This window comes from Manacus vitellinus, unplaced genomic scaffold (genome assembly GCF_001715985.3).
Source record: "Manacus vitellinus isolate BGI_N305 unplaced genomic scaffold, ASM171598v3 scaffold_44_pilon, whole genome shotgun sequence".
Lineage (NCBI taxonomy): Eukaryota > Metazoa > Chordata > Aves > Passeriformes > Pipridae > Manacus > Manacus vitellinus.
In genome coordinates, this window is record NW_021940565.1 from 6042892 (window position 1) to 6187070 (window position 144179).

Consider the following 144179-nt stretch of genomic DNA (forward strand, 5'->3'; position numbering starts at 1 on the left):
CAGCCCATGGGAGTCCATAGATCCACCTGCAGCACACAGAGGTACCCATACCATGGCAGGTGTGTGCCCGAAGAAGGCTGTGACCCTGTGGGAAGCCCATGCTGGAGCAGGTTCCTGGCAGGATTTGTGACCCTGTGGGGGCCTAGCTGGTTCCTGAGGGACTGCACCCCATGGAAGGGACACACACTGTTGCAGGGGAAGAGGGTGAGGAGTCCTCCCCCTGAGGAGGATGCAGTGGCAGAGACAACGTGTGGTAAACTGAAAGCAGCCCCCATTCCCCATCCCCCTGCACCGCTGGCAGGAAGGAGGTAGAGAAATCAGGAGAGAAGGGAACAAGGAAGGGATGGGAAGAAGTTGTTTACAATTTGGTTTTATTCCTCCTTATCCTACTCCAATTTGATTGGTAACAATTTAATTTCCCTAAGTTGACACTGGTTTGCCTGTCACAGTAATTGCTGAGTGACTTCTCCCTGTCTTTATCTTGACCCATTAGCCTTTTGCTACATTTTCTCCTCCCAGTCCAGCTGAAGAGGGGAGTGACTGAGTGGCTTTTGTGGGCACGCCTTTGCTGTTCATGGTGTTTTGACCTGGAACTGCTTTGGGCATAGGAAGAATAAGCATGTGGAGAAGGGGGAAAACGACAGACAGAGAAGCAGCTGCAGTGAGCTCCCTCAAGCAGCCTGAGCCACCCAAAATGAAGGAGAGCCCTCACCCGCCTATGAGTAAGGAAAGCAGAAGTACATGGACCTCAACAGAAGTAAAGGCTTTTGACTATTGCCAGGAACTTTATATTACTTACTGATTGATATTACATCTGTTGACTGTTGACGTAAGTCCTTAGCTTCAGGATTTATCCCTCACACAAAGCTCCCATGTAGCTGTGCCAGCCTTTGCAACTTTCACCTCTGCTGCAGGCATAGGCAGTCCAGGAGAGGGCTGGCAGGACACCCAGCCCCTGTTGCTGGGCAAAAAGGGGTCAGCAGGCAACATCTAAGGCATGTGTCAGGAGGTGAGGCAGGATCAAGTCAAAGACTGAGAAAGCTTATGCAGGTTGACAGTGGAGCAAACACCATGCCTAATGTTCCCAATGAGGATATGTTTAGGATGCCCTAAGGCTCTGGACTCAAAGGTATTTTAAAGGGATTGCATCATTTATCCCTTCTAGTACTTTATGAAGCTATTTATAATAGCTGAATATCAGGAGTCTGGGATATAAAAAAAACAAAAACCCAAAGGAATTCTAGAAGTAACCTTTCTTTTCTTCAGTCTTGTGTTTTGATGTCAGATGGATAACACAGAGTATTCATATTACTATTTCAAATTGGCATGTTCTGTTGAAAAAGAGTCAGGAGCTACCTTGTAGTATCTCCTGAATCCAACAGACCTAATGCAGATTTACACTACCTTTACTGAGAGGAGAAATTGGCCATCAACATTTTCTGAGCAAAGAGATATGTTGTATCTCCAACAAGGCTTCATAACACCTCATTAATGAGATTTATGAAACTTGAAGAGAAAACAGACTGCTGAGCAACAACTTTATTCTTTGCAAGCTAGTGGTACATAACTTTTATATTTAATAACAAAGTACCTGACTGGAGCACCTTCTACAGTCTTGATTGTATGTGCATTGTGTCAGAGCATTCTATTACTATTTATATCAGATAACTATACTGTCTGTAATGTATGTTATATGTGAAGAGTTTTTACAATGCTTAGTAAAGCTCTGAGTCCGTAAAATTGGATTTTGGAGTTCTCAAGTAGGGCATTCTCTGCAATAACTTTCCGTCATCCCATCCAACATTCTTTGTCTCTTTTGAAAATCATGGCTGATTAAAAGTCTAATGCAACAGCTGTTTGTGATCATATGATTGATATGTTTTCTAGACAGATGCCTGGTATTAAATGCAGAAACATTCTGAATTCCTTGCAATGCTCAAAAAATTTGGAATTAATCTTTTTTAAAGTCACAGTAGGACAGAGCTGCTAGGCAATACAGATTCTTTGCATAATTAAGAATTGGTGTAACTCAAAAGATTGATCACACCACACACAAAAAAAAGCCCCCATAGGCATGGCTTCAGGAGGTAAAACTCTTTGTCTGCATGAATCAAAAAGTATTCTGAAAACTTTTAACATCTCACTATACCCATAGACTACAGTGGAATGTATTTTTTTGCTGTTTAATATCAGAAGTGAACTCCCCTTGTGAAAAAGCTTACTCACATTAGCTGACCACTGTGTAAACAAGTGACATGGGCAGAGACCAAGAGGAACACAGGAAGGGATATGGTAGTTGAACAGTTTCCAGTATAGGAGACATTAGGTTTTGTAATTGCCTTTAAAACATAAATTAAAAAAAAAAAATTGTGGTCAATCAAGTGACTGCTCCAGGCTGGGAACACATATCAGAGCACGGATCCTCCTCCACACCAGTGCTGAGAGCAATGCCTCTGAGAGCCCTCAGCAGCACCCACTGGGTACACCTGCTGTAGCTCAGGGAGTAACCCCTCCAGCCCCTATCCCCACGCAGCAAGCTTGAGAAGTAGCTTTAGCAGAGGTTTGCAACATGGCATGGCCCTGAGGGCGAGGCTGCTTGGGCTGAGGGGCTGCATTTGGGACCTAATGGGCTGCACCTGGGACCTGAGGGGCTGCACCTGGGAACTGAGGGGCTGCATTTGGGAACTGAGGGGCTGCACCTGGGCTCAGCCTGCCCCCAGGCACTGGCAGAAGCTATATAGGACCAGTCTCCAGCCAGCAGCAGACCTTTCAGGGAAGGTGTCCAGGCAGTGCCTCTGGAAGAGCTGGTGCACTCAGGTAGGTTGCTCCTGTTAACATCTCTCATGGCCCTGGGTTGCTGTAGTAGCTGTGTGGGGGGTGAGAGCAGGGGAGGGGAAGGTTTCCTCTTGTCTGGCGGTGACTTGGAGTCTGAGGCTTTGCAGGCTCTGGCTTCACATTCAGAGTAAGGCTGCTGTTCTTGCAGCTGTGTGTGTTTGGGAAAACCTCCTGGGTAAGCCCAATCTCTGTTCTCTTGTTCCTGGGCTTTTTGCTTCACTCAGCTGGGTTTGCATTTTGGAGACACTGTGGCCGTGCGTGTGACACACTCAAGTGGGTCCTTGAATGATGTCGATATGGAAAGTTGGGAAAGGTTTTGGTGAAGCTGTGCTCTAATTGCAGGGTGACGTGATTCCTAACAAATGTTTATGAGTGAAGTTTGACTGGTGCCCTTATCTCTTGTACGTGCTCTTGGTATTGCTGGTTGTCTCACAAGGATTTGTTTTTCTGCTGCTGTCACAGATATGAGCTTAGGTAAGATATTCTTATACTAAATAGGCCTCAGAAAATTAGCTAAGGTGTTGATTCTTTTTAAGGAGGAGAAATCTTCAGTAGTATGTCTTTCCTTCTTGAAGATGTTTACTATTGACAGTCCAATTGTATATACAGTTTTTCTTTCATGGTACTGAGAAGATTTTCCTATCTTTTTCTTTTCCTTACCAGTTCTACATGGTTTCCAAAATTCTTATCTCTTACTTTTGCAGTATGGACAAAGAAATAGAATATGAATGTGCATTTACTTTACATTGGAGCTACACCTGAAAGCAGTTCTTGGTTGTTGCTTGGATTAAGGGGGGAGGGGACAGGTAGGGAAGCAAATTTATTCCTGTTTGTGGAGTTAAATTCTAGCTATGGAATTTTTATACACCAAGACTAAGGTCAAAATAAAGTGCAGTTTGAGAACCTAATCTTGAAATAATCAAAAGCTTAAGTAAGGTGGTGTTCATCAACAACTTGTTCTTTTTCTAGGAAAATCACTTCTTATTGATGTAAGAATTCAGTCATGAAATGATTATTATATAAATTAGAGAAGTAAAAGTAGCATAGTAATTAGCTGGGATCATCAGGGAACTTTGATTCCCCGAATACTGCAATAATTTGTGCTCTTGGCTATCTAACATTGTTGTGTATGCTACGGGAACAAAAAAACCCACAAAACAGCATATGAAATAGGCATTCCAAAGAAGTCTTATTCTGTGTAATTTGTAAAATAAATAATCTGTCTGCCTTAAATCTGTGGCTATGTTTCTTCCATAACTATTGTAAGTTTCCCTTCAACAAGAAACTGGTTATAAACAAAAACATACAAAATCTGTGTAGATGAAGTGGTATGTATTCAGTTTGTGTCAGCATTCCAGTTCCTTATAGTAAACAGGGTTCAAAAAAATTGAACCAGGAAGTTGAACTAATGTATCAACACCCCAAAATATCTGAAACCAAATACCAATTCAATATCACATATTGTTGTTTGCTATAAAGGAAAGCAATTGAGTTAGATCAGATGATCTCAAACACAAGGTAGCAAATGTGTATGAACTGCAAATACCCATATATTAACTAGCTCTTGAAATATTTGGTTTTAAGTTGCCTCCTTCACTAGGGTGCAAATATTTGTATAGATTCCTAAGATACAAAAAATTCTCAAACTTGGGACTAAGTGATACTTTAATTGAAGTACTTGTAGTAAACCGAAGCATATGTATCTAAGATTTGCTAAGCTGATTTGTCTTGTTTTGGTTTTCTTTAGATATTTCTGCTCGCATTAGTAATGTGCCACAGTTTTCACTCCATTATATCACACTCTTATTTTGCCTTTAATACCAGTAACAAAGAAAATGGGCAGCTATGTAACGTGAATGATGTCACTGAGCTTGGGCTGTGTGACTAGAATAGCATAATTGTAGTCCCTGTAAAGCCAACAGAGCAGCGCCTGTCTTGGGTTTGAGAAACCCCTTTGGAAAAAAAAAGGAGGCCAAGCTGTACAATAACTTACAGAGAGCATAGCTTCCCTGAAAAAATTTCAATAGCTTTACTTCAGTTTGGACTTTTTCATGCTCCATCAGAATTTCTTTTAAGCATGGATGCAACTAATTTTTACAAGTTCATGGGATTACTGTGGGTAGATGAAATACAATAAGCTTGGGGGTTGTTTTCTACGTGGAGTATCCACTAATTGTAAAATTCTTGTAACACAATGAGGGTTGATTAGCTGGTTGATTAGTTATCTGCTAAAGGAGCATGTAAACATCTGGGCAAACAGGTGGTGCCTCTTCTACGTGCATCTGCAGGAAAGCTGCAATGAATGTCTGCCCTGCTTGAATCCAGACACTTTGTCTTTGACTGCCCGTTAGCCTTTTCTTGTAGCTGATCCCAGCTTCCGACTCAAACAGGATGGTGTCCATATCTGGTACTGTAACTATTTAATATGCCACCCATGTTCCTGGTGCCATGGTAAGAGTTCCAATAGTTAAAACTTGAAAGGCCTCTCTCTAAGAGTTTTCTTACCCTCTAGTGGATTAAATACAGAATGGATTAAAGCAGGTATTGGATTTAAAATGTGGATGGACAAGCTCAAGAGAAATAAGAGATCCACAGCTGTGTCCCTATAGGGAAGATGGCTAAACTGATAGGAAATGAAACATTGTATCACAAGGCTTGCGAATATGCATTTAAAGTAGTCTCCAATTTATATATATATATATTCTGGTATTATAGGTGCAGATGTACTCTGCCACACAGTTTTCTTTATTAAGCAAATGTGTTTTTTGAGGGAGACCTAACACTGTGTTCATAAGGACAGCTTTTCTATAAAGCTAACTCTTGGAATTTAGGGCATATGTTTGCTTATTAATGGTGTACTTTGTACTATGTATATAAAGAAAGGTCATCAAAAAGTCCATTTCTGATTTGTAGCTTGAAATGCAGATCTGTACTAAAGTTTGTTTCTGTTCCAAATATCTGCTCATAAAGATATATGGGTTTGTGTGCAGCTTAGATATTCTGAGATTAAACTCTGAGGCAAGCCTGACTGCTTTGTTTATTAATGGGCAAAAGCACTGTCTGAGAATTTTACAATAGAAGAGTAGTTCTAGACAGACAGCAAGGCACCACTGTGGGAGCTGATTGCTCATTTTATTTATAGATAAGCATAGAAGCAATGTGTGAAAGATCGCTTTAAGGGGTGAAGTTTTCTAGTACATGATATGAAGTACCAGTGCCTGTTTTTGAGAGCTGTTGAGAATTAGAAATGAGACTCTGTCTTTAACAGCTGCTTAAAGACACCAAGTGAGAGTTTTCTCTTTTCAAAGACCCCTTTTTGAAGTTGTAACAGTTTTTGTTGCCTGAGCGACTACTTTCTTAATTAGCACCTATCTCAGCATGCCCGATGAGGGATGAGGAACCAGTGAACCCCTAAATAAGGGTCTATCAGAATGTTGTCTAATCTGATATCTGGGCTTGATAATAATCTGCAGTACTTTGACTTAACCTAACTATTTTTTTTGTTTACTTTAAATAATGTCCATTTGAAGCCTGGCGGGCAATTTGATAAAGAGCTGGCTTTCCACTCAACCAATTCAACGCACCATGTATTTATATAATATTTGAAAGCTGGGTGATCAGTATTATATCTGTTTTTAACAGGGTCATTTTCTGTGCTTGGGAAATTCTTGGATTTATCAAAGAGTCGTAATACATTTTTAATGGGAGGCCTTTATGTAGCATTAAGTATGATTTGAGACTTCAGACTTTAATTTCCATACCTTATTGGACCTAATATGGTTAATTCAACTTAAAAATTGAAGGTTTTTTCCCCTGAGTCTTGCATAGCATTAAAATTACTGTAGCTCACACTAAAAATAAACTTTATTGTATTTTCTCTTTTCAACTTTGCTTACCATGTGGGTTTTTCATCCACCTCTGTAAGGAGAGGCTGTTCGGGACTATTTTTCTCCTGTTAAAATATAGGCTTAAGAATAGTGTGTGGGACACTGACTGTTTCCAAAACTAACTTTCAGAACTTGATATTTGCTCTTTTTTCAGTTGGTCTGTTGCTTGTTTGGAGTTCATAATAATAGTAATAATAATATCATCTATGTTGTACAATTTTGTGGCTTCTCCTTAAAAAGCTTTGGAGATTCTCTGACCCAGAGTACAAGCTGCCAGCTGTATCTCCCGTTGTGGTTGGAGAGCTGGCTGGAAGGTCAGGAAACCCAAGTGTGGTGAAGCACTAGTTGTACTACTGCTGGACTGAAACAGAGGTTTTTCAGCAGTGGGTCTGCACAACTCTTTCCTGTTTTGTGTGGGACCTGTGACAGATACAGCAAAAGGATGCCAGTGAGCAACATCCTGCATCACCTTCTTTCGGTCTCTGCTTTCATGAGGTCACTGCTTGCTGTGGTTCCACAGTGATGTGTTCTGTTTGTTTGGGGTTTTTTTTTCTTGCAATTTAAATAAGGTGGCTCATACAGCAAACTTATGTCCTTCACTCTCCTGAATGTCCAGCATCTTTGGTTAGTCAGGGTGAATTCAAATCGTGTCTCTCACTGATGAAACCAGTATGGGCACACTCACTCACACTTAGGACTAATCTTAAGTCTCAGTAAGGAATATAAACAGTGTGTTAAGATTAAAAATTTTATCCTATGTAAATCTGGAGAACTCTACAGCTAATTTAATGACAATATGCAACAATTATGCATGAGAAATTCTTCATTGTAACCCAGGTTCATGTCTGATTTCTGTCAACTCTTGCATAATTTATTTTCAGGATGTATTAAGGAACTAAGACTCCTTATTTTTTTTTAAGCACTATGTGTTTTGTTTTGCCAAAGAAGCCTCACCTAGAATCTCAGGTTCATTGGCTCTTTAATCTCAAAAACCCCAGCCCCCTAAAAAAACCCCCCAACCCCCAATCTCACACCCAAAAAAAGTGAACTGCAAGTTCCATTAGTCAAGATGTTAATTCCAGTCTGGGTTTCTGATGCCAGTTCATGCTCTCTTCTGCCTTCTGCTGTGCAGATTTAGTTGTTCTGTGCTCATATGCACTATCATTTGGCATTTCTATATCAAAAGTATTCAGATGTAGTATTGAATTGGGTATTGCACATAAAGAAGAAAACATTTTTCAGAAGCAGTGGTGGAAATTACTACTGATCTCATTTCAGTTTCCAAAGTTAGGGTAAGGGTAACAGCTCTGGAATGAGACTGAAAAGGGTATTTTTTTCCTTTCTAATGGCAAGCAAGCAGGTCATCTCATCAGGTTTTTGGTATCTGAGCAATTACATGGGTTGAAGAAAACAAATGCTGGGTCTTTGGAACTAAAATAATGGATTATGTTTATCTGTTGTTTGTTTTATTATTACTTGGAATTTTCACAGGTGACTAAGTCATGTATTCAGTTTTCACTTCTATAATACTACAAATCCCAGCCCAAACAGCAACTAAACACACAGCGAGTTTTCTGTGTCTTGTGCACAGTTGAAATTACCCTGCAAAATATTTCTTAATTTGCCACACCATTTGATTTCGTTCTTTATCTAACACAGCCAAACCCTGGTTGCCTGCATACAGCTTTGTGAGGTGTGTTTCTATGCTGTTTCTTGTGAATGATGAAAGCTTAGCTCATTCTTATAAGGACTCTCCTTTTTATAACTTCTTAAAACTAGTAAATATAGAAACCAGATTAATTTTGAGCAAGCTGCAAGTGAATAAAAATGCTCCTCTATATCACTTTGTGCCATGCAACCTCCCCTTAGCCTTGAGGATCTATAGCACAATTAAAAGGTGCTATGCTGTTTGAACAGCCTCCTCAGATTTTGAGTAAAGATTGATTCGGGAAGGAGAGACTGGCTTCTCAATGTGCCCTGGAAGTTTTTTGGGAGAGAAAGTGAAGCAGTTTTAACTAGTGGTGGTGGGGTGTGATAATTTTTAATGAGTGCCATAATTTATTGTGATATCTTCACATTTTGCTTGTAATTGTCTTTCCTGCACATTATATTTGGACTTATATGAGTGAAAATAGTTCTGTCTTTTAATGTGGACATTTGTTCTTGTGCTCTTGGAGTACTGAATGTCTGGGTGAAAAAGACAATCTGGGGCTTAGAACTTTCACTGTGACAGCTCGGACCCCTTCCTGACAGCAGGAGTAGAGCTTACTGGAGTGCAAGGTGTGTAGAGGGAGCAAGAAAGTGACTTAGTTTTGTCTGAATTTACAGTGCAACAGGTCCCTGAAGTGATGGTTTGTACACTATCAGACATTCTTTCTCGTGGTGCCCACAGAAAACTAGTATGGATTCTGTCCCCAGCCTGCCACTTTGGTGTATGACCTCTGACAACAGCTAATAAAATCCTAACAAACTTAAAGATGTTATATGCAATAGAATTAAATACTGCTTAACAAAAAGCTTTGCAGTCTTCCAGTTATACATGTGCATCAAAGCACAGATGTTAAATAAAGCCAGACTTTTACAGTTCAGTGATTGAATTAATGAATTGGAAAGAAAAAGAGGGGAAATGGTTTCAGGACAAACCAAACCAGATGGAAGAAGGCGGGGGTTAGCTTTCCTATCAATTTCTTTTTGGACTCAAATACGTGGTCTGAAGTTAATATTTTAACTTAAGAATTATTTTATATTTGATTAATCCGTATTAAAAGATGGGATTTTTTTAGATTAAAATGTTCAATGTTTTTGCTTGAAAATACTGAATCAAATTAATCTCAGATCCCAGTGTTGCCCCTGTCAGTTTTGATTTATTGATCCTGCAGTTTGAATGGAAATCACAAAAGACTTATGCTACTAAGTAAATATTTTTACGATTAATTCATTATTTTATCGGAGGGGGGGGGAAGAGGAGGGCAGGGAAGTCCAGTTAAACTAAATGCTTGAACTTCATTGCATGTTTAACTACTTTATATATTCCTCAAGATAGAGGATCTGAGAGAAGAATGATTTCTAAACTTGAGTTGCACTGAATGTCAGGTCTGTCCGTATGAGACAATACAAAAAATGAACCTGTCATACAGCCTTATTTTAATTTTCTCCAATGTCTCATTTGTGTGAATTGAGTTTTTTGGCTCAATATTCTTTTAAAAAATTTATTGAAATACCAAATTACTGTCTCTTTCCTACATTGTGTACAGTAATACTAGATTTGGAAGCATTAATTTTTTATTTCAAATAGAATTTTTTATGAGAAAAAAGATGTTAAATCTTTCAGATCAGCAGAAATACCCGCTCTAATTCTAATTTTGGAGTCTCAGTTATATGATAAAGGCAGTATTCACACATACTAGTTGATGGAGCTATTTTGATCCTAGTCATAAAAAAAAGCCTCCACAGACTGATGCTATATATGACTGTTAACCCAGAGGATGATGCGTGTGGACAGTTGGAAAGGTTAGTGCAGTGGTTATGTACTGAATCTTGTACAGGGACTCTACAAATAGGGATGTAAAAAAGCTACACAGATTGTTTCAAACAGTGGTGAATACTGTGGTTTTGGCTTAACACATTTATGCCTTTCTAGATGAAAGTAGAACATAAGTTTGCTAGAAGCCAGAAGATTTTTATTTTTTTACGAACTCTAACAGTCTGGGAAAAAAAAGAAAATTGGCTTAAAGAAAAGAGAAATGAGATGAAAAAAATTAACTCCTGGAAACCAGTTTTTGCTACATGTAAGAATATCACAAATTCCTTTATTGTTCACGTGTTTCTATGTTTTTTGCTAAGTTTTGAGGCAGAAAGCAAAAGCAGTCTGACTACTAATGTCTTAGGAGAAAGCAATTTCAAGTGTATGAAAGAATTTAGTCAGGTATTGCTGCACCTTTTTGTTTGAAGCCAGTGGGGTTTAACAGGGTGTGCTTCCTGGGTGAGCCCCACCTTCTTCTGCATATGAAAACATCCCGAAGTAAAGAGTTGTTATAGGAGAAGTCTAACTTGTGAACATCTCTCAAAACAAAAGAAATGAGAAAATCTTGATTAATCACATGAGGGAACAAAAATATTATTTGTTTTGCTGTGGCAGTGCAGGCAGCTGCACAGGAGACATGGGATCAGCAGTTGTGCATGGGCATAGCTGTCTGAGCATGCTGGCAGGAATGGGATGTTCCTCCTCAAAAAATCCACCCAGAAACAAAACACTTCAATAAATAAATAGAGCAATGAAAAATTTAAGTATTTGATCCTTGATCTGGCTACAAAAGGACTAATATTGATTTGCCAGAATTCACGATGGGTTTCTCAGATGTTATTTTCCTTTACAGCTAACCCCTTCAATTTGAAAAATACCCCCAAGAAGGGGAAGGAAACCTGGTGGTTGTACAAGCAAGCTGTATTTAAATTTTTGATCCTTTTAACTCAGTTCCTATTGCAATACTAGAAATAGGAAAGCTTATTTTGAAAGTAAGCTAGCAAAGATTCTCCTATCACTGATATTTTCTTCAGGGAGCAGGGGGAGCAGGACAGACAGCTTTAACTGTGTGTAAGGGAATAAGGCCAGTGACGTGCTAGACATTGCCAGCCTCTGATCCACTATAAACCTGCCTTTGGAGTGGGTGACTGACTTGTAGAATCACAGCAAGGCAACTCAGCCTGACTGTAAACTTAGAAAATCTGAGGTGGTCTGGAAAAGGTGGATACGTGGGCTTGTGGAACTATTGCTGCAGAGATAAACCCAGCTGGATGTCAGTATGTCATCTTTTGCTAAACTATCCAAGGGATTAATATTGCAAAGGTCTGTTAGCAAATATGGAAGGGAGCAAGAGGGATGCGATAGCTACATGCCATTTACTGCATGTCCCTCTGTGCTCCTTTTTTCTGAGACATTTCTTGTTTTCCCCATTGTTTTCCCCATTCTTGCAAAATGTCTCACCTCCTTTTACAGAATTATATTTTTATTCTATACTGAGACACCATCTGATGCTTCTGTATTCTTTCTCGTATGGTTTTTTTTCAACTTTTCATTTCAGAGAACTTTTTAAAACTTTTTCTCACTGGAATCTGTCTATGAAGTGCTCTTTTCCTGTCTGTCAGTACTACACTTCCTTCATCCTGACCATGCCGCCGCCTCCTCCTCCCATTCCTACCTGACCTAATCTGCACCATCAACTGCCTGTGTCATCGGTGTCCACAGTGCATAAGTTGCTCAAGCACATCCTTGCTGTCCCAAAACAAGTCTACCTAAGCCCAGCAATGATGCCTGCAGGCTTGCATCATGCTAAATGTCACTTGTTTCATTTTGCTATTGGTTTGCAATAAGAAAGTGGGTGAAATATTTTTGTCTACAAGTTTTTCTTCAGTTCTGATATACTTCTGCTCAAGTAATTTTTATTTTTCATTGCCAAGTGTCCTGTGCTTACAGTGTCAATCATTTGTAAAGCTCTCTAGTTTTTCTCCCAACATTTTTCATGAAAAAATGACTGAAAGATGTGCTGCCAAGGAAAGATTGAAAGCTTAGTGGAGGACCAATGCTGCCTAGAAAGGAAAAACATCTTTCACATCTTTAAGAAATGGGAACAGGGTAAGAGGAGTCACAGAATTGTCTGTCTGCTGGCTGAAGTTAAATTCCTTGAATTAATATTGGAATAAATGGTCCAACTTTTAAAAGTCTCTTGAAATGTGTGGAGAATGAGTCATCATGGATTCGTAAGGAGAAAACCATGAAATTTCTGTTAAAATGGGATAATAGATCTTGTAGAAAACAGAGAAACCATAACATAGCCTTGTACTAGTAAGGTTCAAGGTAGTTATTAGTTATTTGCTCTTGAAATGAAAAGCTATTAAACGTTGGTGTGCAAGGTTCTGTCCCAAGTCCAGAACTCTTCAACAGCTTCACTGAGAACCTGATGCTGAACTTGAGCATCTTGACTAGCTTTATAATTAAGAATTAAATTGGGAAAAGGGAGCTGCAAGTATATTGGTGGAAACTGAGGAATTGGTTGGAAAGTGTATCTACTGTAGTCGGTAGTAGTAATGCATTACCCAAATTACTTCATAAAATCTTGGATGTGCCACTTCTCTAAATGTGGAGATCCTTGAAAAGATCATTGAAAATTTTCACATATCTACACTGGAAGCATCTGAGCACTTTGCATAAGACAGGAAAACTGAGGTGTATGTCTTAACATATAAAAACTTCCTCTATGTAGGAAGAGGAAACATTGTTCTCAGAAGGATATTAGAGCCTTAATCGTAACATGAAAAATTAGATGGACTTGATGGGACTTCTCAAATTCTCTTACAGTTTCAAAATGCCACATTCTGTTAAAAATGTTAGGCAGAGTAGAATTGTTGTAGGTGAAAACATAAGTATATACATTTCTATATGTACAAAATAAAGGAGGAAATTGTTACTACAGTTTTTGGTTGCTGGTATAATTGTTGTATTGGACAATAGCTCATTTACACTATTGAACCCCTATTGAGTGAGAAGTATAGCTGGGCATACATGTAGCAATTGAGGATCTGCAGCTGAGAGATCAACTGCCTTAGATTTAGGCAGCTGAATTAGTGTTTTAAGCACACACATACACTGGACTACTAATCTCTATGGACCTGAAAAGAGAATTCAGTTGTATAGTCACAGCCTCTCTCCTCCTCGCTGAAAGAATATATGCTTCCATATTCTAAAGAAAGTGGATTACTCCAAATCCAAAGCCTGAATACCTCTAAAGTTTGGAGTGGAAAACCAAAATGCATTGTGCTGTTAGTTTGTTTACCCTGAGATGTTTCATGGACTAGTATTAAAGCCTTTTATACTGCTGAATGCATAATTAAAGCTGTAACTTTATCTTGGGACAGTCCCATGCAATTAAACATCAGAACTTGGTACTGCTGACATATATTGTAAAATTATTTCAATTTACATTATGGTAAACTGAATACCTCTCAAAATGCTTGTCTTCATATGGGCCTGAGAAGACCTAGTAAATTTAATTATCCCAAACTAATATTATCTTAATGGTATCTTTTTTTCTTCAAAGAAAAATCCTAAAAAATGGTGAGGTGATGTAATGGTTAAAGAGATAGCATAAGAAGAATTGATACTAGTGATTGTCCCGATAGGAGTACATTTCACATCTGTTATTTATGATGTGAAGTGCCACTGGGGACAGATTCAGTAACTATGTACATAGTAATACCTTTAATTAGACTAACAGAATAAATATTGCACACAGGCTTTAGGGATCTCATAAAAGCTTTACCCCGATGAAGAGGAAATTGGTGCAACTGGAGAATGATAACTCCAACAGGAACTGTAAACTGGGAAGATCAGTATCTCCCAACTTCTTGTGCATTGATTCTTGTGGCACTTACGAGTCAACTTAAGATTCGTCTATGGCGTCTCAGACAAAACCTTCCTGTGAACTTGGAGAGCTTAAGGACAGAATTTACTTGTCAGTCAAATGGTGAATGTCACATGACCTTCTGCTATCAGTGTGCCTATATCAAGATTTTCCTTTTTTAAACAAAATCAAATCTGTCTTATAAGTACTACAGAGACTAGGTTATTGGAGCAGAAAAATATCTTTACCTGAGACTGTACTGCCTCTCCTCTGGGCTGCACTGCCTGAGGTACAGAACTGAAGCCTGGGGTACGAAGGCTTTGAAGTTAAAGCATAACAGCCTCTTTGTTTTCTCTGTTTTCCTTGCCATAAAGAGCACATAACTGGAGTGACAGAGTTCAGTGAATAGGCGCTTTACACGGCTGCCCATTGCAACACCTGCTGGCAGCGAGTGTGACACCACTGCAAACCTCTACCCATGGCACAGGAAGGGGCACAGAAACCCCTTGTTCGGTCTCATGTTTTATAATGGCCAGAAATATATGTGCGCTGGGTTGCATTTTCCTCCTCAAAGCCAGTTTTTCCATGTGTTTCAACCAAAGCAATACCTGCAAACATTAAGACTAGTTTTCCAGCTCAGTGCTTTAGAAGTAACTATGGCAATGCTACAATTGGGTTGTATCATCTTTAGATTGTGGGGCTGACTTCAATGTTCTTAGTGGTCTGCTGGCATACTTAGGTGGGCAGGATATTTTAATAGTCTGTGGCTGTCAATTGTGCCTTGTAGCTTGTGTCCATCTTGAAATAAAAGGCCAATGGGTCAGTTTCCAGAAGAAAAGAAAAATGGAATTTTAAAATTGGGCCTTTTTGCACAGTTGTCACAAATGAGGACTTCCATATGAATGCTTATTGTGGGCGAGGTGGTAAGGGAACTAAGCTAACAAAAACAGAGTGGAACCTTGTGGATGGGCTGAAAAATGAATGCTCAAAACAGTGGAATACCAATAGTTCCTGCTATTGTGGAGGAATAAGTGAGATCACTTGTGTGAATTACAAGACTCTGGCTTGAACTTGTGTTCCTTCTGTGCTCTTATAATTTGCATGCCTTGGTCCATTAACATCACTCCTTGAACACACACAAAATGAAAGCCAAATTGTCTTTTTACAGTACCTCCTTAAGTTGCTGTTTGTGCTTTTGGTTGTTTTTGTTTGGGATTGTGGGTTTTGTAGTTTGTTTTTTCAACGGATGTCCCTTGAAGAATTATGAGAACTGCTTTTACAAAGAACATATCTTATAGCACCAGATCTCTTTCTGATTTTTTTAAATGTTCATTTCTGAGTGCAGGCTTGAAAAAGTAGCAGAACTGCATACTTTTTACACAGTAGATACCTCTGAGCTGTGTTTGATATGAAATATTTTTCTAACATTCTGATTTTACATCTTAAGAGTTAATAATTTATCCATAAAAATTCCATATAAAGTGAAAATTGGTGTCTCTGTTTTGCTGTTTAAAGTTTTATCTGAAACAGCACTAGTGGCTATTTGCCTGAGATGCAGGCTAAAACCTTATTAAAAGCTGAGCACCTACTGCAGTATTTACTGCAGCATTTTCTATTTAGTTTTATTAATAGTTGAGAGCTTTCTTGGTGGGAGATGTTATTTTGCTAACCATAACATAAGAAAAAATTCTATACACGCATAAATAAAACTTTGTGATGAAAAGTAGGTCAGTCCTTCAGTATGGCTTTTAGCTACATCTTAAAGATTTTTCTCTGCAGTGATTTGCTGATCCAGTTATTCTTAATATCATAATCCTTAAATTTATAATCCTCAGTGATAGTTAATGATTGCTAACATGCATAATTTTCCTCATCCAGTGTCAACAGTGCCAGTGATACATTGGTCATGTGTTTGTAAGTGGCTGTCTGTTTCAGAATCTGGTTATTTAAAGTGTATCTAATTTAATTACCAAACAGCAAATACACTGCCTGCAAAAGTCACTGACCTAGAATGTTGCCTCTAAGCTTTTGAGCATGGCTGATAGTGGAATGATGTAAAATGACATGAAAGCTGAAGACATAATTGCTCATTGTGAATCCTTTTTTTCAGTAGCTAACATTATTCCAAAGATGAAAAGTGACAGTTATATATTTTTGGCAACGTTTCCCTGTAGGAAAGGAACAGGCAACCTACTTATTTTTGCTACTCTTAGGGCTGACTCAAAATTATATTCATAAAAAGTTTATTTACTGACATTATAGACTGAATTTTTGAGCAGTCTGTACCCAAGTACTAATTTAGGGCTCCTATAGTCTAGGTATGTAGTCATGAAAAATGAGCTGTTGGAGGTTTAGGCACAAAATATCACAAGATTATTTCTAGGACCAAATGCTGTGTTTTGGGAGTTTGCAAGAAAATAAAAAAAAAACTTAGAAATGAAGCGTTAAAAATTCAAATGATGCTTCTGAATATCTGGCTTTGTAAAACTTAAATGCCATCTGGTGACAGCTTTACCTTCTCCACAGATTCCATCAGACTGCATGTGTGTGTTCCCATTGCTTGCAAATTTACACTTGTAGCTGATGGAAATGGTACATATGTGAAAGCTTGGAAAGCAGTTAGTGAGCAGCCTTATTTAAAAAAGAGCTGATAAAATGTAGCAGCCAACAATCTTAGAGTGAACATAGAGCCTTACCACATATTGCATTGTTCTGGGCAGGCTCTGTGTTCACTTTAACAGTGGCTGTTACAGTTTCTGATGATGGTAAAGGTACATAAACTGTAGTCAGCTCAGGAACCTACCAGTCTCATCTGGGTGTGGTGCAGAGATACCAACTTTATTTCTCATCAAGTTTGGAGGTCCTACCTGTTCAAACCCTTCCTGTTAGAGGTGGACAGTGGCACCAGCACCCTGTGAACTCAAGCACAGCAAGCTGCTAATGTAATCTTATTGATTTGGGTATTCAAGTAAAAACTTCCTTGTAGACTTGACCTGTAACAGTTCATTCATTTGTGGTAGAAAGATGGCAAAATAATCTGTTTTAATCAGTTTTAGTCTGACTACAAGGAGCCCTTAAAACATGGTCTGTTATTTTTAGGCATTTTCATTGAGTTACCTTTCAGTTCCAGTTCAGCAAAGGCTGGTATGCCCTCCTGGTGAAAAATTTTGTAGTGAGTATCCTGAGCTAATCTGATGGTGTCCTCATAGAAAATGAGTAAGGCAGGAAGACTTCTGTTTCAGAAAAATATAGTTCTGGTACCTCACCTGAGTAGAGAGGAGCCAGTAGTGCTGGACATTAAGGCTGGAGAGGCATGCACTGAAGTTCTAGCAAAGAAAACCTTCTGTGCAGGTATGCATGTCTTAGACTTGGATTTCTCCTGAGCAGTGCTGCTGACTACCTAGCAATAGATGCAGTAGTCCCTTGGAATCACAGTAAAAGGTTTAAAGCAGAAGTAATGTTTCCAAACAGATAACAGTCTCTATAAGGAGTAAGGAAATAAGGAGTAAGGGTTTGGTGCTTTGTTTTTTTTCAGTTTGATTTGGTTTTTCTCCTGTTAGTATGAAGTATCTAAGGTGTCTCTCTGCGTTCAGAAAAGCATCGATGGGGATGGGTGGTATAGGAATGGAGAGACAAAAAGCAAATTTTTTGTGGGGTTTTTTTTGGTTGTGTTTTTTTGGGGGTGGAGGGAGATTTGTTGTTTTGTTTTTAGAATTCACTCTTAACGGTCAGTTTGTGGTATTCACTTTGAACAGACCTGAGGTTTGGTTATCTCACTCTTGATGTGTATCAACTGGTTCCAGAAGGCACTTTCAGTCAGCAGCTACAACCATTTGTACATGTACCTGCAATACCTAAAATTCTGTAGAACGTAAATCGTCTATTGTGAAGACTGATACAAATCTGAAGTCCATATGTAGCTCTAGGCCAGAGAGGGATACCAATAGCACCCAAAATAAAGAAGCTCCTGGATATTGGGACAGAAGGTATTTTAAGAGATGTGATAATGTTTTGCATTGTTTTTTTTTTTTCTCAAATGAATGGCTTAATTTTGCTGGCTCTGTATGAAAATAATGGATGAAATGATGGAAAGTACACAGTGTGAAGGGAGAGAGAGGAAACAAGCTGCCATTGCTTCAAGTACATACACTTGTGCTGTGGGAGCCATCGTCAGACAAAAATAAGCTGTGAACTCTTTCCCACCCACATACCTCAAGCTTCATGAAGCGCAGGAGACTGTCATGTGGTGGCAAAGGCCAGATTATCATAATGTGGGTGTGATGTTTCTGCCCAAAAATATCCTCCTGCCTGTTGTGTTCCGAAGCTCCTTATTTGTACCTGCAAAGTAGCAATCTGCACAAACGTAGTTAAGTGTCCAAGTGCTGTATGTCCAGGGCCACCCACAGTTTGTCTGTGGGCAGAAAAACTCTCTCTGTAGGTGGAAACATGTGTTTTCCAAGTACATGTTCTTTGTTTCTCTCATCCCCCTCCCCCAAGAGTGACATCTACCTCTGCATTTTTCCCTCAGTGTAGGATGTGCGGGACCATACTTGTTTTACAGTTCTCTTGTGTGTTGGCTTACCAAATCCTCAGCTTGTACAAACTGGCGTAATTCCACTGAAATCAATAAAAGTATGTTGACTCCAAAACCAGCAGAGAATCTGAATTTGTTGGTTAGCAGACCACGATCCATGTGATCTTCTGGAACAATGTCCTACAGTTGTTTTGGGGATGTACAGAGATCTTCCTGGAGAGTCTATAGAGGCTTCCTTTAAGATATGCTGTAGGCCACAGCTGGCTGCTGTCTTTATTGTCTTTTTTTGTTTTTTGTTTTTTGTTTTTTTTTTCTTTTCTGGTGTCTTCTACAATTACATTGTGAATGTCTCTCAAAGTTCTTCTGGGTTTGTTATCCCTATAGTAGTTTGTGGCCTCCCTAAAGTGTGCCTACTGTCCTTGTCTGTAGGAGAGCACACACTGATTTCATCATGTCTGTCAGTCTGGTAACAGCAGCATATTGATACTGAGTGAATAGGATGGCATTTAAATGTAAATCCATTGTCATGAACTCAAGGTTTTTTAAGAGATTTGATAATATTTTGTCATGGCTCATTATTTTGAGGCAAACACAGTAATCAGCTCAGGGTGTACTTTATGAGAATTAGGAATGTTTTACACATCAGATGGTGATGTTGACTTTTTGAGGGCAACCACTTGGATTCAAGTCTCGCTAGCTAAAACTAATATTTTTATTTTTTTTTGTTTCAGAGTTTCAAAATGCCTGTGACTAAGCACTTTAACTGTTTAATTACTAAGTAATAGATCTACGCAATCAATTAGATTAATAACATGATTATTGGGATAACTTGCAGGTACTTGTAGATGATACTGTAGTTTAGATACATATTATGTATATTGGTAGGTTATCTTCAGTGCAAGGTGAAACTTCCACTATCTTGATGACCAGGTGCATGTTACTTTCCAGCTATTTCTCCTCATTACCTAACCTGGTATCTGAACATTCTGAACACTGGTATCATAGATTTGTGTTATCTGGTCTGTTTTAGACTTGTTTTTCATCCTAAAGACCTAGCATGAGATTTCTAATGGACAAAATAATGATTATTTAAAAACAAGCACAAACACCAAACAAAATATAACCCAGCAACTTATATCATCAGATCTCTTGATAGTCTATTTGTGAGCTTGTTAGATTAAAGAGGATTTGTTAAAACATCACAACTTTTAAGGCTAGCAGCTGTATCTCATGAAGTAAAATCAGGAAAAGTCAGAATATGTATCATAGGCATAAAGTTTCTGTTCTAATTCATGGCTTATGTGGATTAGAGTTTATGCACCGGAAGCTTTCCTGAAATTTTTTGGTATCAGTTCACATCCAAACGGAGGAGGAGACTATATTTTTGTTTCTAGTGGCAATGTGAAGGCAGTCTCATAAGCAGAAAATGTAGAAAATGGGCATTTCCATCAGTTTTTATAAGAACCATATTTGGAAGCTGTGCAATTTGAACACTTGCCCTGTTTCATCCTCAGATCAATAATTCCTAAACTCCAACATAAACTTTCTCTTACACGTATTTGTCAGACGTATTTGTGTTCAATTTGTGATTACTGGTTGTTATGAAGTGAAGGCTCTAACATGGCGATGTCGAATACTGAGCTTGTAAACATACTTTGGGTGCAGGCAGCAGGAAGGGAAGTAAATCATTATGCTTCTATTGCCTCTTTTGCAGTTAATGAAAATAATGTGAGGGAAATTAAGTACAATGGCAAGTTTAAGTATTGGGGGTTTTTTATTAAGTCATGATAGGCTTCTGCTTGTATTCAAAGTATTTGTATTCAAAGTACTACTACATGCTACTGTGTAATTGTTGCCACTAAGTTTCAAAACCTTAATGATGCTTTGGAGGAAGGAGGAACTATATTTTGAAAACAAAAATCCCTAAGTTCGAAAAACTGCAAGTGTTGCATTTCAAGGGGACGAAATAATCTATTTTAAACTACGAAAGAACTTGTGGACACTGTGTCTATGGAATAATGTTAGATAAATTTAAATGTGTTAACTCTGTGGTGCCATTAAAAATGCTATTTTTGGCTGAAAAGGAGCAGTGGTTACTTGTAAAATAAAGGAGCATCAGATTATTTCATCTACACTTGGCCGGGCCCTTTGGAATGTGGTCTGCATTTCTAGCACTCACACTTAAGGAGGATGCACAGGAAGGAAAAAATGTGAAGTTAAAATAAAATTATACAAACCTAAATAAAAGGGCAAAATGTAAAAATTATTCTGTAGTGCATGTCACCAGGCAAGTGCATAAAAAAAAAAAATTGGTTTCCATTGTAACTCTGGCAAGTAACAAAGGTATACATTAAGAGGGGAAAAAAAAGTGATCAGCAAGAAAAACATGGTATTTACATGACACAAAAGTCAGGATTGCAGATCATTCTGTATTTCTTCCCCAAAAAGACACAATTGGAGCCAATTGTCCAGATACTGCTTCCATTTCAACTATAAACTACTTCTATATTTAACTCTTTAATTTAGTGTCACTTCACCATCTGTAAAGTAAGAGATGTTAGTATAGTGGTGTCAGCTGTGCCAAAAATCAAGTCTATCATGTTCATCCTGCCGTGGTTCTGAATATCACAGACTATTTCTATCACAGGAATTCTTTGACTTGTAGTTTTAGAGATATAACCAGGTGTCTGTCTGTACTTGCTAAACAGAAGCTATAGACTTAATGCAGAAGCTGTTGAATTAGATGTTTTGATCCATCTTATGCCAGAAGCAAGGGGAAAAAAGTACTTGGAGGTAATTTAAAAAACCAACAGCTCCAAACCTTATAACAAGCCCTTAGTACCACCTCTGCTGTCTTCAAGCACAGTAATGTGTACACTTGGGAACAGCAACTAATCTCTCGTGTATGGGAAGTATATTCCTTCTCCTCTCCCTGCACTGCTGTAAAACCAGTGCTCCTATTATGTCAAGGTCCATCGCCTTTGCTGCAACTTTGATATGCTTGACCTAAAAATATTGCTGTGAGTGAATTATTTACAATGACACTGAGGAGCAATTTTCTAGAATGTTTCTATGGCCTGTGGGCATTGTACTGAGTACATATGTATCATATTAACAAAACCCAGGAAAATTACCATGAAACCTTCCCACAGTATTTCACAGCAATCGTCACCAAATTGTGATTGTTCTGTGGCTTTACAGCATAAGAAAAGATGAGTGCAAGCCAGCATCTCTTGTGGGGTGTGGAATAAAAGTATTGCTTTCCAATGAACATTATTAAATAACCGGTGTGTAGAGGTTGACTTTAAGCTGTGTGAAACACTATGTATCTGTACACTAAGAAGACATTTTTCTCTTTGTATATGAAAACATGATGTAACTAAAATCGCTGATAAATTTAATGCTAGGCACCATTAAAAAAGACTGTTATTGCAGAGTCACCTCTTCAGAAACCATTAAAAACTTGTAGTTTAGGTGAAAATATCTGTTTTATATTTGTAATGGGTATGGGCTGATTATTTGTGCCAATAAGGTCAGTGCTGGCTGAGGTTTCTGCACCCTGTTCTAGTAAGGTAGGAATCACTGATCTTCAATTAGTACTGCCTTAGAAAAGGATATAACTTTATCTTTTTCTTGCATTGGAGTCTGTCTCTCCTTAATGCTAATCATTCAAACATTATCAGCACAGCAAACATACAGAAACCACTCATGTTCCAGGACACTGGTTCTTTCCAGTGTTGAGAAATTCCAGAATCTTCTGTTTTGATAAGTATTTTCTCTGTTAAAAATACATAACTTATCTATAACTAGCATTAATAAATGTATTGCAAAACCAAGACCCGGGGTTTAGGTTTCAGTAAGGAACTTTGTTTTTGCTACAGCATGAATCATACTAGCTTCAGCTTAATTTGAAAATTTCTCCTTCTAGATAGAATGTATACCTTTGAGTCTTGCTTTTAATATGATCTTTATCTGTCTGCAATATGTAAGTCTGTGGTAATTCAAATTCCCATTTTTGTAGAAATGGGTAAACCTAAAGATACAGGCTTATCTCTGAACAGCATTGCTGAGAAATCATTCATCCGTAGCAACTCTTCCTTTTAATACTTTACTCTTCTGTCTCTGACTATGATAGCATTCAGATCCTGTGGGTTCGTCTCTAGTAAATATTGGAATAAGAAAAGATAATCTTCTGAAATATCAATTTTAAATAATGTCCAAATAATTTCAGGATTTATTGTGCTAGTGTGATTACACCTTTGAGGGGGCCTGATTTTTTTTTCTATAAATATTAGTTTTGCATATGACAAAGGACTGATCTCTTTCAGGATTGAAATATATCTTTACCATTTAATTAGACTGATAACACAAAGTTCAAGTATAGGTGTATTGTCCCATGACAACCTTGATATTTGTATCCTGTTCAGTTGCTACCTGGTGAAACTTAAGAAAAGCAACTACAGTACACAAGATAAATTGCTGTGTAACTGATGTGCTGAGGAAACTTTGTAAATAACCAAACCAAAGTATTGTTTTTGAACCCACTCATAATGAGGAAGAATGACATGACTGCTGTGGCATTATCTAACCTTTGTAAGCAGTTCTTACTGCAAAATATTTGAGTTGCACCAAGTCTAAAGACTGAACTTACCTTGAATGATTGTGTGATGTGAGAAATGTAGACTGGTCCTTCTGTGTGTCTGACCAGGTTAATAAAGGGTTGTAAGGAAATAAGGACAAAAATGTGAGTTTATTTACACTTTTATTTTCTTATTAGTATCTGCAATACTGAGAGTGTGACATAGGTACTCAGTTTACAGTAATTTTACAATTTAACTACTTTTCAATTTTTATTTCTGGATATACATTTCTCTGTCATTGTTCAGATGCCTAAAAAAGTCAGATGCAATAGTAAGGGTTGTCTAATAATATTTATGTGCTCAGAAACAATTTCATGTAAAATTAATTAATTTATTTGATAAAACATTTGATCCATAACTTTGAAATCTCATTTGCTCCCATTTGTATTTGTCATGACAAGTATAGAAAAAACTTTTTAAGTATTCCACAATGCCTAGTTAAAATGGCATGTAAATATTCTTTCCTTCTATGTCAGAGTCCTTAGGAGTGGATATACAGAGTTTCCTGTACAGTTATTTATTTCTGCACACATACTAAATAAGAGTTTTTATGGTTTCAGTAATACTCAACCCTGTAAGGACAATATTCCAGAAAAAGGCAGTGTTTTTTTTTTCTAGTCAGCTAAGTTAAACACACTTAAAAACAAGCAAGCAAAAAGTGAATACTCCCAACTGTTTTTCTGACCAGAAAAATGTAGCTTATAAGAAGTTTGTTTCTCACTACTGCTTTCAGAGCTGCTGTTCCTCTCAACGGCAACTGTAAAATGTGGGGCCACAGTTGCATTCATTGTTCAGTGAGCTTGTCCACAAAGTTAAACCCACCGACAGCAATGAATGTTGATTGTGACCTTTTTTGTAAAGCTTGGCAGGGTGGGGGAGAAACATCATATGATGGTTAGGTTGCTATCTTCGGTGTTAAGGCCTGAAAGCATGAAGTAAGGAGGAGGATGGTTAGCTGGAGGGTACAATCAACGGTCGATGGTTTTCACTTTAATTCCAAACTCACCGACAGCGTTGAATGTTCACTGAAGCAACCACTACAACAGAACTCCATTGACTTGACCGCATCCTCAAATGTCTGAAAGGAGGGGGGGAAAATCAAAATTCACACAATGATTTTAAGCATACAGATGATGCAACTTCAGTCATTTTTCTCTTACCAACACCCTTCTCTGCCCATCGTAATTCAGTCTTTGTGCAAGGAGCTGGCAGTTTCCCAAACTTCTTTCTGTGAAAAGAAAAGATATTTCACTTATTCAGGCTTTAATAATAAAGGTTGGGGATGCAGGCACAAGTGGATTAATTTTGTCTGTTATTTCCTGAGACTGAACTTCATAGCAAAATGAAACACAAGATTTCATATATGAACAGAGCTGGCTAAGAGTGTTATGAATCAGTGTTGCCAATTAGAGCAAAATTTCTTTTGCTGACATGGTTCAATTGGATTTAAACTTGCTTAGGATTAATAAAAAATATATAAGGAGGCTTAATTTCTCAATAAACATCTTACAGAGACAGAAGGCTTTTCTTCCTTACAAATTGTCACACATGCAGAACCTGTTATGAGTTTTCAGGAGAAAAAAATAGTGAATGTATATTAAGACTTGACCTAAATTTGTTTTCATGTATTTTTTTAGGTGGTGGCATGCTGTGCATATCCAGTACTGCTCATCACACAGTAAAGTCCTTATTCTTAAAAATTTCGACAGTAACATAACATTTTTTCCCAATCAATTGTCTTAATTATTAATAAAAATGAATAATAATTTTAAAAAGCAGGATTGTAATGTTTGTGTTGCAGAAGGGTTTTAGAGGCTGTATCAGAAGGTAAAACAAGGTAATCTGGGAATTTTACCTTATTTGCATTTGGGAGCAGAATTCTTCTGCAGAAGGCGTTCTCGATGCTCAGCTGGTCAGAATTCTTTTTTGCAGGTCTGCTCTTGCTGTGCTGAAATTGTGTGACCGATTCATTGACTTCTGTGAATTGCTATTTGTTTACTTATCTTTTGGTAAAAGATGTTTTATACTCTCTCATCAATCTCTGATTATTTGTAAGTCTTTATGAATGTTGGGGGGTTTGTTTCTACTTTGTAAAAGGAACCCGCACCAAAAGACTGGAGCTCATAGGTATGGTACCTGTGTCTATTTTGTAAACAAACACCATGACAAGGACTTTGTTCTGACTGTTTCTTTCAAATAATTGCTCTGCATGTAGAGGTATTTATTACATCATTTAACTCAACATTATTTTTATCTAATATTACTGAAAGACAAAGTCATTAATATAGTCCATTGGAGAACTAGACAAGAATGGAATCCATTAATTTTCTTCTTTATGTAGTTTAGATGTATTTTGTTTAGGAAGGCCACTGTGGTTAGGAATATATCTGAATTCTAATCAAATGTGGCAGTACATCTTTCTTTCCTGATACAACTGTATGGGATATTTGCTGCCAATAGTTTGGCTTTGAAGTTTATTTTTATTTTTCCATTTCTTTGTAGTGGTTTTTCAAAGGTTTAATTCCATGGATATTATGAGAAGACTTCTGTACACCAGCATGAGTGATGAGAGAATAAGGCTCTCCAACTCAGTCTTTTGTGCATCTGCATCTGTTCAACTTTGTTCTAGCCAAATGAACTGACTTTATGGTTTAGGGTTGCTTATGTTTCAGATCCACCCTATTATGAGCTTGCTTTTTGTACGTCATTTCTTTCAGTACTTATTCTTATGCTCTTATTCCCTGCTTCCATCTGTCACTTCATATTTCAATATGGGGTCCTGCCTGGCTGCTATCTGGCAATCAGGATAGAGGGTAGGGGAAGAAGAGAAGCTGCATAGAGCAGAGCTTGTGGCTGGGTGGATTGCATCTCAGAAGGAATTACTTTCACAGGTTATTATTAATGCCTCCCACCCCATATACTGGAAAAACCTCAGGATTTCCTTAGTTATCTAGCCTCTGAAATGGGCTGAAACTTGTGAAATGGGCTGAAGCTAGGTACAAAAAGTATTCCTGGGTTCCAGCCCTAATTCCTCGTGTGTGCAGGTTACGCAGGGTAAATATGCTGTCATCATCTCTCATCTGGTTTTCATTTTTTTAAAATCCCTTACCAGGCTTAGCTGGCTGTTACAAATGCCAGGTTTATTTAAAATTTTTTTTCAGATCTGGAAGCTTATGTGAACATTCATATTGGATGTAGTTTTTTTTTTTTTTAATTTAAGGTTAGTAGGTCATAAATAAACCAAAGCACTTTCCTTGCTATGAGCAATAGGGTCGTGGTGTACATGAAATATCGCTTTAAAAAAATCGGAACCTAACGTGAATTGACAGAGGTACATGAGGAAGTAGTTCATCGTGTGGCTGCAAAGACCATAGGGATTTGGACTGCTAGAGCTGCCTGTCTTAGGAATAGATTAGATATCTTGTCTGATGACCTGTACATAATTTAAGTGACTGCCTTTGCAAGTCCTTCCAGAGGGCAACTGTGTGAAGTAGAGCATCTCATCCTCAGTCTTCAGTCCTCTTCTTCCTCTTCATGGCCTGACCTAAATTGAAGATATGGGTGTTGTGCTGCACACAAACAGACAATTACTTCAATGCTATGTGAACTGCATCTTTGGTTCTAATTAGTTACCTTTTCTGTTTTGACCTTTATCTTGCTTTAAAAGACCAGTGTTCCATCACTGTACTGGTAAATACTGGCAACTGTAGCACAGTGCACTCATGTTTAACAACAGCCTTATGTAAAATAGGAGCAAAAGCTCCCTGTACCTGCTTAGAAGTGGTAGAGCTATCAAATACTACTCTGCCCTGTTTATTGCCTCACCTTTTCCCTTCTTCCTTCTCTCTCTCCCACATATAAATGCCAGATGAAATATGAATGATAGATGTCAGCCAGATAGAAGTCTGGCTTGCAGGCCACTTCAAACAGCTGTCTTAGAACTTTTACCAGTCTTACTGCCTGTACAGCAGGGAGGTTTTTTCTTAGGAACAAATACTTTGGTGAATACACAGATCTCAAGTTTTAGATACTTTTTCTAATGGTGCATTAGAACAATCTATCCAGATTGTATGCTGGTTAACATTGTATGTTAACATATTTATGAGACAGATACTCTGCACGGTTTACAGAATCATTTTTCTTTTGCTGATATTTAATTCTTACTGGAAGGTGGAATTCAGACTTTTTGAAGACAAATATTCATTTGTATAAAAGGAAGACAACAAAACAGTGTTAATACTGATACTGGAAAGTTATCTCATGGATACAGTTGTTGGCTACTTCCACCTCCTGCTTGCCCTCTCCCACAGTCTGTCAACAGATTTCCAGTTATACACTTGGGGACAGGAAGAAATGCAATGTGTGGATTTTTTTTTTTTAAATTGTCTTGCAGAAGTGAATTCCAGTGGCAGCATCTAAAAGTGGCACTAGCACACTTGGGATCAGATTCTCAGCTCGTGTAAACTGACACAGCTCCACTGACGTCAGTGGCATCTGCATTTACACCAGCTGGCACCTGGATGCTCATCTGGAAAAAAGTGAGGTAGAACGATCAGTTATCAGCTCTTATATTTTCTGGGTTTTGTGTTGTGTTCATCTTTTTTTATTAAACCTTTCTAAAATGACAAATTTTCATGTAGTATTGACATTTTACTCGCAATAAATTAGCCATAATACTAAATCTCTGAGTATTGACACTGCTGTGCTTCCACCAAAAGGAATTAAATCCAGCTGACTGTAGTTATTAGAAATTCAATTTATTCTTCTGTGACATTCAGTTATAAGCTGAAAGTAAAAAAATCTGTGCAGCTATCAAGAGGAAGTCCTTTTTCTGACAAAATGAAAAGTGTTTGTTTCTTCTGTGGTCTTAAAAAATGCAAGAACAGAATGAAATAACTGTGACTGTAATCTAAGACTCTCACTGTATTCTACAGACACTAACTGCAGTTGTTTCTGTGGTCTGTTGGAGCTCCTAATTACTGATGCAGTAAATCTAAGGTTAATGCTTTTCAAGAAATCCAACTAGACAATCGCCATGTTTTCGTGTTGTCTTAAACCTATGGAAACATCTTTGTTAACCTCTGCTGGGAAAAAAAAGAAATGTTTTAGGGAGTATTTCAGCATTTACTGGAGTACACCCATCTCTGGGGAAAAGTAGCAGCTGCATAACATCTTGAAACACTAGTGCATACCAGCCTGAGACAGGAGGAAAAACTGGGATTGCCTTGTTTGAATTCTGCATTCTACAAGGCTGCTTTTTTGTATGCTATGATATGAAGAAATCTAAAGATATGCAGAATCATCCTGGTTCTTGCTCATAGAATAAGAGGATGGAAAATATCTTGACCCACCAAAAAAACACTTTGAGGTGAAATAATATCCCCGAGACTGTTTTTTTAAATTAAATTAAAACTTGTTTGACATGTATAGCCATCACAGAGCGATCTGAACTTCACTGAGTCCTATCAGAGTTCTGCTGGCTCAGAAACCATAACATCTACAAATACCTACTTCATGTGTTTGTAGCCTTTGACTAGGTTTTGCTGTCCAAAAATTGACTGTGCTCTTGAAATTGAACCCATCAGCTAATATTACATGTCTACAACACTGGCTATGAGGTGGGATGCTGATTAGCCAAGCTAATTTAGGAGCAGAACAAATGTGAGGAGCAGCAATGATATTAGTTCAATCAAATATTTGATTGCACTTCCAGAAATAATTTAATTGCAGAGCTCAAAACTGTACTTTGCCCATTAGAATTTTACCTGATTAGTATTGTGTTAAATCTTGATATTAAAGACCCTTCCAACCCCAAATTTAATGTAAAAATACCCAAGGCAATATTGTCTTTTTGTGTACTGCTTTAGATTTGTTGTGCTTCAATCAATATAAATTGTTACTCTTATTTAACAAATCATAGTTGCACTCATGTTCTATACAGACTTTTATATCTGACCTATTGAGCCTGAATGCAATTTATTACTTCATGTTGTTAGTCCTTTTTGAAATCATAAGAGCTTTTCCAACATACAGGATTGAGGCCCTGGCTCTATAAGCTTTGCTTTTTACTTAAAGCCAAGAAATCGGTAAATAAATTCTTATACTGCCTGTATTTTCCCAGCCTTTTGAATCACAGTTCTCCACTCTTTGTCATTGGAACACATTACTATTTATGGAAGATATGCACACATTTCAGTGTCCATAAATCATACCAAACATCTGTTCTTTAGATCAGTAGATGGAGTATGGTAACTGCTTCTTATACTTATATCCATGAAGTAATGCTCACCTACTGATGTTATGCTTAAACTTTAATATTTTAGCAAATATTTCAGTAATTTAACTTTCCAGGCAATGTAATTCAAGACAAAATGAATTGCAAGCACAGTCTGGCATAGAGCTCTGTGTGGCCTATACCTGAAAAATGTCAAGTGAAAGTTGTCAGGTAGAGGGGGTAAACATTAATAGCAACATGATCAACCTGACTAAAACAGAAGAGATTCTGTAAGTCATTCTCTCCACTCATTACTGCCTTTGAAGGGAATTTCTTTCCCTCCCTCTTCCTGTTATAGCTTTAAACAGGCATCCTTCTTTTATTTGATGAATCTGGATTATGTGTAGTGGTCCGCATTTTTACCTTAGTAGTCTGATCTATTTCCCATGTGATTCTGCAGGCAAGATTCTAAGGCCAATAACTGGGAAGTTGTGCTCTGAGAACACGTGGTATCTGTGGAAACCAAGACTGTGTGCAAGTTAAAACGTGAGAGGTGGGGAAAGAGAATGTTGTATGATAGGATGGGCACTGGATGGAAAAGCACAGGATAAATTTTCTTATTCTGTCTTCAATCTCAGTGTTAGTATTTTTATGTAAAATGTTTTCAGTTGTAAAGGGAAGAATCTTCAGATTGTGTCCTGTTTAGCATTTATGTCAAGTCTTTATTTAGTTGTTATATATACTGTGGATTCATTGGTTGATTTTCAATATGTTTGTATTCTTTTTATGGGAATGGAGACTTGATACTTCGGGGCTACAGTTATGAATGTCAGCATAGAAACTGAGTTTTTGTAGGAAGAAAGTATGTATAAATATGGACAGTAAAAATATTCTATATTTCTAAAAGTTATTGAGTCCTTCTTTAGTCAACTGTAAGACAGTAGACTGTAGTTCTTTATCTGAAGAAAATGGACTGATTACTTTTAAATTGCCTACAAATCCTCTTGGTTTAAAAAAAGCCACACTGATTCAGAATAAATTTGGAACACCATGTTAGGATTTCTGGAGTATTTCAGTACTGTTTGCTTGTTGTCTTTTAGGTTCTTTGCAGTGATTATATGAAATAGATATATTCATAAAAACACGCTTGGGGACTTTTGAAATCTTTTGTTTACTTTGTGCTCTTGATTTTTTTAATCAAAAGGTGCTGAGTGCAGGTTTGCTTTAGAGATCCTCCATGTGTCCATATCTCGCTGCCAGAGCAGAGTGCAATAGCAAATGGCTTTAATATCCCATCCCCCTCTTCATTCTGTGTTGCCATAGGAATGGTCTGCCAGAATTACCAAATTCAAATAATTATGGTCCTGCAGCACAAAGTTTCTTTTGATCAAGAGCGAGTCATTTGAACCCTGATGTTTAGTGGGTAATACTTACAGCCTCATAAAAGTGTAGTGATGGCTGATATCTCATAGTGCTTTGAACATGTGAAGTGCTATATAAACAATATAGGGCTATTGCACACAACCCAAGCTATTAGCATCTGAGGCACAGTGCCCCAGGCCCTTGGAGGGGAAGTCACGTCTTCACTGGAAAAGAGGCACCTTTTTTGAATTCTGTCTGCTTCCAGATTAGGTATCAGGAGCTTTCTAGGTAGCGAATAGACATGAAAAAGCACATTTTTTTCAAACACTGTATTTATTACACTGCACTGGATACTAACTAAAGGCAGGCAGCATTTGGTTAGAAAATGTGAGGATGGTAAATCATTGCCTGTTTGCATTATTTCCTTTCCTGTAATTGTATTTTGGCATTCCTGCATTTTTCCCCTCTGTGAAATATCTGTATGCATATCAATTTGTTGCTAATATACTTGGTATTTTTCCTGTGTAATTTGAAACAGATGAGAGATTACGCTTCATTTTTTTTCCTAAAAATATCAACATACTTTACAGAATTTAGACCACAGACACAATTCAAGAGTATGTTGAACACTCCATGAGTGTCTGTGTGTAAATGGTGGTGAAATCTTATTCTCAAGATAGCAATACAAGCTAAGAAAATAGTAGGGAGGCACTTGCTAAACAGCTGATGTAACATCTGTCTATCAGAGCTGAAGGTACTGCTCAGATGAGAACAAAGTTTTCTTAGGATTGATGTAATTGCCTTATTTGCCCTATTTTTACTTTTTCACACATTTTTCATGCTCTGATAAATAAGGGCTACTGCTTGGGACCCACAAGATGTACCTATCTTGCAATCACTACAACATGAAGTCTGGGGTAGGAGAAAGGCTCATGGCTATTTCCAGGGAGAAGAAGAAATTCCTTGAAATCTTTTTATGCCCGTCGTTGCTCCAGCTTAAAAGCAAAACAGTTCTTGATCCAGAGCTGGCAAAACATTCTTTTTGCCTTTTGATGGTGTAACTTCTTTTCAACAGCAAAGACTATTTTAAAGAATTGCATTTTTCTCCTTGCTTGTTGTGTGGTTTTCTAATGTCTTGAGCTAAGCTTTTAGGCATGTTAAATGATGTAAACAAGTTTTGGATTTTTGTTACTGTTATCTAGGAACAGCCATTCAAAACAAATATGCTATTGACTCAACTCTAAAAAGCTCTGAACACAGAATAAACTCAGACTTTGAAGGACTGGGCACACAGTTTAAATATTTAGCATAGCAAAACCCATTGCAGTACAATTGCTTGTACAGGATCCAATGGTTTACAGCACAAATGCAAAGTATAATCCCATGTATTCAGGAAGCAAATGCCTAGTTAGTTTACTGTTTTCTGGTGGCTTTTTTTTCATCAAGACCAACATACACATACAAACTACTTATTTTCTGCTCTGGTAAAGGCATTTTTAAGTAATAAATATTCTTCTAAAGAAAAATAATGCACAATAAAGAGATACAACATTACCATAACTGTTCTAAAGGCCTTATCTTTACTATTGAAAAATGGTGCACCCTTTAATGGTTCATAATCTGCCTGTTTTTGTGTCTTCCTCTACATTCTCCTCCTTGTCCTTGTTAAGCTCAGCTGCCCTTTGAAAAGCTTTGTGCTCCAGTGACCACTTTAAACTTTCTATTGACAAAATAAAGCTGGACTCCTAATTTATTTTTCCAACAGAAGGTGCAAGTTGAAAGTGATCAGTGGCCCAAAAACCTACAGTGATAGTAAAGATGATTTTACTGGGAAGGGAGAGTGATGTCCAGTCTTCTTTTCCTCTGTCCTTCAATCCCCTTCTCCTACCCCTTTCTTATAACACTCTTGCTTCCTCTGACCTCCCAGAGTCCCAAGGAAACTGCAGTTCCTACATCTCTTCCCAAAGTTCCCTCTTTCCAGCCCCACAGCAGCAGGATTTGCCTTTTTGCAGCTATTTGCTATGGTAACGAAGGGTAGGCCAGTAAATCATATTTGGGACCTCAAATGAAACTGGTTTGTGAATCCAAATTCTGTCTCTTAAAACCCTGAGAAGACTGACTGGGAGATTGGTAATGAAGTAGATGAGTGAGTGGGATGAGAGAAGGCACATATAGCCAAATAGTATGTTTATGTGTAGTTTAAAAATACATGCAAACCCATGCAGACACTGTTCAGTGTGACAGAAGAAAGGGAAATGACTCTTTGTTTTGGAGATTTAAGCAGATCAGTACATTTGTAACATCCAGAAACCTCAAACATATTCAAAATGCATTTTTACACCCCAGGGTCTTTTTTTTCTTCAGTACCCAATACATTTAAATACACGAACTACAGTGAATAAATTGGCTTTGGAGTAAGTAGAAGACATTTTATGAAGTCAACACCTTCTCTAAAAATCTTCAGGTCTGCTATTACCATCTCAATAACCACTCCTAATTAACAAATCATAATCTAAACAATCATAGGTGATGTTGGCTATTCTGAGGCGTTTTGTTTTTCAGTACCTCCATGGATTTATACCACCTTTCTTCTTTTGATAGCTATCTCTTTTCTTGTTAAAGGTAATAAGGGATCTTGAGACTCACAGATTAAATTTTCTGTGCTGCTCAGTTGTTCTATTTGTATTTTTATTTAGAAAAAGCTGGGTGAAATTCCATTTGGTGGGAAGGCTCTGTTCTTTGAGTCCTATGGCAACACTATACTCCAAACACCCAGTGCAGAAACATTATGCTGGCTCTTAGCAAACAGGGTGAATTTCATTCTTATTGAATATGACCCAGGTGCTAAAAAGCTATAGCTGAAAGTGCTAGGTTAAAAGCATAAGTCAGCTAGGTACATTAATATTACATGGCTATATCTTTAATGGGCTCCTGTCGCAGACTTGCTTTGTTTAAAGATTTCCATAACCCTGCTGATTTATTGCATCTTTTCTAGAAGTATGCTGCTAGCAGGAAACTCAGTTGAAGCACTTTCAATCATGTTGGAGGATCATTATACTTTCACTTGAATAACTAATTAGTTGCAAGAAATTAACCACTGCTGTTTAGCACAAAAACACTTCCAAGAAGGGCTTTCATTTTTGTTGTGGAAAATGACCTCAGGCTCTTGAGTAGGTTGGGCAGAAAGGAGAAATAATGATCCTGCTGTATTTTAATATAACTTTTGTTTTCAATTCAACCCAATAACTAGCAGGCAGCATAGCTGTCTGAATAGGGCACTGCACTTGGACTTTGGATAAATGTGCTCTTATCTTCCTGGTCCCATGGATCTGATGGCTGACCTCATCCCATTGATTGAGACTGTCACTGAAGGCTGAGGGAGACGGAATACAAGAATGAGGAAGAAATACATTGGTGAATAGAATGGAAGAATATTATATGACCAAAGAAAGGATATAACCAGTCTCGTATGTCTCTGGAACCTAATTTTCTTGTTGTGAAATGTAACTCATTTAACTGGCATGTGAGGGCCTTGCCTTGAGGCTCTTGCATAAGAGCTCAGTATTTTTGTCAGATGGTGTTCACAGCACTGCTAATATAATCTAAAACACAGTGAGGTGAGGGAGGAGAACAAACACATAAAATACTTAGTGCTTTGCCCCACTTCTGGGGTAAAAACTGCAAGGAATTTGAAGAAAAATAGTTTCTGAGATCTAGATTGTTCTCTAATATGTAAAATCCCTTTAAAAAGTCAGTAAGAGTGACAAATCCTAGATAACTTTCTCTCTGGAACTGCCATTTTGTAGCTGTTATTAGAGAAATACACATATACAATAGATTTTTAAATTATAAACCACAAGCATAATGATGCACATACAAATTGATTATCTCCTCTCAGTCTTCTCTCTCTACTGTATAGTCAGTGAATTCCTCAGGTATTTGGAAAAAAGAGACGTATTTTCCAGTAATGTGAGGGCAAAGGGGAGGGGAGGGGAAACCTATTGGTATTTTTTGCTCTCCTCTTCCTTCTCTCTAACCACACTTGGAAGTTTTGAAAGTTGTCTTCAATATGTGCATCTGAGATGTGATATAGAAATGCTGGGAATTATTCAGTGCAAAAACAGAGTGGGCTACTCATGGCAAACTCCTCCTGAATATCAAATATAAAGGTTCCTGTAATGCTTTAGCGCTTTTTCTCTTTCCTCTGTTCTTTGCCTTCTTTCCAATACTTATTCTCAAGCACCTATTTGGAGTACCTGAATGTTGGGATCAGAATCTCATTCAGTTCTTTATGATTGTATTGGGTTACCTGCATAGCATGTGTCTTCTGAAAATATTCACATAAATACATTATGTGTTTTGGCTAAGTTTTCAACTTATTGTATTGGTACATGAGAATGCAGGGGACAGGAAGGTCACATCTGACTTTATTTTGATGGGGAGGTTATCATATGTGCGTGCCAGGAAATCTAACTTCACGTGGGAGAAAACAGCAGAGCTCCTCTCTTTCTAGAGGCTGTGCACAATGCCATATCACCTTCAGTTGAAATCATGGGAGCATTTTTCCTGAGAAGCTATGAGGCAGATGATTTCAGATTGGTCATGCTGCCTCTAAAGCATGTGGGCACAAAGGCAGCCAAGAGCTTGTGTGAGCGTGTGTGTGTGTTGAAGTCTTTCTACTTTGGGATAGCTGTGCCTAACAGCCCACCAGGCAAAAGGAAGTGGGGAGAAGGGCTTAGTGCATGTTCTTTACTGCTTTCAAGAAAATTACCTACCAGAGTTTTAAAACAATGTATATTCCCCTGAAATTACATGCAGAGAATTTTGAAAGGACTAAGGGATTTTAAAAATTCCCTTCTCTTGTCAGAGGAATTTCTGGTAAAAATCCCAGTGTTTTCTTTTGTGCATCCATAAAGAGGGAAATCTGAGTGCAAAAATATCACAGAAATGTGTTAAATTCATTACAATGTAGCTTTCAGGTGAACACTTTAGTTCTAGAACTGGTGGCTCATCCAAACTATGTAAACACTCACACTTTATAGTAATTACAACTGAATAACATGTAGCTGAATATAAAACCATTAACAGACATCTAAGTTATATGTTGTTGACAGATGTCTCAGTTTTCCTTTCCCAATTATGGACATGTTCTATGCTTTGCTCCCATTACCTGATTTTGCTTTGCTTGCTCTTTCATTTTGATCTGTAACTGTTCAGTGAGCATAAAGTGTCTTCAAATAACAGGTGCTGACTTTGAGAGTAGTTTCAAACTTCAGTTTGGACTTCTGCCTGCGGTTCAGATTGGGTTCATTTGAGTTCTTACTCAGGTTTAAATCTTGGAATTCCTTCCAACTTGGGTTCTCTTATTCATGCCACACCAAACACAGAGTTGCTACTTTTCAGACGTCACCTGTCCCTACATCATGGAAAATACATGCTTCTTCATAGTCTTGTACAATCAAAAGTAGAGGAAAATATGGAGTCTAGAAAACCTGCATATTTAAGGAGAAGAGAATGTAAGACTCTTCTTTAAAGGAAAACCTTTGAAATACACTAAAACAAATGGGCAGCTCTGTCTCCCTTGGATTTACACTTCAGTTATTAGATGATATCACAAAACACAAAGCTGATCATAAGTGAATCTACAGCAGAATAACCTTAGACCTCTTTACTGAGAAACTGCCTGTACAGATTGAATATGTTAAGTCAAGACCCTGAGGGAGAGAAATATTACTTCAAGTGGATTATAGGAAAAAGCGCGTAACTATGTTCCATTCTTTCCATTAGGAGACTCCTATGTATGACTTGAGTGTAAATGTAGCTAATTTTCTATTTCAGTAGCTGTGAATGTGTGTAGTTGAAAAGACAAAGTGAGAAAGTGGTTTGGGTTGGTCATGCATTTGAGAATCCTTGCTTTTATTGGACCCGTGCCGAGTAAACCAAATGTGAAGGGATTAGCTCTTAAAGCACATTACAGGTGATTTCAGGCAAATGGAAAGAAAGTTTCACTGTGGGAATTGGAAAAAGGTTCCGAATTGGAGAGACTGTGCTTGCTTGTCTGGTATAGTCCAGAAAGATTTTCCTCTCCTCTTTCTCTGCCATTTCCTTCTCTACTGAGGATATAAACCAACTTTATTTGTCTTCTCTTCTGTTTTTGCAAAGTGTAAGTCTGTAAACATGTCTATATGCCAACAAGTAAATATGTTTCTGTAGAATTTTACAGTGCACAAGTGCTCAAAGGTGGTTAATTAATGAATTTTGACATTCAGCAACAAATCATAGCTGCTTTTCTCAAATGGTCAGTTTTCCATAGAGAGCTGATAGCAAGTTTCTAGAGTTCAAAACCCCTTGTAAGAATAGTGAATGAGTATAAATAGGTACAAAGACTCATCAGAATTTTATAATTCTTGAGTGGAATTAGGAATAGTTTTATTGGTCAAAACAAATCTGTGCTTTTCAGATTATACCACATCTTGTGAAAATGAACAATTAATAGTCTTTCTTGCATTATGGCTTCTTTGTGTCTAATACTTTCGTGTATATTATAGATGTTTGGCAGAGATGCATAGAAGCTGAATAATGAACAGTCTGAATTCTCTAGGCTTTGGTATTTTGCCCAGGATTTTTTCCTCTCTATCTTCATTAGGAAAAAACAATAAAGTAGTCTTGAGGCTTAGGACCTACTCTTTTTTTATTCTTTCTTGTGCTGTCTTGAGCCTTTGTATAGCACTAGTATCAACTATTCAATCAACGTCTTTGAAAAGCACCTACCGGGCTGCCAGATTCCTGTTGCAGAGGAAGCTAGATGGTGCCAAAAATCAGTCACTCTGTGCTAAATATTGCTGCTGGCTCCAATCCCTGTCTCTCAGAGTCTATAGAAGTCTAATCTTCTGTTCTTCAGTGAAAAGATGGCAGGATTTAAAAATGCCATCTGAAGTTGCTGTTATGTAACAAATGTCTTGCCATTCTGCGTGGTTAAGGAGTTGAACTGGTCTCTGGTCACAAATGATGGCCAGGTATCTTACATGGAGCACCGTTATTCTCAGCTGCTGTGGTATTTGTCCTTTAGTTCCTTACTTGCCAAAACTTAAGTTTTGTGAATTTAGAAATTCCTGTTTCAGACAAAGTGGTTTGCTTCCAGTCAAGTCTAAGCACCAACATCATGCTGCCTTGCACACGCTCAGAGTGCCAGCCAGCAGAGCACTTACAAAGCAGTTCAGCTGCCCCCAGCTTTCACCACCGAGATGACACCTGTGCAGTGTTGGCATACTGAGGATTGAAGTGGTGTTATATTAAAACTAAACTCAGAAAAAGTAATGCTGAAGCTAAAGGTGCAAACAAATCCATTCATAATTGTGAATGTATCCTTCATGGCATTTCCCATTTTTATAGAATTCAGGGACATTTTTAAAAATACTGAGAGCCATTTGATTGTGTATGAAAGAATAGAATTAATTTTTCAATCTCACAATATGCAGATATTTTTTAGTAGGCATTTAAAACAATCATTACAAAATTAGCCTAGTGTAAAACTGATCAAGCTGCATTTATTTTTGTTAAAATTGTTCCACAGCTGGTGTAGGTACTTAATTAATGCATAGTACCAAAATTCAGTCTGAATTCTCAAATCACCCTGTTCAATGCTTGTCTCACTGGAGGAGCCCAAAGCTGCTGGTCATCAAAATATCTGCCAGATGACCTCCCTGGTGCTCAGGTCAGACTGGTGCTGGGCACCCCTCTGCCCAAGTGCCCCCTGGCCTCACTTCAGTATGTCTCGCACAGCAGACTGGAGGAGCGTACAGCTCCCTTCCCCTCTGCTTTCTGCTCCTATGAGCAGCCATCAGAGCAAATCCTAAAGACAAGGGAACACGGTGTCTTGATTACCAAGCGGCAGCCAGGCATATTCTCTATTTTGCCAACTGAATATTTAGTTGCTCTTTGCAAATTGTGAAAGCTTATTGAGGAATCATTTAAGAGTATCTCTCAATCATGATATCTGGTTGTAGCTGGGGGAGGATTTATGTTTAAATCCCAGGTCTTCTGTGTCCTGGGTGGGCAAACTGTTCCTTGAAAGGGAAGCAGTACAAGTGCCTGTGCCTTTGTCAGCTGGAAGATAAGTGTTTTCATTGCCAAATTCCAGGAGACAGTTCCTGGCCATTTCACTGTAAGGCCAGCAGTATTAAATCCAAAATTTCAAGGATGCAATTCTAGACGTGTGACTCATTATTCCCCCATATAATTTAGGAGGACTATCTTTAACCTGCAGACTTCTAAGAGTCTTTTTGTGTATATAGTTCTTTAGACAGATATATATATTGCTTAGATATAAATCTCTATGGATATTTTGGGTATAGATGCTTCAAAGATAACTACAGCATTTATTATTTCTGTATGTTCAGTCCTTTGGTTGCTCGAACCTATTTTCAGGACTCTTCCTCTCCAATTAGGAAATGGATGTAATGATCGTGGGTTATGGTTGACTCTTCTTGTCCTTAACTAAGAGGTTAATGTATTCTTTGCTGCATGTTCTGCTTTCCTCATAGGCCTAAGTTGATATTGCTCCTTCTGCTGAAGTGACAGCTCCTGGGTGATGTTTGACACGGCGCAGCCAAGAAATCTGTATGCAGGATGTGTTTTCTCCAGCTCGATAGTTTTCCAGGAAGAGGTTTAGCAGGTAAACCAGAGCCCCAAAGTCTGTTTCCAGTATCAAAAGGCTTAGCTTCAACTGCTAATTCTAGAAATACAACATATGAACCTGGTATTTATGCATATGACTTTGATAGCTGAAAATGTTAGCATATGAATTTGAGAGTCTGAAAAGGATTTTTAGAATGCAAATTAGCTTTTAGCTAAGTCACACTGAAAGTAAACCTGAGAAGATAAAAGAAAATAATATTCATATGTAGCAAACTGCAGAGTTTATTTATTACTCTGTCAGCAAGCAGTTTGATGGCCCAGATGAAAACAGAAGGTTCATTATACCTTACAAGCTCATTTCTGGAGATAAAATGTTGGAAAACAGCTCTGAGATAAATTTCTTGTTTAAATATTATTAATATGGAGAATTACTAGGGGAAGCAACCTGTAACCATTAAGGCAGTTTTTCTCCTTTGATAAACTTTATTTCAATGCTATGATCTGCCTTCAGTGTAAGAGAGCTCTAACCCTTTCCTGTCTGCAAAGCTGAACCTTAAAAAGTGCAGTTTTCTTCTACTCTGAATATGCCAGCTTCAGTTGGTCTTATAAGGAGGTACTTTCCTTTTTAGGTGGGGATTTTCTAAGAAGGGATTTTTCTTTTTAATTGACTTTGGAATAAGTTAACTAAGTTTTGAGTTTCCTTGCATGTTTGACTGCTTGAGTATGTTGCTACACTGCTTTATTACTGAAACTTTGGGCTGATATTTTTTTGTTTAATATTCAGAAGATCAGGTAACTGAAATTAACATAGTTGCTCTTCTCTAGATGCCTTTAGGGATACTTGGAAAAACTACTTGTAAGAATGTGCTATAGTATGAGTCCTGCTGACTTTCATTTGATTTTTCATTCGTTAACTTGAGACAATGAAGGAGAACAAAGGTTGCTTATGTAAAATGAGACTGAGGGTGCAGAAACATTGAAAACATGCCTATGCTTGTGAGAGGTGTGGTGTGTAATTGCTTACTATGAGGTGCAATTGAGGAACTATTATGACTAAGAGGGATGCTGCCTAATACATGTCTGGTAGAGCTGCTTTTTGTATTTCTTCCCTTCACCTTCCCTGCTTCTCCCACCACTGCACCACTGTTCTACATTTTCCCTGCATGGGGGAGGAATACTAGTTAGCAACAGAAACATGGTTCCAGCTGAACTCTAATGATAAAACACAGAAATATGTTGCAAAAAATGCACGGTGAGCAGGGGGAAAAGGGAAATAACAACTTTGGAGCTCTCCTCCTATTGTGAACTGTGGCAACCAGGCAATTGGACTGCAAGGGGTTGTGTGTCTGTGGCTCATAGCTAGTTGGTAATAATAAACTGAAGATAATTCAGTGCACTATTTATATAATTTCTTGTTAAACTTGTCATGAATATTCACTTTTGATTCTATTTAGGTTTGGCATTTTCATCATACTATATTCACATAGTTTCCTGCTTTTCCTGTATGTGGGAAAATTATGATCATAAAGCTTTTCCTACACCAAGAAATAGAGGTATTCTTTCAGGACCAGAATGCAGGCATAGATGTTTCTATGGATTTGGGAAGTCTTTTTGCATTTGGGGTTGGTTTTGGTTTCTTTTCTTTTCAAATACAGCTCTCCACATTTCTTCAAATTAAGCACAGATATTTAATAATGAAAACTGACAGTGTTTCAACTGCCATGTATGTGATTAAAAATGTCTAAAACTGCAGCTTAAAAAGTGGTGTCTGGATGAGCTCAGCAAAATACTTCACAGATTATGCTAATTCATGCTCACTCTAGAGAGTGTCTATGGCAAATTGTCTTATTATAAAAGTAATTACTGAACTGATATGCAAACTTTCTCTAGTGTGGTAGCTTAAATTTTACTCAACTTAGTAGATTTTCATATCACTAAATCTATAACAGTATTAAAAAATTATAGATATGGTAGCCCTGCTACAAGTTTTTCTACAGCCCTATGCATTTGAGTGATGGTAAACAGTGAAAAGCGGATAGTGGGCAGAGAGTTTCTACTTCATTTGGTCTCCTTCAGTCCCATCTCATGCCCCTGACTATACATGCTTGCTACTGGACTGTGCAAGGAAATGATTGAATGTGTGGCTGGATTTTTGACTAGAAAAATGAGTAGTTTCATATGTAATTGAGAAGAAAATCAAAATATTTTTGCATTGATTCTTGCAAATGCTTATTCCCATCAGCACTCTATTAATAATATCTGTTGGAAAATGTACTGACTTAAGCACTTATTTTTTTTTTCTTTCTATACAAGTATTGAAGAATGCATGAATTAAAGAAGTAGTACACCCATTTCTTTTTGAATTTTTTTTTCTTTTTTTGAAATTTCTTTTTCTTCTGGTTTGAGTAGGACACTGGGCTAGGTGAGGGACTGAGGTCCCTTCTAACCTCACTTATTTCAGGAGTGTCTCTGATTTCAGTCATTCAGAGTAAGTATCCACAAGGATTGATGGAACTGCATCTGAGACACTTCTGTTGATAGAGGTAGTTCAGGCAACACAAGACTTTCAAGTCGATTTACATGTGTTTGTCAGCTGTCTGAGAAGAGTTTCTATATCTGAAGGATACTGAGCTTTCTGTTCTAAAGGTCAGCAATAGTAAATACATCCTTTTGACTGTTGACACTTCTAAAAAAATTACATTTGAGATCTTTCTATGTGTGCATAACTTTCTCCAATGCCTATAGTGTGGTGGGCTTTTGTTTGCTTGACTGTGAGAAAGGGTGAGTGAATAGCTAGGCAGAGTTTTTTATGCTTTCATACTCTGCTATTCAATGCCAAATCATCGTAACTTTGGATGATGTTGAAAATGGAGTATAGGGGGAAATAAATCACACTGCATTGGAAGGGAAATGGAAAGAAATAAAGAAACTATGTCACTTTTAAATATAAAATACTTTTTTCATTTAGAAAAAAGTAAAATAATTTCAAGATTTCAAAAGAAATTAGTAGGCTGATTTTTTTTTCTTCCCTCTGCTCAGTGGAACAATTTTTAAAGTTCAGTTGAACTGTTGAATATATTCAGTTGCCCTTGATATTCTTGGCAAGTTTAGAACATGCACAGAAAATTTTGTGGATTCCTGATATTTAGCTTTTCTGAGTTGAGACTATGCCTTTAGTAAGCAAAAGTCGCTGCTATTTTGCATATGGCATTAGAAATAAGAAATAAGCCAATTCAGAATAAAAATAGCTGACTGTAGTTTAAGGTGATCTTTTTTCTTTAATGTGAATACTTTGAAACACTAACTTGAGGGTCCAAGTGTTTGAGTTGATGAATTGCCCATACTTTGCACTGCAGAAAGTAGGAAATCATGGAATCTTGAAGACATAAATAAATTCTTACATCCTAAGTGGAGATGTGTTTTTGAGGCTTACAAGCAGCAGACCAGCTTATAGGAGCAGACACCCACCCCCTCCCCCCAGCAGTTTTGTGACCCTGAAGCAGGGCTTTTGAGATGAAAAAAAGTTTTGAATGCTGACTGAAAATCTGAACTTGCTACCTAGCTCTATAGTGACTTCATGTGACTAGTTTAGCTCTTTTGGTAGAATAATTTAGAAAAAGAAATGTCTCTGATTTTGTCATGCAAAATTGTTTGCATTTAATTGTTTAAAAATTTCAATGCATTCTCTTGTAACATGCTGTCAAAGTGCAAGTTGTTATTTAATCAATATTTACTATTGTGAATAACTGCATGTACAAGTCTATAAATACCTGTTTCTGGGAAACAGTGTTTCAGCAATCTGGAATATTTTACTGAAAGTGGGAACCAAAAATACATAATACTTAAAAAAACCAAAAGAAACAAAAAGTGCCACCTGATCTAGTTTAAAAATTAGTTTGCTTTAAAGTGTATTATTTCTATCTAACTTCCTAAATGCATCCTATATTTTTATTTTAAATTCTCCGTGAATGTTTAGTTCTGCCTCTGTACTATTTGTACCTCTAAAAATGTCATTGATATAAAGAGACTTAAATATGTGATGAATGAAGTATTGCAGCTGCCTGAGTAAGAAATTTCAGTGAAGCTAAAGATAGACTTGTCTCTTGTATCTATTCTTTGGCAGAGAAACAGGGTGATTGAAGGGAAGTACAGTATATGAAAGCACAGCTAAAATACAGACACACTGACATTATAATAGTGTCTCATCGGGTGATGTGGTGTTTTGACTACATGGCTGCAGCAGGTCTATAATTTAAATGCCATTAATGGCACAAAAAACAATAGCATGGAGGCAGGAATACTGTAAAATCTCTGGGTCTGTACTTACAATGCAGATGAAATAGCCCTTTGAACTTGTGGTGCCAAATGTTGTCCAAAGTTACTATTCTTCCACGAGGAAAGCAGTTTTTGTTTTTACGGTGTTTTATGTCTTCCCCTCCTAGCACAGAGAGACATTTTCTGTTCAGATTTCTTGGCCTGTGTCACTACAAAGATCCCAGGCGAAGGGACGCTGCTTGTGTTTTGCTTCACTCATGTCCCGTTCACACATTCAGCATAGAATTTGCCATTGTGAATAGTCATGACTATGTTTGCTTTGTGCTCGTTGGCTTTTGAATATGCTTCTTTATATTTTGACTCGAGTTGCACACAGAACTAATTTCACCAGAAGCTATTGGTGTTCAGCTGTAACAGAGTTACACATAGTCCTGTGACTGCACCCTCCTTATAATATCTCATTTGTTTCCACTTGGCTGTTGTAATGTTTTCTGCCTGTTAGACTTCTTGTCCTTTCCCTTGCTCTCCTTTTTTTTTACTTTTTTTTTTACCCCCATTTAAAATTATAACTGACTTCATTTTGATTATTGAACTTAACTGTGGGTAAGCAATAAGCACATGTTTCTGTACCCTCACAGATGCCAAACATTTAATGCACCTTTACTGTAATGTATGCTCTAATTGTTTGCAAGTAGAGTGAGTCTATCCAGAAACAGTCCCCGATTTTTGAAAACCCTGTAAAATGTGTACAATATATTAATTGTGAAGCTTTTTTTAGAAAATTTCAAAGGAGGAGAAGAAATGCTGTGTAAGTGAAACTTGTTTAAAGTGCTCCACCATTTCTAGCAGGAGACTGTTATAATAGTTGCATTATTTCTTTATACTGTTCGAGTGCCTTTGTAAATCTCAGGCTTTTTTTTTCCTTTAAATTGGTTCACTGTGTGTAAATGTGGTGCTATACCATGTAAATACTATCTGTTTCCAGTTTTAGCTAAGTGGATGCACTCTTTTCAAAATATTCATGCAGTGTTAACAACAATTAAAGCCAACTTATATTCTGTGAATAAATAACTAAACATTAAAGGTTACTAAAGAGATAAGAAGGGAGTTTCAGAAAGTTATTTTTCTTTATAGTACAAGCCGCGCATTCAAAGTGTGGTAAATTTGTGCACTTATGTATACCTTTTTTTCTCACTTAAAAACAAATCATACCTAAAATTCAAAGCACGTGGAGTAGAGGTGGATTTACTTTATACTGAAGGTAAATACAATTGAAGAAAAATAAAGCCTCTGCATTAATTTAGAAACTTTGAATCTTAACAGAAGTATTTATTCAGAATTCTCTTTATCTGGTATCTGTCAAGTGTAGCTACCTCTCTGAAACAGGGTCTTTCAACTCTGTGATCATTAAAATACCTCTCTGCTGATCCTGTGCATTCATGTAACAACTCAGGCTCTTCCAAAATGTAGTATTAATATGTGCAAAAACAAATCTTATGAATGTTTTGATCTCAGAAGGAATCTTGATCAGAACAACTGTTAAATGCAAAATGATACATTGGCCAACTGAAAAAAGCTGTCTGTGTTTATTTCCTTCTCAATATCAGTGAAGAAATATTTTACTTAAACCACTGTGCATGGCTACTGCAATCAGTACTTTTCAGTTTTGTCTGAAGAGAAAATGAATAATTTTTCTTGCACTTGTTGCCACAAACTCTGAGGAGTAACATGACACCAAAGCACAACTTCAGAGAATGGCTAGCATTTCCGCAGACTGCTGTTTTTAATTAGATCAGAATATGAGTTAGTGAAAAAAAATTTCATAGTGTCAGGTTTGGTAAAATTGGTCTTAGTTATAAGACTATTTTTCTACTTAGGAAATAATTTCTGAAATGAAAGGGAACTATTCTTTACGTTCAAGGAGATTTTAAATATAGAGTGAACCTGCACAATTTCTCCATGTAAAAAAAGCATACTATGCACTTAAACAATTTTTTCCTAATGAATACCTTGTACACTAGTAATTTCTTCAGTAACCAGAATGGTTGTTACTTTTCTCTGAAAAGCCCCACGTATATTTTGTAACAACTGAAAACCTGAGCGCAATTCAGTTCCTGATATAGTGGTGCAGTCCCAGCTGCCCTTTCAAGAGTGGAATTCCAGATGTTCCTGTTTTGCTTATGGAGCAGTGCTATAATTTTTGGACAGCAGGGATACAATTTGGCTATCTGATAATGTTGTATCTGTTGAAATACTTTCACTGTGGCTGTTGCAATGTATACATACATTGTGAAGGAAACTATATTATGGATTGCATTCATATGATTCAGGTGAGTGCAAGAAGAGCTTGGATTTGAGGATACAATGATGGCATCTCAAATACCACATAAGGGGGGAATTATGCAGTATCTAAAGCAGCATATACAGTAACATAGCCAGTTATGTTATTGAACCTGTTATTCATATAATAATTTAGGTTGGAAAAGCCACTTAAGATCATTGTATCCAACACTAAATCTAGCACTGCCAAGTCCTAAGTCATGTTCCTAGGCACCATGACTACATGTCTTTTAAACACCTCCGAGGATGGTGACTCCACCACTTCCCTGGGCAGCCTTTTCCAATGCTTGATGCCTTTTTGGTGAAGAGGTTTTTTTTCCTCTAATATCAAATTTAAACCTCCCCTGGCGCACCTTGAGGCCATTTCCTCTTGTCATATTACTTGGAGAAAAAAAAAGACTTGGGCACGCTCCTCTAGAGCCTCCTTTCAGGTAGTTGTAGAGAGTGATAGAGTCTCCCCTGAGCCTCCAGGCTTAACAATTCCAATTCCCTCAGTTGTTCCTGAGTGGACTTGGGCTCCAGACCCTCCACCTTCATCATGCTACTTCTTGCTCTTGTCGTGGTTACAGTGTGTATATAAACCTATCTATGTAAGAGTTTCTAGATGCTCAGCTTAAGTGTTTCTCCTATGTTTCTTGGAGCTGTTTTTGTAGGACACTAAGAGCTTAATAAAGCTTGAATTCAAAAAAACAAAGCATGTGAGAACAGGTTTAGTTGTGGTTGTTCCCATATTTATGGTATTATTTCAGAATGTCTTCTACTATGGTTAAAAGTGCATGTGTTCAAATTTCTTGAACATGTTCATAACAGGGTTGAGTGCTGATCTTTTATTCCTTCCACACTTAATTATTCCATTTAATGCTGTGGATATTCTGGTTGTGGATTACCCCATTTTAAATCACCATTACAGATAATTTCAATCATTTTACATGCCCAAGGGAGCAGTGGATCAGGGCAGAAAGCTTCTCAGGTACTAGCTATAGCTGCTACTTATGGCAGAAAAGATCAAATGCGAATTTCTTTTCTGTTTGAAAACTCTCTGTGGATATTTCTATTTTCATAATTGGTTTAGGGTGAAAATGGCTTTTTAACAAGATGTAGCTTTCAGGTGGTAAGACTGATGTATTATTGTAATAGTAATCAAGATTATAGGAACTGTTAACATTAAACAGTTCTGCCTTCAGGATAAGAAAAATGGAGATGATTCCTAGAATCCTACTTTGTTGGTGAAAGATTGGAGGGGCTAACATGGGCTTAGGAGTATGGAGAAAAGGATCTCTCCCTTCTGGGCATGTGGAGTTGAATATTCACTTTGCTTTGTGGTCTAGGTTTATTGCTAAATGCTCAAGCAAGCCTGGAGGCATTTCCTAAATGAGGTTGCAACTGTATAGCTTTTAAACTCAATTAGCCCTCTCTTGTGTTTTTTGCATGCCATGTCAGTTCTAATGGAGTTTACTGGGCTGTGTGAGAAAGGGAAGATGTGGGGGTCTCCATAACCAGGGCCCTTCTTCCCCCCTACTCCAGTGGATTGGCCACATCTTATTGTGGTCCTTTGGCAACAGCAATTTAAAGGTTCTCCAGAATCTTAAAATGTAAATTGTGCTTAAGGAGGGGATACTGGGGAAAAACGTCATTCAACAACAAAGAAATAAGTAAGTTGGCTTCCACTACCTGATATGAGACTCCTTCAGAATGGAAAGAACACCAAAATGGGCTGTGCTTTGTGTCAGATGGACAGGATGAGTTGGCCCAGTGTGTTTCTTCCACACAATGATCTTCTGAGGTTTGTGGTCTGTAAAATGCAAACTTGAGAGAAAGAAATCCTATCACAACTAATAGAAAAAAAAGTGTCTTAAGAAAATTGCTATTCACAGGAATACAGATATAACAAAGTGGTAGAAATTATATCTTACCATTTAAATAAAAACTAAAACACCTAATAACTGCCTTAAGGAAAAACCCCTTTGTTAGTCTTCAAGTACAAGAAAATACTTGACCTGTTTTCAACAGCAGTGTTTTTATAACTCGCTTTTGTTGGATCACAATCTTTTCTCTTTTTTCTGTTTGATCTAAAAGTCCAACTGTGTTAATTAAGAAAATTAATGTAATGCATTAAGCTTGTAACATGATTAAAGGTATTACTAGAACTTTATAGGAAGAATGTCTTTTCTCATTCTGTTAGTTTTTCCCCACAATTGCAGTTGTATACAAAACCATAAGTACAACTGGTTGAAAACTTAATCTTTTTTTTCCCCCTGTGGGGAAAACACAAGATGTTTTGAAGAAATATATTTTTCAATAGTCATTTTTCTGGAAGGCCTTTTGCATGGGGAGAAATAAAAAAAGACTCCTTGCTGCCCCAGAAGGGTTGGTAGCCTGGTGTTTTTGGTGTGACTCCAGAATCTCAGAGCTCTGTTGTTATTGGAGAAGGGCCTGGAAACCCAGATTTCTGATACTTTGGATGAAGGTCTCAATGACCAGACTGCTATCTATCTGGAAAATGATCATGCTGCTTAGTTTTTCTCCTCTTCTTTCTTTTATAATAAGCTCCTTTTCCCAAAAGAAATTTAAAATTACTTAGACATACCTCCCTAAATCTAATGAAGAATAAAAAAAAATTTAAAAATCTTTTTATCTCTCTGAGAAAGGAATGTTATCTGATCAGTCTTAGCATTAATGCGTAGATCCATTGTTCATGTAGTTTAATAAAGAAAAAACAATATAATAATTATATAGTTTACCCTTAGTAATGAAGTTGAAGCAACTGTACATATATTTAAAGGAAGGTGCTGTGGCTGAAGAGTGCTGAAGCAATGGATAATTCTTGTGGTTATTCCACTGAGTTTTGAAAAGAAGCACCTTTCTGTCAGTGCACTTGTACTTATTATTTTACTTTATTTTAACAGTAAAGTCAGGGCTCTCTGGTCCTATTCTCCGTGCTGGTGTACAGCATTGTCTTTGTCTCTTCCTTCAGTTCCACAAAAGACCTTGCATAGTGGAGTCTACAGCCAATGTGGACAATGTGAGGGCTGCTTTTAAAAATACAAAACCAAACAGAAGTTAACTAGTATGAGGAAAAAATCCTGTTCTTAGAGCCAAAGTGACTGTGTAAGAATATAAAATAATCAGTCTGGTATGTCTGAATCTCTCATTCATACAAACCGATGAAAAACCTAGGCTGCTTTGACTATTACATCATCTCTTTTGAAGTACAAATGCTAATTGAAATCTTTCTAAAAGTTCAGCATGTGTGCTAAGATATTACAGATCACTTTTTTCTTATGTACTTGAACACAGGTATGTCTGATTTTCTTTAAAGCTTCTATCAGTGGGGGAAGAAAGGTGGTGCTTGGATCATGCTCCCATAGGATGCACCTCATTTTTAGTACTTTGTGGTTTAATGTTTATCGCTTAAATGTGGTTTGAATGTGCTTCTGAATCATTACTTTGCAAAAAGAAAGACATTGCTGTCCATCTCCAGCTGAGTTTCCACCTTGCTTAAAAATCGGTGCTTTTCTCCTTTATTCTTTAGAAAAGATAATTTTTAATTAGCTTCTGCTTTCCAGATAAGCTGCTCTTCACTTTTAATTCAAGGGAACAAGAGGAGGTAGCATTGGGTATATTTGATCTCTTTGAAATATTTCAGTCTGTCCTTACAGAGCTGTAACTTTCTCTTGAAAAGCTGCTGTGACATTCAGATGTTTGTTGGATAGACTTGAAAGTATGCTTTGGATGCTGTTTAGAAAAATCTAGTGCCCCATAAGTGCAATACAAGATGAAAGGAAGTAATGCTCGGGACCTATTGTGTGTGGATTGCTGCAAACTGCTTTTTTTCCTCAGTGCTTTTAGCTTGCTGACCTGGAGATAAGGTTGTTTCTATGTTTTATTCCTGTTATCAATGTGAAATTCTTCATTTCAGGTACTTTTCCATTTTGCTTTGACCTGTTTTTACAGTTTTTAGTGCCGCCTGTTTAACACATGTGCAGTAAACAGCTGCACTACTGAGTTCCTGCAGATGTTGTGAGCCAGTATGACTTTTATAACTGCCTCTAAGATGTTCAGTTATGGAAGCCTTGATTTAGAAAGAAGAAATCATGTTCAGTCAAAGCTGCCTTCAAATGTCCTGACCTAGACCTAGAAAAAAACAGTATGGCTTTTTGTTGTGCTGTCTGTGTACTGAGCTGTCTGAGATGATTTACTTTTGTGGCTCTAAACACATTAGGTAAAGTTTGGGGCCATCAAGCAATTGCATGTTACAAGTTCCTTTTTGCATCTACAGCAATCTTGTTAATGTTACCTCTTTTAAAATTCTTTGATAGTAAATATCATCAGATAAAAGGCTTTTGTAGTCTGAATTACTGCTCTGAAAAAGTCCGTGAAGTAAACACACTGCTACCAGCTGACTGATTTCTACACTTAGGTTTGCTGGCGGTTTTAGTGGGCTGTTAACACTACAAGTATGGCTTTTTTGAGTTCCTGATTTGGGGGAAATTTTGTTTATCAGATCACATCTGTTTTCCTCATCCCTTCATGTATAAACTTACCCTAAAGGAGAGACATCTCTAACTACGTTTCGTTTATTATGATTTCAAACTACCTACTAATCTGAAAATAAATTTTAGAAAGTTGTTGAAATAGTGGCCATTACACTACTATTTTTTTACCTGTACTTTAGTATAATTTCATGTATTTAAAGTTCATAATTGAGTTTCTTTTCCAAATGAATTTCAGAGAGACAAACCTCAGACTTGTATCAGTGTGTTTGCTTGGGAGTGAAGTCAGATGTCAGGGCAGCATCAGTGTGTGTGTACTTGTGCCTGGAGGGGGGAGATAAACTGTAGGGGCAATCTTTCACATAGGTGTGCTATGGAGCTGTTTGCAGGACACCTTTCTGTGTGTTTCAGCTGTTTTTTTTCTCCTTGCTCTTGAAAATAAAATGTTTTCTGTGATGTATCCTAGACCTTTCTTGTTTCTCCCATCTTTACCATCAAATCATCATATCATAGGTATATATACAAGACTATTCTTTCTTACTATGGCAGTTGCTAAATAATCCTGCCAAGCTAGTCAAGTCAGATATGTAATCAACACTGTACACAAAATTTTTTAGAAACTCAGGTTGAAAGGGGAATAACTAAATCAGCACGGCTGGTCAAGAGTTGCAATGCGGTGTTTTCCAGGGGAAAGAATTATATCAGTAAAGCCAGGACTCACTGGTCCTATTCTCTGTGCTGGTGCACAGCATTATCTTTGTCCTTAAGACCCAAAAAAACCACCTTGGCTGCAGGCCCCTCCAGTTTGGGGGGAAATTCGAATAAGAATTTTAAAGAGTGAATACTAAATCTTTATATTTCTCTTTTCCTTGTTAAGGTAGAATGAAAACCATAAACTATTGGTAAATGTCAACTAACCGCTAGACTTGAAAGAACCAGCAGCTGGTTTCTGCTTATGAAGCAGAAACTGTGTAGGAGGAGATGTAAAGAACCTCCTCAAATACCCATTATAACAGAGGGGCGGGGGAGAGACTGTACTGAATATGGTTTTTAACCTTTAGAATTCTTTTTCTGTTCTCTTATGCTCTTAGACTTGTATGAAAATGCAAAATGGCAATTGATACGTTTCAGGTAAAGGCATCAGACAAAGGCCCCGTGCCACCTAAAACTAGTTCTAATAAAAAATTGAGTACTCAACTTGCCTGTATCAATTTTGTGTCTGTTAAAAGATTTATGGTATGAATCTCATAACCAGATTTCAAATGTATTTAATGATTACTTGTTTGCAAAGAGCTTGAGTGTGCCTCATATCAGATGCAATGTTTCAATGCAGCAACATTATTAACAACATTGTTAGAGTAATACTGAAATGGCAACAGTTAAAAAATGCATCTACCACAAATCTGAAATGATGGGTTTGTCTTGAATACAAATAGACAGAGAGAAAAGAGATTGGGAGGTATTCATTCCTGATGTATAAACTGAGATAAAAAGTAGACCACAGGTTTATGTTAATATAAATTGAGACAAATTCTCAGTTGGCAACACAGACCTAAACGCTGCCTAAGCAAAGCAATGAATGTTTATTCTGTTTCTAAAGGGAAGTCCATACTTGCTGTCAAGAAAAGACAAAGGGTTGTTCTGGGATGTGTTTGTTGGGTTGGGGTTTTTTTAAGTAACCTATTTTTGCAGTAATTCATAAATCCTTCGTCACTTTCTGATACAGAAAAAATATATGCAGCCTCATTAGCTCATGGCACAATTATCTTGAACTCTTTTAAAAATATTTGGAAAAATAGACTAGAAAATGAAAAAATAATTTTTTTTCTGAAAATAGTCAATTATGAGACACTTAATCAATGTATCTGGAAAATGTGGTGGCAATCTGTCTGTTTTTTAATTGGAAACCTTCTTACCTAGATACTGGGCAGACGAAACAGCTCTCAAGGAACAATTAAAAAGAAATAGAATTACCACTCTGTTATTTCACCTGCTCTTCTTTTAAACATGTCCTTTCTTGTTTGCTGACAACTCCCACTATGGAGCACTTGTCCACAGTCCTAGGAATTACTATTAACTCCCCAAGACGGGGGTGGGAAACTAGAACTGGTAAGCGAGGGCTGGAAGGGTACCAGCTGGAGGATATTTGTGACAGATCAGAATAACAGGAAGAGAGAGTAAAAAAGAAATGGTCAGCACTTTTGGCTTTTTAAAAGTGGGGTGTAGATGACTTGCTGTTATGTTTTTGCAATGTCTTGTTTCCAGGCTGCTGGCTTAGTCAGCCACATCTTTAATTTGCCCAGTTTATAACAGCTGCTTCTGCTGCTACCACAGAAAGAGAAATTATAATTTCTAAGCTTTCATTTCATCCCTCTTACCTATAATCCTCAAGTTCCAGTCTGTCTGACCACTTGACTAGGCTTTTTAATTAGCAGATCTTCTTGGGGGCCCTTAAATGTGTTTTGAATATACAGGAACACTAAACAGCCTTGGAAACTCTTGATGAGATGAAAAACATCCTGCTGGGAATATAAAATGGCACATAGTGCCTAGAATAATGGTTTCCATAATTGAGATTTTCATGTGCTGTATTAAAAGGCAACATTTACCTGGGGTTCTGTTCTCTTGAAAAGAAAAATGTTCAGTTTTAAAAACTTGTATTTTTAACTCTGTTTCTGCATGGTTTTGTTGATTCCTCAGAAGAAAAGTTATGGGTTTGGCACAAAAGGCACAGAAAGCTGGAGATGAAAACTAGTATTCAAATATTTCTGTGCAATCTGTGATTCAGATATATTTGATTTCCTCAGATGAGGCGGGTGGAGTTTTGTAATGGTCTTTACTTTGTACCCGAGACCACTGTACTGCCTGATCTTTTGGCTGAGGTGGCACATTGTTAATGATGTGCTAATAAACAACATAATTTGGTAAGGTAGACTCTTTGGTAGAAGGTAATAGTTCTCACTGCTGCAAGTATCTTAATGCAATTGAAGAAAACAGCTTGTTTTAATCATTTACTAATTGTATGGCACAGCAACTAATCTGTGGGATGTACCTTGGAGACCCGATAACATGTTTCATCGACTTCTGGGGAACCGACACAGATGATGTTGGTCAAATTGCCCAGTTCCCTTCATTGCTGGTCTGCAGCTCTGTGGTGATTTGTCTAGAAGACAAAGAAATAAAGGATTTTGTGTAATAGTTCAGGATATGCCCAATAAATCAACCAATAATTGGTCTTGACATTCCCCAAGGAAAAATCGCTAGTGTCACTATAAAGGTCTTGGTGGTTTTGTACTATTTGTACTAATGTTTTTTTTCAAATTTTCAGATAAAATATGTTTTGCTTCAAGCTAACTCTAAATGAAATTAGATTATTCAGAATATTAAGTTGTGACATAATACTGTCAGTAAGCCTTATAGTTTCAATAATTTAAATGTCATAAATGCATATGTCAATGGTATATTGTTCCATGCTGTTCTGCTTTGCTGTTCACGTGAGACCATTCAGGCATATAAAACAATAAAATAATAAAAAATTGCCAGAAAATGAGCTCTAGGCTTATTTTTCAGTGCTACAGATGAGTGTCGACAAGACCCGTTTCTGAAAACTCGAATACTAGAGCTGTGTGCATTGGTCTTTTCTCCATAGTGTAATTATGAATTAATTTTCTCTTATAGAAAATTAATCCTGCTTAACTACTCAAATACAGTTCTAGGTAATATTCGGATCTTTACTGGTGACATGCACTAATCCTGATGAAACCTGCAACACTCCTGCAGTTTTTCAATAGCTCTGAAAATTATTCCAACCTTAGCCTATGGTATTCAAAGGCACACATAACTACATAAATGACTCTCCCCTGTCCCTGAAGTGCAGTGGATTAGGTGAAGGGATTCTCAAAGCCTTCTAAATTCTTGGCATTCAGTAATGTTCAGAAAATGTTCAAGTAACAAATATTTGAGTTGCTTGTCAAAGCACTTTATTAAATTGGACTCCCTTAAATAAGTTTAGTGTTAAGTAAGTATGGTAAATTAAATCTAAAAATATTTTTTTTTCAAATCTATACTTTTCAATGGTCTGATGGTTACCTTTTGAAGAGTTTGTGGCCTGCAAAATACTGTAATTATACAGCATATTCTCAAAAAGACTGGTCTCTAGTATTTGCGTCCATGCAGTTTCATGGAAGACATTTTGAGAATTTCGAGTCCGTCTTGTTGAGCTGTGCCTTCTCCATTATGATTAATGGAGGAACATGCAAGTTTGAATTCTTCAAATAGCTTTGAAAAAATCTCACATTTTTTATTTGTCTGTTTTATGGGACACGAAAAAAAAAACACATTACCCCTCAGGGAATTAAAGCACAGTGCTTTAATTACACAATGCCCATTAATGCTAATAAATTTTATGCTAAAGAGCTATGCTGTACCAGTGCCAACAAAAACATAAGTCTCCTTCCTTTTCAAACCCTGTGCCACATACTGCCTGGACACACAATCATTAAAATGAACTCAGTTGCAATGACAAGCATTAGACAAAGATGTAACATTTCATTTTGACTTTCAGCAGTTTCTATGGGTTGAAATAATGCTAGAATTTGATCTTTAAGTAATCTTTGAAAGTATTCAAATAGGAATAATGTTAGACCAGTGAGGGAACATGTGAAATGAAGCGATAATACTTTCAACTGCTGCACTCCTTTCATAATCTGATATACCTTGAGTTTTCTCTCAAAAGATTCCTTTGTAATGGTAGTCAGAAGAATGAGTTTATCAGCTGTATAAGATAAAGCATGTTTGTAAGCACTCTGTATTCATAAATCTTGTTTCTTATTTCATTCTCTGCTCTGTTTCTCTTACCTAGTCATTAACTGCAGCCTTTCTTTCCTTTTTTAATATAGCTCTGCTGTTAGCAGTTCTAGAATTTGACCTCAGAACTAAGTCTCCTTTTCTCTTGTAATATTCCTGGAAATCAGGCAATCATATCACTATTGATCTGTGTGTTGAGGCACAGCAGTTCTACTTTCTATGGGTGGTTTAGAGGAAGGGTTTGGGATTCAGTTGATGAGAATTTGAAGTGAGGGGAATGCATCAATAAGAGCATCACACTGGAAGATGCGGGTTTTTCCACATCTCTGCAGTGGGGTGACGTATAGGATCTTTCTGTGCTAACAAAATGAATATGTGGTAGTGATTTGATCTGGTTGAGAATGGAGACCAAATGGAAATGGTTATGCATGAGAAGGATAGCATTTAGGAGGGGCTGACCAGTGGCTTGATTGTAAAATGCATAAAAAGAAAAAAAGCATTTAGATGCTGTCTGACTGTGAAGATTTAGAAAATGCCTAGACTTAGATGTCAGCACAGTCTTCAGGAGCAGACAGAAGGGAAGACCAAGGGCTGTGAGACATCACGTGGGTTTGGAGTGAGAACTGTGCCACATCCTCGTGACCTCAGTCTGGGTGGGCAGGGGAGATGCCACAGTGCGTGGCTGGGCTGAAGGAAGGGGAACGTGAGGGTGAACCCAGCAATGAGCTGTGCTCCCTGCCAGGCAGGGGGGGCCCTGGGACTGCTCTTAGAGAACCCTCAGCAGTTGTGTTTTATCCTCAAGCTCAAACCTGTCAATTCAGGGCATTAATCACATTTTTAGAATTTTCATTATGTAATGTTTTCTGGGTTCTGTTTACACTTCATTGGTGTTTTTGCTAAGAGACTGGAAGACTTGGGCTGAATTTGGGTGCCTCTGACACCTGATATGTAGAAGCAACCTCCCATAAGAGAAAAAAGCTATATTATGAGGTTTGTAAGAATGCTATATGTTGATGAGCACTAATTATCTGAGCTGGGAGCCCTTTGAAAACCTTTCTGATGACTAAATCTCCATTTTACACCTCTACTTCCCAAATTCCCAATCTGGTAGGAGCTCATGTTATTTTTAACAGTGGTTTCTTTTGCCACTGAGTCCTAATGAATTGGAATCACACTTGAAATGATAGTTTCTAATCTTATATGCTGTTGTGAATATCCTTTTTATTTTTAAGTTAGTCAGACTCTTGAATCGTCCCAAATCTTCCCACCATCAATTGGACTTTTTCCCAACTTTCTGACTAGTTTCAAAGGGAAATCATGCTCTTGCCTTTTTTCCTGCTCTGGTTGCCTGCATTCACCCCGCTGTTGGTTTTCCTGCTCAGAGGCAGACCTGTTCCAGCTCAGTGATGGGTGCTAGTCACGACAGTGTAACAAGCCAAAAGTAGTAAACTTGTTATGAAAAGCTTGAAAACTTGGACGTGTCTAGGTGCCAGGATTTTAAACTCATTGCAACTTTATTAATGACACCCTGGGGGAAGAATCTTTTAATAGTAAACGTATTCAAACAGATTTGAGCTAAAAAAGCTGGATTTACTTTGTTTTGGTTGCATGTGTACTACAGCATTATCAGGAGATGATTTAGAGTAACAGCCATGAACTCTTAGCTTGGATCATGTTAAACTGAAGGTTCTCCATGACTGAAAATGTTTTCCCAGATTTATGGGAGCTTTCCCTCTCCCACCCCCCGTAGCACTTTGCAGTTTATAAAGGGCTATGTGTTAAACAGCATTTGTTGAGCTTACTGAATAAGCAAATAGGATTTCATTTTTTCTTGAAACATTCATTCCTGCTCTGCTTTTGAAATGACACACGTGCCAGTGTGCTATTCTTCTTCCTAGTAGTTTCTACATGAAATCTATTTTCTCTGAGAAAATGGAATCTTTGTGTCTTTGTCTCCTCTCTAGCTTTCAGGCATGTTTTGGCAGGGGCTCTGACTGTCGAGGCACTGGAGAGGAGGGGCCTTGCACTCATTTGTCAGCTTTTCTTGCATCTGTAATTTTTGCCCACTCAGCAGTACTGGAGGGGCTTAGAAAAGGGGGAGAACTTGTAGCTGTTGAAAGTCAAGCTCATGAAATTATTGCCAGACTGTAACAGTTTGGGAAGGACGTGTGTGTGAGAAACAACAAATGCTAAAACCACCTTTAGGTTTTAGGTTTTAACAAGTCTCCGTTTCATGTAATTGCATGCCTTTTCCCCCTGTATCTTTACAGGCAATGACATTGTGGTTTTATAGATTTGTTCGTTGTGTGCTGATAAACTGGCTTCTTTTTTTTTCTTAATGATGATGAAAATAATTTCACTGGTGTTCAAGACCTGGTTGTTTCCAACCAACAGCTTAATCTAAAATGTTTAAGTCTTCTCTAACTTTTGTCCTAATCCTTCACTGCAATCTCCCTTTGCAAGCTGGGTGCTTTCATCTCCTTGTGTAATGTAATCAAACAGAAATTAGTTAATTTTTTTTATTAGAAGACAGATCCCTTCAGACTAAAGAAAGCATTTTTCCTCTTCAGTTTTTTATGGAATATTAACATTGATCTCTCCTCCTCATTTCAGTAGGCTATTTAAGCCCAGGGCTCATACTGTGAGCTGTTAATTAATCAGTGTGACAGATGAAGAAAGTATCCAACTATGAAAGGAAACCTTACTTCAGTGACTAACAATAAGGATGTGAGCCCGAGTGATTTAAAGGATTTTTTTTTTTATTGTGAATGTGTGATAAGAAGTTCTTAAGCTGTTTGAGGTAGCGATGGGATTTTTTTTTGCTCAGATTGTGTCTCTGCACAAACATTAAAGGGCTCATCAATATTTTGTCTTGAAAAGTCTAGACAGGAGTTAAAAGAGCCTCTCCTACAGTTTGAAGAGATCCTGTTTCCCATAATTAATAACAGGAAGCAAGTAAATAAGGCTTTACTGACAAATGAAACTGCAACAGTAACATGTACCCAGAAACATTAGCTCCTAGCTGAGAAATGTAGCTGAGGTCTGTTGGTTTTAGTGTACAGGAAAAGATTGCTGTGGAAGCACATTAGAGCTTTGCTCAAGTCTAATTCAGTTATGTGATAGCAGACTAAAAGTCCAAAAGTAGCAATAATGCATTTTAATTATTGAGAGTGATTCGTGACCTTTGTTTACATCTGTGTTACCATCCAAGAACTGTTCCCCTGTCATTATTTGAAATTCTTTGAACTCAAAAGGAGATTTTCATGTTTATTTAAAAGCTACCAGAAGGCATTTCAGACATTTCCTGGAACAAACTGTATATATGTATTTTAGGAAGATAAGAAATGAAAGGAAACTTGAGGAAAAGCTTTTAATTTTCTTCCTTTTTGAAGACTGCATTTTCCCTTCAGAGATACCTTTTCAGAAAGTAGTTGCAAACCCTTCCCTCCCCCTCCCCAATTCCCCTCGTTAAAATCAGTTAAACAACAAAAGAGGAGTTAGATCCTCATCTCTTCTGTACCAGTGTAAAACCAGAGGAGTGCTATTTATCTCAGTGAGCCATTCAGTTCACTTCAGTAACTCCACGTTGTGTGGACAAAAATCCAGTCTGGCCCTTGCCTGCCATACTTCTGACTTTGGTTTTTGGGTTACGCTGGAGGGGGAGGTCAAAGGGGAAGGAAAAGTAGGAAGTTTCTGTGTGTGTAGTTGGGGGGGGTGGTTGTTTTCCTAGGGAGCAGCAATGACTGAGTGCAATATTCAGAAGTACTGGAAAGCACATTTAACTCTGTGTTTGTGCTGGACTTTAAGTCTGAGCTTGTTGAATTATGGGTTCATCGTCTGGCATGCTGACTATATGATACAACTCTGTAATACAGACTGTTTGTCATCTTGATGCTGACCTTGAAAAGAGAAGAAAAGTGAATTTGTTTCACTGATTCTTAGATACACTAGACAGTAAATTCCTGCTTTAGCTGTTTAATTTACAGTGAACTGCTAATTTTTTTCCCCCTGTAGATGAGTTGTTAGGCTTTCTACTAAAAATGACAAGATAGGACAAAATAAGCTTGTTTGTAGAGCTAATGTTTTTCCTTTTCTGTATATTTTAGAAGATTAACAGCCGTTGCTGTAGAGAAGCATGGTGATGAATACTAAATAGTCCACCATAAGGCATTTTGGAAGGAATTCAGTAAATTCAAAGAACGTACCCCAACATTGTATCCCGTAACTTAATTATTTTTTCCACTGATTGTAGCTTATACTATGAAAGCAACAGGCTATATCCAAAAAGAAGGCCATACCATTTACCATACCATGTCAGGTTAAAATCTTTACTGGCAGATATTCTTTTATTGTTGACTGATTAAGCGAGAGATTCGAGCCCACTTACCTAACCTTCAACATAGGCTTCTTCCATTCCACTCAATGAGTTTTTGTATTTCCAGAGTTCATAATTTGACTTGTGTTATTTTCTAAATGTGTTTTCCTCTCCTGCTAAGTACTGAGTTCTGTCACCTTGAATCATGCATGCCAATATCTAGCTAGACTTACAGCTTTTAAATGAGACAGCCTGTGGAATGTGGTGCTACTTGACACAAGTGCTTGGGTTCTTACTGAAAATAAATAGCTCAGATGTCACTTCAAATGCCTATTGTAACAGTAAAAAGTCAGAGACAGCTGCTGAAGGTGCACTTTCAGGGTAACTATAAGGTATTATGTCAACTTTTATCCCTAGCTTAGAGCTGTAATAACTAGTGAGTTCCCGAGAGAAGTTTATTGTGGAAAAGGTCTATTTTCTTTACCACAAAAAAGTTACCCTACACAGCAAAGCTTTATATAAAATGGCATTAATTTTTCATTTATTTGGATGTTTGAGACGTTTGAAAATCATGTGTCTAGATCTATTATGTACAGCATATAGGGTTAAGAAATTTTCTAATTAAAAAGAAAACAATACACAAGCCTTTTTGATAACTAACTTGAATATCTTCAATTTCACATCCCAGAAAGCATTCTTATATCAAACCTGATCTTTGTATTGGGCTTTTGATGTGTGTTTTGCATAAATAGGGTGAAAATTTCCATGTTTAGGGTGCTTCTTTTGGAAAGAAAGGTGATTCATCAGTGGACAGTTTGAATTCTTTGAATTGTCAGATTATATATTACCAGTGCTATGTGCACTGGTACATGTAGATTGCTTAAATGCATATTTCAGAGAGATTAATGACTACAGTAAGTAGTAGAATAATGTAAAATAAGGTTCCTGATATAGCCCCAGTTTAATCTAAAAGGTGCTGATAGGAAAAACTACAATCCTAACAGGACTAGGTATTGGTAGCAAACTTCTGCTATCTTTAAACTTATAGGTACATAGTTTCCAAGGGAAACTCTTGATAACTAGCAGTTTCCAGGATATTATCTGGATTTCCTGTTTATTTTATGTGGTATCCTTTTTCCAAAAGGATGAAGACTGCTTTAAATAGTGTATTATCCAAAGTCTACTCTGACATTGCAAGGTTCAAAGTAATTGCTTATACCACACCTTTTAATACAATATTTCTTTTTGTCCTCTAGGATTGTTAATTACTTTTAGCATACTTTGTCTCTGTGCTTGTGATTGGACCTGATGCATCCCTTCTCCACCATTTTTAAATATTTTCTAACTTAAGGGTAAAGATTTATTTCTGATTCAGCAGCAGGCTCCTTGTGAGAAACCTAACTAGAAGAAAATAAAGGAAAAGGAATTTACGTTAATATTCAAATTTCTAATTAGATTCAGGACTGTTATTTAAGTATTTTAAGGGTTTATTTTCATAGTGCTCCACATTTGGGGTAGGAACTCCTTTGAAAATCCCTTTAGTTCACAGAAGTTAGAAAGCTGATTTCTTTTAAGCAATAAACTCAGTTTGGCAAATAATTTAAAGAAGATATTTCTGTTAAATGTCCTTTTAAATTAAATAATGATTGTATAGGTGAAAAATACTTTAAATTACTGTGAATGTGTTAAAGTATAAGCATGCAGATGGATTAAGACTTAAAGAATTTGCCCCAAATGTTACTTTTAGCATGACTACTATTGGTTGCCTCTTGGAAATTTCATCCTACTGTGTGCAGAAGCTCTCCAGGCTTTCAGTAAGCACTGTGATGGAAAAACTGTTCTGAACTACCATGGATTGCCAATAGGATATGTGAGTCCAGGCATTTAATTTCCAAAGCTGTTCACTTTAGAGATTCAATTAAAAAAGAGATGTAGACTTTCAGTTTCTCCTTTGTAAAGTAGGGAACAGAAGATACCTGCTAACATTAGACAGAATAATTTTTTTGAATCTTTGAAAGGGATGGACACTTATTGCTGCATTTATTTCAGAAGAAAGAGTCAACTGATGCTGTGGAGTGCTGAAGGCTCCCAGCTTTCTAAAGTATTTCTGCCATACATCCTAGAAAGGCTTCAGAAGGAGGGACAATGCCCTGAGATTCCTCACCGTGTTCTCTCTACCATGACAGTCAGTATTGGAGTCAAAAATGAAGACAAATTCCAATACTCCAAATGCACATTCTGGAAGTTAAAACTTGTCCTTTATACACAACAGTGATTTAAAACCAAAACAAATGTAAAATTTCCCATAATGCACTTTTCAACAATTAGAAACTCAAACTGACATGCACCACTTTCAATCAGAGGATGAAGCAATAGAACTGCATCTTTTTTTGGCAGCAGAGGAGTAGGGTAATACCTGCTGCTATTATTTCTTGATGTCCTAGTTTAAGTTCAGATTCATCAAATTGAAGTGTAGCACAATTTTAGTCCTTTAAACACAGCTACCTGTATTTTTTTGAAAAGCCAGGAGATAGGAACATGTGAGGCTGAAACTCGATTTTTGTTTGTTTAAAATGTTCTCGTAAAGGCTTTTGTAACTACCTTGGCCTGCTGCTTTCCAGAAACACTATTTCTGCCAAGAAATCTAAATACAATGTCACCAGTTAAATAAGTAGATTTTTTTTGGTTTTTTTATAGTAAAACATATAGGGAGATAGCATAAAGTTCAAGGATACTTTCCTCTTCCACTCCTTTTTTCCCTCAAAGGAGATAATTTTCCATTCACACAAAGAACAAATACTATTTTCTTTTGTAAGTAGCCAGTGCCTCATCTTTTATTATATTGTTATTGACAGAGGTGGAAGTAGAAGCTTTCATTTCTGGTACAGAAAGGGAGTTTTGTTAAACCCAGAATTTTATGGGTTTTTTCCAAGTTCTGTATGGTACTTTTTCCCTAAAAAAAGTTGTTATAGGAAGTGGGACAGATATGGCAAACTTGTTTCAGGAGTATATCGTACTGTTTAGCAACAATTTTTTTTTCATAAATAATTTTCTTCACCATATGTCGAATAATATTTTGCTGCATGCAGTGAGTCTTGTTTTTTACTAATACCTCATTTTGCTAATTAAATTAACATATATGAACATGAACATTGAAATGCTTCTTGCGTTCAAGTTAGGACATGTAATACTTTTCAATGTTTCTTCTCCATCTAGTTTCACTTCCAGAATTTCAATCTCTTTTCACCTGCAATAAGGTCACGGTTGGGATGGTAACAAAACTCTGTGAGGATGTATGTTGCTGTACACTGAGTTCTGGCTGCTTGAAAGAGTTTGGCCATCACAAGTCACTCTGATAAAGGTGTAGAACAGGGCATGCCCTGGTCAGTGTTGATGCTACAGCAGATACTATATTCTGCTGTAGTGAAGGTGGTTCATTGAAGAGGTTTTAACAGTTCATTTTAATTATTTTTAACTACGAGGAAAAGTTTTAAATAACTCTATACCAGGAAAAACGTTTTACCTCATGACACTGAGTTCTAACATGGCATAGGGAGTGCTCTGACTCTGCATTTTCAGTGCTTCTAGACAAAATTTCTCTCAGAAAAGACAAGTAGTACTTAGCAAACTGAGGCCTCCTTTATGTTCCTTCTGTTACTTTATTTGATTGACTGTTAATAAGGTTCTTCCTATTAATCACCAAAAGATGCAGAATTACATACTCATTCGTTAAAAAGTGTTACACTGATTTCTCTGCCTTAAAGTTTGCAGAGAATCTTCTGTAAAAATTCATATTAAAAAAATCAACAGCCTAAAGTACGAGAATGATTTGAAGTATGTAGAGTAATGTGCATTAATGTTTTACTTGTGTTTGGGTTTGCTTTTTGGAGGGGTTTTTGTGGGTTTTGGGGGGGGTTCTTGTTTTCTTGTTTCGTGTTTTAATCTGGATATGACTAACCTTGATGAGAGTCCCAGAAGAAATTTCAGTCAATTTCCACCTTTTAATCCCAAGCGCAGCGTCATGTACTTCCTTAATAATGGAAGATATTTGTGTGTCTCTCTTTTATTCATATAAATCTTTCTAATTTAATGGAATTTCACCTTTGTAAAGAAACAACCATCTTTTGTTGGAAAGTACTCTTTTCTATAACTCTGTAATAAACAACCCACACTTTATCTTGTAAGGCAACTTTCTAGTGTTCCAAACCAACAAAAGCAAGTCCAGCACATGATTCGCAGCATGGAATTTCTCCTCAGGCATTTGTCCTAAATATGAAGGTAGCTCAAAGGATGCACAGATTTTGTACCTGTATTTTTCATTCATTCCACACCTCAAACAGATCAACCTTTACAGATCCTCTAAAACATTCCCCCCCTCTTGTTTGTTTTGAAGTGTATATCTTGCCCTCTTAATAGATTTAAAACAGAAAATGAAGACTGTGGTAATAGCCTATTCTGCTGAATTCCTGTGAAATGTGGAAGCTTTCTCCGTGAGAAGACCCCTATAATGTCTGACATCCAAATAGCACACTTCCATAGCTTGGAAAATGGCAACCTGCAATAATTTTGGTAAAGATTGAAGATGTTTTTCAAGAAAAGTTGGCATCTCTTTAGCATTCTCATCTATAATACTATGATGAAGGGTTCAAAGACCTGGCAAAAAAGTACCAGATGCCCTTTGTCAGCTGTGCATTGGCTTAGCTCTGGTCATAAACAGAGGCTGAGATCATCTTTTTATTCTCTGGTTTGTTACAGGTATCACCTGTTTTGTGATGGCATAATCTTCTGGCAGCAGAAGAATTACTTTAAATACAGGGCTACACTAATCAAAGTCCATAAACTATCCTTCCCCTCCTTCTCCCTAAATTATTTATGAATAAATTTGCATAACTTGTAGCATCCATAATTTTCTTTTAAAGCAGCTAAAAAGTAGGTTTGCACCTGGGATTATGATAGTTCTACTTTATCCAGAGGACTGGTTTTAAGGCATTTTTATGTTTTATTAAATGGTTTTACTGGGTATTTTATTAGAAAAGTAGGCATAGGTAGTTGTACTTGTCCAAAATGGACTGAAAGCTTTTTTTACTAGAAATTATTTGGGTAGATACTGTTACACATAAGGTTGCTGGCAGAAGCTTCCCATAATTTCTGCATTTAGTTCTATCCTGGGCTCTTAATTATGCCAAGCAACTTTAAGGTACTTCTGGCCCATTACATTAAACACTAAATAACTTAGTGGGAGGCCACTTTGTTATGCTTGTATGAGGGTGAGATAAAGTAGCATTACTCAGTATGTGGAAGACATGTGACCACTGAATGCTGGATTGCTGATTTATATGAAGTCCTTCACATAAAGAAATGAATGACTGTATACCATTCATTGCTATTTTTTTAACCAGCAAACTGATAAATATTTTGTGACCACAGGTAAGCAGAAAACTCACTTTTTCCAGCCCACAAAACTTTGAGTTCAAAACTAGTTCTGTTCTACTCTAAATTTCAGTGAAATTTAGGAAGAATGAAGAGATCTGTTTAAAATAGTCGATTTCCTGCTAAATGAAAAACAGCAATTTGGAGTCAGTGTGGCTGTTTTTGACTATAAATTCCCTTTTAAGCCCTAGAACTGTTTTCTGAAAGAGTTTTCTTTAAAACTGGTACAACTCCACACAAAGTTTAACTTTATGAATCACCATCTTCCAGCTTGACAGAAAAGCCGATATTCAAAGACTGCAGTACTTGTGAATTAGGAGTCAAACATGAAGTGAAATCTTCTTACGTTTTTGGTGAGAAGTGGCACTTGATCCTTGGGGCAAAGAAATTTGCTTCAACCTACATGACACATCACATCACATTACGAACAAGTGCACTGGCAGGGCTATAAGATGAAATGCCATTTTCTGTTAAGTTAAAAGTAGGACAAGTTTTTTCCATTTCTGAGAGTTTTATCACTTCATATAGTTGCTTTTGGAAATGAAAAATGGCAACGGTCCTGTACAGAAGTGGTCTGTGAATTACAGAAAAGCAGCTTATGCTGAGTAGTGTCACACAAGAAGATGTCAACCATTTCACGAGGAGAAAATGCAGCACAGTCATATGATGGAGTCCACAAAATTTAGTTATGCTAAGTCTCTTATTCTTAATAGAGATGAGGATAAATAAAATATAATTATGGTTATTTTTTGTTTGTTTTAGCAGGCTCAACAAAAATAGCAACCTTATAGATGATCAAGATATTTACAGTGCCTGTACAGTAAATATAGATAAAGAACATACAGGGGTTTTAGTTTTATCTTCATATGTGTTCATCAGTGTCCTGGTCTAAATTACTGCTGCTAGCTTTTGAGTGTGATATACAACTGTGTGTACAATATACCATACAGGATTACCTAGATTTCTTTGTTACTGCATAGCAGTAGCCAAAAGAGTCTGTTTACTTTCTTTTATAGTAAGGTGAATTAAGGAAATAATATGCCTTCTGACAGCCTGGGAGTCAGGGAATAAACAGGGAGGAGTTTCTCATATTACATCATTCTGAACGTGGAACAGAAGCCCATATGAGCCTGGGTGTTCTGCTGGCTTCACCAGTAGCTTGGTGGAAGGGGGAAAAGGAAGCTTATAAAAACATTTCAATCTATACCAATGGGATTTTTTTAACAGATATTTTAATGTCATTCTGGTGTCTATGTTGAAATTGTGTTCTACATATGGATAAAAGCAACTAAAAGTTCATAGAGGTGATGGAAAGAATGAAGACAATTTTCTTCTTTGTATTATAGTTTGATAAATTGCCTTGGGTTTTTTGTTGTTGTTTTAATAGCTTTGACACAATTTTATTTTCAAGAGTTTAAATCAGTGGAAAAAGAACAACAAAGACTTAAAATGAGAAATGTGCTGCAGTGAGGACTGTAACCCTAGCTTACAAAAGCTTTTGCTCATAATAATGAAGACTGGTGTTGTAATTAGCTTTTTTGGAGTGTTTTTCACTCCAGCTGCACTAGACAATACTCTGACTTGTAGTTAATACATACAGACATATCTACTTATTTTCCTTTGCATTGCAGCATGTGTGCTTCCCTAACTGGCAGCTTGCCATTTATATGTGGACAACAAGATTGTATTAGCAAGAGGGAGAGACTGAGATATCAGATGTCTGCACTGCACAAATATCTGAGATACAGTAGTGAAAGGAGAGGAGATTTAAGTTTGAATTTAGATATTTGGATCATAATGCACTTAGATTCTCCACAGGGCTAAACATGAGTTACAAATAACCAAAGTCCAAGTTAAAACTCAACTGCCATTTCTAGACTTCACATTAGGACCACCTGTTAGTTTCATTTATTGTAGGATATATGCAGATATCCAGCAAGAGTAGATAGATTTAATAAAACCACTTATGTTTTCTCTTAATACTGAAACTTATATCAAACTGCTGAGATACTCCTCCCCTAATTAAAGATAGAATTGTGGTGGCATGCTACTTTATTTTAGTGAAGTTAAACATCATAGGTAGGAGCAAGATGACTGAATACAATGTTCTAGAAAATGCTCCTTACCCCATACAAGAACTAAAAAAATTATCATTAATACCCCACCCATTAGAGAACTGATATAGTAACAAGAGCTATATCAGGCACTGTGCTACTGCCCTTTTAAATGGATTTATTGCTAATCTTATTGAGAATCATTTGGCACCAAGTTCTTGTCTAGCTAGGCCAGCACAGTCAAACTTGCAGTAAAGCATTGGAATGAATTCTATCTCCCTTGGAGAGTCTTGCTGTGTCTCTAAGTTTCTTTTGCTGCATCTTAGGTGAAACTGATTTTGAGTGTAACCAACTGTAATTCTGGATCTTGTCTGAGAATTCAAATATTGTCTCTATAAAAAGCCAAACAAGATTTATCTAACTACCTAAATTCTAGAAGACAGGGTTTTAGGTTTTTTTAAGCATGAATCTTGCATGGTTTTAAGGACTTAAGGTCATAGAAATCTATTTTAATAATGCTTTCAGGGAGACTCAGCTTAGGACTTCAGTTTCCTGAAGTTCCTTTTTTCAGTGACCCTTCTTCTGTTTAGTGTATGACAAGTGCTTGTAGTAATTTAGGTGTTGCAGATGATTACAAACTGAAAAGTATTGTGTATTTTGTGCCTGCCAACATAAGGAACTGAATGAATAGGTTTTGAGTACTCAAAAGCAATGCCTTTCTAGACAGAGTACTTGAATTAGACAAACAGACTCTGAAGACTTTCTGACCCATGCTGTCTGCTATAGCTTGCATAAATCTGTGCTGAATGAGCACTCAACCAGAATTACTTGAAAAGAGTTGATAGGAGTATTGCCAAATGAAATGAACAATTCCCTTAGTTCTGTAAAACTAAGGTGGTTATCCATGAATATAGTCACTTACATATTAAAGATTCAGCTATTAGAACCAATAGGGACAGTGAAAAAACAGAGACTGTTAAAAACAGCAAAGTCTGATCATCTCTCTTCCAATCTTACATTTTATAGTTTTTATCACATGAAATAGGGAGTTCAGTAGTTTCCCTGATGTAATCAGCTAGAGGTGACACTGTTGAATGCTAATCCACTGTTTTAACAATCTGTATGATCTCCATAGATTTTAAAAAAAAATCCAGGTGATACAGCAAGCCTTCAACTCAGCTTTGCTGTGAACTTATCCACTTCATCACACAAGAATTCATTCACTTGCATAAATTTGAGCACATTTTTAATTCCCTTGCCCTTTCTGTTTATCAAATACCATAGTCCTGATCCTCTAAATAGGTTTGGCCAACTGAAACATAGCAGGTAAAGAAACCTTCCAGAAAACACAAAGTGATCTTTTAGCCCCATCAGTAGCCTCTTAAATACTTTTGATTTAGATATTTTTGTGAAAATCCTGATGTCATGTGATCCACACATCTAATTTACTTCAGCCTTTGAGTTGGCTGATAATTATGGTGATACTAAAGAAAGGATACATTTCAACAGAGTTTAGAAAAAGTTGGATGGTGCAATTGAATTGCCTTTATCAGTCTTCACTGAATTCTTTGTCTTTTCTGATCAGTCAAATCTATGTCTTGTTACACGGCTCTGACTCTGGCTTCACAGTTTTGAGGATAAACTAGCCATTTTCCCTGGTCCATTTCCAGGGGTTTAAAGCATGCTTGCCCCCCACTAAGAAGATGTTTCCCTCCAAAATATCTGTATTTACTTCTCCATCTTCTCACCCAAGCAGGTAAAATCCATTCACTTTCCCAAGCTTAAGGGACAGGTAGAAAATACTTAAATACCTGCTTATACTTGAAGTTTCTATAATTCTCTTTAAGTCTGAAATCAGTTTTTATTAACTTTTCATAACAAGCCACTTATTGAATACTTGCTCCTACCAGGGATCATTTAAGAAGTACGGAAAATACTTGTTAAGATCAGTATTACAAGGCCATGGGTCAATTATCCTTATGAAGAGATAAATATGAAAGTGTTTGAGTAATAAATGTTATTAACTGAAATTTGGATTTTTATTTGGGAGTATAGAGAGAAATGAGATGTTATTTCAGCGTCACTGTGCTGGTCTGTTGAAAAAAAGTACTTACTGTTTGCTTTGGAGAGACTTTTTAGATTTTGTTCATGTCAGTGAAAGGTAGAGTAACCAGCTCTGGAAAGCAAATATGCCCAATTTCCATCTGCCTCATAGCAAACTTCTGCTTTTGTTTTTAATCAATCTGGAAGCAATTTCTGAGTATGAAAATAATGAGTATTCTCATGAAAAAGCCGTCTTAATGCTGCTTTTAACTGTCATGTTTAGGAAATGTGTTCGTGATTTATCAAGGATAGGTGTTATGATAGGTAACAATAGCAATGGCACTATATGAGGGAGACATTGTCTCCTTGTTCTTAGAGTAGGGTAAAATGTGAGGCTTCTGAGGCTATGGGAAATGAGTTTTCAGTACATCAAATGTTTTGACTTTTAACTAAAAGATTGAGTTCTGCAGTGCCACCATCTTTTAAAGATTAAATCCACATGGCACTATATGGAATACAATATCCATTGTTCATACTTCTTGAATGACTTGGAATCATGTGTTAACATGATGAAACCAGATGGGATGTTCAAACACTAAACTCCATTCAGTGCTAGCCAGATGTCTTTCCTGGAGGATGGGGGAGGAATCCTCCAAATAGAAATTTCAGAAAAGATAACAACTGTCAAATTTTGAGAAATTGATTCAAGTGATAAATATGTTATATTGGTTATTCAGTAATTGTTTATCTATTTTTAGGTAAGCTTCATCTGATTTCATCTCTGCTCCTGGCTTCAGATGTGGATGTATCATACAATCCAAAATGGTTTTTTCCCCCCCACCTCCCACTCCCCCTTTTAATGAGGAAGTAAAAGTAAAATTGACTTGGCAAGTATGCTGGGAGATAGAGTTTGCTGTAGTGGCTCAACTAGCATCTTACAAACAAAAAAATGGGAAAAGAGGGCAGCAGAGAACAAAGTATGTAAGTCAAAAGCAAGCTGCAGAATGTAGCACTAAACTAAAAAAAAGTTTATCAAATGGTTAGCAGTCACTCAGAAAGTTTGTATCTCTAAATTAGATTAACAAATGTTGCTATTATGAGCCAGCTTTATGTGTGGCTACATTTGCAGAAAATGCATGGATATCGTTTTGTGTCTTAAAAAACTAACCAAAACAAAACCTCCTCAGTTATGCTACCTTTGACCCTTACAAAAATTCCACTACAGTGGGCTTGCAGCAGCGTGGAAAGACTGTAAATATGTTTAGACAGGTGGTACAGTCTGAGGCCTTCTTTAAGGAAATGGAAAACAATACAGAAGGTCTTCATTTAGAAACGTTCTCATATAATGAAGTATGCCCAATATATTTCAATGCAGAATGCCTTTTTCAGTGATTCTCGCTTGTCATGAAATAAAAGTATGAGTTTTCAAACAGAACAATTGAGGAGTAGTCTCCCCCACATTTCTCTTTCATGCTGTGTTAACCTCACTTATTTTACATTTGTGCAGTAAAAGAAATGACAGCCAAGTCAAGTTTCTAAATTTAAAGCTACTGGGCGACAAATCTTTGGCAAGGAGGGACGCACAATTCTAGTCTTCGCTATGCTTTTCATCTCCTGTTGTAGAGAGCTAAGGAAAAAAGGAGCAGGAAACTCATTAAGATATTGTAGCCAAAGGCCACAAGCTCCTCTACCATAAAAGTCTCAAATTTTCTTGACTGTCTGCTCTCCCTTTGCAATGTCCGAAACACACAGTGAATCCTGAGGGTATCCAGCAGGAAATTGTTGCTGTCTGTTCTGTGTAAGTTCCAAAGAAGGAAAGGAAGGGACAGGATATAAGCACTGCATGGTGAGTTACCCAGCAGAGAGGTGTTGGAGGGGGACAGAGTGGAGATCTAGTTGTTAGTACAAGAAAAAGGTTGGAATTCGGCCAAGTCCCACTGGTCCTTTCAATGGCCTTGATGTTCTCACAACCTGTGTATACAAGGCATCAGGTTCTTTTTACCAGGAGCATGTTGGAAATACACGATGGAGACCTAACCCATTGGAACCTGCTGGGATGATGCTAAATAGGATTCCCTGTGCTAGTTGCTACAAAAATGCCCACGTAGGTACAGATGTGTTGCCATCTCCTTAGAGAACCAACTCAGTTATGCATTTAAAAAATAGATTCATGCACTTCACACACATTCAGTGATAGTCCCTCTTCCCTTTGAACTACTTCTTTTGGTTCAGTATTTTTTGGGTACAAATTTAAATCGGTATTTCAGCCAAAAACCTCTTGATTCCTCTTTGAAAAGGACAGGAACTTCATCAGCTTTTTAAGTAACTCAGGTTTCGCTTCCTTCATTAAAGTGATGATAGATTTTAATTTTTTTTTGCGTGGAAAAAATCTTAAGTTACCCCAAATTTAAGATTGAGTCTGAAAAATTCAACTAGAATACTGGTACTGAAAGAATAACCTGATGAATGATTCTCTAAACGAATTTATGTAAAATTTATTCCCTGGATGTAAAACTGATATAGGATAGTGGTTAGAGGGATATTTTCTCCTCTTTAAAAAAACCAAAACAATACAAAACCCAAACAAACAACAAAACACCAAAACCAAACCAAAAAACAAAAACACAAAACGAATGTGTTTTGTGGAATTGAGGTGTGGATTTGGTCATAATATAAAACAGTAAAACTTGATAATTACAAACAAATACAACTAAAAAGTGAAGGTCTCAGTGAGGTGAGGAAAGAGGAAGCTTGGATTTAGACAGAAAATGTCAGATAAATCCCACGGGTTGAAATTGCAATGTTCCATATTTTGGTTTACTGAAATTTCATGAGACTCTGCTTGTTTTACTATTTTGTATTTTGAGGAAATTACGACAGAAACTAATGAGATTACAACCTGGTTATTTTTTGAGGTTTCCACTAATAATGAAAATGTAGATTTGAAGTCCTAATCTTTTCTGTGTCCGTTTAATAAAAGTATTTATGTATTTTCAAACTGCTCCATAAAAAGGCACTATTTTACTTGTGTTTACACTTTTAAGTAAAATTGGAGTAACTTTTGGTATTTATGGTACCAGTTCCAACGTTTCCATCTTTACATTTTGCTGTTTGCAGAGGAATACAGTGATTCAGGGTGGAGTGGTTTAAAGAAGCAGATTGGATGGGGGTAGAAGAAATGGATAAGAAACTGTTAATCAGCAAATGGATTTCACTAGAGGAATCTGTCTCTAGTTTTAGAATTTTATAAGCTGATGCTCTGAAGCAAACCTGACTGTGCAGAGGATCCCTTCTTCCTGTCTCTAATATATTAGGAAGTCATTTGCTTGAAGAATGATGGTTTTTTAAGTGTTATGCAAGACTGAACTTTTACATAAGACTTACAGAAGGAGACACCTGGTTGTTTGGGGTTTTTTTGTTGTTATGGCTTTTTCAACTGACATAAAAAAGAATTCTATAATGAAGCACAATTCAAAGATGTTTTGCTTTAATTTCCTTTCTTCAGGTAAAATGTGTAGCGAAACCACTAGGAATGATGTAAGTTAGAGAATGAGCGAAATATGTACTCACAGAAAAAGGTTCTGTGGACCACTCTCCGTATTTTAGATGCACATATTGCACATAGAAGAGGCTGATAATTCATAAGAGTAAATGAATCAAGGCACAAGCATAGTGTCCTATTTCTACCATGCTATTTTTTCTGCAGATTTAGTACACTTCGTTACAATTGTAACAAATCAGTTTGGAATTTTCAGAGAATAAGCTTCATGTGAGTCTTCTCTGAAAGGCAAGATTTTGATGTTCCAAAATAGCGGAACATGAAATGAATTTATATTTGAGGTAATCTAGTTTTTCTATACTTAATTTAGAAACTTGACTACTTTTAGATTTATTCCTTTTTATACTTGCAAATCATTGTAAAATCAGTCATTTACAAACATAGCAAGAACTTAACCTTAGGTTGTAGTTCTGAAAAAAAATCTATAGCAGCCATCTAAAGCAAGAAACCACATTTCCAGACAAAGGATTCTGAAGTTCTGGAAGTGAAGGATGCAAATGGCTGCACGCACTGATACACAGCAGCCTCAAAAGTGATGATCTTGATGAGATAGCAGGAGAAAACAGTGTGAAAATTTACTTCATTCTGTTTATCTCAAGTCCAACTCTTCAGTGCTGTGTGTTTCCTTCACAGAAACAATGTCTGTTTTCAGTCTGCAGAAGTAGTTGAATTCTCAGCTGTGCAAAAAATACAATTATGACAAGTACACTTGACCTTCAGTGAAATTAAGGAGAGTACCACCTGCACTAAATATGTCTTGTAAACAGTGTCAGGAGCAAAGGGATACAGTCTGGCTAGAAATCAAATCCAGTTGCATAGCTTACTGCAATAATAACCTTTCAGGTTTCTTTAAAGTTTTGACTTCTAATGGTACCTTACTCTTAAACAAGGAGTGTTGATGAGTTGTTAGCAGCTGTGCTGTGAACAGGAGCATTCTTTGTGCTGAGATAAAGCGGCCCAGCTCTAGAAATAGTCTGTCACGCAATAAACAACTTTTTTTTCCTGATTCTCTTGTAGTCGAAGTGTTACAAATGAAATTAAAGAACATAAGAAAATTGTTTCAGGACACAGTTCCCAGAATATTTTTGACTTCTTGACCTGCGCCTACTCCTGGAATAAGCAACTATAGTAACACCTATATTTTGTTTTATAGAAAAATGTCCCCCCAAAATCAAACCCCTTAAAACTATCTAGATAATGAAGATAGCCTATCTAGATAATGAAGATATAAAAATTAATTTTTACATTACAGCTTCATAGGAAAAACAACAAAATATTCATTTAGAAAGACACAGTATCCTGAAAGCAACTTAACATATCCAAAAGACAATCCAGTAAAAGGAATGCTTCAGTCCAGATGCAAACACATGTGCCATAGACATTCCCTATATGTAAACCCTCATCAGAACTCTTTTTGTGCAAGTCTCACCTTGAAGTAATGCTGTACATAGAGGCTGTGTTATCCTGGGTTATTTTGGCTAGACAGTTCTGACTAGTAGGGTTTTCCATAAAAACTACTTGCTCCTATTCACCTATTTTAACCAATCCATTCCCTCCTTTCTGTAACTTAATGAACATTTCTCAGCATAGCTCAGTGGGGAAGGAATGTGGGGAAGTCAAGTTAGTTATCTAAAGGTTTTAAATGTCTAAATCATAATTTTAAATATTTTTTTAGGCACAGTTAGCTAGTATAGATCACAAAGTGCAGGAAACATGTACTGGACAGTCTTGGATTTCCAGTAAGTTTTATACTGATGTTGTAGGGTGAATTTCAGTACATGGTATTATGTACTAATAGTGAAAATGATCTTCAATGCCAGGTCAAATCCAAAGAAGCCATCAGTCTGGCAGCCTAGTATGAATGGGGAAAATGGGTTCCTTGCCCACAGTGGCAGGAAATGCCCATGGTAGGCTTTTCAGAAATAACACAAAATTGCAAATGGTCTTGAATATGATGGTAATCCAGCTTAAACTTTCTCTTCAGCAAAGTTAAACCATAGACCTCAAAAATCTTAGAAGCTACCTACTAAATATAAAGCATAGATGAATAAACATTGTTATGTGTGTGCTGTCTTTCATATTATCTGCATCGCTGACAACTGTAGAATTTATAGCATTTCATATTTAATATACGTTTTACTACACTCCTTATTTTTGTAAATCAAAATTGTACAGACCTTCTATAGTTTAGCTGTTTATTATTAGTCTGTAAAACTGCTGTTTTCCTTTAAAATTTAAATCAGTCCTGATATAATTAATAACTCTACAAGAAATCAATTTTATTTTTTTTTTCCTGAGGAAAATGAGGTGTAGTGGCTTGGCTGTTTTGTAGCAACGGGTTCTGGTTTTGTCTTCCATTTCCATAGCAAAGGGAATTAATTTAAGGGAGATCAATAGCGTTGCCGCCATACATTGCATACTCCCGCTATAATTCACAGTGCTGGGGAGTATTTGACATTAGTTTATACTTAATCTTGTATCTTGTTGTATAGAATTATGCAAATTAAGCACCCTTAGAAAGAAGCTTTTGTTTTTATTAATTTAATGCAGTAATACTAATAAGGGAAAAATATGTAAAACAAATCATTGTGTGTGCTTAGGATAAAAAAAAAATGTGCTAACCCTTGATATTGGGTGGGCGTAATGGATGTTGTGTAAAGCACTCTGCACTTTGCAGCGTGTGAAACCTGCACAAACTTTCCAGTAAAGTTAAAGCACTTGCAAAAATGTTGCACCTGGAGCAGGGAGGAGTGAAGAGGGCAAAGGTCAGCATTAGGCATTAAGACACTGACTAAACAGACTTTACACTTGGTGAAAAGTCCAGACAACCCCTGCAGTGTCATCTTACAACTCTGGTTTTCTTCTTTTCAGGACATAGTAATCCATAAATACACTCAAGTCACCAGCAGCTTAGCTCTTCCCCCGCTTCTCCCCCTTTTTAACTCTCCTTTCATTTTTAATTCTTACATAAAGATCTGAATTTTTAACCCTTTCCAAGTATTTTAATCAACCCTGGGAGCTGCTTTTCTTTACTGCTGTCATTTACTGGACTTATCTTTCTAAATCCTCTTTTTTGAAAATTATTCTCTAAGAAAAGTGGTTTCAAATAAACTAAAAAAAATATTACTTGAAAACTGTAGCACAAACTCAGTGTATGGATAAGACATCCTGGAAAATTATTAGATTTTTATTTCTATAAAAAGGCAGTTATCAAACTCTGTAAACTACTTGAAGGCAATATTTGTTTCTGAAGTTTCTTAACCAGAAACTCTATGTAAAATATCTCATGGAATGTAGCATAAAATTTGTTTCTACAATTACTTCTGAGCCTATTTGTTTAGATAGATGAAACCAGTTTCAGCTGGGATGCTGCAAGAAATGTTTGCCATTGTTGGTTTTTTTCAGTCAAACAAACAGAAAAATCTCAGCAGTTTCTCTAAACTGGAAAAATGCAGAGGTAAAACAAAGAGGTGTTTGTACTTTTATCACACAATTAAGTCTTTCAGTTTTGCGTCTATTACACTTAGTAGCTGAAATCATGAGACCAAACTGATTTTAATCATTTTATCGGATCCCATTATCCACATCCCATGGTTTAAGAGACTGGATAGACTCCTAATATAGTCTGGAGCCTTGACAGTAAAAATAGGCTGGTGAAATACAACCTATCAGTTGCATATAATTGTGCACATTTTGCTCACTTCCTCTCCTTGTTCTGAGCACTGCACGAGGCTGTACTTCCACGCAGGATATTTTCCCCTTGCCCACTCTTCACTACCCCACCTCTTCTGCAAGTCTGCTGAGATGTTCAGCAGGTCTGTCACATTCCCTTTTTCATTAATTTTTTACATCTTGTGAGCAGCGCTGACACCAGAGACCTGAAAGAAATCTGAGTAGTTCTTTCATACTGCGCACGAATATTGATTCATAGAAACATTCATCAGAAAATGATTTTTTTTTTCTTTTGGACAGAGATCTCGTGTATTTACTCAGGGAGGGAAAACAAAACTTCCAGTTACATGTGTGCAACATGGTCATTTCAGTTAGTCACAAAATGGTGGCCTGAAAGCATCTCCTGTCAAATCTCATGGTCACTGCAGGCTTACTGATTTCTGTTCTTGCACAGTGATTTTTAGTGTTGCTACCCAAGGGTTTCTAACTTGAATGTGGTGGTAACCCAGCTTATACTTTCTCCTCAGCAAAGCTAAAATTATAGACCTCAAAAATCTTAGAAACCACTTACTAAATATAAAGCATAGACAAATATTACATTACGTGTGTGCTGTCTTTTGGTCTGTTCAATGGTGGAAATCAGAGAATCATCAATAGAAACAGAAAGATGAAACTGGGATTTAATGGGGGCAGAACCAGCAAAGGTATTTGCTTCTCATTGCAACGTGCTCTGTAGAAATTACAGACCTATTTCAGCATGATGCTTTAAGTACATGCTGGACTTTGAGCATGGAAGTGATTTTTTGGGTCACCTTTAGACTTTAGAAGTAAGAATATGCTCAATGCCATTACAAGATCAGATCCTTGGTGCACAAACACTAGAGGCAGTGAGTGTCTAGGGCTCAGGTTTGGTACTCCTGGTGACGCAGTGCAGCATTTTAACCTGCAGTGAGTCTCACTGGTACCGTGGGACAGACTATTAATAACCCGTTACAGGAGTCAGCATTTTAGTGCTAGGCCTTGCATGAATGTTGAATCTAGAGCATCATTACAGATGGAGTAGTACCTTCCATTCATCCTATATTCTGATGTTGTGTTGCAGGTTACCAAAAAAAAAAGAAGTGAATGTTCAAGTACATGGAGAACTTAAGAAAATTAGACTAGAACTGAATAATATTAATCTTTTGAGAAATGGGCTTTGTGTCTTGTCTAGTTGTAGAAACACCACACCAAAGATGATCTGACTTAATAGCAGCAACAAAAGACCATTTTGTCTAGTATTTTTTATTCTTTTCAAGCATCTGAGGTGTCTACAGTACCCTTTGCTGTGGTATCTCAATGCTGACTTCATAATAATAATCACATATTCAAAACTTCAATTCTGCTAATATGACGTAGATGAGAAGCCAGGGAGTTAAATGATTTGCCCAAGGCTATGAAACATCATGCTGGAGAGCTGAAATCAGACCTTTTACCATGTCTGCCTGGCCAGACGCAAGGTCTGTGCTTTGTTTTATGTTCTCAGGCATGTTTCTTCACGCAAATGTTATTTGGACTGCATGCCTGACATATAGCAAAGGCCATACTGCCCACTGCATTTTCTTCTGGGTTGTTTTCCACCTTAAACTTAAAAAATTACTGGAATTTTAATGAAAACCTGGTTTAACTGAAGGAAAGAAGAGTGTCTTATTGAAGCCATTTTCATTATTACTTTTCAGAAATTATATTCTACAGGTGTTTAGTGGTTTCTTGATTCAAGCTTATAGTGATGAGACCAACAACCACTCAAGCATAATGTCAAACTAAGCTCTGAACAGGAGAGTTAATATGTGCCAAACAGTACAGCAGTAATAAGTCTGTTGCTGATTTTTTTTCAACCAACCAAACTTGCTCTGTATTGCTTCCAATTGGTCTTTTTCCCCCACCTCACTTTTCTTCTGAAGGATTCATTTTAACCACTTACCTTATCCATGGGCTGTGTAAATCTGTGGGTGAAACTTTGTGCATCTTTTACAAACTCTACTTGCTAAATTTCCAATATCGTTGTATTACTTCACAAATATCCCACTAATGCCAAACAAAATAGCAGGTAAGACTGTAATGGTGTCATCTGTGCATATAATTTTGTGGATAATGTTTGTGTGTGATACATACAGTATTTACAATCTGTACTTGGCATGTAGATCACACAGTCACAAGTGAGGCTGATCACCAACCCACGTAGTGTGGGTGGGATGTGTGTATGTAAAATCTTCATAGGCAAATTAATAGCAATTGAAGGTTACAGATGTTTTAAGGGTGAACATTTTGGACAGTGGAAAAATACATTTTTCTGACACTTCCAAAATGTGCCTTATAAAAATTTGATTAAGTACCATATCCTTCAGATTTTCTGCCTTCATTAGAAAAGGCAAAGCATTTCATGCTTTAGTTCACCCACACCTTTCAATCTTTTTGGTCACTCTTTGCCTGAGTTTGTTTTGGCAGTTTTGTTTCTGCTTTTATGGGTTTTTTTGGGTCTTTTACTATTTGGCCATTAAATGATGTCAAGTACCTGTTTGGCTGGTGTCTGATAGACGTACATATTCCTTGTTACACACATTTCTAAAAGAGGAACTTGCCATGATTTTTGCCTGAATGCTACTAGATTTGGCACTGTACAAATAATATAAATTAAATATTCTTAATTATTTCATCTCATACTAGAAAAGATTCAGGACAAAGGAGAGATTGATGCAGTGTGCCTTACAATGGTCCTACTGATTTCTCTACTGGCCTTTCCTCTGCACATGGTCAATTAGAATTGAAAATCCTGTGCTGATTTCATTCGCTGGAATTTTTAAGCAGGTCAGGAAGAAAGATGTTATTGAAAGGAAAAGTCTCATCTAAATAAGAAAAGAACACGTGGCCATCTGGTCTAACTGTACCATGCTGAAAGTCATTTTGACTCTGCTGTAGTTTGAGCTTTGTAACAGTTTGCTAAAATATCAAGCAGAAATCTGTTTACATTAAAACACTCTATTTCTATCTATAAAAATGCAATGTGCGGTTCTCTTCCTATCTGTAATGCATGAGCTCATTTGACCCCATTACCTTATTGAGACTGTCTATGTTTCTGGTAGGTTGTCAAGTTACTTCAGCTCTGCAAAGGTATAAGTGAAACTACCAAAATTTTGAAAGTTTTGGGGGTAATCCTGAGCACTTTATTCCTATGACTAAAACTTGCACTTCTGCTTGAACTAGGAAAGGCTCAAACAGGAGGATGCAACAGGAAGTATGAGGGGAAAAGGGGAGAGGAAAGTTTAAAAAAGGAAATTAGAAGTTGAAATTTGTGCGAGTAGCACCATGGAGTTTGCACAACCAACTGTAGGCCACAGGCTAAGAGACAAGCTGTAATAGATACCAAATTTTTGAGGAATGGAGTCATAAATATGCATGAGCTTCCATGATTGCATTGTTTCAACATCAGCTTTTAAAAATTTTAAAGAAGTCAGCAAAAAAACAGAGGTCAGAATTTTTCACATTAGGTAAATAAACTCATTGCTTAAAAAGCTAGAACACACAGCTCCAAATCTCAGGTGGCTGGACAACAACAGCAGGAGGATAATGCCATACTTACAGAAACACTGGTCACTTGTATCTTCTACCTACTTTAGTCAGAGCTGTTGAACACCCAGCACTCACAAAACCCAAGAGACCTTACTGGGAGAAGGGGACAGAATTGAACTAAACATGGAGGCAAGGACCCTGTATTCATATTCTCAGGTTTAATGCTTAATTCTTATGTGATTAGTCACTACTTTTGCATTGACAAACATTACATAAATTGCCAGTTGAAATGTCCTTCTAATACAATGTAGTGTATAAATCCCTTCTGAAGTTTAGAGGAATTGATTTGCATAGGATTTCAACCTTTAGGAAAGGATAAAAATATGATTGCTTATTGTCATTACCCTAAGAAAATGAAAGTCAGCACTTCATAATGTAGCTGCAGGCATTATTTCAAAATACATTTTTGAAACAAGTGGCGCGTTTTATTTTTTTTAAAGCATAATATGCCAGGTAAAGTAGAAAGAAAATTATCACCTTAATATACTTAACATGCTTATATACATGTAGCTTACAAGTGCACACTTCTTGTGCATGACCATTGTTGAGTTTGCTTGTATATTTCATATAAGGTTATATAAAGTGTTCCTTTAGAAAAGCATCATATCCCTTGCTTTTAAAAAAATAAAATACAGGAATATAAATTTGACCGCAGCTCTTGATTCACTTAATTTTTCTTAAATCTCTATTCTGGAATCTTGCTGTGGATATTGCTGCAACTACGTGCAACCTTTTGTTTGCATGTCTCTGCTGCTATTTGGAAAGGAAGTTTTTTTTAAGACTAAATGGGATAGTTATGCTGGGTTCCTTTCCTCATAGTGTTTATAAGCAATATTAAAGAAAAAAGCCAAGAAAAATTCCCATCTTTTCATTAAGATACTTGTTAGAGTGACTAAAATATAGTTTCGGCCTTTTCAGGGAGTAAATTAAAAGCAGTGTACGTAGGTTGTGTGTTTAAAAATATGTTTTCTTCTAAGTCTTTTTCACACAAAGTTCATATTAAAAAATAAATATTAGTCATCATGTGTGTCTCACCGTAATTTGTACCAGAAGACAATGAAATTCCAAAGAACTTAGAATATAGGTCCACATGGCATATATTTAAAAATTAAATAGAATAAATGCTTTGAATCTCCTTTTCCTCTGTATGCCTCTGCTAACCCCACCCATAGCCACACCAAACGTAGAGCAACTATTTTGGGGAGTACTGCATTCCCAAAACCAACTTTCTGGCACAATGACACTGGGCCAGTTGGCATTTCTCTGGTCTGTGGCAACAGGAAGGCCAGGGGTTACAAGGCCAGCTAACTAGTCCCCTGCCACGCTCCCCTTCTTCATTTGAAGACAACCTACTTACAAAGCATTTTGCTACTACCTTGTTTAAAACTACCATAAAACTGTCTGGGAGCTCTCGCTAATCTATCTAAACCCAAATGTTTTCAAATATTTCAGTTTGATGGGCATTCAGGCATGGGTATCTGGACGGTAGCTATTTGCCTTTATGTAATATATCATATGCATACACAAAATCTTTACCTAGTATTTGAGAGCTACACGGCAATTATGTAAGTGATGCATGAACTTAACGTAAAATACTGCATTGACTGTAAAGCTAGAGTGGAAATCACAGTAAAATGGGAAACATTTGATGCCCCTGTTTACACTGTGTTGGAAAGTGTGTGTACATGTGCGTATGTTTTGTACAATAATGTGTATATATGTTTACAAAGTTTCTTATTTTGTATTTTTTGCGAATCATAACAAAGTTGAAACCGAGCCTGGCCGACATAAGGAGGAAAGGCTTGTGTTTGGCTTTAATCTTTCTGCAGCACGGTTCAGACTTCTGTCTGATCTGCACATAGCAGAGCAAGGGGCTTGCCGTGCATTGCGTGCAGGCTCCTTGATTGTGGAGGGGAAAAAAAAAAAAATCTGGCTGGAATCCAGACAGGCGAGCGCAGTGCTCTGTTGATCATTGTGTCTAGCCTTCAGGTGTCTCAGCTCACAGTGGGCGGCGGTTGGGGGAGGGGGAGATAACAGGAGGGCAGACAAAGAATAAAATGGTGTATTTAAAAAAAAAAAAAAGAAATCATATGTAAAAAAAAAAAAAATCACGTCAAATCCTTTTTTTTTTTTAAAAAATGCTTCTTTTAACGTTCCTGTCCCTGCAGCGGGAGCAAGCAAACATCTGTCCAGGAAGATTTATTTAAGCCATAATTAGTAGCGTCTGGAGTCTTTCAACAATTTCTCTTTATTGCACTTAATTTTTTATTTTTTTTTAAAGAAGTCTGCTCATCTTTCACTTAAAAACTGTTTTCACTTCATGCAGTATTAGAGATCCAGCCCAACCAGGACTGAGTCAGATTTCTATTGTCTTTGCTTTTTCCCTTCTGATCGTAGTTTTCAGAATCCAACTTTTAGTAGGGAAGGGGGGGTGGAAAGGATCGTGCAGGCAGGGGGGAAAGATCTTATTAAAGATCTAATGAGCATGTGGAGGAAAAAAAAGCAAAAATACAAATCAGTGCTGTTTATTATACAGTTATTCGTTTGGGTTCAATTTCTTTTCCGGGGAAGAAGAAAAAAAGCACTGCTTTGTCTGTTGCTTCTGTTTGAGAACTCTCATAAATCTTGCCCAGAAAGCAACTTGAGCTCAAGGAGATCTGGCCAGTAAAGCTCTGGGAAGCAATTTCAATGTCTCTTGCTATGGATATTCTCTTCTTTCTGCCCCCTTCATCTCCACTGCCCCCTCCACCCCGACTTTCTGACATTATACCGTGAAGAGCCCCACACCCTTTCCCACCCCACCAGGAATCTGAGTGAATGCAAGCCGCAATCTAGAGGTAAAGTTGCTTATCAAAAAGCCTCTCCTCATGCTGAGTGAGTCCAGATATTATACTAGTGTTTTTTCAGTCCAGCCATAACCCTTTCTAACACTCCCCCCGTTGGCTCGCCTCTCCCCCTCCCCCCGTGGAAGGGGTGGGATGGGAACCTTGCTCGACTTCATTGTTCCAAATGTAAGAGCTATTTGCCCCAAAGTGTCTTTGCTGTCTTTCATAGCTAATTATAATAACTGTCAGATGTCTGGAAAGTCTGGGCTGCCCTTGCTGGCAGAGTTAAAGTTTGCCTTTATGTTTTCCCCTTGGGGACAGATCAGGCCTGATTAGACACAGAGTACAAATAAAAGTGAACAACATACGTGTGTAGGGCTTTTTGTCTTTGTTTTTCTTTATGAACAAAGCAGCACGCTGGCTATGTCAGGAAGCAGTGTGTCATGCAGTGTGCATGCAGGCACTGCCCTGGAGGATAACTCGCTTTTTCTTTTTTCTTCTTTTTTTTTCTTTTCTCTTATTGAAGCATGCAAGAAATATTCCTGAATTTTGATATCACTTTAGATACTTGCTCATCGCATAAGAAAAGTAATCATTGATTTAATGAACATAACATTTTGACATTTTTAAGATATTTGCTTTCCTGCATGAAAATAAAAATAAATAGTCCCCGTACTCACAGTTTTGTTGTGCTGTGCAGGTCGCTGTCTCCTTCTGCAGAGACAAGGAGGGTCGGAGGGTGTCAAGGGTGCAGAATCCCAGTTAAATTCAGGAGAAATGTACAAATGTGCTTCCTGAAGTCGCCTGGAAGTCAGCCACTTGTGCTCAGACATCCCATTGCTGCTCTGCACGCTATACTATCTGCAGTTCTGAATTGAACTAAATACTGCCCATGTGAAAGACAGAGGAAACACAGTCATGTGGGACACACAAATCCACTCTATTGGCTCTGAAGGCACAACTTCAGCATTCTTGCATTTCCACCATTGGTTAACAGTTCAAGCTGAAAGAGTCTAGGTCCTCCTAGTGAGTCCGTTTTCCCTTTATGTGTGGAAGAATGACTGTAGGATTTTACAGTGACAGGATTAGTTAAGAAAGGCACTGAAGTCATCCCTTTGACTGAAGCTGGTGGGTGGGGATTGGAAGCTGTGCTTTTCTCAAGTCGACGTTTTTCCTTTTTCTGCCTGCATTCCTAGTGTCAGGAAATGCTTGCAGTTAACTCGGGCAGCAGAGAGAAACTGAAGTGACTTTTTCAGGTTCAGGGATAGGGACCTGACTTTTAGAGTAATACAGTGTTAGAGACTGTAAGATGATTTTTACAGGAATAACTAATCTGGCTTGCTAAAGTGTGGTTGTTCTCTCTTTTCCAATTTGTTTTTTTTTGTTGTTGTTGTTTTGGTTTTGGTTTGTTTGTTTGTTTGTTTTACGCTCAGAAAGGACTGTATCAGGATCATTTCTCTTGAATTTTGCATCACATAAGGCACATAAATGAGACCAGCAGTTCCAAAGCCTAGATTAATAATTCAACAACAGAGGAAAGATTTTACAGAACTCTGGATCTCTGGGGAATATTATGATATGGTCATAATAATATTTTAAAGAAGTAACCAATTCTGTAAAATCTATAATTGCTGATATTTGAGAATAATGAAGCTATAAAGATTAAATAGAAGGGAAGAAGATTGACTATCCCCTATTTTGGTATTCTGTCATTTGTCTGATTTAGTTATGCCAGCGTGAGCAGTAATTTGAAACGGTACTCAGTCATGTGTGACATACTTCTCCAATTAACCCTTATTAAAAAGACCTTTCCCAAATCCCACATGCATGTTTTCCTAGAACTACAGAAAATAGAGGTGCGATAGATTTGTCAGGTTTTGTGTCCATCCTTCTGTCTGGGCAGATTTATTTCCTCTTTTGTGTTTCCAGGGCTATGTCTCATGTAGCTCTAAATACACCCAATGTGTGGTTCCTGTTGGTGGACTGTTGAACTTGGGGCCTAATTTAGCAGTTGAAGTGCTTGGAAATTTACCAGAATAATTAATATGGAATAGTAAATTCATTGTATGTCTGTGGTGTATGCAAGACCAAGCACAGACTGCTCTGCTGGCAATTGTACCATGTTATTCAGCACCTTATGCCTGGCCCTGGGTGTCAGGGCATCTTTTTGATTTTACCAGTCAAGCTTGTTCAGTCCACCTTAAAACAATGCTTCTTCCTCTTTGGAGTTCACCCTCTTAAGCTATTTATAAACTTTTATCATCACCTCACTGACCACCCTTGTCATCACTTAGCTGAACACCATATTCCAGGTGTAGCTGCATAAGATATGGAAACATTCCTCTGTAGCCTGTGACCTGGTATGGCTGCAGCAAATCAATATGTGTTTGCTTGATATGTGAGCAGGAAAATATATATCTTAAAAATAGACTCACACACCTGACCAACAGGATTCCAGAGAAGATGAATACACTGTATGTTCTACTCTGAGTTAGGAAGGCGGCCTTGCAAAGGCCTTCTTTGCTTCTAAGTGCTAAGAAGATGCAGAGTTTATTTTTCTTTAGCAGGCTCACTTAAAAATAATGTTTAGTAACAGTATACAAAAGGTGGAATTTGTTGTTGTTTGGCTTTTTAATCTTCACAAAGAAAGATAATTGTCTGGTTTGGATAAAATAAGGCTACAGCAGTAGCATCAAAACTTTCTCTCCACCCTCCAAAAATGTTTTCAGCTCCACTGGGCTTTCCACATCTGGACTCCAGAACACTGAGGGAAGAGAACTGAAAACCCTGGGAGACATTTTCTTTTTTTTCGCAGCGCTGGTGGTCTTCATAATTTTGGTTGCCTTTTTTTTGTTGTTGTTGTTTAATTCAATTAAAGAGGGAAGAAATACTAATTAAAAAAAAAACCTTACTCCAGAGAGCAGTAAACTCTTTGGTTTTAAGACCAGTGCATGGTCTTTTCTTAAATACATCTTCTTCATGAATGTCAGTTTCTGATTTTAAAATGCTGAAAAACTATTTAAAGAAAGGGAATAAACATCTGAATTAATTTATTATTGTTTAACTCTTTCTTCAAACAACTCGTGAGTGAATTTCATGAAAAATTGGGGAATCTGGAGCAATGATTATTTAACTGCATTTCTTGAACCATGAATCAAAGGATGACACAAGCAGACAGTTTTGTGACTCCTGGTATTTTGGAGACCAAATTAATACTCTGCCTCACTGTTGTTTCCAGAGAGAGAAATGTATCTTTACATATACTTGTGTATTTAAATGGACATTTTATTCTCTGTATCATGTCTGTTGGAAAGAAAGCAAAATGAAGACTTAACCTATATCATGTTCACTCCCCTTGAATAATAAATTGCTTCTTTCTCCATTATTGTTACCAAAGAAGAGTTCATAATTGTAAGAGACAACAGAAAAGAGCATCATAAAGTTACCACAATGTGGAAAATAACATTACTTTGCAAATTCTGTTGTTATGATGATGCTTTACATGTGAGGTTATATGTTGCTGTGTGGACTGGGCTGTCAGAGTCTGGAGATCTGTTACTGCTGTGTGGTCCTCTGTGACCATCCTTTGACAGAACAGATTTTTTTTTTCTGGTTTTTGGGTTAGAGTTTGGGGTTGCAGCTTTTTTTGCTGATCTAGCAAAGACTGGTGAGACACATAATTCCTGTTTAATACGGGTCCTATTCCTAAGAATTTCCAATGTTCCTTGGGCAGGAACTCTAGGAAAAAAAGAAATGAGTGAAGTTAGAAATTATAATTTCTAATGTAGCTTTTTCATTCTTTGGAAGTATTAGAGAGCATATGGTTTGTGTGAGGGTGTGGAAAAGTAGGATGGACTTGAACATCTTGTATAGGGTGCATTCCCAAACAACTTTGCAAATCAGCCAGTGATTTTTTTCCTGTGTAAATATAAGCTCCATGACTACTTGGGAGAAGGAGCAGATTTGCCCCTTGGCTTCTTCTTAGTAATGCATACTACATTTAGAAAAGCAAAAATCAAAAATTCAGATAAATTTCTTTCAGAAACACTTAGAATAAAGGCACTTGTGCAGTTTGTATGTTGATGTGTTATATTATGTAAATGGTTACTTCTGAAAACATAACTGTTTCCTTAGAAAATGAAATGGAGTTCTGTTGTGTGTATGCTGCAGATTTCATGTTGCCCAGCACTTTTAATCCTTTCCATTTTTCTTTCAGTGGAAAATAATTGAACTTTATAAGACTGTGTATTTGCTTACAACTTTGCCAGAGAATTCTTGCTGTTCTATACACCTTTGCTTTTTATAATACAGCAGTAGGTGGTAATTGCTAAAGTTTCAATCCTATATTAGCTAGTAAAATCCCTTGATGTTGGTAGTGTATAAGCAAAGAACAAATCAGTCAGAAACAAATATCCCAGGAGATACTGGGGAAACTGGAAAAAGGCAGAGAAGAAGCAAAGTCAGTGAAAATCATTGAGGGAGGGCAAGTGGACAAAGGGCACCCAAAAGCCATTTCATGGAGAGTAATTACCAAAGCCTGGAAACATGTACATCACTTGCAGTGTGTGCACATATTCTGGAAATGTTTGTATACCCTAGTTAAGAACAGCCGTAAGCGAACATGAGTTGTTTTTCAAATGCATCTGGTACAAGAGGTTTGTGAATAAAGGTTTGCTCTCATCTCCTGCACTGGGAGGGGTGACAGTAGCTGAAATGTTGTCTGAGCAAGTCATCTCTGCTGTATATGAACCAGCTGGCCAGGTTGCAGTATCTACTATTTACATAAAGAAAAATCTCCAGCTAAGCTGTTAATATCATAACTGATTTTGTGGGGTTCTTGGGGGGGTTATGTTTTGTTTGTGGTTTTTTCCAACTGGGTCTTTTCTCATTCCTCTTTCTCCTCTAACTCTTTATGTAGAAAAAGTGAATGAAACCATATGAGATACTGGGAAGATTTTCAGCAGTCAGACAGGAAGCTGGTATCCTACTAATAGTGAAAGTCAGAAGAACTTACTCCTGTTTCCTCTGCAGGTCTTCTGTCTGTTTAGGGACAACTTTTGATGGTAGCTTAGAAAATATGGCTGCAATTTAACCACTACAAAAAACCATTTCAGATTCAATAGATTCCTGATCTGTGTACTGAAATTTATGTATATGTTGAGCTATTCGGTTCTTTGTATTTATAAACCTGATTTTGGTTACAGGATTGTTGGTGAGGAATTCATATCTCATCAATATCTCATTCAGATGAACTTAAAATATTAGGGAAAAAAAATTCAAGGATTTTCAGCTAATCAATTCTAAAATTTTTACAAATTTATTCAAGTGAAAATTAAAATATAGTGTTAGCAACTGTGTTTGCAAGAGAAAATTTCTAAATAAAACAGAAGGTTATGTAAATAGTGGGCTGGTAACTGCAGTATAGTTCAGATGAAATTGAGTGATACAAATGTTTTAAATATTGTCTATATTTAGATTGCCATAGAATTATGATATCCAGAAAGATTTGATCAACAAAGGTAGAATCAACCATGCTTTTCATCTGATAAGCCTCAAATTTAAAATATACAAAATCTCTTGAAACCCTTAAGTACCATTAAAATGAATGTTACTTGAACGATTTCTATATCACATCTGTGTATTCCACAAATTCTGGTGATTTAAATGATGCCCTTTTTTTTCTGGGTAATTTCTTCAATTTTTGGTTTTTTTAATCCTTCCATTTTTATCCCTTTTCTTTGGTCACTTGTTCCCTTAAGTCCTTTCAGTATAAACAAATTATTTACCCCAAAAAACACATGCCTTAAACTCAGGTGGCTCAGTTTTCACCCAAAAAAATGAAAACTTTGTAGGGGCAGTCGGACTTGGTGACCATAACAGGTCTTTTTCCCTCAGACTCCTCTTACAAGGTTATGTAGCTTTTTCTGATTTCAGATACAAGTTCTTCCATCCCCTATTAACCCACAATAATATGTAAACATATTTATTTTATAAATTATCAAACTTCGATTATATTTCCTTACAGAACTATACAACTGGCATTTTAATTTCCTTCTAGTGTAAGATTGGTTGCAAAATCTAAAACTTATCAAAATTTTGTGCAATCCAGTATTTGGTGAAAAATGGTAGTATTTAGCAGTTCAACTTTCAAATATAGAAGTCTTTTGGTTGAAAAACTCCTATGTAGTCTAATTCTCAATATTTTTTTGTTGAATCAATCATTCCCTGGGATAAATCATCTCTCTCTTCACAGAGAAAACAGATGAATGTTTCAGTATTTAACACTATATATATTTCACACTAAATTAAATAGAGTATTCCCTCCATTGTCCCATCCTTACTGCAGAGTCTGCAACAGAAGTGCAGTATTTTAGATGAGATTAAAGCATCACTAGGAAACAAGCCAATAGCAGTTGCAACATCTTTTTCAGTAAAAATATATTAAAGTAAAAATATATTCCAAATTTTTCAAAGTAACATTGTTTGTGTAACAATATAATAAATCTTGGAGATATTTTTTTCATCTTTTCCAATAATTTTGATCTAATGAGGTCTCCCATTTTTTGATTAATAACTCTCCTCTGATATCTCAGTCTTTTAGGGATTAAGATAATAGGTAGTTTATCCCATTTTTGTTCTAATTTTGGGTGGTCCTAAACCAAGACATTTTCAAAAGGATTTTTTTTTAAACCATCTGCCCTCCACATTTTACTCCTTAATGAAATAATTTATTTTGTTATTTTCCTAAGGGGGTGTTAATACTGCATAAAAGCAATACTAATACCATGGTTTTCCTTGCAAGAAGCCAGACCTGTTACTTTAAGGATGCACATTTTTCCTCTGGTAGCTTATGAAAATTTAAATTAAAAGGATTTAATAATTTAAGCAGCATACTTTAGTGACTGAATGTTGAAGTACAGAGGAGTTTGAAATTGCTAGCAAAACACTAGGCATTTCAGAGAATATAGTTCAATACTGCCTTCAGGCACCCATCCTTGCTAGGTGCATGCAGGGTAGAGATGCTTTCAGAAATAGATTATTATATAGTTGAACAGAACTGCTACTCCAGTAATGACATTTGATCTTTAATTATATATTGAATTATATATTCGGTATTGATTAATGAATTTCTTATACACTAAAGAATGGAGAATTCATTTACCGAGAGGGTTTTGATCTTGGTTAACGAACAAGGTGTAGGCAGAGGAGAGGAAAGGAGGGGGTAGAGGGAGGAAGTGAATGCAAACTGCACTTGTTCAAATAATTGCAGTCACAAAAGTATGTTCATATATTTGTCTGATCCTTGTAGGGGAATAAAATCCTACCCTGAGCCCTCCTGAATGTCATCTTTCTTTAAATAATCTCTATCTCCTTTTTTACTTTTTTTTTCAATAGAGTGATCATGATGATATTTAAATATCCTATTACTCCAGCCCTCGCTCTGCATCTTTTGTTCCTTCCCACTGTTTAATTATGGACCTCATTTGTGGTATATCACAGTCTAAACTGGAGGTTTCTTGCTTGAGGGACCTTGACTGAGATCCTGACCTTAGTGAAATCAAGGAGAAGAGTGGGTTTCAGTGTCTTAAGTGGCATCAGGATTTCACCCTGCCTTTATTCAGGACACCTCTGGACAAAGGGAACAAGTAAGAATGAAGTGCTTGGGTATTAAGCCAATTATCTCTTTTAATTAGAACATGTATAGAGAACTCTTAAACTGAAGAACGGGTGAAATCTGCTGAATAAATTATTCACAGTAAATAGTCCACGCAGCTCTAGTTCTGACAGAGATAAAGCTGCAGTGGCATCAAAGTGTCTGCTCTTACAGGGTGTTGCTCTGACACAGATGTCAAATGACAAATCAACATGAGGTGAACAGATGAGTCTTATTCCCTGCCTTGCTCAGCTGGAGAGATCACAAAGGGTGGTCGAATAGGCTCCAACAATGCTCGTATAGCCTCTCTTAGCTGTAAAAGATAAATAAAACTGGCCAGGAGGTAACTTCTGTAATTCCTTAAATCTGCTTTGCAGATATTACAAAGCAAATAGCTTGGGAGATTTTTACCACAGCATGAAGGGTGGGAGGGAAATCAGTAAGACCTTGTGGCCACCTCCTCTAAGATTGAAAAGGGACCTGAAAATTTAAAACAGATTTATTTTTTTTTTTTTTTACACTGGTGAAATAGGTGTTGCTAAAACAGATTTTAGCAGTGGTTCATTTCCCCAGGACTGAATTTACCTCCGTATTCTTTGCTGATATCTGGTGAGATATCTTGGACACCAGGCAACAGTGATGGAAATTACTGCAGGTGTTGTGAATAAAAGTTTTTCAAACCCTGTCCTGGGGACAGTGTTCTGACTGCCCATGTTCTCGAAAAATGCCACAAAAATTATTGTTTTCTTTGGGCTTCTGTTACCATGCTGAGTGGTACAAGTACTCTTAGCCCATTTTCCATAAAATTGAGTGCTTAATCAGGGAAAATCAGAAGTACTGGACAATAGGTGGTTCAAGTGCCTCCTCAGGACAGGCATGTAGGGAAGGGCCTCCTGCATAATATTCATAGTTGTTGTAGAACCTTGGTAGAACTCTGTCAGCATGTGCTGCAGAGCAGTCCTGTCTACGTGCAGAACCTGCCGTGGCAGCTGGGTGACATGGAGCCGGGGAGCAGCAGCAGCTCCAGCTCTGCAGCCACAGAGAGGAAATCAGAGAATTCATATCAGATGCCTCTCTAGCCATCAAGCTGTCATTCATGCATATTAAATGGTGTTACACTGATAGAGTCTGAGTTTTGGCTTAAATAATCTTTGCGACACCAGATTTTGCTTTGGGTAGCGAAACAGTCTGTTATAAAAAATTAGACTTTTTTCATTCGTTTCTTTAAAAAAGAAAAAAAAAAGAAACCCAATATTTTTTCCAGCTTTTTGTCCCTCCTTCTGAGATACAGCACTATCCTTATAGTGTTTATCCTGAATGCAGCATTTCAAGACATAATTTAAAATCATTGTAATTTTATATCAAATTTTTGACATTTTTTTAATGCTCTTTTACAAACTCTGTGCAATTAAGTTGAAATGCAGTCTAGGGTCTTTGAAAAGAGTGAAAATCCTTATTTTGCAATGATGTATTTTCACAGGGTAAAGATGATAATTGATGTATCTTCATTAAATTTCTGTAACTTTTTAATTCCAGAATGCCAAAATTTCTATAAACTAGTATCTTTCACAAAAATAGAATTATACTAAAGATTAATTTTATCATAGTGTTAAAAACTGTACATCATAGACAAACAATCCATGTAGAAATATGTGCTTGTTCCTTTGAGAGAGGTGAATAGATAAACTGTCCAAGGTACAGGGAAATAGAGCATGGATAATGCGGGTTTGAGATATTCTGTTGCTTAAGTGATGCATTAAATCAATATTCTGCAAAGCTTTTTCTTGTTAAGTTATTTACTTGGCTGCTGTCACAATTCACCATTTAGGTCATCATTTTTTTAAAAAAAAAATATATATTTTTTGTGGCCTAATTTAACTTTATCTAGATACTTCAATTCCTCAAGTAATGAAACTGCTTCAAATGCTGAAACTATAGCACTGTTTTAATACCAATATTTACACTCACATTCCTAACTTGGGTCCTGTGTTAAGGAGAGAATGGACTTTCAAGTGAATTACTGACTTATCTGCACGAAAATCTATTACTACAAATTAATAGCAGAACAAATTAAAAGTGGTCTTAATAATTTAATAAAAAGGGAAAACTATTTAGTAGAGTTTTGGAAAGAGACTAATGAAAAGAAAGACAAGTGTTCTTTCTTCAGCTATTTTCACTTTAGCAGGTATGTGCATAAATGAAATCTTGAAAGTTGCCTCATCTCAACAGTCAAAACTATTCAAAAATAATTATGGAGCTAATTGGTGCCTCATTAGGAGCCAAAGGTATGCACTCAGTGAGGGTACCTCAGGGAAACCCCCATCCTCCCATCCTTCCAATGGCTGAGTAAGAGCCACAGAACTTCAGCACCCTGGAGGTATTTCGTTTGTCACCAAAAAAATAGGCACATCCTGCATCATGAATCACCCCTGTTGTGCTGAGATTTTACTGAGCTTCAGATAACAAAATCACTTTAAACCAAGCAACAACATATACAATCATCTTTTTTTTCCTTAATCAAGATTTAAAAGGGTAAGATCGCTCACTTCCCTTTGTAAACTCTCCTAATGGTCTATCTCTACAGTACTGTCTGTGAAATACTGTTTACATAGCATGTAATCAGTCACAGTGTCTACACAGGCGTGTGGCTGTCTGCACTTCAGTTTAGATGGTTTTGTATCTTTTTAAAGAATTTTTGAAGAAATTGTAATTAAAATTATACTGTGGTGATGGTGCTTTTCCTTTTCTTTCCAAGCATTTTGTTTTAATTTTAAGATAGACTAAGAAACAGTGTTTCCAAAGAGAATTGCCTCACCCTTTTTAGGGTATTTTAGAAATATCGGTTGTTCAGATAGTGATGAAAACTGTCAAGTAAATGCAGGGTTTTTTTGGGGGTGAAGGAGACTGCAAAGATTATATAGATTGTTCAAGAAAGATAATTAAAATGAGCCATGAGGAAAAACAGTTGCAAGGTAGTGAAGGCTGTAGAGAAGACATTGGGAATGCCTGTGCTCCCTGCCTCTCTCACAAGGGATGATTCAGCTTGATCTGGAGAGATTAGAAATAGAAGAAGTAGATTTGTTTACTATGAAAGGAAATGCTTTTTCATAAAATGTGTCATAAAATTGTGGAATTTACTGGCAAGATTACTAAGGCTAGACCTGTTTCTTAATTACTGTGTGGATATGGACTGTTTTGGTGCCCTTTCCATTTTTTTTCTTCATAGTTTCTGCCAACCTCACCAAGTTTTATTAAACTGTTTCTATGATGCCTTTTCTCTTGCACCTTTTCCAGTTAGTGGTAACTAAATGCAAAACAAAACATCTACTATCTTGCTATCTACTTTTCTTTGAGTTGCAGAACCTTTTTAAGAACATACACAGATAGGGCAGCATAGTTACATTTCAGGACTCTGAGGAGTTATTATGTGGTATTTATTAAAAAAGCACAATTCACAGACATGCAATGAAAAAATAAGGTGCGTGTTAATGTTGCTTAGATAAGAACATTTTTGGCTTATAGCATTTCCCTAAAGCAAGCTACCATTTTTTAAGTCTTGATATCAGCTGAAAAAACAACAAAACTGTTTTTGAAATCTTAATAATAGAATTTTGACTATGCAAACTCTTGTGCTCAGTGACAGTAATAGTGAAAGAAGTTAAAATTGTCTGGAGTTAATTAAACTACTTATCAGATTAATACGGTAATGAAGAAATACATATATATATAAATATAAATACTTACTGAATAAATAACATCAGCAAGACCGTTTTCATTTTATTTCCATTAATAGGAATTGGTTTTTATACCTTTCATAATATTTTAACAATCTTTTAGAAATATTGTATTATTTTTATAAACATGTAGTATGACTATCAAAAGCAATGGAAATTCCATCTCCTGTCTAGAGAAACCACCTAAACTGCATAAAGCAACAGTCTTTTTAATCAAAGTAGTTGTAGAGTAGAAAAACACATGCAGGCTGAATCTCACGTCATACAAGAAGCTCTTAGCATGTTCTTACTGGGCTAAGATGGCAAGGGGATGCTATTACAGACATGAAATAAAATATACTGAGGAAAAAAATTACAGAATACCTGAACAGATGAGAACAAGAAATTCCAGTGAATGAAAAATGTACTAAATCCAAAAATGTAAAGTTCTAACCCCCATTGACCTCAACAAGTTGTTAATTAGCAGAGGATTAACACCCTTTTCATGTGGTGGCAATCACTAGAAAATAATGTGCATGCATCAAAGAACTTCAGGGTCTTCTAACAAAAGATTAAACACAAAGATTCTGTGGATTATGAAAGTGGAATCTGAAAGGGGCAGTACACTGTCCAGTTTGTGATTTTGAACAAATTATTGATATCTTAGAAAATAAAATATTTTGGGAAGAAGACTTGAAATAGAAATAATTTCCTTAAAAAATTTTTTTCTATTGCATTAATTTTTGAATTGTGTGTCTTTAACAATTTAGAGCAAGACTTATTAGAGAAAAATCTGGTCACATTTTAAAATATTGCCAGTTTATTACAAGATAGACAATAAGGATTTTTTTTAATTACTTTTTCAAAAGGGCTTTAGAAATTTTCATTGCTATTACAAATGACTATGGACAGCAGGTTATTCAGTAGTCTCCATAAACCCGTGACCTAGGATGAATACTGTAAAACAAACAAACAGAACCAGAACCCGCCCCTATTCTTCCATTCTCAACAAGTTTTGGGCTGGCAAAGGCTGATGAGGATTGACCTGTGTTTCGTATCAGAGCACCTGGGAGGAGTCAGCAGCAACCTACAGCACTGTGGCTGTCAGGGTGCCCTGGGGATGGGGCAGCAGAGGGAGGGAGCCCCTGGCCCAGCACCACCATCAGCCAGGCAAGTGCAGCCCCCGCGGGTCCCACTGATCCCACATCCCAAAGGTGTCAGGGAGCACTTGGGAAGCCCCTCAGTGCAACTGTGATTGCCAAGCAGTGTTATCTGGGCCATTGAGTGGATCCCAGCAGTCCAAAGCTTAAATTACAACACATTTCTGTTTTGGCTGACAGGGATCAGAACCGCATCAGCAAACACAAGCAGAATAAGCCTTTTCTGAAACATTATAATGAATAATTCTATATAAAAGTTTATAATACTTTTGAATGCAAATATCTGAGCCATTCAACAAATGAAACTTGGTTTGTCTAATCACTCATAGGCAGTGAGTTCTACACATTAGTTTTGTTGTAAAGATGTCTCTCTCTGTTTGCAACCTAAAGATATAACTTTTAGAACTTCAGTTTTATCAAAAGTAGAGTACTTCTGCTTTAATAGAATGATAAATACCTGTTTAGAGCACATTTGCTGTTCATTTTGACTTCATCCAAGTCTAGTTTCGTCTTACTCAACTCCTTTTTTCTTTTGTTCTTTATGCAAATCCTGAATTTGGCATATTTAAGACTTCACAATGGACAGGTTATGGAGTAAATCGTATCATGAAAGGGGAGTAATGGCAATTTCAGCTGCGATTTTTGGAGGTGAGTTCATAGTTGCACTCACCAGAAGGAGCCCGTGCTTTGACTCGTAGTTGAGGTCAGTCTCACAGGGCTGACAACTGAGAAAAATACTTCTCAGATAAATTGAGTGAATCGGACCTGGAAGTTTCTGAGAGATAATAAACAGGAAGCTGTGCAACTTTTAGACTCATTTTTTAACAGAACTGCAATTGAAGAACAAAGCCATTCTCTCTGTTGTGAATTCGATCTCCCAATACCTGTGGTAGATTCTGTATTTCCAAGGGGATTTTTCATTCTTAATTATACTCTGATGCTGACTAGGACATGTTCTATTCGTATGTTTGGTTTGCATCACTTTCCTGTTGAAGTAATGGATAAACTGAAGCCTTCTGTCAATGCATAGGTCTGCAAAAATATAGTGTTGTCCAGTTAACTCCCTGATTTTTGAAACATAACCTAATTCAGCTTCAGACTTTATATGTTAAAAAGAAAATTAAAAGATCCAATCTTCTTAAGAGGAAATTAGTGTAACAGGCTCTAATCATATCTAACTGTATATGAGACAAGCTGTTGGTAGCCTAAGTAATGAATACATAAAGAGGTACTAATTTAACTCTTTTCAGGTAAGTAGGAAGTTTATTCAGGAGGGGGTCGTATGTGCCAACTAAAAGCATGACCGTGTTTGATTCTCTAGTACGCTTACTTCAGGATTCTGATTGAATACTGCCTGTCAGTTATCTTTCTTCCTAATTAAATAAATGTTTCAACTGAAACTCTAAGGGCCCAACTTAAATTGTGTTTCCAGAAGAACTCACATAAGCACCTTTGGCATTTGCTTTCTGTGAGTGTTCATGCCAGCAGAGTTGATTATTTGAATGCGGTTGGAAGGCACGCAAATTCAAATGAGTATTCATGAAAGGTGTTCCTCTCTCAGATTTAGGAGCTGAAAGTACAGAGATATATTTTTGTTGGACTTTCAGCTGCACAGTTGTAACTGTTTCCAGCGAAATCTGTATTAGTCTATACTGGATTAAATCTTCCTCTTTTTTATCTAAGACAGTGGTTCTGTAAATAAATCAAACTACTCTAGTCCTGCGTCATTGAAGGGCAACACTGCCCTTTCCCGTAGAAATATGTAACTGGAGATGGGAGAGGTGGGACTTTTCCTTTCCTTTTGCTAGCATCATTTTAGAGTGGTATAAATCAACCATGATCTCCACTCTGAAGTATGATAGAAAACGAAAGAATGAAACCAGTTAAATTCTTTTTCATGTGATTTCTTACCACTTGAAATCTTAAATCTAGATGAATGCTTCTTCAGAGTTCTCATATTTTTCTCAAGACTTGATAAAATTAGAATATTTTCACTCTTCAAAGGTCACAAGCAGAATCTTTTGTTGACAATAACTACAACCCAGAAGTTCTATCTAAAAATAATCAAAACCAATGTATGAATTTTTAAGATTCCCATTCTTGGAACTAATTCCCTATTTCAGTACTTACTGTTTGTTTTAAATCCCTTCTGTTAGCAAACACCAATGCAGTTTGCTGCAATAACTAAAATCTACAGGCACTGAGGTATGCACTACTAGGAATTGCTTAGAAAAAAGATGGTGGCCACAAACATAGGTTCTACTGGCTTCCCTTTTCCCTTGACCACTAGATCAGATGTGTATGAAGCAATGTGTGTTGAAGGGAGGTGAAATACTTTCCATATCCACTAAGAATGTAGAATAAAAGCATTGAAATATCTATGGTAAAAAATTCTATGAAATCCTGAGCCTCTCTGTTAAAACACTTCTGCAGAATTCAGTATTGAAATTACTGTGAAACATAGGTTCAGTTCATTTATGAGACTGTGAATCAATTCAAAGTCTTTTTCTTGAAGGCATAGGTTGTCATAATTTTGCATTCTCTTTCCCTGTAAAGGTGTCTGGAGGGAGTGAAGGAGCCTATTTCATTGTTTTTCAGAAGTTGAGTCATGGAAAGCTTAATGAATCAACAAAAATAAAAGTGTGGGGAAGATGTTGATGTATAATAATCCTCCTCTTCTACTGTTTCTGCTGATTCCAAACTTACCCCCTGATTATCACATAGTGGGAGCTATTCTACTTATTATTTTCCCTAATGCTGTTCATGTTCAAAGTTAAGTTAGCACTGAGCATCCCATTTATCACAAACTCAGTATGGAAAAGCCATATGGTGATCAAGGCTGGGAATTATGCCCCAAGTTTCACACTAAATGCACTTATATGGTCTTATGGCTACTTACACTTGGTGCCCATCTGTTAGGATGGCAGGGGGCCCACTGCTAAGTTGGCCAGACAATTGCCCTTGAGGATAGTTGCCAGACAATGTTTGAGCTTCGGTGGGCAACATAGCAATGGAAAAACCATCAGTTTTGCTAAAACTGCCTCCTTATACCAACAGTGGCAACTTACATGTGGTTATAGTTTCTACTCCGTGCAGAAAATATATGAAATTATGATTTCTGTCCCTTGCAGAGATACAGGTTCTACTGCAGTGAGCAGATGTAAAAATCATCAAGGAGAAATGTTTCAAGTCGGACTGCAGTAGACTAAAATTACAACTGTACAATATGCAAGAGATTTCACATCAAGTAGGAAACTGGAAAACAGGGTGATGTAACATCTGTGGCAAAACTAAAGATGCAAGTTCTAAATATGCTTGAGGAATTTAGCACTCATCTTAAGAGAGAGAAGATTGTATGATTCAAGTTGGTATTCACCATGAAGGCAGGATGATCTTTGCTAATTTCAAAAAACCAAACATATTTTGCTTCACAGTAAAGCTGAGGAATGAAAGTATTATTTTGGGGGGAGGAAATCCTTAAATCTTTGCAATTGAAAACAAATTTGATCTCTGAAGACAGTACATGAAAATAAATATAGGAAAAGAAAGATAGTATGGAATAAAGGTATACATGACAAAGCAAACAAGTTTTGCAGGATATAAAAGTAGAGATTAGGCTTAGAAAAGAAGAATAAAGAATTAGGCAGCATTGAGAATTGAGAACGTATTGGAAGCAGGGAGAAGCGAAAAAAGCAGGCAGGTTTGTTTCTTTCAATTTTAAAAAAATACATTTTAGACAAAGTCTTAGGTTTAGACAAAGTTTTAGGTTTAGACTTGGAATGGACTACACTGAAGATAAAAGCAGGCAGTCATGAGATCAGGAAGGAGAGGGAAAACATAAGTAGGAAAAAGCATTCAGTCTAAGAAAGAAAAATAAGCTTTCATGTGAAGGGGAACTGGGAAAAAAAGAGAAATTAGAAGCAGGTGGTAACAACTGAAGTTCAGCTTTTCCAATGAGTTGTGTGAATTAGGCCTTAGTAGATCTGAAGCCTTGAGAAAAAAATAACTCTGCTGCTCTCAAAGTTCTGTCTGGTTCTGGATAACTCTCTCATAGCTAGAAGGTCTACTCTGCCAGAATATCACCTTTGCCAATACAGATGATGATTTTTTTATCACTTCAATAACACTACTTTCTGTATTTGTAACTTTTCAAGGGACTTTACATTTTCCTTTGAAAAATCAAATTCAGCAGAGTATGTGTTACTAAAAGTAGCTATAATTTGACATTAAGACTTCTCACGGAAGTTCAAGAGTTTTGATGGAGACTGTTGGAAAAGATCTTTGTGTCTCGATAGACAAAAATAATTGAGAACACAATTTGGTGGTCATAACAATTGCTTATGATGGAGAAAGTTGCATGCCAGCTCTTGTGCCTGATTCATTCCAGGTGATACTGGTTTCCTACATGTCAGACGAGAGGACTGGCTGTCTGGATTTTCTGGAGGAAAGGGTCACCTTTTCTGTTATCTCTCTTTAATCTTGTCCAGGATCACTGGAACATAAATATTTAAAAAACTATGATAAAAATTCCAGAGTCATGGGGTAAAAGAGATGTTTTCTGTGAAGCTATAATCAAGAACAGGAAATTACTGACTCTAGGATGTGGTGGACTCTAGGACCCTAGAAGGGTCTGGTAGGTGAATATGGTTTTAGATCCATTGTCAAAACTCCCATTGGATAAGAGGGAGGAAGGTCTAATTTCTCCTATGAAGATGTTACTAAACAACTTGACCTTCTTCAGTCTGAAAGGGGACACCATCCTCTGTTGAACTAGTTGGCTAAGGAAATGGTTCAAAGAGAATTCTTCTCAGTGAATCTGGTCACTTTTATGCCCTGTTTCTGACATTCACTTAATAAAGGCATATTTTCTAAAATAATCGTACAAGGTACTGTTGTGTTTTCCAGGAGATTAGGTCAAACACGCTGAATAGCAATAGAACACTGAATTAAAACAGTAGGGTTTTTTTAGAATCATATTTATTGTAAGAGACCTTCATTCCATAAATAAGTTTTGTTGCTTTATGTTGGCTTTATGGCATTTTGTAGCAATCACAAGATTATGAGGTTGAAAATGAGGTTCTGTAATCTTTGATATGTCTTTTGGCTGTGTAACGTTCATAAAGAGAAGTTGTCTAGATTCATGTTGACTTTCTAGGGGGCTTTTCAGATGTGAGCCGAAATGTGAATTTAATTTTGAGATTGGCCCAATATCTATGATTAAACACAGGATTACCAGTTATGCCGTTCATTCTGAACCTGAACTTTAGCAAAAACTTCTGTCTTTTAAATTTCCCTGAAATAATTGAAACACAGTACCTATTAGTACCCAGATGTAATTTAAGCAAAATACTTTCAGTTTTAACAGATGGGCCTCTCAAAACCAACTGTATGAAACTAGTATATTTTGAGTGTTTTTTTCCTGGAGGGACAGCTTTTTATTTAATCATCATAGCTCTTATTTGCATATTGTGTTTCATTTGTTTCATGACCACATTAATTAGAAGAAAAGACCATCTTGCTGTACATGACATTTCAGTTCCTGAATGAACAAGGACATGAGCTTCAGGCAAGTTGCATTAATTTGGTCTCTATAGAAATTAATAACAAGTGTACTTCAAACTTTCCCTTCAAAAATAATAATTTGAATATTTATGCATAAGAAAAAGGCCATTCCTGACCCATGGCCAAGAGATTATTTTGTTGTCTTATCCACAAGAAATTATTTTATGTTGATAATCCATTACATGGGAGACTTTTGAAAAAGAAACAGAGAACACTGTTCTTACAAAGCCAGGATAACAAATTTGTTTCCTAGATGTTTGATTCTGACCTGAGAGGCTGCTCTTGATCTTGGAAAGGAAATGTCAAATGTTCATTTCTAGAGAAGTTCTAGAAATAAAAAACATACTCCCTAATGAAAATCCCAGGTGGTGATTTGTGGATGATGTAATGACCAAAGGAAAAGAAGATAAGGAGGAATGTTGATGTAATTAATTAATTTTTGAGGCCAGAAGAGACTATACCAAATTTAAGCCAGTATATTGCTACTGAAACTGCTTCCAAAACTATCTTTGGTATATATGTCCAATCTTGAAGTGAGGATTTCACCACAGACTTGCTCTTACAGTTACTACACTAGAAAAGTGGAACACTATAGAGAGATGTGCTGACACTTCAGTGCCATCCTGGAAGGGAACATTCAGATGGGTAGTGGAAAGGTACAAACAAATCTGCTCACAACTAGAAATTTCATCCTGTATACCTCGTATCTGGAATGTGGACTTTTATATCTTAAAAGTTTTATTAGGCATTATTGATAAGAAAATCATGTTCAGAGAACATAGCTTCAACAAGAAGTCTCAGATAGTCTGTAAAGCTATGTTGACACAAATATTTTTCTTTGAAGATATTGCAGTCTCGTGCTTTCCACTGGAGACAAAAAAATCCTTTTTCCACTCCACCTTTCCTGAAGTGCTTTATATTTGCAGACTGCATACCTTTTAAGGTCAAGGAGAACTATAGTTGTCCTTTTATCTCTGGCTTTCAGATTGTTTGACTGGACCTAGGACTAAACATCCTGCTTTAAACTTTACAAGGTTCTTCATTCTTATGCACTTTACATTAAAAAAATCTTATCTCTAAAGTCATTGTGATTAGGGTATATAAATAGATTGGGTTTAGAAACTATTGTTTTAATAATAGTTCTGATTTTGGCATGGGGAAACTTTGTAGCATCTCTTTATGTTTTAATTTTATTTATAATATCTTATTTCTGCCATTCACTTTTAAAGGTATTTAAGAAATTCAACTATATTCTTACAATGATAATGTCATTCTCAGAACAATCTCAGAAAAGACAGATTTCATTTTCACTTTGAATTTCCGTTTTCAGTTTGAATTAACAATTTCTTTTTTTTCCCCTATCTTTTTCTTCAATCTTGTTTTCATAGCAGTTCAGTAATTCTAGTTCCATTTTCAGCTGAACCTGAATGCTTTGGCTTTCAGGTGGATTTCAAAGGACTCTCAAAGATGGAACAAACTGAGGCACAGAGAAAAGGACAACAGCTTTTTACACTTCTTGGTGTGCCTTTTCCTTATCTTAATCTGAAGACAGAATGTCTAAAATTGAATTATGATGATAATAATAATTTAAAAAGCCATATCCCCTTTCATGTTCAATGCAACGGTAATTTCTCTAAATAAACAAGATAAGCAATCATGCAGAGTAGTAGAAGTTAGGTTTATTTGGCAATGATCCATCTTTTACACTTGATTTTACCTATACAATCAGAAAGAAAGGCATCAGGTCATGGCAGCTCAAATGAGGACAGTGTGATCTGTGGTTTGAAATATTTCCTGGGCAGCCCAAAGAGAAGCCTCAGACATTCCCAGCCATCTGCTTCAGCACTGAAGTCAGTGATACTGTATCTGCTTCTGCAACAGTTGCATCATGAATGCCATTCATTTTAGCTAGGTGTATTTAATTCTTCCTTTTTTCTTTTTTTTTTTTTTCATTCCAAGTTTCCCAATATTTTTCTTGCAGATAATTGAACAGCTTACAGCTCTATTGGAATAAAACAATTGTATCAGGTTTGGCACCGAGTCTGTCTAGGTCACTATTTAATCTTGGAAAATGGACTGTATTGCCGTAGCCATTATGTTGTTAATGCAAGAAAATGATGTTTAAGGGAGCTGGGGTACCCCAGCAAATCTTTTATTCTGCAGCTCTTTTCTTGCTTGCGTTTTGTTAATTTTTGAGTGCTGCTCGTGAAGCCAGGAAAGCAGTAAAGCCTTTGAAAAGCATGAAATAAATTCTGTTCAGTGAGTGGGTAATTGTTCAAGGTCATCTGTTCGTTGTCTTTGTCTTGATTGTTTGAATTAGTAGCTAATAATGGGGCTGAACCGTGAATGAATTATTATCCATAGGGCATATTTTGGGGAGTGTCAGGAAATATTACAGGGTAATTAAGGTTATCCAATAGCAAGGCTGTGTTACCAGCAGATGTCTAGTAATTACTATGTTTAAAAAGTGTGGGGATTAAACTAAGATTATAGCTTTTATATTGTCTGCCTTTACAAGTCAGATTTGGAATTTATTCAGTTTATTCTGCTGCCCTTTTCCTTTTGTTCTGATTCTGTCACTTAAATTCCAACTTAAACACAGGCCTTTCCTGGTGAATTAAAATAAACATCAGCAGATGGTATGCAGTGCATGTGTATACAAAATAGCAGTGTGGTTATTGAGGACTACAAAGATAACTGCATTGATAAATACTTACTGCTACTATTTATTTGTTAACAAGTTCTGATTCCATTCCAGGGCTTGAACATTAGGCCTTTTAGGTCCTAAAATAGCGTAAAGATTAGTTTTCCTAAATAATTCTCAACATTGTATCAGTATTTAATATGCCAGGAGTGTTCAATTCTTCATTTAAATTTAATTTGTTGAGTTGGGCATCTTCATGCAAAACCAAAAGTCCTGAGTTGGAAGTTTTGCTGTTATTACTGACCCTAAGCTGGTTTAGTGCTACCAGAGGCCAGGGAAGGGGAAGCATTTGTTTAGTCCTCGATCCAGCAAATTTGATTTTAGCAGATGGGCTGAAGGGAGATAATGTAATGGACAAGTATCTGTGGCATCTGGAATGTCTGGATTTAGCACAGTTGACTGGCAGTGGGGTGGGGGGGACGCCATCGAAGCTGTCTGTGCAGAGTGAGCCTTAGAGGTAACAAGAAACCTCTCAGTGGAGAAGAGTGATGACTAGGAAGAAAATGTCAGGACACTGAGTGTTTATAGCCATAAACAGGAGAAGTAGGAGGTCTGAAAAATGGAGAGGTACAAAATGAACGTGACAGGAAAGGGAAATCTGGACAACAGTGAGTAAAGGCTTTAGAACAAGTGTTTATGTGCTTTCTGGGACCTCAGATTGTTTTTTTTTCTTTAACAATAATTTAAAAACTCAATTGGAATAAAAAGTTCACATTGGAAATCATAGGTAACATCCCAATCATCTTTGCTTTTGCCCTTCCATTCCTTTGCATAATTTTTTCATCTGACCAGTATTAAGCACGGTAAGCTTTTTTTATATTTATTTTGCTTGTTGCTGGTGGTGCAGGAGGGGATTACACAGAAGTGCTATGGATTTGAAAGTCTAGTTACCACCTTAGTGGTTTTTATTGGTTCGTGGGCAGCAGCAGGTGCATTAGCCTATGGCAAATGCAGCTGCTTGTTGGAGTCCAAGCCTCTGCTCACTCTGGCCGTAGCCATTTCATGCCAATCACAGAGATACCCATTGATGCACAATCTATAGTCTCAGAAATTATTTTAGCCACACCAGAATGCAAGCATTAATATTGCATTGACAGCTTCTTTGGGTTTAAAATAGGTGTGGTAAATTTTCCCTGGTTATGACTAAAGATTGTGCTAATTTGAAAATACTAATTATGTATTTGCATGCGTGAGCAAAGAAAAATAACCTGATGTGCCAACGTGGGTGAGTGGCTTACTGTGGACATACAGTACTAGGACAAAACTTTGAGATGAACTGTCTAGGATGTGCAACGCACATTAATTGTCTTAAGTGCTTGTGGGATCTTGTTAAAGTCTAAGGCATTTTTCATTATCTAAAATTAAGGACCATGTAAAGTTTTTTACTTGGCTAAGGTATTCTTACAAAATTATCAGTTGAAGAAATTAAAAATTAAAGCTAAAACATTAAGAATCAAATCTGAAATCTTCCAATATTTAAAAATTGGCTATAATCCAAATTGGGTTTTTTTGTAATTAATTTTCAAAATAACCCAAAGATTGGACTTTTCACTTATTAACCCCTATTGAAATTGATGCTTGACTGGTGTAGAAGAAAAGCTGAGAACATGGAAGGGGAGGGACAGGGAAGGGCAGAAACAACCAGCAAAACGTTTGAGGTTTGTGCAGGTAAAGCTGAAATATGAGGCATCTATGAATGTTTCTGTTTGTGATTATTCAGAATTTAAGTCCATACTCATCCATATACATTGTAACAGGATTTCCATCTGTTTAGATTTCCTGAGTTTAAAAAATGCAGACCACTCATCAAATCAATTAAGAACTTCAATAACTATTAGTCTCTTCAGTGAAATACTGTAATGCCTCTTGTTTGTGTTCCAAACCATTGATATCCATATGTTAATATTATAAATGGCAAACACTGATGTATAATGCTTCTCACTTTATGAAAGACGTCTATCTTTCTTGGTTACCTGGTTGTCACCATACAAATGCCTGAGCCAGAGCCTGTTTAAGCTTAATGAGAGTATTTCTACTAACCTCATTGTACTTTGGATCCAAATAGAAAACTATTCAACTCTCTTTTTTTTTAGCAAGTTATGAGTTTTAGTTAGAGAAAATAAGGTTGACATTTTGTTTGATGGAATTAGCTAAAGTGGGGAAAGAGAAAGTTCAAACACCTAATCATACCTTTTGATCTGATTGTAAATTAACAACCACTGAATTAGTAAAAGCCACTGTAGCTTTTATAGCATTTTGTATAGTTGGGAAAGGAGCTTAATGGAAAAACTATATTTTACCCTAAAGCTTTTCTTTCACTTTGTAAGGAAAAGAAACACCAAAGATCAAGTTTTCCTATGCTGACTTCAATGGTGCAGCAATAATGCTTTTACTGAAATCTCAACACTAGCAAACACACGCAACAGCAGTAAGTACACAAGGCACTGCATTACTTCCTTGAGTGTGCTAATAGTGACCTTGGTTACCTCAGAGAAGAAAAGCAGACTCTGCAAGTTCATGAGACTCTTTATACAAGAAAGGGGATAAAATCAGAGTGTTCATTAATAATGAAGGAATAGCCAATGTAATGAAGATCTGTCATGTGTGAAACCTAGACAGATCCCTTAAAGGTGGAAAACACAACCATAGCCATGGTTTAATTTTAGGATGTTTGCAGATTTTCTTAACCTTAATCAACATGTGGCAAAGCCATGCTTTTTCTCACTTTTCAAAAATTGTCTGTGTGCTTTTCTAAATCAGGAAATCTTCCACATTCTGAGTAATGTTTGATAATCTTAAAAAAATGTAAGAAAAAAAAATGCATTCTTGTGATGGGAGGCCTTCTTAGAGACCTCAAAAACTGACCAAAACACTAAAGCAACTTAACAGTAAAAGTTGGCTGAGCTAATGAGGTACATTAAGGTCTGTGCAGAACATCCCTGTTTTAAAATGTATGCATGTATTTGTGTTGGAGTGTATCATTTTACTTTTCACATTGATGCTGTTATGCTGAAGTAGATTGTAGAGAGTTTTCGAACCTTTTTTTGTCCTTCTTTTATACCAAGAAGAGTACAGAAGGAGATATGCAGAGTTAATACTTTGCCTTATGATTTAGAACAGGAAGAATGACCATTTGTTTAGCCCCTTCACCACCATTGGGGACATTTGAGTCTCAAGTGTAGTGAAAGGTGGTTATAAAACAGACATAAAATAATACAGTTAAGAAATTAAGGAATGCTAGTAGACAAAAAATGGACTTTTTAATTTATTTTTTTTCAGCTTTGGTTAATTAGATTTAAGAAATGGGAGAACTCTGAACACTGTTTTTTCATTTTAACCTCAGAACAAATATTTTAAAGCTGTAATTTTGGGTGGATGATTACTGATTACTTTCTTTGATTTAAACCTTTAGATATTTCTAGAATTATCTTGACAGATTAAAATTAATTACGTATGGAAATAAGTGAAACAGAATCTGTGTGTGCTTGACTTTGGAAATAAACAGAATTGCTCAGGTATAAGAGGTTAAACACATGTTGGCATGACCAGAGTTGTAGAGATAGGGAAGTTCCTCTGAAGTCCTAAATCTTCCATGCCAGAGTTTTGAGAATCATATAAGATGTCTTTTCCCTCTGCAACCCAGTCTAGTGGAAGGTGTCTCTGCCCAAAGCAGGGGGTTTGAAACTAGATGATTTTTAAGGTCTCTTCTAAACCAAACCCTTCTATGATTCTGTGTGTCCTAATTTATAGCTGGAAACTGTTCATAATCAAAATGAAGTTTTAATAGAGGCTGTAATTTTTCCTCAGAGATGAGAATTGTGCAAACAGTATAGCATATGTGGCAATTCCTCATCTAAAACGTTGTGAACTCCAAAGCAAAACATCTTGATATGAAAGCCTGTAACTTTAACTACTTTTAATTCCAACACGTTTCAGATTAGTAAAGATTAAACTGAGATATATTAAGCCTTTTTTTAGACATTTGGATTTTATCAATCAAGAATACATGCTCCAACATAAAATCTTAAAGTAGGGGAAATACTTTGCTGTAATTTCTTCAAATCTCTTTTCTACTTTTCTAAGTGTCTTTAAAAATACCCAGCCGAAGGATTGCTTTCTTTTTTGATTCCAAACGTAAGTTGCTATAGCTGGGAAAAGAAATAATTTTATGTTTATTTTTGATCTGAAATACCCTCATCTAGCTGTGGACTTCACAAGTGTGGCTGGTGTTTATTTTTAACATGTTGAATCAGAAAGGAAGCAAAAATGGTCATTTCTTGAAATATGATTTGCTGAACTCTTAAAAAGAGTAATTTAGAAGGGTATCCTGTGACAGGAAATGACAAGCTACCTTCACCTTGGTATATTGATTTAGGAGCGAGATGCTTGTGCAGAAAAAGCAATACTTTGTTCAAGTCACTGGACAGTCTGAGGATTTGAGGAGGAGGCAGGGAGGGGCTGAGGGTTTACACTAAAAAGGCCGGAGTCATCAGACTTTAAAATAGCATGTGTGGCCTTTTTCAGTGAAAATAGAGAGTAATGCATCTATAAAAAGCAAAGTAAACTACCAGTTGACTGCCTCTTTTATGCCATACACATCTTTGAAGGTTAAATTTGTTATTTTAGAAAAACATATGGTAGGTTTGCAAAGAAAACCCAGGTTGTTTGGCTTCAGTTTTTCATTATGTGAATCAAAAAGTCATCTCACGCTGAAGAAGTAAAAATGCTCACCTTTAATGTCATTACATTAATGAACTCAAGTGTGCTAACTTTTAAAATTCCATTAATAACATTATCTAGTGCTTAATATGTAAGCACAGTTTGTAAACATAAATGTGGCTGTTATGCTAACTTGCAACTATAAAAGGAAATTCACTGGTTCACAAAAGTGCAAAGAACTGGAAGTCCGTGCTGCAAACCTTAGTCAAACCTTAGTTAAAACTTTCTCTTATGCATCCAGTTTTCCACTAAATACTGGGGTTTTTTTAATATTAACATTTGTCAGATATAAGCAGTGGGCAAAATCACTAGTGACCTTTTGATTTTATAGGATTATTGAAAGAAAATGAAAGAAAAAAGATATAAAAACTTGAATAGAAAAATGAAAGTAGGCATCTTATCCTCAACATGTAATACCTGTAATGAAAGGCAAGTTTCTCAGAAGTTGAGACATCTCTGAATTTCCTGAAATAGTAATGCTTAAAATGTGGTTGTCTCATTTTTTTTACATTTTTGTATTTTTCAGTTTCTAATGCTTTAGCCATATATTATGTAGCATGAGGAGGATCTTTTTGTTTTCTTCCTCTCTGAGCAGCAGTGGAGCTCAAATGCATAAAGCCAGAATTTTTAAAATATTAGTATATACTAAAAATCAGATTTGGTAATGGGCAAAAATGCAGGGAACTTTTAAAGCATTTTAAAAGATCTAATTTTATTGATCCAATGTTGAAAACACACTCATTGCTCTATTTTATCTCTACCGAAATCTATTAAGTTGTTTGGAAGTATGAGGACTTCAGGTCTTTCAAAAACTCTCTTCTTTCACTGGCTGACCTGAAAACTGTCTTGGCAGTTACTGTTCTTTGGGTTCTTTAGACATTTCAGCTGTTTGTTTGGATCTCTAACAAACTTTCACAATTAAAACTAGTAATGAATGTTCTTTAAGCTATGCAATATATTTACCCTCAATCTTATTTAGAACAGGGACCAAGTATTAGAGACATCATTATTTTTTACATATGGGGGTTTTTTACAGTTAAAATCGATAATGATTGTTGCAGATCCAGGCAATTTGATACTGTTCTAGGGTTTTCCCCTTTTTATGCCTCTGTACTCCCTCTTAAATATAGTGAAAATGACACTTTCAGGGATTCCTATTGTTTATCTGTATTTTTTTTTTCCACTACAGCCAAACTGCCACCCTCTCTCCATTCTTCTAAAGCTTATTCTCCCTACTGAAAGTGTTTTCTAATGCTCAGAAAATTGTTTACCAAAATATAATGATTATTTGGGGAGCATTAGAGCTGTTGGGGAGCAATATGTTCTGCCTGAATTAAGCATCAGGTGTTCTGTGCCAGCACTTGGCGTGTGCTGTTGGAATTAGGATGATTAACTAATCTTTGATGCTTCTGTTTTTCAAGTGGGTAAGTGCTCAGATTGCAAATATTTTTGCCTGAACCTGACTACTTTCTTTGAATGCTCACTTGTGCCTCTGAATTTACTTTCCTTAACCATTTGTGCTTATAAAACTTGTAGACACTTTCACCCAACTGATTGCTGAGGGGCACGGCTGCAGTCCAGGAATATTAATTTTTTTAAAAAAACAATACCCGTGTATTGGAGTGTTGAGAACTCTCAGCTGAATTCATTGCTCTCGAATACTTGCATCTGAAGTGAACATTTGGAAAGGGTGGTTAAATTTAATTTATAGAGTTGAGAGAACACTGTTGGGTTTAGTGTTTGTTTTTCTTTGCATCTACATAATTTTCTGACTACTCTTAATGTCTCTTTTCCTCCTCTTCTAAAGAAATTTGCTTTTATATCTCAGGCACTTTCTTGTTTTATATGTATATATACAAATGATTTTTAATAAGAACTGACAGCTTTTAATGGTTTAATGAATGCACACTGTTAAAAGGCAACTGAGTCATAGTCATGGTATAAAGTATTTAGGTGATCTTACACTTATAACTTCTTTGTGGAGTTTAGTAGCTTATCAGTTCATTCACAAATTAGAAGTTTTACTTACTTATGAGATTTTTTTCCCTGCTAAATGTATTTTTAATCACAGTATGATCATAGTTTATTCTGAATATGTTATTCTGTGGTTTTCTATTTCAAAGAAAGCATAGCGTTTTCAGAGAAGCATATTGAAATGAATGTAAAATATCTTGAAAAAACATGTTTACCTGAAGATCATAGCTGAAAAAGGAGCACAATGATACAAAAATGCAGGAGTGAGAAATATTGCTTCTTTTGGGGGCTGTGGCACCGGGAAGTTCCTCACTGCTAAGATTATATCATGAGATGGTGTTTGGATATTGGTTTGCTGCACTGTGATAACCTGGACAGTTCATGTCTGAAGGAATTGTATACATCTGTTAATTAGTTTACAATATCTGCCTTACGGCATCAAATCACTTGGGCCGAACGTCTCATACAGGAAGCTGGTAAATAAACATACAGGTGTTCCTCCCAGCATGCAGATTTATAAGGAAGTATTTTTATTATTGAAAATCTATTTCTAGTGTCTTTGTCTGTGACATAAGATAGAATGAGTCATATTTCAGATCCTGCAGGGCTGAGGGTTTTTCCCACCAGTGTTCACAAGTGTGTTGTCTGTTCCTGGAATGGGAGCTGTGGCCGACCTGAGCGTGCACAAGATGCTGAGCCAAAGGGAAAATATCACTGAATGTGAACATGTTGGAAGTGAAGAGGCAGCAACCCTTGAGTTGTGCAGACAGAACAGGAGAAAGAGGGAGGAGCTGGCCCAAGGAATAGAATAATATCACCTATTTCATATGGGGCTAGATTGATTGACTGTACCTTGCTGAATAACTTAGGCCAATATGAGAGCATAATCCAACATTTAATGGATGATGAAGATCATCTCCATCTGCGCCTGTGTGTTTTCACAAAAATGAAATAGGATATCTTATTTTCTCATGTAAGTGATCTGTGATAGCCTTTTCCTGTCTTTTCCTGCTACAACTAAAAAATCAGGGAAGAGATCTGGGAGCTAATAAACCTCTGGTTAATGCAAGCTAGAAGAGTATAATAGCAAAGCAAACGTTGTATGACTGCTTGGTACTTACACACTTCACTAGCGCCTGTTGATGGCCAATGCTGGAGGCAGGCCTGAGACCACAACATGCTGATACTGTCCCTCCAGCAGGGTCATTTTACCTGCTCATTACCAGGCCTGTCCCAGACTAAAATGAGATGTTAGGGATGTTGTTTTCTCCAGCTTAGTATTAGAAGGAATCTGCCAGGTCATAACATTTAGCCAGGTGCTGTTCTGTGGCTAGAGGGCTGGGAAAGGTGAAATTTTACTATAGCTGAAAAAGAGGACAAGAAGCTGGGTCCTTTTGGGGATTTCTCACAGCAGAACAGAAAACTAAAGATGAGAGAAAAAGATGATGACTTCCAGGGCTGGACATGCCAGCAAATGAAGCAAGAGTGAGAAAAAGCCAAAACCACCACCACCACCACCACCAAAACCTAGAATACCTTCCATATTTCAGTAAAGGATGTGGAAAGATTTCTACCTTTCCAGGGGTCATTCCCTTTGGAGCATGCTGAATCAAGACACTGTGTATCGCACCACCTCTTTTATTTTTTTTTTTTTCCTGGGCCAGTGCCCCTTTTGTTTTGGAATCATATGGGAGACCTGTCAGTCTCTGCTTTTATGACTTCATGTACTTAAAGAGGTCTCACTAAACCAAACAGCCCACAGTACTAGAGCACTAGAAGTTTTGCTTTGTACCTGCCAAGTGTTGAAGCACCACATTGTGGGCAGGGTGACAGACTGCTCTGAGAGCATGCCAGATCGGGAAAGAAAGAGGCAGCTGCCTGGATATAACAAATGAAGGTCAGGAGGATATGGGGTGACAGAAAGGTACCCAAGCATGGTTGGTTGTTTAGTGTCCCATGGAGACTTCTCTGTTAAGACTGGATAACGAGAAAACAGCTTGGGTTTTCTCAGACAAGGTGGGATCTGTGGTTCACCAAATGTTACTCAAAAAAATGGTGAATCATAGATGATGTGTGTATTTTGACATTTTCCCCACCTATAAATACTGTTCTTACCTCACAGGACATAAACTTTGTTGTATTCTAACACTAGAGGGTCTTTTCTGGCTTTATGATCTGTCTTACAGACTTGATAACCTCTCCCTCAAGGCCCTGTAAGATGATATTAGCCAATAGTGCTAACATCAAAGGTGCTTTATTGAATATGATCAAGGAACCTGTAATGTCAATACAAGGGGCGTTTGTTTTGCAGCTTGTTGGCAGCCAGCCAGTTGCCATGCAGTTATGGAGCTCCTTAATGTTGAAGTGGCTTTAAAAGTGTGGTGAAAAAGACTGATGGAAGGCCTACAGCTCTAGACAGTACAGGAAAGGGATTGCTTGTGTATTACAAAGGCAATATTTTTTTGGTTTATGTTTTAAAGAGGAGGAAAGTAAAGAAAAAAAAGGAAGGAAAGAAAAAACAACTGTATTTTGTCAGCTGTATATGCCAACCTGGCGACCAGTGAGAATTAGTGAAATGTTACCAGTGACCTCTTTTCTCATGAAAGAGTAATAAATTAAGTGAGGTAGAAAACTTAACATTAAATATACAGTAGAATAGCAGAAAGTCTTGTGACCCTCCTTATTAGGAATTTTGTGCCTCTGGATTTGAGTCCTTCTTGTGGTGGCAGGCAGAAACACGAGACGTTTCAGTCCTGACTTGATTCACACAGTGAGGGCTGAAAGTAGCAGCTGCCCACGTGAATGACCAAAGGTTGAATTCTTCAACTGTAAATTATGCATTCAAAGGAAGCTTAACAGCAAGTTATTTTGCAATTTGTCACGTTTATGTCCTAGCGGAGACTAGGCTTGTGAGAAGTAGTAGCACCTGTGTACCTTGGGCAGTCACACACCTTGTTTATGGATGTTTCTTCTGGTACCATTCAGACAAATCACCTTAAAACTGCAGTGACATTGTCAGTGATATCTTCTAATGGTGTTGAAGGTATGGAGCTGTCTGAAGGCTGTTTTGATGAGACAGCTGAAAAACAAACAGTAAAGTTTTCTCTCTGCAGTGAGATTTTAGAGACATGCTGCAGGAGTTGGTGTATCATCCAGCTGTATAAAGACCAGATAGAGATGGAGGCATAGAATATCTGCAATAGGGATAGATTATTTTTACTCAGTTTTCTGTGTGAATGAATGCTATTCAAGTTATGTCTCCGTGGATTATGTATGTTAATATATTTACATTCAAAAAATGTCTATATCAGTCTCTTCTAGTGCTCCATCACCTATACAAAATAAAGCATGTGAATAGTAAAATTCGGCCTTGCCTTCACCCTACTTTCTCAGTCCAAAACCAAAAAAATCCCCCAGTTAAAACTTTAAGCTACCCTGAAGTGAATGAAGTAAGAGTTCATTGGTTTGGCATATTATCAGCTCATGCTATTGCTACCCATGAAAGCAGAGATAAATTGTGAGTAACACACAGTGCATGGGAGCAGAGAGTGAGGCCTGAAAGGAGTGTCAGTGAAAGCTCCTCATCTTATTGCAGGTGCTGGCAGAGAAATGAGAAAACTTTGGTTTACACTATTCTAATCTTAATGCTTTAATATTAATATTGTTTACAAAAGCTGAACTCTATCTTAATATTGCAAAATGAGTTTACACGAAGTCTGAAAGTGCAGGATGAAAGCTGGATTCTCTGCTCTGACACGGTGTGTTGTGGCATGTCACTGGCAAGCTGGAGAGAGGAAAGAGGAGGTTTTTTTCTGTACACATTTTCTTGTGGAGGGAGAGAAAGAACTTGTGATAGCTGACAAGCTCGTGTTTAGTGTTCACACTGACAAATAGATGCATATCCATGTATGAGAAATTTCCAAACAAACTCTTAGTGATGTATAAAACTAAACAGTCAAATGTTTATGGTCTGATAAGGGGATGTATTTGCTTAGGGTTTTGAATGAGCATGTTGAAATCAAAAAGATGAACTATTTCTGATTTTAGTGGTTTACACATTCGTTGTTTTAAAAATGAAACTAAAATGTATAAAATGGCTTTTTCTTTATAAGGCTATTTGCATGCACAGTTTAATTAATATGTGCTAATTTAAAGATTTTTGCAAGAAAAATAGTCTTTATGGTGTTTGCAGGCTTTTAAAACTGGCAAATGTACTCATTAACTGAAAAAGATTATGAAATAAAATTTCTAATTAAAACAAAATGTTTAAATAAGTTCTTAGTGTCTAAATTAAAACTTTAATTTGAATTTAGATTATATCCATAGCTTTAGTTGATACAAAAGTATAAAACCGACAAACATTAAATAAGTAACTGCTTTTTTGAGAGTAGAAAATGCAGAAAATCAGATGTATTTTTGCAATAGAAAAATTCTGTATTGGTTCTACATTTGAATGTTTATCTCATTTGAATTTCTTGCATGAGAAAATGGATGAGATGTTTTATGAATTAGAAAAGTGAAAAGAAAACATAAACCATAGGATGAACTTGTCTGATGTTTAAACACAAACATTAAATAGCTAAACAGTCTTGTCATCGTACTAAAAAACTTATAATTATGCATTGAAAGTAGAAGTGAAGCTTTTTTCACTAAATGCTATAAAAACATTGCTGATAATAATCTTCTGATTTTTACAGGATAAAAAGTGTAATGAAAAAGTAAAAACCTGGGATTTCAGAATTTTCCTTTGATATAGTCTCCTAAATAAATAAAGGAAGTAAAAATAGCTAGTCATCTACTTCCGTTATTGTCTTTGTTGCCCCTTTTTTTTTGAGAGGTTCTGGGTACTGGGGTTTTTTTCCCCTACAGAAAATTCTTCAGTCTTTTCTCTCTTACTAACCTTCCAAATCAGCATCCAGTGTGCCTTTCTGAACTGCTGTAGCAGTCAAGTAAGCCCAAGTGGTTCTCATTCTTAGACCATAAAGTTTTCTAATAATGAAATTAATTGTGAATTTCCACTTAGATTTTAGCTGTTCACCTTATTTTTGGTATTGTCCTCTTTCTTTACAAATTCCGTTCTTTATTTTTCCTGTAGTCTTGTAATATGGAACCTCTTACAAAAATGAAATTAACATATTTTAATCCACGCTCCAGCCAGATGAACTGAATTTGCGGCATCTCATTCTAAAGATACGTTGCTTTAAAAGTTTTGTTGCATTTTACATACCCCCCCACATGAATTAGAACATTTAGTAATATTAGCTACATAACAACAGTGTTTTCAATCTTATTATTCATGCATTTGTAATGTTTTTTTGTTGGAGGGAGAGGAGATACTGACTGTTGTGTTTATGCAGTGGCACAACCATTCCATAATCAAGTGATGTTAATAAACATGAACTGATTAGAGTGTCCTTTTTCCCCTCTGAGTCTGTCAGAGTCACAGAGACCAGCCTTGATAGTGCTCCTGGCTGCCACACAAACTGTAGTTGAGGTTCTGGGCTGGGCATGGTTTTTAGTACCAGAGCTCTGGGCTGTTTGGATGTAGATTCTTGGATCAGCTGATTCTCTCTAAATCCTGATCATTCATTTTGCTGTCTTGCTCATGAATGCCTCTGAGCTAACCTTTCTGGATGAAAAGAATTTCTTTTTAATCTAAATTTAATCCACGCCTCTCTATGATTAATTTGACTGAATGGAATCCTGTGGTTGTGAACAGCCTTCTATTTTTAGCTGGAAAAAAAAAGTTTTGAAATAGATATTTTGCTGTTTCTTTTCCCTTTGATTGCCTGTTACTCAGTAAATACTTCTTTTCAACTTTACTCCTTACAGGCTCTCTATTTAACATCCTCCTAGTAATGTTAACAACCTGTGTTTTTTGAGGTCAGAGGATATCAGCAATAATATTATATTATAATCTTTTTCAGAATTAGCTATTTACTGATGTTATAAAGGCGTTTCTGTGACCTTTAGCCATCACTCTCAATCTGCATGATTTGATTTAAATAAAAGCACTTATCTTTTTTCAGGGGCAGGGGGGCAATCTTTGGCCTTCTGTATGGAAACTGGTTTGTGTTTTTGCTAGAGACAGGTCTAAAAATAGATGACAGTTTAAAATTTTTGAATCCTACAATTGTCTTTTACCCCAAATTAAGTTTGGGTATGTTCCATGAAATAGTGGTCTATATTAGCAGTTGCCAGACTGTGTCATGGACAGGTTCTTCTGCTGCAGTTGTCCTCATTCTTTTCTTTATAACTAATAGGTAAACTAGATGAGAGTGTACAATATTTGTAATAATTTAGAACATATGTCAGTTTAACACACACTGATTTTCTGGGCTGCTAATATACTCAGTTACTATCTAAGGAAGCACCAGTTCATTAAATATTTTACTGCAATTTTGAAGAATTGTGTAAGTGAATAAGGTTAAAATATATTGTTGTTAATGCAATGTCAGTTTAAGTTGTCAATTGGGTGGATTTCCAGAGTCCTCTGGGAAATGAAACAAACATTAAATTTCCCAAAAAAGTCATTAGATAGTGGCTCTTGGAAAAACCAGAGCTTTCATGTGTTTTGCAGTTTTTAAGAAATACTTACTTTTTTAACTTTCTTGTAATTCAGCAGAACATGGGATGATTCAGTACAATGGACTGTATATAACTGTACTACCTATTCATCTTGTTACATCGCATAGAAAAAGATCACTTTTTTTTTCCTTGCTGTGAAGTTTTCAGTAAAGACCAGTTTAATCTTAGCATGGGAAACAGTATATACTGACCTTTTTGGTCACATCTGCTGCCACCACACATTCAGGACGGTTTTGATTTTTTTTCTCTAGACAAGAATTGTACGCCTAATTTTAAGTTCTTTGAGATATTATCTCGTTCAACAGCCTGGTGGGCAGATATCTGTAAACCTTCTCCTGAATGAGTCTTTATTTTTTCTTTTTTTTTAGGTTTTCTTTTTCTTTTTTTTTTTTTTTCCGGAAAGGTGGAAGTGGTAAGAAACCGTTAAACCAGTGGTTAAGAAGGTAGGTGTCTGTGGGTATTGATGGGAAATAGTCGTTAGAGGAAAGCTGCATCACCACACAGGAAGAAGCATAAAACTCTTGAAAGCATTTTCTCCAGCTGTTGTGGAAGAACAATTCAGACAGTAGAACTTGAAAGCCACAGATCTTATACCTCATTGCTAGCTGAGAGAGTCCTTCCAGAAAAAGGACTGATTAGCTGCAGTCTTTTGACAGCTCTCTCTCTCAAAGGCTCAGCAGTTTCACAGAAAAGATAGGTTTAACAGTAGGGAAACAATAAATTGCAAATACATAATTAAATTTATACAGGATGGTCTTCAAGCTTTGCAGTGAAAAACACAAACTGTGAAAGAAAGTAGTGGATCTTTGATTTTTGAAACAGAATATGGCTCCATAATTTATTATAAACCTGTTTGCCACTGAAATATTCTGCAAAAATTACAGCTGGTTAAACTGCTGCAAAATTTACATTTAAAACCATTTATGAGTGTAACTAACTCCCCTTCCCCCAGACACACAATTTCTTTATTCTTTCAGCTATTACATTTTGCATTAAGGCCTGGGCAAATTTCCCTGTGACTTGCAGCCTTTCAGTTATCTGCAGGAGCTGTGAGCTGATAGCTAGGTGTTCCTCTTTCTTCTCCCGCTTCCCCTAGTCTGTCTCAAAATAGAAAGACTATTTTTCCCATATAAATGTCCAGTGCTCTGCCATCAAGTAACTTCAGCACTTATTTCCCATGACATGTTGTTGGTAGCTACTCTGTTTCTAAAAGATTGCCCACTAGCACCCTTGGAATAAATATTTGCAGCCTTTCTTTGAAGTATGTATTTGGAGACAAAGCAGACCAGCATGCGCTTTAAGCCAATATTTTTCTTTCAAGTGAGATTCAAGGGAAGCAATATTACAGTTTATAAGAGTAGTACATGATTCACTTAACTGATGGTGCATTTTATAGTCCCACTCCTTTTACTGACCTGTTACATCATCACAGGCAAGGTATTTCATCTCTCTGCTTTTGTCCTTCTCAAGGCAAGGCTGATCACTATTTTTTCGTTTGTGTATTTTGAAGCAACATTTAGTAAATTCTGTCTTGTGTAGTGAATGTGTGTTCATGTATGGTGTCAACTAAAGAGGAGGACCCCAGGATAAGAGAGGACACAGTATAGTCTACAGTTCTCTATGATATTTAACCTCAGTAAGAATAATCTTAGGAAAAGCAGTTTTTCCACAATGTGGGCAACCCCAGAACTGTAAAAATACATAGATGATGATGCATTTGGTATGCATTAGCTTGACTTTAATGTCCTGACCCAGAAACACTCTCATACTGACAATCTGGTTTTTATGTGAAAGAAAAAAGTAGTGGGGCTAGTATATACCTACCACAGGACAGATGTTGCTATTTGATACCAAGAACCAAATCGACTATGCTGTCTTTACTGGAAATCCTATTTAATGTTTTGCTTGTGTTAATATTTCCATGTGCTGATCCTCCCGGGCAACACCTCAAAGTACTTGTATTTCATCACTAAAAAATTTTAGTCTTGTTGAAAATCATTTGGACTTGAATTTTTGAGGTTGGTTGTTTTGTTTTGTTTCAAGTTTCACCAATTACTACATCAGAGCAATACATAAAACAAGGGATTTAACTTCTTTGGGCAGATATCCAAAAGGTATGTGGTTTGAAACATGGGAAACAAGGCATGACTCTTTTCTGTGCCACAGATACCAGTGCCACTTTAGCAAGCCATTTAATATTTCTGTTCCTCACATCTCCACTAAGGAAAGGAAAATTGTGGTATTTCTCTGCTTGGAAATAGCACCTTATGGAGGCTACTGTATTTCTGGTTGTTTGTAAAATATCTTTGGTTGCCTTGTTTCCAGACACTCTGTTCTCACATATTGAACTAGTATTATAACTTTAGAGAAGGGTCCTGTCAAAGTCTGCATCTAGGTGGGTACATCGGGTGCTACTGCTGTTCTCAAAGGGTCACTTGAGAAGTATTTTAAAGGAAATGAGGTTCTGTGTCACTGATGTTTTACCTCTTCTAATTCAAACACTAAAAGAAAACAAGTACCAAGATTTTTGTCACTTCCGTAGTGGGGATGGGAGTAAAGATGCTACCCTTCTGTGTCTATATACTTCATACATGAGTACTATGATACACTAGAGATGTATATTCTTATAAGAACAGATGGTATCTGTCCATAGTTCAGGCAGCCTGTGAAAGCCAAAAAACTTCTGAAACTCTTCCAAGAATAATGACTTGTTCCCCAAGACAAACTTATTCAGGATGCAGTTACCAGACAAAATTCAACATTCTCTATTAAGAGAAGCTGTTTGAGCAAAGGCAGTTATTACATGCTATGACATTTTGAAAATGAAATTGATAGATTCTTCTCACATCTGGAGCAGACACTAATGGAAACTCTTGTGAATGTGCTGAGACCATTTGAACAAGCTGCTAAGCAGCACAGAAAAGCCAAGTCATACCACTCCTTCTTATTCTGTGATCGTGGGTGCATGACTGCTCTGCTCCCCACCACCCTTGAAGTCATCCAACAAGGAATCACATTTGTTGCCGAAACATTTAGGGGAGAGAAAAAGAGGGTGCAGGATATTTAAACAATTTTTCAGGTTTAGAAAAAAGTCTCCATTTTTATGGGAGTTTGCTTCTAAATCCCTTTCTTTGAGAAAGCTAATGGAAATTTAGTGTCGGGGGTAACAAGATTAAGTGGCCACATATATCTGAAGAGTTGTAGAACACTCATATTCCTTTGACTACCATTATTTCTATAAATTCTCTTTGAAATATTGCTCGGGGGTAGGCAGAAAAAACTGTATTTGTTGAAGCAAGCAAAGGAAAGAGTCACATCCTTTTGCTGTCCTTTGCCCCTGCTAACTCGTTGAGCCCAACTTAAAACAGAATTCAGATACTTGTCTGTTGGGATTTCAAATAACCATCTGGCTAACTAATGTGATAATTAAATGTCTTGAATTCCATCCCACTAATTTGTCATTTAAAACAACAATAACAACACTTTAGTAGTTGAAGCTTTTTTAATTTTATTTTTTGTTAATTCTGTGCAGGTCATGTTTAAATTTCAAAGCCCGAGTAGCTAGGCCATCAGACAGACTCTACTTCTTGAATCGCTGATACGCATTTGTTAAAGTCAGTCAGATACCATAAAGAACTGGATAATTAGTCTTTAAACAAAACCAAAACCAAACAAATAAAACCCAAAACCCCAAAAAAAAAACCCCAAACCGAACCCAAACCCCCTCAAAATTCTCAAAGAGCCTGCTTTGGAAAGGAAATTTGTTTCTGAACATGAATTTATTATTCCCTAATTTCACTGAATGGACAGGATAATTTTCTTGTATTGTTTGCAAACTCTTCATAAACTCTGTGCAGGTGAATTTGTTTTGTGATTGTTCCCTGTTCACACTCTGATCTATTTGAAAATACATGGCTAAAATTCTGAACGGTTCCAGTACAAATGGTGAAATTTTCAAGATTTTAATGTATTTTAATGCTATATAAATGTTGTGGAGCCATAGTGTTATAGAGCAGTGACCAAAAGTTGGGCCGCTCTGTGCTAGAAGATAAGACCAACACAGGGCTGAGGCAAATTTCACCAGTGTTTCCTCTTTACACAGACCCCTCTGAACACAGTACATGCCGTTCCTCACAACACCCTCCAATGGAGCAGTTGGTGAGTTGCTGAGTGACTGAAAAGTGCTGGCTTACACCAATAATTCTACTAAACTTGGTGAGAAAACTTGTGATATAGTGCTACTAGAAAAATGATGTCTTCACATCTTCTACTGATTTTTTCACTGGTACAAAAAGAGTTTGATTTTTGTGGAAATCACATAACCTACACGTGATCTTAGTACAGCATTCGGTAGTGTGTGTGTTTCTGTGTGTCTAAGACCTATGGACTGTTTCCTTTTAGCTGACATATTTTAGGGAATGAAGTGAAATAGGTATTTGATAAAAGAATCAGAATGGCATAGGTGCTGGCTTGAAATTGTTTCCTGTTAGTCACTGGAGTATTCCTGCTTGTGCTGGGAAGCTGGACTAGATGACCTCCAGTAGTCCCTTCTAACCTTTCCCATTCTATGATTCTGTGATTTCTGATCATTACACTTGTGAGGAGGTGTACATAATTATTGAACACAGTTAAGGATTAAAAAATTCTGCAAAAATGTTATCAGCATCTATATTTAAACCAATCATATAGCAAACTGCTGTTTTGACCAGAGTTGGACCAGATGATCTTCAGAGCTCATTTCCAAATTAAGCTATTCTATGTCAGATACATTTTAATTAACATTACCGTGTCCACTAGTCTTAATTACCTGAAAACAGAACTCCTTGTGGGGATGCTCTTGACTTCAGTGAGTTATCCTGGAATTAAGGAGAAGGGGAAGAGAGGATCCCAGAAGACTCAGGTATTTGGGTTAATTACCCGACATGTGGTAACACAAGTTGAGGTCTGACCTTTGATTCAGAAAATAAGTGGACCACTTCTCTTAATCTTCCTTTATTTTAATTGGTTGTGAAAGGTCTGTTTGATTTTGATGTGTAACAAAAACAAATTATGGAACATCAAAAAAATACTGCAAATCTGGCAATTCCTGGTTTCTTGCCAGCTGTACTCAACTGGACCTAGTTAGAGGAAAGCAGACCTTATGTAGTCCTATTGTTTCCTTTTCTCTCTTGACTATAATAGAGAATTGCTTAATGATATTTCTTTCAAATTATTTCATTCTAATTAGGAATGTCTGTTAGTTACTTCAACATACATTCTCAAGAGATACATATGTACGTATGGTTTCACAACTACTTTAGGTAGATTAGTTCTTATGCTTCACTCAAAACTGGGCTGAGGGGGAGGTGGGCCAGAGAGCTTATAAGGATTAATATAGTGATTTTGCCAGTTTAAAATCTGAACCAAAAATACGAAAAACTATCACAAGAATTTCAATAATAAGGGTAAACTTTTTTATTTTCTGAGGGTAGATAGACATAAGATAAGAAAAGGTATGAAAATCTCATGTGTTTCGTTCTTCAGCTGTACTAAAATAGAAGGGGCAGATAGATAGGGCAAAGGAAATTCAGAACAAAATTTTTTCTAGGGAAGAGTCAAATATTTAAACCTTCCATATCCCAACTGAATGTCCAAACCAAAGGTGTCTATAGAAACCACTTCTTCTGTAGCCCAATAAATTTTTGAGGTCAAGAGACTAAGTAACTCACTGCATGACTCTCAACAAATGAGAACTATGATCTCACTCGGTGTTGGATAAAATGAGGGAGCAGCAGGCTGCCAGAAAAATAACTGCACTTCTTACTGGTGCAGTGAATGTAGATTTGAATAAATGTTGACGAGACAGTGTCTCTCAGAAGTAAGATGGAACCAAATTAGGACCCATTATTAGGAAAAACACCATGTTACAATTTACAGTCTAGTCCTAAACTGTATAGTTATCATATGGTGCTAATACTCATTTTACTCTTCTGTGAAGCAGGTCTGGGATTTAACATCTTGAGATTGGCTTAATCTGGAACATATGTGTTTTCTTTTATTTCACATATGTGTTCTGCATTTCCCTTTTTCCGAGAGCTAGGATCAGCGTGATAGTATGCTGCGATGAGAGAAATACAGAGATCATTGTTGTGATATAGCTATAGAAACAATATGGGACCTACAATAAAATATGTATGTTCTCTTTTATGGATTTGTTTTGTGGTGCAGGCTAGTGTTTGTTAAGATTAGAAAGCGACAGTTTCTCCTATTGGTCATGGTGTGTGTATGTGTGTTCCATCTCCCCAAAAAGCTTTAGTAACTTAACCTTTACTGCAAATTTTAGTAAACATTCAGTTGAAGCAGCCTGAAATTATAAACCTCAGCATGTGTCTGTCTTCTGCCATGGGAATGCTGTGAAGGAGGATTCTATCAAAAGCTTAGGATCACTTACATTTTTCTGGGTCTTTGTGGCTGGATCTATATAAATCTAGCATTTTAAGAAAAAGGACTGAAAGATTTCTTCAAATAAAGGGATTATTTATAGCATTAGTTTATCAAAGTGGAATAAAAAATGTATATAACTTGAAAAGCATTTCATGTAAAGATGTCACTTCCCTTCAGTACTAAAATATAAGTATATCCCATAATATTTTCTTTTGTTATGTAGAGCTACGTTGCAGTATAGTACAAAATAAATTAAATTCCCTGTCATAACAATGTAGCATATGCAATTCTTGCAGAATTGTTTGTCCAGTATGATTTTCTTTCTAGTCAGAAAACCCCTAACTGCCACGATGAAACTGTCTTTTCTGGCAAAAGAAGCTCCCTTGATCAGTGCTACTTACCCACAAGGGATTTTCTTTTGTCTTGTTTGGTCATAAGGTTGTCTTACAGTGTGAAACTAGTTCAGTATGGTAAATGAAGTCTCAGCTGAAAACTGATTATGTAGCACAGTGCCTCTTCCCAATGCGTTGTTTCCTTTTGCTAGAACCTGTTCTTTTAAATAAGTGAATATGGAAAGTACATTTGAATTATAAATAGCCTGTAAAGGAAAATCCAGAAAAAAGACTTACTGTCTTTTCTAAAATGCATCAAACCTCTGTTGTGTGTTTGAACTGTCGCATTTGCATGGAAACTCCTCTTTACCCTAGTGAGAATTCAAGGGAATTTATTGGACATATTTGAGCATGCTCACTGATGCTAGGGAGTAAAGACAGGTTATCTAAAACAAACCTTCTATTTGATCTAATCTAGTTTTCTTCAACCTTCACAAGACTACAATCATAAAATTCTCTTTTATTATAACAGGCACAAAACAAGTCTGGGAAGGGCATTAAATTCTGTTGTATAATTAATATTGGACATAGAGTCTCTGTGCTGCTACTCCAAAATGGAACAGTAAAGAGTTGCAAAAATAACTAAGCCCCTGATATCATCCTGCATAAATTGAAAGAAGGAGAATTTCCAACACCTGACTAAAGAAGAAGAATAAAGGGTAGAGGAAGACACTAGAGGGTCACCTGCCCTACTGCCTGAGAGAGTGAACCCTGTACTTTGCTGAGTGTTGATCAAACACCCAGTGAGGCAGAGGGACAGCCATGCAGCCTCACCTTCACCAGGATATGAAATATATAATGGGAGGAATGTGCAATACTTCCAACTCTTCTTTCATTCCTTATTCTCCAAGTTGAACAGGGTCTCGAGTCAGGGTTTTGATTCTAGCTTATAAAGATCAAACTACACAGGTCTAGCCAAGATTTGCCTCAAGAACATTATTTTGTGAAACTTTTCAGCCTCTAAAATGGAAATCTTTATACAGCCTGCACTGCTGTGCAGCAGACATGACCTCTGCTGAAAGAATAGTGCATAGAGTGTAATTTTTTATCAGTAGTATATGTATGGTGTTCAATTTGGTTGGTTTAAAAGCACACACCTAGGTTATATTTGCCAAATAAAAGTTGACTGGTGATTTGTTCTTAGACTGTTATGTCTTAACCAGCAGAATGGGTTCTTTACAGCACAGTTTCAAAATCTACAGTCAGAAACTTTACAGAAACATGCTTCATATACAAAATTTCACAATCTTTTGTAATGATGCTACACAAATTGAATTTGTTTGGCCACTGTGTTGCATGAAGTATGAACATATAGTTTTATTATTCACTGAACAAATGTTCGCATTTTATTTAGCAAACGGGTTTTCCAACACAGAAATGCATGTTCTAAAGATGGACCAGGATTAATGGATATGTATAAAAAGGAAGAGGGTAGCGAGGAAGTGTCAAATCAGTATAATTACTTCTGACTGATTATTAAAATGTACAAGCTTAATTTTTTTGCCATTATATTGTCATGTGACTAAAAAACATTCAGTGATGGATGACTAACATTGTGCTGTTATATATACAAAAATGTTTGTCAAACTCTTTGTTCTCTGAAATGAAACAAACAGGAAACTGCATGTCAGGTCCTCTGATGATGTGTTTTGTCTTATCACAAGTAGGAAAGTCTGCATTCCAGTTTGTATTTTTTCCATCTCTTGTGTTCAGGTTCTATGTCCAAACTACTTCTCCATTTTAGAAGTCAGCATAAATCTACCCCATGCAAATATTTCATTTAAATTGTTATGAGAAAAGCAACAAAAGTTGGTCTTAGTTATTCTAAATTAAGACTATATTTTTGGAAAAGAAAACAGTCCAAGACAGAAACATAAACATGCTTTCATATCCATATGGTTTATCTTGCCGAGAAGCTAGGAAAGCTTGATTCCTGACATCCATTTGCAAGTATTTAAAACCTTTCTAACTTCTAAACTTTTTAAACTTTAAAACCCTTTTAACTTTTTAACTATTCAAAACTTGCATTGCAAAGAACTACCTTGGCAACAAATGAATAATTTATGTGATGGGATTCCACACTCAATTTCTGTACTTCTGTGTTATATGTGTGATATTAGGAAATGTAGCTCTTCCTTTCAAAGAGGTTGTTTCACATTTTATAGTAAGGCATTTTAACCATTGTTTTTAAGCCATCTGTTTAAATAGGAGTTTTTTAGGGCTGGAGGTTTTTTAAGCTTGAATTTGCTTGTGCCTTATCTCTGGAAAGAACTGCTGTGAGAGAAAAAAATGAAAGTGGGTCTATGGAAGGTATTGCCAAGACAAAACAAAAAAACAGAAACAAGAAAAAGAATCAACAAAATATTGAGAATGTTTTGGTTTTTTTTTCTGGTAACTAGGGTGAGTTCAAAATTTACAAGTTGGAAACTCGATTGGAAGAAGGACCAACTGGGTTGTCAGACAGACAATTGTGTAACAAGCAGTTAATCCAGGCGGGCCCAGGGGACATCATCTGCTCCTCCTCTCAGAGACTGCACAGCACTTCTAATACCCTGTAACAAGCTTAAACCCATAATAAAAGATCTGTGTTCACAATTACAGTGTGCCACAGAAAGAAGGTAGGAGACCTTGGAAGCTTTATTGGTATCACAGGACATGGCAGTAGCAAGGACTTGCTAAGAAATTTCTAGGTGAGCTTCAGAGGCTTGGAGCTCTGGGTGAGATTCCTTCTGTGTGAGGAGGGGAGACCCACAGCCCAGGCACTTCTGCCAGGCAGCCCTGTGGGGAAATGCCCTCCTGGCTGCAATCTGGCAATCTGTGAGTACTTGAGCCAAGCATCTCATAAGCTTCAGGGATTTTTTCTATCAGCCAAAGTTTTCTGCTTCTAGTTCTAGCTACAGCTACATTTCCTCAGAAAACTACCCTGGAAGTTAGCTAATATGTCACCTTGGGGAAAGTGGTTGGGCAGAATAGGTGATGGAAAGAAAAGCTGCTAGGTCCAGCAGCAATCGGTGAGAGTGCTGAAGCAAGGGGGAATACAATTTTAATGCAAAGGTCCTTTTGAACCACTTTGTCACCACCCTCAGAGGGTGTAAGAACAAACTACATGGCTTTAGAGAAATGCTCTGTCTGCAGAGAGCCACCTCTCATGTGCTCTGTACCCCTCCCCACCAAGCTGTTAGGTCAGACACATGAAGCTCTCTGGATTTTGGTTGCTGTGGCCATAAGGTATGGGACTAGAAAGAAATGTAGAAAGGGGATTTTCTGTGTTTTGCTGAAGATCAAAGCCAGTCCACATCTAACATCAGCAGCTGGTTTCTGTTATCATTGAATGAAACAAAAAACAGAATTCAAGGATATTTGTATTATTAGGACAGTCTCCTTGTTGAACACTTCCCAAAAAACTTGTACAATAAAAAGCTAAAAATAAATGTTAACTGCAAATTTGAGATATTTAAGTATTGAGTATTTTCCTTCATGAATATTCTTGAAAGAAACCTGTTTTGAAATAAATGATGCTTGATCAAATCAGTTTTTAAGGTGGTTGTTAATCATACATATGTTAATAATATTGGCTTGTTTAATTGATACTTGGTTGAAAGTAGTGTATATTGGCCTGGCTTTGGTCTTTCGGAGCTGCTTTGAACTTTAAGGAAACATATGATAAGGTCATATTTTAGGCCTTTATTAACAACACCTTTGTAGCATTAACACTGAAGTTGAGCACCTTTTAATACCTGACACCTTTTATTCCTTTTTTTCTGTTATACCTTAACATATGGTGATGAGAACGTGACAGGGCTGCATAGCCCAGCTCTCCACACAGAGCCTGCTCTCCTTGCACTGTTACCTGCACAGGCCTGAGCAAAACTAAAAGCATGTTATGTTTTACTCCTTTCTCACCAACACACTGCTAATTCGAACTTAACCTTAAAAAGTTTGATACATCTTTGATTGCTAAATCAAAACCTGTTTATTAACCAATGTGTGTTTGATACATGTCTGTCTCTAGATGCCTGGTTCTCATTACTTCAGATATTTAACTTGAATGATCGGTCAATTCCCATGAATGATTTAAAGAATTTGATATAAGCTGAAATAAGTTAAATGCCTAATTTTAAGCATAGATAATTGAGTGACCCAGTTCCTTTCTGCTTAAGATGTTCAAAGAGGCTTAATTTCAGTTTCTGATGGATGTGTTGCTGCATTATCCAACTCTCTTAATCCCAACCTTATATAAACCCCACATTGGTGTATTTTTAAGCAGAGACTGAGCCAGGAGTTTCTGTGCATGCGTGTGTATACTCAGAGAGTGACTGTCATTTGGCAGCCTGAAAACTCTGAATCAGGCTTAGTAGTAATGTTCCTTAGGCCTGAAGGGGATACAGCTTCCTGCATAAGGGTGAAGGAGAAACATTCCTAGTGCACTATCTGACAGAGGGTGATGGAGTTGCTCAAGTCCATTCAGGTCTGTGTTTCAGTGTGGCAGTTTCCAGGCCTTAATCCTTTCGGGTCTCATATGAATTGCTATATAACTCAGTGGTTTTACATTCAGATAGGAATTTTTTTATCACTATCTTAAAGAATTAACCTTTCAGTGGTGCTGGAAAAGAAGAGTAGTACTGTGATCCTTGTCTTAAATAATGTTATGTCGTCTCCACACCAGCTCAAAAACCATAAAAGCTCAAGATCCCAGAAGGTCAGCTCTGAATCCAGACTTTCCAATGTGATAAGATCTCTCCATCTTGGATTTCAGCTCATCCACTCTAGAAATAAAGACCCAAGGATAAGATTTGAAAGGGGTTAGACTTGTACAACTGGAGTTGGGCGATGTATAATAGTCTGTGACTGCTTTCTGGTTCTAAAGATAGTGATTCATGAGCTTTGACAAAAATAACTTTGGAGCACAGTTATAACTAGCATCAGTCAAGTGTGGCTCAGTGCATTTTATAGGATTTGTACATGATGCCTTATTGAAAGTTATACCATCCAGTATGTGGGTGACCCAAGTAAGTTCTTCTTTGAACATCAGAGTCCGGAGTTTCATAGACCCTGTAAATCCAGTGGATTTACATCTCATATCACTAAACTCCTTCTGCTCTTATCTTCTGCTTCCTTTCACTTTTCCTGCTTCTTAGACCCTGGTCCCATTGCTATGCTGCCAGGTATGCCCACAACTCTTCAACCTGCTGGACTGAAAATAATTCTGCTGAGTTATTAATATATTTGGTAACTATGGCTGTAATGTAAATTATAGTATAAGTTTACATTGTAAATAATTTAAAAGCATGCAAATACCAAACAAATTTGAAATATACTTAAAATTTTTGTAGGGTTTTCAACTACCTTTTCGCCACAACCTTTGAGGGGGCTGCAGTGCATCCAGATCTTAAATTATAGTGGCTCTGAGTAAATAAATCAGACTTGTGAAAGCTGAGAATACTGGCAAACTAAGTAGCACATAGTTCTCTCCAGCAACTACTTGTGATATAAAAGTGCTGATACATTTTTAGCCTCAGTAAACTTTTACAAAACTTTTGTGAGCTTTAATATAGCCATAAAACTATGGAAGTTTATATCATATCTTAAGTTTGTATACTCCAGCTCAGGTTCTAGTTATATTCTGGAAACCCTCAAGCTTTCTTCAGAAAGTTGACTTGGGTTTCCTGTGTGTGAGCACTTTTCCAATCTGCCTTACAGTAGACTTTTTGATCACTGAGATTTTTTTGTCCAACATGACTGAAAACATGTAGGTTATTTTTTTGCTTCCCTGTCTAAGCCAATTCATTTAATGTTTGAACCAAGATGCCACTTTTTCCAAAGCCAATGTCAGTTAGACTACAGGAACAGCAAGAATGAGATCAGTCAAATAATATCAGAAATAAATTTGGTCATAGACTTTTACAACAACAACAACAAAAAAGGACATCTTTATATGGAAAGATTCTTCACTACCACTACATTAAGAACAAAATTGCTTTATTCTTGTGTTCTCTCTTTTTCCCTTGAGGCTTTGTGATTATAATTTTATTCTGTGACACCTAAATTTAGTTTTGAATCAAGTACAGTAGCTCAATAGAACACCACACGTTAAGATCCACATTGAATTTCACATGACAGGCTTTACATTTGCTGAAGGCTTGGGGGCTGTAGTTTTAACAGTCATCTCACATTTTGGTTGAACGCAGTTTGATGCACGTCTATGAAATTTGTGTTTTGCTCACACAGGGGATGATTCAAGTTTACAGCTGTCGCAAACAGTATGCAGGACCTAATTCATGAATAAGCTGTCAGTTACTATGATCCCAAAATAAAAACAAACTAGAATCACAAGAGGAAATTGGCATGAAACATGAGAGTAGAAAAAAAAAATTAGTCACATTAGTATTGCATTTGGACACCTTGAAAATTAGGACACCTACCCCTGCCTCCTCAACTTGTATTATTGCAATTGTACCTTGGTAAAGCACATCTCACCTATTATTTGATCCAATTGTATATGTTAATATCCAGATAGTAGAAAAATATTATAGGTATTATTCAGATAAGTAAGAGCTAACATTAGATATATATGTAATTTATAACTAATTACCTAGTACCTGCTGAAAAGTAAGAATTGGTAATTATTTGACACCATAAAAATATTGTATGGGATTAGACAAAAACAAACTATAGAAAAACTATAAAAAATACCAGAAGACGTGTATTTATTTAGTATTAGTATTTATGATTGGGCGTTTTGTAGCTCTCTTACTGGAGAGTTGTCCCCTAAAAGACCATTTCTGTTCATCTGATCTAGTATGTTTTCATTCTCACTTGTGCTCTGCTGGCACGGTATCTGTGGCTGGTTGTGTGAATGTCATTATGCTTTATTTCTACGTCTTAATTTCTAATCTAGATTCAGAGCATCAGTATGAATGCAGTTCCCCCATTCTCATTCTTTCTGTGTCACTTGAATAAAAATCTCCGCTCTTTGTTCACTCTTTGGGAAAATGCTTCCCCTAAAAGCCTCTTCAGCCAGAGCATCAGAGGTACAAAGGTGGTTCTTCATTATATGAACACACCTTTCTCTTTTATGCTCAAAGTTTGTCTGACAACCCAGTGGGACTAAAAGTATGCATGTGGTAACACATGTGCTTAGGTTGCTGCTGGCTCAGATCTCAAGGGATGTCTGTGCCCCAGTTTATACCAAATGTTGGGTAAGAACAGTTAAATATTAATCTGATAATTATTAGTGCAACATAAGAATTACAGTGCAAGACCGTCTGGGTGGTAGAAACAGGTGCAGTTCATAATCATATATTTTTTATTTTTTTTTACTTGGGAAAGCTCCATCTGTAGCAATTCCTGAATAATATGTGCAGGGATTATGGTGTGGCAGTTATTTAAAATCATAAATTACTGCATTTAAAATTAAACTAAATTTTAACGAGCTTGCCTATTTCAGAAACGAATACTTCCATGCCATATGTGATATACCTGTCATCACACAATACCAGCACATTGTTTCTTGAAGCCCACTAGCACACAAGCTGTGTGCCTGGAAACATCCATGAAGTGAGAACTTTGGTAAACAGAATATCACTGCTACAAACAAGACTGAGGGATTGTTTCAGGCAATTAAACCTGCCCCATACAGTAGTTCTTTCGTGTATGTAACTTCACTTCCAGTTCAATTGTTTCTGTGTACAGATCACTCAAGTGCTTTTACCTAGTTTTCTCCAAGCTTGTTTGGAGAAGTTTGAATAGTGGTAGTTTGTTCCAAAGCAGTCAGTCCTTCCTACAGTGCAAAGAATTAATCTTTTGTCAGTGCATACCAAGTGCAACAAAGGCACTGTTCTGCACAGCCTGATTTGGTGGTTGTTTTTCAGCAGAACTGATGACTACATTTCCAAATTGTGAAAATTTAACACTGCTAGCATGGATGGAACTTAATTTTTTTCTCACATGCTCAGTGCCAAATAAGCTCACAGTTTAAGTTGTTGCTATTTTACAAGAGCTCATCTTTTAATTCTTGTTGTTGGATTTTAAAGACTACATGCCTTACTTTATGGATATACATAATAATGGTTGGTTTTATTAGGCATTTAGAGGCAATGTCATATTTTCTGAAATGTCTTGAAATATTTAACAAACACTTCTGGTCATAGTTTATTCTTAATTCTCAAAAGCTCTCTGATTTATATTTTTGCATTCAAAGAGAAAATTGCAGGGAAATGGCAGTTGATTATAGTAATAGTTACTAAGAGTTATTTTGGTTTATTCTATCTTAATAAGCTTTAGTTTAATACTTATTTACCTTTTTTAGGTTACACAGTTGCATATTTTATATCTAAATAGAAATTATGGCTTTTGATTATTTAGATTCTTATTTTTCATAATTATATGCATTCCTACATCAGAAATTGACCCTACCTTATTTTTATTATGTAAATATTGAGTGATTTTACTTACAGATGTATGACATTTTCTCTGTCCCTGGAAGATCTTGCTATTGCTCATGGAAGCCTATTGCCTATAACAATAATATTATGGTTTGTAAAGATATGAAATAGAATGTTAAACTTTCATTACATGTGATCTGTCAGACATAGGCTGACAAAGACCAAGCTTTGAAAAGTGTAGATGGAAACCACCAAGGAACCAGAATAGGCAGATGGACTCCTAAACTCATGACTGTAGATATAGAGTAGAGAATGATATGCTTGCAGTAAGGATAACACCTTTAGTTTAATGTGTATTTTGGTTTTTTTTAATGAGATTTGTTTTGGAGTCAGAGGATACATCTATGTCTCACCTTTGTAGTTGGTGTCAGTGATTCAGCAGTGATGACAGTGTGCTGATATTGAAAGCTGGACAAGGAATGTTTGGTTTCCCTTCACACATACTACTTAAAAAGACCATTTGTGATCTCCGGTGCATGCCTCCCATGTGTGGCTCTGAAGAGAGAGTGTGCTGTAGTTACCTTTGCACCAGTGAACATGTAACAGTTCCAAACATCATCTTTGCTCTGTTACTGTAGTTGTTGTCCCCAGAATGGTCTATTTGAGATCAGTCCTCAAGTGCTGAACATGACGTTTCTTTTATTTTATTCCAGAATTGGCTTGAAAAGCAAAAATTATGCTGGAATGTCTCCAAACATTTTTAGTACATCAGAAAATGATAACAATAAAAATGCATGAAGATCTTTTGAGCAGCAGCATCTTTAAGTTTCTTTTTTTTAGCATCATATTTCAGTTGATCAAGTGGATTTGGAGCTAATTCTTCCCTCTGGGGAATGAACAAAATTAATCTGTATATAGAGGTATCACTGCCACTAACTGCTTCTTAGAACACTACCTTTAGATCTTGGAATGTAACCTTCACAATGGAGAGAATTAGAAACTACTTTTCTTTAACTGAAGTTTTGACTTTGGTTCTCCAAAAGCTTTTCTATGAACTAGCTCAGTTTAAACTTCTTCTTAAGGGAGTGTTTTGCCAAAACTTTCATTCTTCTCTCCTATGGAGTTGCATGCACTGTTGAGAAGGACCTTGTGAGCTCAGTGACCTCGACGTGAGTCCGGAGACAGTACAGAGGTGATTAGTCAGCTTACCAAAGGTATCAGTCTCACAGTAGCATTTCACTGCTGTCACATAAAGGCCCTGCCATAGCCCAGAGCTGCAGTGCCTAAGAAGATGCTTGGGAGCACAAACCATGGAGTTAGGTGTGACAGCTTCTAGAGGCTGCAGACTTTGAACAGAGACAAAAAAGGAGAGCATGAGTGACCTGTGAATTTTCTGAAGCTTTATTTTATGAAAGTACAAGTTTCCTCTTAATGACAGGGGGTTGAGGAGAGAGTGTGTATTTAAGGAGTACTGTAGTACCTTTTGCCCAGGCGTATGGTGCGTGTCTTCCAAATGGATGTAAACTATCTGCTCTTTCCTTTGATGTGACTTCACTGAACTCAAAGCACAGATAAAAGGCTCTCTACGGTTTATTATAAAATTACTAGGCAAAACTGGAAACCCTCAGGACATACTGATATCCTTTAAAATTTGCCAAGTGTGTTTGACTGTTCCTAACTCCCTTTGCAATAGTATTTGTTACAAGCAAATCTAGGGCCTCCCTTCTTTTACGTGGCAAAAGTGATACTCTCCAAGCATCATAAAACTGCAGGACAACAGGACTCCATCTTCTGGTTTGTTGCTTTTGTGTAAACCCAAAGCATGCTCCCTTTTGCTGAATTCTGTTTTATTCTTTGTGGTGCTCTCTCATGACTTTCATATCTACTTTACTGAACTAATTCAGGTTAATACAGAGTTTTCCAGCTGGTCAGTTATCAATGGAAAGAAAGGTTGTTTTAAACATAGTTTCAGAGGGAAAATCTTAAAGGAAAGGTTCATCGACAGTTACAGAAGGTGATATTTGGTGAAACTGGACAGAGAAATTCTTAGCATGTCTGGGTCATAAAAAAATTAGCTAACAAGAGAAAGTTCATTGGGTTGCACGACCACTAATGGGGAAGTTAAATTTGAGAGATGACGGAATTACACAACCACTTCCTAGGCTGTTTGAGATAGTGGTTACCAGGTTTTACAATGTCTTTTATTTGAATAAGAGTTTATATGAAATCTGTCAAAGCATAAAAAGTGAGAACGCAAACATTTATCTAAATATGTTTAATAATACTCTTGTGCAATGTAAACAGATCATATGGCCATGCTTTTAATTAAAGTGACCACTGCAAATTCCTCAATCCCTTATTCTATTCCTTACCTAAAAAGGCATCTGTCGTTTTCATCTCACTACAAAATCCATGATTCCAAAGTGTTTTTCCATCCTGCAAGCATAGTTTGTACGTGTTGACTAGTTAAAGAATGGCATGTGGCAGGATGCATGATGTTTCAGTTAAATGCTGTGAACATATTAGTTATCTACAAGAAAAATCTAAGCTCTGGAGTGTGTATTTCATCTTGTTTTCCTATTTGTTTCTTTGATTTTTCCTAGCATTTAGTTGATTCTTGCATTTTCTTTTAATAAGAAACTTACTGAAATTTCATTGCAGCAAGTCAATTGTTTTTATTATGGAAAACTTTTTTTTAATGGAATGGAAATTTTATTATGAAAATCCAGACTCTTTCTTTGTGGTTGTGGCTAAGACATTTGATTTCAATAAGGCAAACTTCACAGTTATTATTCGAGTGGAGGGTTATTCCTGGTCATATGTTTAATTGCAGTGTTTCTAGTAGACAATTTATGTAGGCTGCTTTTTTTCCTCCTCCTTTTATAACAGTGATGTAAGAACAGATACTTGAAGGAATTCTCTAGCCAAGAATAAGATAAGGCTGATAAAGTTTTTATCTATTCCAGAAAGACTCAGTTGACTCCTAAAGAATCGATGACCTAACTGAATCAGTTTGTTTCCGGTGATATTTGGGGCCTCTCTGATATAAAAGAAAACATAAAAAAATTTTTGTTATGCTCATATATATCCCATGAGCTGTTTGCAGAGGGTTGTCCTGTTCTTCAGAATTTTCAGTGGCCATTTCACAGGCTCAGGCATCAGAGGAGGAAGACAGCGAGCTGTTTCAGTCGCACCGGGATTGCTTTTGGATGAGGAACAAGTTAATAACCTAAACTAGTTTTACTGGGCCAAGAAAGTGGGGAAATACACCCTGAGACAGAGATCATGACTATGTGGAATGATAGACAAGACAGAAAAAATACTACCTCAAAAAGACAGGTGTTCTGAGAGCTTAACTGACCATCTACTGAGAAATGTATCACCAGCGCTTCCCCTCTGTGGATTTGGATCACACGAATAGCCACATGTGCTGCAGTGCAGGGAGGAGCTTTACTATGCAGGCATGGCATAGCTCCTGAGCAACTCCACAGCAAACCAAATGGCTCATTGGTCATAGATACTTCTGGAAAATTTTCAATTTACACTATATTTGGTATGGAAATTGCCCGAGAAATCACACTGAGGCACCACTGTCTATGCACAGGCACAGGATTTAGCTTAAGGGTGATAATAGGGCTCTACATCCAACAGTCCTCCTGAAAGCACACAGGAGTTTTCCTTTCTCCAGGGTCTGCAGAAATAACCTACTGTCAGCATCCCATCTACCAGAAGGGAGGCCTCTGCATGTTCACACTGCAGTTCATATTCTCCTGCTGCTTTGCCTGCCTGTTTTTGACTTCTGTATGGCAATTGTATCAAGGTGATATCTGATGTTTCTAGTCAAGCAACAACGCCGGGGGTATCAGCCCTTCCTAAAACACCACTTCTGACAACTGGCCCAGCCATTCTGGCACAGTGACAAGGACTTAAGCAAACCTAAGCCCACATGCCTTCAGTCTCTCTTACACTGGAGACAAAACCACGTGAACCTCTCTGCACACCAGCTCATGTTGTCTGATTTCAGTCCTACACCTGCCAATTAATTTTATCAGCTCAATAGATTCTCTATATGAACTTAAAGGAAGCTCCAGTCCTTATACAATATTGCAGTAAAAACCAGGCTGATGACTCTGATTGTACAGAGAATAAAGAAGATATTGTTGCTGGGGCTCTGCATAACCTTTTTATTCTGTTTGTGACTTAAAAAGATATTTGCTCTTAAAAAAAAAAGAGGAATTTAATTTTGACTTAAAGTGGGATCAGTGTGGCAAAGCTCACCTTTTTCTTCTAAATGAGAGGTGAGAAAGCCTTTTCATTGCTGTGCTTTTGGGGACTCTTATACTTTTTTTCAGTCCAAGGCTAACTACAAAAGGACACAACAGAAGGAGGGATAGTTTTCACCAGTTTGTCTGTTGGCAGTTTGGGTGCATGTTTGCTTATGCTGTAATAAAACACATCTTGCCTTAAGTCAGTTCATGTTAAAGGTTGGAAATTATACAGATTTTTGACAGATAATTTCATTTTTTGAATCTTCATACAGAAAACTGTATGGAAATTTTACATGGGTAGATTCTCTACCTATTATTTATGTATATTTGCTAGGTTCAAAAATTCTTTAATGTGGGGAAGTGAGAATGTTGGTATTTAGGAGGACGATGTTGACAATAACATGGATAACATGGTATCTGGTGACTTTGTCTATGCTCTAAGTCCTTGGATAGATTTCTGCTCTGTTGTATCCATTTTTCTTATTACATGCTGTCATCACAAAATACTGTACTTTTGCATCTTGTTCAGACATCAAAGGAACTTTGCAGCTTCACCTCTGGTTTCAGTATGTTGTTAATCAAACATCTAGCTTTGGGACCCTGTCATAAATGTATCAACAGAATTTTACAGGAAACTTTTAACTATCTCTTATGTGACTTTGTTACCCTTTAATGAATGCAGCAAATTAAATCTAAAGGCACCAAGAGTGAATACAACAAATTAAATCCAAAGACCCTGAACACCTTCTAGCTCGTGCTGGTGGTACAAAGCTCCCACCATTGGTACTCAATGTAAAGGAGTGTCCTGGGACAGAATCAGGAACCAGAGGCCATGTTTGGGGGTGGAGATACTCAGTTGTTTGCAAGGAAAGGTGTTTGCTTACAGAGGATGAGGACAAAAAAAGTCAGACTTCTGATAGTTTGTATGTATTTTATACATACATAATTATATATTGGATCTATCTGGATGATATACAAGATGACTAAAATAAGGAATAAAAAAATTTAATCTTCAATTACAGTACTTATAAAGGGTTTAAAATACTGTTATTGCTGAAAAGATGGCATTTCCAGAAGATGCAATGATTTAGTGTTTTTCATTATAAAGCCTCTTATTGAGCATCAGCTACAATCTGGTTTCACTGATAGAAATATTTTAGTATAAACCATATTATTTTCTTTGTCAGACAAATTTATTTGGATTTTACGGAAATGCATTGTTTGGAGTATCACTGTTCAGTTATACTTGGACAATAGGAAATATTTAGACAGCACCTTTGAATTAAAAACTTGTTAATTTGAATATGTTTATTATTAGATACCTCATATATTACACACTACAATGGCAGAATTATATTTTCAGATGAATGGGGAAAAAAATCATTCCCTTTCATGCTAAATCTACTTAATAATAGTTTTTTCTTATTATTCTTACAACCCCTCAAGCAAATCAGACTAGGATTCTGTCTGATGTACATTTGTTTGTATTTAAGACATTAACCTGTCTAAGAAGTGAATATGATAGAGGATCATATTTCAAAACTATGAATGTATTCCAGCTTTGTGAATCAAAGACCTTCTGACAGAGCTTTTACTTGTCAAAATAAAATATGTATTTTAACATTTCTATCTGCATACTCTGATGTATATCCTCTTCCAACCCATATTTAAAATGTCAATTGTGTAACCCAAATTGAGAACATCCATATAAGAAAAGACTTTGTCTACGTGTTTGGAATTATTATGTCATTTTTACTTCAAAAATGCATAAGTTAAAAAGAGGACTTAACAGTCTCACTTTAGTGTTGGTATTCAAAATCACAAGTATTTCTTAATACTGTAAACTTTGCCAATTCTTTTATTTTAACTATAGCAAACTTTACTGCTCAGTTACAAGTTCATGTTTTATCTATCACCATTGTACTTCTCTACTGTTTGGGGTTCCATGTGAACACATTGTACAGATAAATTTAACAGAGTGATCACAGATCACAGATACCCACACAGCTGTGTCATGATGCATTGGTTTCCAAAGACTTTATGAAACAGTATTATGACTGCAAATTTTCTCAGTTCCAGAAGATTGTTTTAACCAAAGGACTGTTATTATCTTGAGTTAGCATATTTCAGGCTCTCAGGAGTCTCTTCAGCTACAGACTATGGAGGAGATTTATTCCCTCTAAAGAAATATTCTGGTGTCTCGTCCTCCAGAAGCCCACAGACATGAACACAGCAAACCAAGCAGGGAGTCATAGGAGAAAACTTGGGACATTTTCAATTAAATACTAGTAGCACATGAGTATTCACTACAGCCAACCTGCAAATCTCACTCCTTTGGCAGAAAGAACAGTATAGCCAAATTTTGCAACAACAGCACTGGAGAGAACCTTTTTAGGTAAAGAAAAAAAGTCCTTAAAACCTTAAAACACCTTGCTGGCATTGGTATAAAATTCATCTTTTTATGAACCTGAGAGTGTATTTCTTTTTTGTCAAAACGACAGCAGTCGGGTCAGCTCTCTGTAACATGACAAAGCACAAAGGGATATACAGTCTTCACTCAGAAAGCTGGCAATAGGCAGCTTCAGACAGGAATTAGTCTTCCCCTGCACAGAGAACTGGAGCTAAGGGGGGCACATTATCCAGATCAGTATCTTCTCCCCATCTAGTGCTGACAGCAAGCCTGGCTCAGAGCCTCTGAGGGTGGCGCTTGGGGAAGGCACAGCTCCAATACTCCAAAGAATATTTTTTGTCTGGATAACATGTTTTGTTTATTTGCCAAAGAATATATTTGATCAAAAATCTCGGGGCTTATCTGTCTCAATATTTTTGTCATTGATTATACAATGTCTGTATTTTCTAGGTCACTTACATATTATGCTTATATATGAGCATGTCAAAGAAATGTATTCGCTAATGTATGTTTAATGTGAATGCATCTGAACTATTATGCAAACAATGAATATTTCTTACCCTTTACTATGTTTCACTCAACTCCTTTTGTAAATTAACATCTTTTTTTATATATATTATCCATAATCCCAAATACGATCAGCAGATATAATAGGTTTAAAAAACCGTAACATTTACAGTTGAGTCTTATACTCTGATGCATGTTTTTCACTAATTAACCCATTTTAGTTGTTTTGTATCCCAAGACACTCTGTATTCATCATTTATATGCTCTATTTAACTCTTTTCAGGCAGAAGACAATATGAATATATACAAGAAAACTCCTGCATATGTTACCCTAGTGAATTGCTCGTTCTTTGATGAATGTACTAGCTGGAAAGTGATTATTGTAGCTGCATAGAAAATTCTTGTCCTCTTGTTAAAAAAAAAAAATGCATTTTTTTTCCATGTTTCTAAAAGTGATAGGCTGACTCTATATGAAATAAAAAATAAATATAGCAAAATTCTCATTTTTTTGTAAGAAGAGGTTTTCAGAATTGTCATCAGGCTAATATACATGATGCACTAAAATAATGTAACCTAAACAAGAGACCCTGAACAAACGCTGATGTTGCCTCTGTATTGTCTCCACAGAATCTCTGAATGCATTTATATGTTTGGAAACCTGTTTTACCAAAAATATTTGAATCTGAAATGTTTGATTCCTACCCCAACAAACTGATTTGGTAAGTAGATGTGATTTATTTTGCCTAATTCAGTAATATTAAATTGAATTTTTCTTTATTGGAATTATCTTGATGTTTTAAACAAAATAGTGTTCCTATAGGAATTTTTCTTTTCACACCTGGAAAACAAAATATTACTGACATTAAGAACTGTAATGGTTTTAGCAATACTATCTCTGGCAACCAATGTTTGCCCTAATTCTTCCTCAAGTGAATAACGTTTTTATTGTTCAAGAGGTTTGAATGCCTTGTTCTCAAGAAACTGGTGTACCCATCCTTAATACAGATTTGAAAATCTCAGCCTGCCTATGTAATAACGCACAATTTCACCTTGGATGAAACACATTATTAAGTGAGTATAATGTAATCTCCAAACCTTTGGCTTTCCTTTTTATTGAGGTCGTTATCTGTGGTTGTTTTTTCGGACATGAGTTTCTTGTGACTAGACAGACAGACTATGAGTTATCTCAGAACTTAATGCTGAGGAATCAGGTAAGTCAGAAATGGGGCAAAGGAGGAATTCATGATGCTTACAGAAACCATGGACTTGTATACTATAATGTTTTGAAAAATATATTTTAGAAATCCCAAGTCATGCAAGAGTAAACTCCATTCAGTAATACCATCCACTCTGGTATAGAAGGTGTGCTGGCTGCCTTTTTTTTTTTCCAGTAACATGAGCTGTTACATTGTGCTTACAGTTTCGTGGTGGTTGTTAGCCTGATGGACGTTTCCTGAAGTCACCAGTATTAAATCTTGAGAAAATACATATGCAGGATGATTGATTTGAGTATTGAGAACTTTTAAATGGAGGAGAATAAATCAAGTGAAATAGATATTCAAGTTTGGTTTGTGTTTGGAGCAAGTAGTTATCTTGTAGGATTTTACCCCACATTATATGAATGCGCTGGTACCCAATTTAGCTTGGACCACAAGTCTTTCATTCAGTACTAAACTCTTTCTGTTTCTGTACATGAATTACATAATCTAAGCATCGTGCAGTCAATTTTTAATATATTGTTTTGTAACTTTGCATTAATTTTTGACTTTTAATAATCATTCAGTGGATTAATATCTGTCTGTCTATATTAAAGGAAATTTCTCTAATATAGCAAATAATATCGGATTAATCTGCAGTCTGAACTTTGTGGTACAAATTCTATAAGGATGGTAGTTCTTTGGGAGAATTTAGCTTCAAATTAGAAATAGGTCATTTAGTCAAGAAGTCACAGAAGTAGGAGAAATTATTTTCTCCTTTGGCATTTCTGCCTTTTTCCTTTCATGCATTTCATATTACCAATGTGAATTTTTTTCCAGCATTCAATTTTTACCAGTATGTTAGAATGGGTTCATCTTACTTAGATTTGTTACATACTCATGTTTTATTGTAATTGACAGTTCAGAGTAGTGCTGTCCCTTGAGTTATGCATTTTATTTTCTATTGAAACATTTACTTCTGTGTTCTTATAATCTTCACCAGTAAGGAAAAAAAAAAAAAAAAAAAAGAGGGCTGATGTCCTCATCTCAGAAACTGTGCAAAGAGACCAAAGATCAGAAAGACAGGCATTGGAGTAAGAGTTGTTCAGAAGTGATTTGTGAGCAAAATCAGGAGCTGCCTTCCTTCCTGGTTAATATTAGCCATTAAATGTGTGAAAGCCAAGTCTTCCTTTTGCCTGGGAGAGCTCAAAAGGGCTCATAAAGGGGACTGCAATTCCTAAATGTAATTCATCATACAGATCAATAGCCTGGGTAAATTTTGACTGTGTTTAAAGCTCAGTACAGCATTTCAGGCTGGATGACCCCAAATAGGGATTTACCAGCTTAGCATTTATTAGTATTCAAGTTTCAAAGTTTGTGCAAAGCTAATTATACATTGCACTATGTTACACAACTTGCGTACTTTTTGTTACATTTTAACTGATCCACAAGAGGAGATATATTGGACACGGACAGATCAAATCATTTTGCCTGGGGAAGTATCCTCACAGTCTGATTTTTGAGAGTTGCAATTAGCTAGGTACAGTGAATACAACGGGTAGTGGAGACAGCTGAAAAGGACTGGCTGTTCCCTGGTGCTCCGTAAGATTTCCTTCCTTGGCCTCACTGTGTATGAGAGATTTGAACCTTATGTAAAACTGAGTCTTATGCAAGGTCTCTCAAAGAAGACCTCTGTGCTCTGAAAGTCACTGGAGAAGGCTGCAGGTATCCCTCTGCTTTTTAGTTTTTTTATTCAAAATATTTAGAGCCTAACAACTGAATTCCAAAGAAGCAGCAACTGCTGAGAGCATCCTTATTTCACACAGAGTATTCAGCATCTTTAAAAGATGTTGCTTTCCAAGATGGATTTGGCATTGTCAGCTTGCTTTCACTGTTTTTTTTCTGACTGTTTCATCTACATTTTTCCTCTAGTTGTCATTGGTGTCAAAAGAGAAATAAGACAACTGATTCAAAGGTCAGAGACATCATTTCAGATTTGATGAGTCAGTGACAATAGAACTCAGAGAAGTAGCCCTTGGCAAGTTTAAAAGTAATGACAGTTTTGACGGTGAAATGGTTGCAGGCAACTGTGAAGGAGGCTTCTTTCCACATAGAAGGATAAATAACGAACTAAAACTTCTACCGAGGATACATGCAAAAGATTTTTTAGGGACAAATTTGGTCCTTGGTTTTCACACCCCAAAAAGGGATAAAGCTTTGAATATTACAGCTGCTCCTATGTGAATAGGTGGTGCTCACAGCAGGTGGTAGGAAGTAGATCTGCTAGGATTGAATCTCTCCCCTCTAGTAAGGATAGAGCCTATCCTAAGGATATCCTTTCTTTTGCCCAAATATATCCTACGCTCAAGCAGTCCTGCAAAACTGGGAGACAAGCTGCCACTTATATGGCACCAGCAATGTCATTTTTTTCCCTGAAGTGTGGAAAAACCAGAGTAACGGTGAAATGTAAAGCTATGTTAATAAGGACAGGATATTTAATTAATGAGAACAATATTATTTCCCCTTCTTCTCCACCAGAAGGTACATTTTAAAAATGAAAGAAATGAACTCGATTAAGTCACACAACTTTTCCTGTATTGTGGGTCCTCAGCTGGCAAAACTATGTGCACTACTCCACACCCTGGAAAAAATAGGGGAGAAATCAACTTAAAAACACATTTCTTATTGGGGAAACCACTGACCCTGTGACCTGCTTTGATATGCAATAGAATTTCACCAAGAATGTCCCCATCAAATTTCTTTCCTGTTGACTCAATTGTAGAGTCTAAACCAGAGAGGCAATCTTTGATAATATTAATAAAACTTTCCTGCTTTATGCTTTGATTCTTGCCTAGAGTAGAAAGCTGGTCACAGAAAAAGTAGGTCACTGAAATAATTACTGTACTGAAAATAATATAGCCTGACAGTTCTGGGGTTGAGCTACTGGGTATGTCCATTGGGCTGCAGCAGGTTTGGAGCATGTATATTAACATAAAGATGGAAGTCTCTACTATTTAGCATTAATTGTGTACTTGTGTTTAATCTTCTATAAGAGGTGCTTTCTTGTCAACTAGATGACAACTATTTTCTTTTTCAAAGCTACCTGCCAACTATGTTAAAAAAATAGTAAGATCATCTGTAATTGATCTTGCATGTGCTACATTTTTAGTTTCCCAGTCTGTGTGTATATACATTTCCTCTCTGATGATATTTGCTCCTGTTTTCCAGATTTGGTCAGTTATTTAGTACTTACTTCCTCTAATTTTTGCATTTTTTTAAAAATGGTATCTTCTTTAGTAGCATTGCAATTCACAGATGTTTACTTTGAATAGAGAAAAAAAAAAGACAAAGGTGAGGGAAGGTTGAAAAAGGGATCCAAAGGACAGCTGAAGGTCAAGCTGGAAAGTCTTTATCATGTATTAATTTTCAACTGTTTGCTTATCTTGCATACATGGTGTATCACTGGAGAAATATTTGACTGTGGGAGATATATTTTCCTGTATTTGCGATCAATTTGTGACACACAATTTGTGTCAAATATGTGCCATGTTAAAAAAAAAATTTGTAACTCAAAGGAATATTTTAAACCTACTAGTAA

General features: G+C 36.7%; 1 long non-coding RNA gene across 5 annotated transcripts; it reads right to left on the reverse strand.

Annotated features, from left to right (window-relative positions):
• Nucleotides 1–23406: 23406 nt before the first annotated feature.
• On the reverse strand, nucleotides 23407–84000 carry LOC108640811. Of its 5 annotated transcripts, none has more exons than XR_001921511.2 (7): nucleotides 83608–84000; nucleotides 53667–53777; nucleotides 47793–47913; nucleotides 25149–26837; nucleotides 24454–24521; nucleotides 24300–24371; nucleotides 23407–24215 (listed from the first exon to the last, which is right to left on the reverse strand). It is a non-coding gene; the product is annotated as an uncharacterized LOC108640811 (long non-coding RNA). The 5 variants fall into 5 exon arrangements; XR_001921506.2 differs by having other exon boundaries at nucleotides 47793–47927; XR_003916048.1 differs by lacking the exon at nucleotides 53667–53777 and having other exon boundaries at nucleotides 25149–25241; nucleotides 47793–47927.
• Between the last annotated feature and the right edge of the window lie 60179 nt (nucleotides 84001–144179).